The sequence below is a fragment of the Saccoglossus kowalevskii genome, chromosome 5, assembly GCF_978046115.1.
Source record: "Saccoglossus kowalevskii chromosome 5, keSacKowa6.1, whole genome shotgun sequence".
NCBI classification, from domain to species: Eukaryota; Metazoa; Hemichordata; class Enteropneusta; family Harrimaniidae; genus Saccoglossus; species Saccoglossus kowalevskii.
This window is the reverse complement of record NC_140645.1, coordinates 39,770,018-39,914,196: the sequence shown is the minus strand read 5'-3', so window position 1 is coordinate 39,914,196 and position 144,179 is coordinate 39,770,018. Positions and strand designations below refer to the sequence as shown.

The window sequence follows — 144,179 nt, the reverse complement described above, 5'->3', positions numbered from 1 at the left end:
GGCGGTTTGCATTCATTTTATTCATTACTACAGCAACCGACCATATATAGCACTTCTCTCCATCGTCATGTCTAGTATGAATCACCATAGGGCGTGATTTCAGATCTTTCCGAGCGTTCAGGCAGCAAATCTTGGCAGGTGCCGAGTGTCGGTCCCGAGTATCGATCGGGACGGAGATTGAGTATTTTCCGCACGTGCCGACTGGAAGCTGGAAATGAACGCATGCGATAAACATGACTTTAAATTTGAGATATCTAATACCAGAGCTAGGAACAAATAAAAAATACTGAACTCAGGAGGCATCTGTATTAGTAATTAAAGGGCGGCAGTCGTCGTGTCGCGTCCTGTTGTATATGGGACTCATAGCGACGTATACAACGCGTGTAAAATACATTGTTTATTTAGACGAAATTCGAACACGCGCTGCGCGACGACCATCTCGCTTTAAAGTATATATAGATAGCGTTATATTTATTAGAGTATTTGCGGTCTTGAATTGATGACACCGCCCACTTGACACTAACACGGGTCCAGCTTGTAACGAGATGATATTTGTGTTTATCTCCTTCCCACCCTTTTCTTATATACAGACATATCTATACGAGTCAACCATATTGAAATGTAGAATGATTGTGTGACACAAGTTTTTAGAAAGACAGTATATCAAAAAGGCAATGATATTTCTCACTATGTTAAGAATTTGTGCAATATTTTAAAGTTGAGGTATTGGAATATTCAGTGATGCGAGCAGGTTTAAATTTTAATCGGATGAACGGGAGCAGAGACGTGTTGTAATCAAATTATTACCGCATATATTGCATTATACCGTCAAAACACTGAACATCTACATTTCAATCTGTATGACACGGTGCAATTACCGACCATGGTGACTGTGGAAGCTAAAACAGGAGGGTCGTCACCTGCGCACGCGTTGAAATTGAGTCCCAAGCGACGATAACAACACATGCTAAAAACGCAAAGGCTCATGGAAAGACGCTTTATTGTAAACAATGACACGCCATGGCCATCTGACGCATGCGCAGGTGACGACTTCCTCGCTTTAAGCATCAAGCTGTTGGCTCACATGCGATCATTCCATGATTGAATTAGGGTTGCACAATGCGTGCAATGAAATCTCGTGCGCTCCAAAATCGAATTAGTAAGAATAACTAAAATGTTGACGACTGCAATAGAAAACAAGTCAACCAGTAAATTTCTCTTTTATGTATCACAAATTAAATTGTGTAAATTTACCAGTTACGACGTTCAATGGTTATTAACATCGTGATCGATATCGTCAGAAAGAAAATAATTTGTTACAATGTTCTACACTCCTCTACTGATTTTCCACTTGAAAAACAGATGATTACTATATGCTTTACAGATAGTAAGTGAATCGTGAAGTAAATCAAACAAGAATTCGATCGAAGGACTACGTAGTTCAAATGATGAGTATTTTAACCACATGATGACGTCATATAGTAAAATCGGTCTATGAAAACAAAGTAACAAATTATAAATATTTCTACGACACAATAATTTCTTTGTTTCAATCACGTATATTCTCCATTGTGAGGTTATGTATATTTTCAATTATTCTTGAAAAAGAGTATTGGTATGCGATCTGAAATAAAAATACTTTAAACACGAAAGCCAGTTAGTTGCACACCAGTTACACGATTTAGAGCGTGCATAATTACGACTATCATCTCTCATGATATTTCTAGTACGGAAACCTGATTCGTGAGAGCCGGTCACGTGGAATGAAATCAATCAGGTTATGCAAATCACACCGGCATTCTACTCTGATGGTTCTGCACGTGAGACGAACTATCATGCCAACACACCTTGCTGGCCCGGCGCACTGCCGAATTTAGGGAAAATTTGCATATTGAAATGTTAAATGTTGAAAGTCCAAGCATAGTGAGCCCATGAGCTATAATAAACTGTACGCATAGCCTGTTTGATGCGGGGGGGGGGGGTCGTCTCGTATAAGGCTAGTTTTTATACACTATAGACCAGTATTTACCCCGTGCAGGCGAGGCATACCGTACAGTTATTATAGTATCTGTGGTCCAAGTATGGACGGGTTCAGCACAAACTCGAGCTCGGCAAACACAACGCAAAAAAGCACACAATTTAAATACCCGCATCCAGGTTGGCAGCGGGGTTGGCAGATGACATTTAAAGTATTCTCGCCAATAAATACGTTGTAATCAGGATAAATACAGTACTGTATGTGATGTGGTGCCAAACAGTTTCACGCCGCAAAGTGCTTGCCGCTAAGCTGACAGATATGTAAATCATCACTAGTTTTTGAAAATTAAACTTATGATAGAAAAAACAATTATTAACTGCCAACTGAAATGGGTAAACATAGAGTTGTTTCTCTAATGTGACAATTATTCACCTCGGCTTCGCCTCAGTTGCTAATTCACATCTGGGAGACAAATCTTCATGATATATCCCTCAGTTATAGTTAATAATTGCTATATAGTGTTACCATAATGCTTATTAACACCAGCGTGCACAAGTCAAGTTCAAATCCGCATAAGAACATACATTATTTATTTTTTTCAATTTCTAGTTCGAACAAAGTGTTCATTCATTCATTCACTACACAACTACACAACTTTAAATTAAGAATGCAAGTGGAATTATTGTTACAAATGCAGAATAATTTATACTGATATATTTTATTTTATTACAAACGGTTGATATGCTTGAATCGTGTGCGTGATATAATCACGTGATATGTGCGTGATGTAATCACGTCGCCAAGACGGATCAGCAACGTCTCGTCGCCAGTTGTCACTATTACATATGCAGTTGTCTCGTGTAACTATTTTATCGCCGAATTGTCTCTTACGTTCACCGGCTTGTTGTCTTGGGAAAACCGGCTTTCAGACAATTGTGTTATTCCCAGAATGCAATTAAAAATAACGTAATGTACAATTCAACATTTGTCAACAAGAATGTCAAACAATAATTACAACGTAGAGAAAATTATTAATATGATACAGATTTTATTGATTGACATACGACAAATCTTTAATTTTACAGTATGAACAGAATAATTGTTTGATAGAATTATTTGAGTGTACGTTTCACTTGTTATTGCATTATTAGTGCGATACGCAATGTCCTGTCTATAATTGACTTCGTGACGATTACATACAACATGGCATTCCAGACAAGTTGGTGCCCGTGGTAACACAGAAGAACCCCGGTCAAGGACATATTTTCAAAATATAAACGCATTAAACAGAAAAAAATGAGTTACAAATGAACAACTTACAAGATCGAATCGAATGTAGATATGACGATCAACAACGATGTAATAGACGGATACTGCAAATACATTTTAAATACTGTGGAATATTTTCGCTTTTTGGGCATTTTGTATGGAATTTATTTTCACTGATTTCTTATGAGTTTATTGTATATTCGCTGGATTTTATTTTCACGGAATCATCCCTTCAGCAAAAATAGCGAAAATAAATTCCAAGCGAAAATAAAGTATTCTACAGTACACAGACAGAATAAAGTTGATACTTGAGATTATATTTGAATCAACTGACAACTTAATGCAATTGCATTCATGTAATTTCATCCAACACGTAGGCGTCTTGTCGCTATATACGTATACCCTGTATATATATACTATCATCGTCTACTAATTATATATATAAATAATGTATATATAAAGATATATATATATATATATATATATATATATATATATATATATATATATATATATATATATATATATATAAGATAAGGTTAGTTAATCTGTATTAGTATGATGTCATCAACTCGGATTATACCATGACATGTTTTTAACATATTGCGTTTTTCTGAAAGATTAAATCAGGTATGTAATTTTGTATGGAATATTTGGATTATGGAAATAATCATCTGATAAAAGATGTTATTATTTTAATAACAAATTCACTGATGGGTCGTTGCGATAACACGTGATTATTCCAGCAATCAACCGCTAGCGTACGATAGATCAAACCCTCTATTGTAAGAAACTAAGAATAACATGACTTTAAATACTCTACGGAATTATCGTTTGAGAGACAGCGCACAATAAAAAATGAAATTCCAACGATAAAAGTGCAGCCATTGTTATTTATATATCAATTATACGTTATAACATTAAGTATAAAGAAAAGTACGAGAGGAGCAGTAGGTATTGTGTTCCTATTATAGATCTATCTTATCTGCTAATTAGTAAAGCGTCGACCATTTAAGACAAATTACAGTCAATAAAGCTCTGTCAGTTAATATTTGTATAAGGCGTGTTTTAAGTTGTCCCTATATACCACACCATGTCTCTTATGGCTAAGTATTTTGTTGAACGTTGCCATCTGCTGTGTGTGTTTCGACATGATGTCGTGTTAAACTGTGAGTGTTGAAAGTTAAGTGAGACACACGCCAAAGTGACAGTAAAACGTGTTATCCGTCAACGTTATCGTGTTCTCTTTTCGCTTCATTTCGGAATTCCGCGGTCGATCTTTTTAAAAATTGATAGGCGAAAAGCATATGAATATTATACACAATGTAGAGAAATAATAATATAACATAATATAATATTGTGTACTTGCCAGTATCCTGTTTGCTTCCTCTAGCAAGATTGTCGGTTACTCGGTTCCACTTTTTTTTGTTTTTGTTTTTTTTAAATAGTTGTTTTTTTCAATATTGGGATTAAACGTAGTACACCTATGATCTACTATGGTATTAGTGTACTAGTGTTCAACGATGCGATCTGTTGTGGGCTGTGTTATTAATAAACCACAGTAAAGGAAGTCTTAGTCTACAAATAACATGGTAGCATGTCTTCAAACACGTGAACAAAACGCGCGATCATTGTGAGATAAATAACATTAAACATTCAGCTGTCGTCTCACCAACAAACATTAAATTATTGTATTGGGGTTACAAAATAAAGGCGATTTAATCCTATGTGTTAATCATTATGTTTTATATTATTCATGCGATGACGTCATATAATGAATGCGGTGTTCGGAATCTGAGTGAGAAACATCTGACTTCGTTGTCCCTATATACCATGCCATTTCTCTTATGGTTAACTATTTTGGTGAACTTTATCATCTACTCTGTGTGTGTTTGACATGATGCCGTGTTAAACTGTGAATGTTGAAAGTTAAGTGAGACGTTTGATGGCGTTAGAAATCTTAAGATAAGGTCGAACTTAGCTGATTACACGAACTTTTCATATCCAAAATGTGTCGAAGGGGGATTTCAACGTCCATAAAATTCGTCCATTTATCTGGTGGGACAGAATGATATTTTAGGAAATATTGCAGTTTTTATAACACGACTAGCTATGTACTTGGATAAAAAAATAGACGACTTTATGACGAATACAACGATAAATATCACGTGATATTAAAATTCATAGGATTTTATTTCTATTACAATTTCTTGATCCAAAATATATTTGCCACGATATTCTGTTAATTTAATCCAAAATATCAATCCAATCCAAAATATGTTGAAATAAAGTGGACACAAGAAAAAGTATTTGAATAGCGATACACGTTGTAAGAATTGAGTTGTATTCTCCCCTTTTCATGACAAACTTGGTCTGTTAAAATTAAAGTTGAATAATATTGTAATATTGTGAATTAGGAGTACGAAGATTGACTTGAAATTCGGGGCTGACATTCGGAGCTAATGTTCTTATTCATTGACACACGCCGACTTCAGATTAGCTTCAAATCACAATGTATCAAAATCCAATCAGAGATTAAATTGAAACGAAAATAGATAAATGTATCACTTATAAGGGATAAAGTCAGATAATAACCAGTTTAAGAGTTAAACATCAAGCTGTCGTCTCACCAACGACCAATTTCTGATTGAGTTATGTTAGTAAAATGAAAACAAGAATTAAATCACGTGCGTTCCACAATTGAATCAGTAAAAATAAAGCAAATATTGAAGGATATAATAGAAAGGCCGTCAACCGGTAAATTTGTCTTTTATATGTCACAAATTATATTGTGGAAATTAACCAGTTACAACGTTGAATAATTATTAATTTTGAAATCGCTATCTACCAAAGGATAATAGTTTTAACAGTGTATTACGAACCCCAAAGGACTCTAAAACTATTTATTGACAATTTCTAGTTAACAATTGAATAAAAACACTTCGAAATAGCTTTTCGCTGGATGGTAAATATAACCAAAGTGTGTCACATCTACAAACGGTTTTGATGAGCAGATACACTGACTTAATGTTTAATAATAAATATTTGTATAACAATGTGACTTTAAACCACGTGATCATTTGTCGAACCGTGTGATGTGATTATCACTCTATAACGTGCGACATTTCACATGAATATAGTTTTGACGTTTAGTCTGAAATTACATTTGCTGGTACGGTACGGGAAACGTCATCGTTTGTTGCGTGTTCAGAAATCGCCGGCGTGCAGCGATACCGTTTTGATTGCAGCGAAACAAGAACATTTCAGACTGGGATAACAGCAGTTAATGGAATGGTGCAGCGACACTAGCTTGTAATAACATCGACTGAATGTTCATCTTTGATATTATATCGATAGGAGTGCAAAATGTTCGTCAATTGTCGATTAAGTGTGCGTTTGTTCATCAACGGCTTCGACGCCATGCTTATTAGCATAAATAATCATCCCATTCGTAAGCAGAATAGGATGAAATTACCGTGACGATTTTTATGTCTTTTCACTCAAAGCTGTTCACATACAAAAAAGGTTACCAGCTTTTATCACTTTATCGTATAGTTCGTACACTTGTGACGTCACGAGCTGTATTATTCGTGGATAATACTAGCATACCACGCCAACCGTGACGACCAGATCTACAAACAAGTAATATCAGGTGACAACCTCATAAACTTATAATTTATAGTTTTCAACATTTTCATCACAGGGATGAAGCTTATCACATGGTTGCCAATTGTGGACACCATGGGCAATATGGTAAACCATGTATTCTGATTTCTGATTTCGCCCTCTAGCGGTGGGTTACTGAGTGTAGAACGAAACGATAGAATCGGCCATTGAGGGGAGTATTATAATTTTTGTACTAGTATATCTGTTCTATTTTTATAGAAGAACCTTCCCAAATAAAAGAAAATTCTAAAATTTAAAAATATAAGAGGTAGTCACTAAACCATGTACTTTCACACTCAAGCAAGAGAATAGACATGTTGGTGAACTAGCCTTGCACTGTGAGTGTTTTATTGTTTACACTAAAGTTTTTTTCACAAATAAAAAAATTAAAAAAAAAGAACTGCAGACCACACTTCTTTATATGTATTAGTGGGCAAGCCATGTTTCCACATACAAAAATACACATAATATATTTAATTTATTTTATTTAAAAAAAAATATTTTAGAGGCATAACAATACAACGACTAGATTTGGTGTCACAGTTTGCTCCCAATTCATACTGGAATATTGCCAGCAATAATTAATAAAGCTTGTTCAGAAAACCATTTATTCTCGACATCATATTCAATGGCTAGTTCTCAGGATCTACAACAGTAAATAAATAAACAGAAATCATTTTGATGCGTGGTTTTTAGACGACACTGCCATATCGCACAGATATTCAACACCACCATATCGAATTTGGATTTGGCCATACCATTTCAAGCTGTAGGGTGTCTAAACAATGACTCAACAAACAATAAACACATCTTCCACCCACCACACAAATTTTAGCCACAATTGAACAACCAAGAAAGCAACAAATATCAGGCTGCATCATGAAAACAACGAGATACCGCATTACAACCAGTCATTACAAACATGAAATCCTCCACCCCTCCCAGTACACCCTACAGCATTAATGGTTCCTATACTCATTTGCATCTATGTACAAGAAGCTTAGCCAATAAATGCACCTGACTCATCAAACTTTTGACCAACCACTCATTTTAAATATTGTTGAGTGAGGGCGCTATTTACTAATGAGAGGAATCTTTTAAATAAATTAAACAGATATAGATCATTGAATATCATGTTTTTGAAAAATGCGAAACAATTATTTTTAAATATATAACAGAATATGTTTAAACAGTTAATATAATATGAACGTGTGGATTTACAATGTTAATTCATTGCTCCATTTTTTCAGGTAACACTACAAGGCAGGGGGTGCTATGAGGGCGCTGTGTTACTTAATTACACACTGTGTATTATACACGACACCACGTGTGCATATTTGGCTCATACGACGTTGCTGTATTAGATAGAATTAACTTGCATGTTTAAAGTAGACATTATAAACACGTATTACAAGAATTTTATAAATACATTTCACTAATTGTTTTCAGTAGTGGTAATTCCGCAATGCTTTAGTCTTTGAGACGCATCCCTGATAATCACGTGATTATACCAACCGCTGCAGTCATTGGCTGATCGCATGTTTAGTCGGCCAGAGTTTTATTATGGAGTTTGTAAGATTTTGTAAGCGGGGGGTGGATAGTGAGGGGTTACTTCAGCTGACCGTTTTGATGAATAAAACTGTTCTATCTCAAAGTATGTTCCTTTTGGTCGAACCTGGTATCTCCACAGTGTAAGAACATGGAGGTCAGGGGCGGATACAGGATTTTTTATGGGGGGGTCCAAACTTTAAAATCGCCAGACAAAGTTAATGAATTGTTTATATTATACAAAAACAAATTGAATCCATTTTTCAACGAGGGGGGAGGGTCCGGACCCCAAGAACCCCCATCTAGACGCAATGATCCCGGGACCCGCCGTAGGCGACAGTATTTTCATTCGAGGTCAATTTTGGATCACCAGGTCATTCCTAAACGCGTAATTAGGACTGAGTCAAGAATCAATTTTGAGTGCCAGAAATCATCCAAAGACGTTTATTTGGGTATAATTTGCGCTGTCAAGACAAAGTTCAGGCTAATAAAATAAGATTGACGACGTTTTCTCATGAGAAAAAAGTGAATTATTTGTTGAAAAAGGCGGAGAAAAATTGAAAGGCAGAAATCGTGACGTTGACTCTACGCATGCAATGCAGCGTCATGGAAATTGTCTACAGTACACGTACACGCATCTTTCGATGACGTGATTATTTTACCAGCCAGCCCAGGACGCCGTACAGAAATTGTACTAAGGTAAAAATTTTAATATATTCTTAACAATTGCTTTACCTCTAAAACTCTGCACACCATGCTATGATCATTCAGTGTTTTGTACTAAACGTTTCATCGCTTAGCAAAGCCAATTTTCAGGATTTATTGGCACATGATGTCATGAATCAGAGAAACTAATGACCAAAAATAAATATTGCATCGTATATAAATGATGACAGCGATTTACTAGGCCTATGGCCTGTGAACTCATATGATGTGTGTGCACGGTGCGACTAGTAACAATTACCTAACCTACCGGTCCTTCACGGCCACAGTTGTCGCTATGCATCTCAATAAAATAGCATCTAAAACCAATTAAGGCCGATATGTGTAAATACTTGTACATTAATAGTCTAGTCTATGCAACCAGCAATAATGACATGCAAGAATGGCATTGGCAAAATGATGACCTCGGATGTAGCCATGTCTAGGGGCAAGGGTATGATTTATAGTCTTTGCCCATTAATGTAATGTTATAATGTATATGAAGTATGTGATCATGATTAATCTTCATGATCATTTGTGACCACACCATTGATTATTCGGCATAGGCTACCACACACTATAATATTGAGCAGAAAGTCATGTAAGAAATTGCATTTGATTCACCACATTCGCATGGCTGACTGTATTCATTCTTACTTTTTCATGATCATTGTTTGGCTCACTACAAGTTTCTTGTGATTTAGGTGGATTTTTGTCACATGCAAGAAACAGCAAGAGCTGCAATGTGTACATCAGGGGGCTTTTATCATGCTTGTGATGTTGCTACTGTAGGTAAATGGCCACAGCAGGAATGTACATAACTGTCATTTATTAGGCAGACACTGATAGGGGCTAATTCCTTGTGCTCACTACATACACATGTACATCAGTGAAGGTTTTTCTGTTGCCAGCTGCCATTTTCAGTTCATGCCACTCACCTCAACCTTAAACAATGACATGTGTTGTCATTTGTTATTAATTTTATTTTCATGGAAATGAGTTACCTTTTTCTAAAATAAACAAAATTTGATAGTAATATCATCATGTAAAAAAAAATTGTTTAAAATGATTGTATTTGATATAGACTGAACATGTTGGGGAAAAAATAAATCTAAAATAATAAAATATCTGCCTAACTACCCAATAGTTTTTACTCTAATACTGGAAACACCAAATTTGTTTTTCATTGGCCTCATAATGGTTTGAGATCTTTTTAACATGGTCCACATAAATAATGCGGGATGAACTGGTATTCTGTACAAACAGGTCCATGCATTTACATTCTATGTTTCTGGTTTGATGATGACTCATTTACAGCCCTGTCATTGGTGATACAAGAAGTTTACTCCTTATAGCATGTGTGTGGACTGTCTTATGCAAATCAACAATGCTGTTTTTGCACATGGTCAATTCACTCCGGTTATATGTCAGATGACACATTACCATTGCCATGCGATAAATTCATTACTTTTACCAGTTCTATCAGTCTGATGGAATTGATATCATCATTGATAACTCTATGAAGTACAATTACATTCCATATAGTCTCTTTGCACCTACTTTATTTCTTATTCATTCTGAATGGACAGTTGGATGAACATACAATAGCCTAAAAGTAAGGGGGTATATTTGTACAACACCCTGTAACTTTGCATGATATGGGTCTATAATACTGTCTTGTAAACAGTTAACTACTGGATTTGTACAGTTTATTGTTGCTGCACATATACTTATTGAAAACAACAAGATATAGTATTTTCGGCATTATGACTACTACATGTACCAAATTGGTCGGTGGTGATACCTATCATTTGGGTCTTCCGTCGACACTTATCTGCTTTTGCACCATGAGTCGTTCCATGCACATCATACCAGATTTAATCATGACACTCCGTTTACAACACTAATTTACCTCATTACAATGTGCATAACCTGTGTTTTCATTGAGAGGATGCTTGAATGCACGGTAGTGCTTTCAGCATCCTCTCACTAGTTATTTACAATGTGCCTCAAGATTTAATTTATGGAAAGTCCAATCATATCCAAAGCATTTCAACAATGTTCTTCCTATTGAACATTCCTCTACTCAACACCTTACTCAAATCATTCATTACAATATATAATCCTTACCACTTGTTTTTTTATTTTCTTCCAGGCGAGATAATTCAACCATCACCTGTATCTCCTATTGGTTCAACTTTTTACTTTATTCTTACTCGAATTTTTTTGTAAACTTGTTGTATATTGATGGTTAAGATAACAAATAAAAACTTTATTTTTTCCTTGTTCATTACAGACGTTTATTCTATTCACACTATTTTACATGGTTGTCTTCCAACTAGTCATGCTGAGTGATGTCTAATAGCAGCTGGCCAAATTACAATCGAGTGGTGGGTGGGTCACAGTCAAGTACAAATCAGCCATTCACTGCCAAAGAACAAATATAATCATTCTTTCCGATCAAGTACTTTAACCTCCCCCTCTTGATTCATATGACATAACCAAAAGACGTAAGACATCACCTACTTCCTATAACACACAACACCATATTCACGTAATTGTTCATACATGTATACATTGTCACAGCAAAATCAATTACATAAATTTACCAACAGCTCCAGCAAATCATCTGCCCATATTAACTATAGCCTCTTTTGTAATCCCTCTAATACTTATATTTTGTGTTTCAATTACATAATGTTAGTCCAAAAATGTCAGCTTCTATTATTTGAACACAATCCTATTATCAAGGTCACGTTTGTATTGCGCTGGTCCCGCTAACTCTGGATCCACCACTGGAGGTAAACAGTGGTAAATGGTAAATTTCTCACACACTACGCTACTAGTTCGTATCAGCTTCAATTTGATTTGTAGTAGTAGGCAAGATCATCGTATTTCCTCATGATTTAATTTCTGTATAATTAGACAATGTTCTCTAAACGCATTCATTTCACCACAGATCACCAGACTGTTGTTTCACTCACCGATATATATAAGGATGCAAGTTATGATACATTATAATGATTTTAATTAGTAACAGTATTTAACTTTTCGGCGGATGGGCGTTTGATATGTGACGTGTACAAAGTCGTGGTGTAGTGTAGTGTAGTGGTGACCGCAACGTCGAAGTGCGTTCTGTACACTTGGAATTTGAACGTACGTTGACGACTTCACAATTGGCATGCACTGTGTGGTATAATTGTTATGCCATGGATGCCAGTGATTTAGTTATTTTGTACATGGCCGCTTGCCTATGGTGTTCACTTTGCTTGCGAACTGCAAATCAGTCATAAACTTAAAGCGGCAATATCTGTGGGTTTGAACATTTTTCTTAAATATAACCGCATAAAGATGACCAACTCTTAGCGAAATAATGTTTTAGACACAAATGCACACAGGTTAATATCACATAAAATGCGATGTGAAAACTAAGGGTCGAGTAATCATCATTTTGTTGAAATCTGGGTCGGTCACGTGGTGTGGACCGTAGTTAATTATTACGCACTACTGTTACACGATGCACATTATTATGGAAATGACACAAAACATATTAACCTCTCAAGATGGCAACGTATTTGACATTCCACCCTGGGAACCCGGTAAGTTTTCATCTTGTACCGTGATCCCTGAGGTTCGCTTGACAAAATTATATTTCAATTGATGGCGCCCCTCGTCGGTCGTGGTCGTGGGAGCTAGAGTGAATTGGAACCTTAACGGTACGGGAGAGCAGACACAGAAGTCATCACAAATTGTTTTATTTCAATTTCGAATCTAATAATATCTGACAAATGAGGATATTATATGAACCCCAATTAGGTATTAAACACTCTACATCCGGCAATGTCCCTTGTTCTCCTGTGTTTTTGATGACTGTTAACGCCATATGCTTGTTTCGAGTCAAGCAGCAAGTTATCAGAAACCATTATCGTGAATAGTGTACAAAGATGACGTGATAGTACTGGTCTATAATGATGCAAACAAACGTCAGTTTCTTGGTGTAGTACCTGTCCGCTATGGACCAGTACTACACTAGACTGACATGGAGTGTCTCCGCTATGAACCATTACTAGACCAGACTGACATAGAGTGTCCATTGTTGACCAGTACTACACTGGACTGACATGAAGTGTCTCCGCTATGAACCATTACTAGACTAGACTGACAGAGTGTCCATCGTTGACCAGTACTACACTAGACTGACATGGAGTGTCTATATTATGGACCAGTACTACACTGGACTGACATGGAGTGTCTCCTTTATGGACCAGTTAGTACTACTCTAGACTGACATGGAGTGTCTTCAGTATGGACCAGTACTACACTAGACCATCTTCGCCAGCCAAGGAACATTTGTGTCGGGTCACCCCTCCAAACTAACCCTTGTCAGACTGAACCACTACAGTGTGTATTTAATGGACGCCCTTAACGACAAGGAGGGGAGATGCGACAAAAATAAACAGCCAATCAGCTATCTTGTATCAAAATACAGTAGAGCGGGTCTTCTTAAAATGGCGACCCAAGCAGAACAGACCACGCAGTTTTTCAAGATATACTTAGTATAGCCATGCAATTGAGGCATTACTAGCTGAAAATAGATGAGTTTATTGCAACGAGAACAGGGTGTAACAAATCACGAAATTTGTGCAACAGTTCAACTCTTGAATGATCAGTCGAGCAGAGAGTTTCTTTCAGAGTTGACAGTTTCATTACTTTGTTAAAACATTGTCGACATAAATATTCGTCACTTTGCTGACGAAGTATGCCCAAAACAGCCTGCAACTTTGGCATAAAACGCTGCGGAAAACTAGGTGAACAAATGCAACACCGGGTTTTGGGGTTTGGCAAACAACATAAACACACTCTACACACACGGTTACTAGAAGAATTATGGACCTCTACTGCTAACGGACAGCAAATACACAGCTGAACAAGGAAATTGTCGGAAAACTAAATTGTCAGTTGTTAATTATTTATAGTTTCAATCTGTGTCAGCTCGACCCTACGTGTTACAATGGTGGCGTTTTGTTGTTTATTGTTGATAATGATTCCTGCTTCTGTAAGAAACATGTTCCTCCTGGTTGCCAAGTCTGTCCAGTATCGGTGTAGGCATCGTCAGATGTGACAAACTAATTTACTTAGAATAAATTCGAAATTTCAACAGAAAAAAAACAACAAAATTGCATATTACGCCGAACCCACACCTAGAAACAGGTCGCATCGTTTAACATTATCATCGGTACAAACCTGAGTGCTCGTATCAAATAACATTTAATTCATCAATTTATTGTCATTTAAGTAAGACGAGTGTGTTTTCATAGCATTGGTTGCTGTGAAGGCATCCTTTAGTTTTCACTCCAAGAAACCGTCAAAATGTGCATTATCCAGCATAAAAACGAGTTATAAATACTTAAAACACACACAATCAGTTGCAAATCATCAAACTGTTGACTGGTAATTTCCCACTACAAAACCACTTGTCCGGATCATCGCTCTCTATTTCATGAAATCGTTATTGAGTGTATGATACTAAATCTATTGAAAGATCAGTTCGTCGTATTGTTCACACTTCTCCAATAATGACATGGATTGTGCCAGTGTGTTTAAGATTATATTTCCCTTTACAATCTACATTAACACACTCATAGAGTAAATGCCAGTTTACTTAGTAAGCGTTTAATAATTGACCGTGTAAACGGATAGAAGTCTTAAAGCATTACTGTATGACACCTTGTTAGGAGATGTGATGTGTTTTAGTTGCTAGAAATGGACACGTGGGATAAACAGTATTTCAAATTCGAGACTCTCTCATAAAAGGCTCGGAACCAAAACTACTGCACTCGTTTAATAAATCTGATATTGTAGGCTAACTTGTGAAATATTCCCTTATATGCGGAGGCGCAAAAGGTATCTGTATTAGTAATTACAAGTATATATAGATAACCTTTCTGAACGACTATAACTCATACATATTGAAATGTAAAAAGCAACATTCGTCCTGACTATAATGTTATTAATTTGTGGTACGTGTAAGGGGCACGATATTTTATTAGATTCTGTGTAAATGAAAATATAAAAAAATGGCAAATTTGAAAACGTAAGTTGGTCGGAGAAGTCAGTTGGAAAGGACGCATAAATACACTTAAATTCTAAAAATCTAGAAAGGTAATTTTTCTGAAAAACCAGGTCGACTCGGAGTATACTTCGTTAGACCAGGTCGACTCGGAGTATACTTCGTTAGACCAGGTCGTCATTACATTTCTCCCAATGTTCATTGTCTGAAATTCAATTATATTTAAAGCACGCCCTCTATCAGTGGTACACTTCTACACATAGTCATATACATCACATGCAAATGAGGTTTTGGAATATTCAACGATGGTAATTATTATTAACCAGGGTTCATTTGAATCCGACAAACAAGGACAAATATGTGATGTAAACAGATTATTACCGCATATAGTGCAATATAACGACAGAAATAATAACATCTACATTTCAATCTGTATCACACGGAGCAATTACTGTCATGAATTTGTTTTTGCTATCTGTTGACCGACTTAATTAGCTGATTATTAGCGAATTGCTGTGTTATGTCTGTCATCGTTTAGGCCTATTTGAAGTTTTGGACGGAACTTGGCTCAGTGATTTGGAACTAATTACCAGATAACCGCCGCTTTTTAGACTACTCATTCTGACAGTTTATATCCATAGTTATTAATGTAGTGAACGATTAATCAAAAGATATGACGTATTCAGTACTTAGTGTGATTGGCTTTATGATTGAAGGTTACGCCCTAGAGTCTTTTTACTGCTTTGTAATTGGTTAGAGTTGTGAAAATGAATAAAGAGAGCTTGAGTTGGTCTTGAGGAGCACAGCACGATAGACGCAGTTGATAGTCCAGTCTTGGGCGAGTCTTGGTTCAGCCTTGCGAGAGTCTTGGGGACTTTTTCCCCAGGGCGCTGTGTCTTATAGAGTGCTCAATTGACCGACTAAGACGAGAGCTGAAACGTATTTCGTTGTGTGTGTCTTATTTGACTGTAAAGTATAAGTGACTTCCCCGATCCCGTACCTCAAGGGGACGAGATAGAGAGACGAGACGAGATTCCACCCTGGACAGTGTGGAGAACCCGAGAGGAAGAGAATTTTACCCCGTGATACGTGAGTGGAGATCCCGGGCAGGTGTTTAACACACATTGACATCCTGTGAAGAAAAGTGAAATGGCGAAGAGGTGTCATTCTTGTGAACCGAACTAACTGGCTCGTCCACAGAGACGAAACCGCGCTTGACGACTAACACCGTTAACAGTATGGCACCGATGAACGACGCTGAAGAGATGAAGACTTCTGAACCCCTTATGAAGGATGAGTATCGTATAGGACTGAATAATTAATAATTGAGCGACATTAAAGACAGGAAGAAGAGAAAGAACGACCCGGACTAACGCGACAAGAGAAGAGACGCTTATAGACTTTGATTAGAACTTTAGCTATCTGTGTATTGCTTAGAGAACTGCTCGCTGGACACTGTAACTGACACTGTGTAACTCAAGACGTTGAACTCTTTTCCACAACCCTAACCCTATTGCTCAGTAATGTAATGTATTGCTTGCTTTTCCTATCGTTTTTACCGTTTTTTTTGTGATGTTGAATTGTATGTTATGTAAGCGCCCAGATTTTTGTTTTGAACTGATATTTGGTGACGTTCGAGGTCCTTTATAACGATTTAAGCGCGCCTCAGTGGACAAGTATTTGCAACCCAGTGTTATGAGTTTTGTGAAGTTTTATGGTGTTTTAATGAGTTAATGAGTAAGGATTATGATGGGGAAAGTAATGCCCCAATGAGTTTTTCAGAGTTTTGAGATTTGTCGATGTACAGAGATATCGACGTTTTAAGAGTTGTTGTTGTTTATGTGTTGTTTCCGGAATACTTCTGACGCTTTTTGAGTTTAGAGCACCTTCAGTGTAACGTTTTTTAATGTCTTTTTGGGATGAGAGGTGGTACGCTTATATGCGTATTGTTTGGTAACGCAAGCTTTTGTTTATGATTGACAGGATTATATGTAACTCAGTAGTTTCTATCGTTTTGCCTTTTTTCCCGTCTTTTTGCCAGAGGAGTAATGTGTTATGATAACTTTGTCTTTGCATTCGGTTTCCACGCCGTATGACTTTTGTTTAGATTAACGACTTTTGAGTTCAGTTGAAGTTTATAAGCGTATGTGACAAGAGTTTGATTAATAGCTTTTTTATTCATTGTTTATTAGTTACCGCTTTGCAATGCTTTAACCGAGAGACGCATCCCTGGTAATCACGTGATCATGATGTCGACTGCAGCGATTGGCTGATCGCTTGGTTACACCGCCACGCCTTAGTTTTTTTGACCTTTTGATATAGAGTTTGTAACCTTAGTAAAGGAGACAGTGCAGCGAAGGGTTACCTCAGTGGACCGTTTGAGAAAAGTGAGTCGATTGGTAGCCTTTCCCTTGTTTTTTTGATTTATAACCGTTGATATTTGAAACTTTATAACCATTGTATTTAGACTTTATAATCATTGTACTTAATTAGTGTGTTTTACTCTTTTTGATTTATTCCTTTTCTTAGTATTGTATTTAACCCTATGACGATGAGTGGCTGACGGTATCTTTGATTTATGAACGTGTTATGCCGGGAGGCACAATCTCAGTTTGGGTGAAGGGATGTGTCATGAATTTGTTTTTGCTATCTGTTGACCGACTTAATTAGCTGATTATTAGCGAATTGCTGTGTTATGTCTGTCATCGTTCAGGTCTATTTGAAGTTTTGGACGGAACTTGGCTCAGTGATTTGGAACTAATTACCAGATAACCGCCGCTATTCTGACAGTTGGTTTCCATAGTTATTAATGTAGTGAACGATTAATCAAAAGATATGACGTATTCAGTACTTAGTGTGATTGGCTTTATGATTGAAGGTTACGCTCTAGAGTCTTTTTACTGCATTGTAATTGGTTAGAGTTTTGAAAATGAATAAAGAGAGTTTGAGTTGGTCTTGAAGAGCACAGCACGATAGACGCAGTCGAGAGTCCAATCTTGGGCGAGTCTTGGTTCAGCCTTGCGAGAGTCTTGGGGACTTTTTCCCCAGGGCGCTGTGTCTTATAGAGTGCTCGATTGACCGACTAAGACGAGAGCTGAAACGTATTTCGTTGTGTGTGTCTTATTTGACTGTAAAGTTAAAGTGACTTCCCCGATCCCGTACCTCAAGGGGACGAGATAGAGAGACGAGACGAGATTCCCCCCTGGACAGTGTGGAGAACCCGAGAGGAAAAGAATATTACCCGTGATATTACCATCATGGTGGCTGTGGATGTTAGACATCAAACTGTTGGCTCACATACGATCATTCCATGATTGAATTAGAGTTGCAAAATGTGTGCAATGAAATCTCGTGCGCTTCGAAATCGAATCAGTAAGAATAACTAAAATGTTGACGACTGCAATAGAAAACAATTCAACCAGTAAATTTCTCTTTTATGTATCACAAATTAAATTGTGTAAATTTACCAGTTACGACGTTCAATGGTTATTAACATCGTGATCGATATCGTCAGAAAGAAAATAATTTGTTACAATGTTCTACACTTCTCTACTGATTTTCCATTTGAAAAACAGATGATTACTACATGCTTTACAGATAGTAAGTGAATCGTGAAGTAAATCAAATAAGAATTCGACTGAGAAACATAGTTGAAATAATGAGTATTTACCTTACGATGATGCCATATAGTGAAAGCTGTGGATGAAAACAATCGAACAAGTTTAAAAATTGGGAATATGTCTATAATGTCTTTGTTTCAGATCGGTGTTTTTTGTCAAAGTATTAGAAGATGATCTGATATTAAATGGTTATAAACAATTAGCATGTGAATATAATATCACTTTTATATTTTCAAAACCAGTTCGTACAAGGTTTTCGTCATTTATTTCTCTTCAACTACACAAGGTTACCTTCAAGATGCTAGTGGAATTATTGTACAAACGCTGAATAATATATACTGATATATTTTGTCGTAATAATTTGTGTATGACGCGTTGCGTCATGACAGTTTATCAGGAAACGATTCCCCCGTACCCACAGTTAGTTGTCTCGACGAGTAAATGTCTCTTGCGTTGCTCGCCTTGTTGTCCTGGGGAAACCGGCCTTCAGACAATTGTCACGTGTTATTCCCAGAATGCAATTAAAAGTTACGTAATGTACATTTCACCAATTGTCAACAAGAATGTCAAATATTAAGTAATAGACATATGTGTGTACAAAACGAATTTCTATTTTTTTGATTGACGTGTTATGCGATATCACGTAAATATTCTTACAATACACAGCTCATGTACGATAGATCAAACACTCTACTGCTAGAATCTAAAAATAAAATGACTTTAAATATTCCATGGAATTACCGGTCGAGGGACATCACATAATAGAAGCTGAAATACCAACAATAAAAGTGTAGCCATAAACACTTATATACATGTCGTCTAAAATCATATGTTATGTACCATGCCTGGCAACGATTTATACTTAAACAATCTTACATGTTTTGTAAAGTTCATGGCCAAGTATCTATCCAATGTCAATACAGTAATCAATCACCCTTGATATGCATTAACAGATATTACCGCATTATTACACGTGATCAACCACTTTTAAACGATAGATACACTTTACTACCAAGAGGCTAACAATAAAATCACTAATTCACTAATGAATTGTCAGTTTATACAAATACACGTGCAATTTCACACAATAGAAAACGGAATTCCAACGATAAAAGTGCAGCCATTGTTATTTATATATCAATTATACGTTATAACATTAACTATAAAGAAAAGTACGAGAGGAGCAGTAGGTATTGTGTTCCTATTATAGATCTATCTTATCTGCTAATTAGTAAAGCGTCGACCATTTAAGACAAATTACAGTCAATAAAGCTCTGTTAGTAAATATTTGTATAAGGCATGTTTTTTTAAGTTTTCCCTATATACCATACCATGTCTCTTATGGCTAACTATTTTGGTGAACGTTGCCATCTGCTGTGTGTGTTTCGACATGATGTCGTGTTAAACTGTGAATGTTGAAAGTTAAGTAAGACGCACGTTTCAGTGACTGCAATGCGTGACAAAACAGTGTGATGGCGTAAATGGATATGAGCAATTGCATAACGTGCCCATGATAGTTTGATAATGTTGTAAACAAACTAAAAATAAAAGCAACTATCAGAGCCCCCGCGAACTAAATTTAAAATATGTTGAAACTAAATTAGTATTTTGACAAATTGAGTAGTGACCCACAATGTAACAGTTGTGTAGCGTTTTCCTTGTTTCGTTACATTATGGCTGAAATCACGCTTGGTTTTTTTTTAAATTAAGGTTAAACAGTGATATGTAAATTAGAAGTATTAAGACTGACTTCAATTTCAGTCACCTAATGATTCTTATTCATCTGTGTATGCCTATGTCAGCTTCTTCAGCTAGCTGCAAATCACAATGTATCAAAACCCAATCAGGTATTAAATTGAGAAGTGAATAGATAAATGTATCACTTATAAGGGATAAAGTCAGATAATAACCAGTTTAAGAGTTAAACATCAAGCTGTCGTCTCACCAACGACCAATTTCTGATTGAGTTATGTTAGTAAAATGAAAACAAGAATTAAATCACGTGCGTTCCACAATTGAATCAGTAAAAATAAAGCAAATATTGAAGGATATAATAGAAAGGCCGTCAACCGGTAAATTTGTCTTTTATATGTCACAAATTATATTGTGGAAATTAACCAGTTACAACGTTGAATAATTATTAATTTTGAAATCGCTATCTACCAAAGGATAATAGTTTTAACAGTGTATTACGAATCCCACGGGACTCGATGAACATACAATTTATTGACAATATTATTTGAATGAAGAATCACCAAATACTGAATAGTAATGACAAATAGTTTTGTAAACAGATACAATGACTCGACAGATAATATTCAATTATAATACGTGGCCATCTATTATAGAATCACGTTTACAGTTAATTTAAATCGACGATTGATACATGAAAATTATAACGTCATCAAACGATTGCGGTGCTAGTAATGATGAAATAGTTTCTGCTTATTTGTCATCCCGTTGTCACAAAGTGATTGTCATGTCTCCTATGCAACACCTCGTTACGTAAATGTGCCTGGCTGACTAGAGAAAGTTTCACGAATGATTAAAGCGGGAGGGTCGTCATCCGCGCACGCGCGGGAATTGAGTCCCAAGCGATAATAACAACACACGCTAAAACGCAAAGGTTCATGGGTAGACGCTTGTTTGTAAACATTGACACGCTATGGCCATCTGACACACGCGCAGGTGACGACTCCCACGCTTTAATAATGCACGAACGTCATTCATTCATTCACTGACGAATGAGACTTTGGGGGAACCTTGGTTAAGGTCCGCAGGTGCTTTTGTTCGACCGAGCCTTGTTGACGCCAGGATAGCGCATTACAATTACCATTTGATAGGGAGATGGCCACACAGCCTTGTCATGCAGTCCCAAACAGGAAATGACTTCTGTGGTAAAATGCACTATGTGTCAGCATTAGCACTTGCAATTTGCACTTCCAAAAAAAAGTCAGTAGAGACAACAGTGACATTCAATGTCGGAAATGTCGCCTGGCACAAAAACATTTAAAAACATATATATATATATATATTTCAACCCGCCCTCCTCGCCACAACCTCTCATTAAACGTTCCTATTCATATGTATATGTATGACGATATCCAAAGTGTATTTGACTATTAAATTAAATGAAGACTAATTGGAATGACGCCCGATAATTTGTCTCATGGACGATATAGCACAACACTTCTAGAGCAAAATGCATTGTTGACAAGTTCACTTCTGTGATTACTCGTCGAACAAGTAAACTTAATATATATGAATAAAATAGTTCTAGGCAAAGCGGAGCAATGCCTTTTCCCCAGTGTTCAGAGATGGGATTATGTCGTGATTTTATCGGAGACTGCTCTTTCTGGTTGGTTTTGGTTTACATGCAATGTGGTCAAGAAGTTAACGTAATAGATACGTATTAATAGTGAAAGGATGTTAATAATACGGATTGGCCATGCTTAGTACGGTTTTATTTAAATAATGGCGTGATTGTTTGGACAATCTCATCTTTTATAGACATTCAAATCGTCTCTAAATCTAGTGATAAATAATCATGGTAATCATGTTGACGTACAAAGCATGTCACTGCCCAACTAATCGGGTTACCAGGCCAAACAACATGATGTTGGAACATTAGTGATAGAAATTATATTGGTTGATTGGGGGTATTGTTAATACATAGCGATGCCGAATTAACTAAAGAAGTCTCTGAAATAGAAATGAACATCATTATAGTAATGCATCATGAATACTTTGCGATAACATGACCCTCAAGAGGCAGAGGTATGTCCTCAACATGGTACTAGATATAACGACAGTCACTTGGCCTCGTTTCTACATACACATACGACAAAATAAAGTAGATATGTTCAATGTCACGCCATAAAGAGTTGTAATTTGATAATTGTAACTGTACTACGGTCTGACATCACTGACGCGTCATAACATTTTTTCTGTGATTTAGACCAACAATTGTAAGTGACGTCCATTTTGTTATTTCAAAACAAACAAGTAAGCCTCTATGAAGCACTGCGATGCAATATATTCAGACCAATATTGGTATGAAACAACACATGTGTGTGTGTGTGTGTGTGTGTGTGAAGGAATATGTTTGAATGGGTTTTAGAAGTTCATGGCCAAGTCTCCACCCACTGGCAATTAATTACACTGAATATTCATTAACATGTATAATCACATTATGACACGTGACTGTGATAGTCATCAACCACTTTCTCTTGACTGCCAAAAGGCTAACAATAAAATCGCTTAAAATTCTTCAATTAATTGTCGGTATATACAATTACACGTACAATTTCACACAATAGAAAACGGAATTTCAGCGAAAAAAAGTGCGGCCACTTTTATTTACTTATCTTTTCTGCTAATTAGTTAAGCGTCGACCATTTAAAGCAATTTACATCAATAAAGCTCTGTCAGTTAATATTTGTATAAGGCATGTTTTAAGTTGTCCCTATATACTATACCATGTCTCTTATGGCTAAGTATTTTGGTGAACGTTACCATCTGCTGCGTGTGGGTCGACATAATGTCGTGTTAAACTGTGAGTGTTGAAAGTTAAGTGAGACACACGCCAAAGTGACAGTAAAACGTGTTACAAGTAATAACATAATCTCGATATCTGTTTGCTTCTATTTATGAAATCCACAGTCGACCAACATAAGAATGATAAACACGATGTCACCGATATCACTTTTCTAACTCAGCACTACGTTTAATATAACTTGTTTAGGCACAGTTAATATATATATTGATAAATTATATAACAATTTAAAGGTACAATTCGACCTTCAAATGAAACTAACACGGCTCCAGCATTTTATGTTAGTTTTGCTCAGAGCTTGACATCATCTGTTCTGTAGGTCCACTTTCTATGTCTGATATAAGTTTTAAAAAATAATCCATACAATTTCTAAGTTTTAGCCCGCGTCATCAATAACTATACAAAATTGTTTTATACAATTAAGACCCAAATATATGATAACTTCTGTAACACAATAAACACTGAGATATTGAAAACAAATCAATAGTGTCATATAACGTGTGCGCACCGCGTAAGCGGTAGCATAATTTAGTGTTGTTGTAAATTAATATATGTATTAGAAACACGTTAAGATGGTGTGAGTTCACTAAAAGTTAACCGACGGGTCTACTAAGATTTTAGAATATTCAACGTGGTGACTTTAAAGTGACAATATCTGTGATTTTGAACATTTTTATGTTTAAATATAACCACATAGAAATGACAAAATCTCATGGATGGAATTATTGTTGTAGACACAAATTCAAAAACATAAAATGTGATGTAAAAACTAGTCACCGTCGTTGAAATTAGTCACGTGATTGAAGCAGAAGAAAATTATGACGCACGATAAACACTATTATGGAAAGTGGCACATAAAATCATCAGTGAGAGGCTGTCTATTGTGTGACATAGTTGACATTAATTCGCCTATCGTAATCCTTGAGTTTGAAAAACCTGTAAAGTTGGTACGCTAGAATAGATGAGCGCAACCCCAGCGGCCTTTTTTTAAACTTGCAAGTGATTTAATGTACAAAGTCGGTATATAGCAAATATACTATGATTTCAGTGTCCACATGTTGTCGGTGGTTGTTACAAATTGATACTGAAGACACAAGGTAATGTTATTAAATTGTTATTTTCCACTTAAAGGACGCAGAGCGTGTTCGAATTTCAGTAAATAAACAATGTATTTTACACGCGCTTTGCATGTCGCTGTAAGTCCCATATCGAACAGGACGCGACACGACGACAATCACCCTTTAAAGCATACTTCACTACAATGAATGAATGAATGAATGAATGAATGAATGAATGAATGTATGAATGAATGAATTAATGAATGAATGAATGAATGAATAAATAAATGAATGAAGTAACCTTAAATGTGAAAGCTAGTTGATTTCACGCCAGTAAACAGTGTGAACTGAGCAGTAAATACGAGTATATAATGTGGAATTTAATCCTCGATTACAAACACCAACAGTTAAGAAAAATCCAATCAATACTGTTATTCCCAGAATGCAATTGCAGGTTAACGGAATAACGTTCTGTACATTTCAGTTATTGTCAACAAGGATGTCGAATACCAATTACATACAGTTCAGTATATCCTGAAAATGAATCAATAACAGTATATACAAATGATGTCAAAAAGTAATTTTGAGCCAGGTATATTGATTGATATTCGATAATTTGTTTGATATGTTTACAGTTTGTAAAATAGAATTACATGCGCGCGCATTTTTATGAAATGTTTCATGTATAATTAACTTACTGATTAATGCTATATAATTTGTCATCCCAGACTGGACAGTGTCTATAGTAAGTCAGAAGACCTCGATGTAATATTTCAAAAACGCACTAAATAGAAAATATTAAGTTACAACATATCGGATTTCCAGTGTGAGAAGTTAATTCCCAGTCTGGAATCGTGATAGCTGAAATGCAGTTTCGTTATTTCAATTCAACGAAAAACTGGCGTATATGTTGGCATCAAAGATAGTGCCGAAATTAACACTGTATTGACCATGTGTCATAAATTTGTTTTCGCGTATCTGTTGACCGACTTAATTAGCTGATTATTAGCGAATTTCTGTGTTATGTCTGTCATCGTTTAGGCCTATTTGAAGTTTTGGACGGAACTTGGCTCAGTGATTTGGAACTAATTACGAGATAACCGTCGCGATTCTGACAGTTTATATCCATAGTTATTAATGTAGTGAACGATTAATCAAAAGATATGACGTATTCAGTACTTAGTTTGATTGGCTTTATGATTGAAGGTTACGCCCTAGAGTCTTTTTACTGTTTTGTAATTGGTTAGAGTTTTGAAAATGAATAAAGAGAGTTTGAGTTGGTCTTGGCAAGTACTCCACGATAGACGCAGTCCTGAGCAGTCGAGAGTCCAGTCCAGGGGCGAGCCTTGAGGTAATCCAGTCTTGGGCGAGTCTTGGTTCAGCCTTGTGAGAGTCTTGGGGACTTTTCCCCAGGGCGCTGTGTCTTATAGAGTGCTTCAAAAGATCGACTAAGACGAGAGTTGAAACGTATTTCGTTGTGTGTGCCTTATTTGACTGTAAAGTTAAAGTGACTTTCCCGATCCCGTACCTCAAGGGGACAAGATATAGAGACGAGACGAGATTTCCCCCTGGCAAGAGTGGAGAACCCGAGAGAAGAAAGATTTACCCCTGATACGTGAGTGGAGATCCCGGGCAGGTGTTTAACACACATTGACATCCTGTGAAGAAAAGTGAAATGGCGAAGGTGTGTCTTTCTTGCGAACCGAACTAACTGGCTCGATGGCAGAGACAAAACTGCGCTTGACGACTAACGGCTTTACCCGAACGACACCGATGTAAAACGCTGAAGAGATGAAGATTTCAGAACCCCTTCGGAAGGACGAATATCGTATAGGACTGTATAATTAAGAATTGAGCGACATTAAAGACAGGAAGAAGAAAAAGAACGACCCGGAATAACGCGACAACAGAAGAGACGCTTATAGACTTTGACTTTAGGTATCTGTGTATTGCTTAGAGAACCGCTGGTTGGACACTGTAACTGACACTGTGTAACCCAAGGACGTTGAACTCTTTTCACAATCCCTAACACTACTGCTCAGTAATGTAATGTATTGCTTGCTTTTCCTATCGTTTTTACCGTTTCTTTTAGTGATGTTGAATTGTATGTATGTAAGCGCCCAGATCTTTTTTTTGAAATGATATTTAGTGACGTGCGAGGTCCTTTATAACGATTTAAGCGCGCCTCAGTGGACAAGTATTTGCAACACAGTGTTTTGAGTTTTGTGAAGTTTATAGTGTTTTAATGAGTTTATGAGTACGGAATATGACGGGGAGAGTAATGCCCCCATGAGTTTTTCAGAGTTTTGAGATTTGTCGATGTACAGAGATACCGACGTTTTAAGAGTTGTTTTTGTTTATGTGCTGTTTTCCGGAATACTTCTGACGCTTTTTGAGTTGATAGCACCTTTGTAACGTTTTTTAATGTTATTTTGAAGTGAGTATGGTGCGCTTATATGCGTATTGTTTGATAACGCAAGCTTTTGTTCATGATTGACAGGATTATATGTAACTCAGTAGTTTCTATCGTTTTAGTCTTTTTCCCGTCTTTATTGCCAGAGGAGTAATGTGTTATGATAGCTTTGTCTTTGCATTCTGTTTCCACGCCGTATGACTTTTGTTTAGATTAACGACTTGTGAGTTCAGTTGAAGTTTATAAGCGTATATGACAGGAGTTTGATTAATAGCTTTTTATTCATTGTTTATTAGTTACTGCTTTGCAATGCTTTAACCGAGAGACGCATCCCTGGTAATCACGTGATCATGCTGTCGACTACAGCGATTGGCTGATTGCTTGGTTACACTGCCACGCCTTAGTTTTTCATTGTACTTAATTAGTGTGTTTTACTCTTTTTGATTTATTCCTTTTCTTAGTATTGTATTTAACCCTATGAAGATGAGTGGCTGACGGTATCTTTGATTTATGAACGTGTTATGCCGGGAGGCACAATCTCAGTTTGGGTGAAGGGATGTGTCATGAATTTGTTTTCGCGTATCTGTTGACCGACTTAATTAGCTGATTATTAGCGAATTGCTGTGTTATGTCTGTCATCGTTTAGGCCTATTTGAAGTTTTGGACGGAACTTGGCTCAGTGATTTGGAACTAATTACGAGATAACCGTCGCGATTCTGACAGTTTATATCCATAGTTATTAATGTAGTGAACGATTAATCAAAAGATATGACGTATTCAGTACTTAGTTTGATTGGCTTTATGATTGAAGGTTACGCCCTAGAGTCTTTTTACTGTTTTGTAATTGGTTAGAGTTTTGAAAATGAATAAAGAGAGTTTGAGTTGGTCTTGGCAAGTACTCCACGATAGACGCAGTCCTGAGCAGTCGAGAGTCCAGTCCAGGGGCGAGCCTTGAGGCAGTCCAGTCTTGGGCGAGTCTTGGTTCAGCCTTGTGAGAGTCTTGGGGACTTTTCCCCAGGGCGCTGTGTCTTATAGAGTGCTCCAAAAGATCGACTAAGACGAGAGTTGAAACGTATTTCGTTGTGTGTGCCTTATTTGACTGTAAAGTTAAAGTGACTTTCCCGATCCCGTACCTCAAGGGGACGAGATATAGAGACGAGACGATATTTCCCCCTGGCAAGAGTGGAGAACCCGAGAGAAGAAAGATTTTCCCCGTGATACATGTATGGCGGTTTAGTGCGCGTGATGACGTCGGCAGTGTTTAAGCTGGTTCGACTTTGTCAAACTATCACTGGTTTTGCATATTCTCATTTGCATCATAAGGAGAGATGAATTTCGCCGTTCGTCACATCCAGGATTTATCTAGACAGAGATATGTTAGAAATATTAGTGATTATAACACGACTAACTAGGATACATTATAGTAATTAGAAACGATAAATACCACGTGACCATAGAACCGTGTTCATTCAAATTAGTATATATAAACCACATATAAATGTTACATATCGAACAATCTGTTTTCAAGTATGTTTGTGTGTCGTATCACGGGTGAATCTTCTCTCTCTGGGTTCTCCACACTTGTCAGGGGGGAATCTCGTCTCGTCTCTATATTTCGTCCCCTTGAGGTACGGGATCGGGAAAGTCACTTATACTTTACAGTCAAATGAGACACACACAACGGAATACGTTTCAGCTCTCGTCTTAGTCGATCAGTCGAGCACTCTATCAGACACAGCGCCCTGGGAAAAAGTCCCCAAGACTCTCGCAAGGCTGTCCCAAGACTCTCTTAGACTGCGTCAACACTCGCCCCAAGGCTCTCCAGGACTGCCCTCGACTCTCCAGGACTGGACTCGACTGCCCAGGACTGCGTCTATCGTGGAGTCTTTGCCAAGACCAACTCAAACTCTCTTTATTCATTTTCAAAACTCTAACCAATTACAATGCAGTAAAAAGACTCTAGGGCGTAACCTTCAATCATAAAGCCAATTATACTAAGTACTGAATACGTCATATCTTTTGATTAATCGTTCACTACATTAATAACTATGAATACCAACTGTCAGAATCGCGACGGTTATCTGGTAATTAGTTCCAAATCACTGAGCCAAGTTCCGTCCAAAACTTCAAATAGGCTTAAACGATGACAGACATAACACAGCAATTCAGCTAATAATCAGCTAATTAAGTCAGTCAACAGATACGCAAAAACAAATTCATGACAGTCAAGTGAACTCCGAATCGAAGGAACACGAAGGGTATATTTCCAACACACATGTTACGTATTCTTCATAAAGTATACAGGCTTAAAATTTGACACGATAATTTCATAGTAAAATAAAAAGAAGTAGCAAACAAATTGGAATTAGAATTCAAAAAAATGAAAAACAAATTGGGCACTAAAAAAGAATGTTAGTGCACTCGGAGAGTCCATTGCGATTAGTCTGTAGTATTTCTCTATCGGTAAATTTCTGCGTCAAGCCGCTGTAAATCACAATGTATCAAAATCCAATAAGGGATTAAATTGAAACGAAAATAGATAAATGTATCACTTATAAGAGATAAAGTCAGATAATAACCAGTTTAAGAGTTAAACATCAAGCTGTCGTCTCACCAACGACCAATCTTTGATTGAATTATGTTAGATAAATGAAAACAAGAATTAAATCACGTGCGTTCCACAATTGAATCAGTAAAAATAAAGCAAATATTGGATGGTAGAATGGAAATGCCGCCAACCGGAAATTTGGTTTGTTACGTCCCACAAAGTAAAGTGTGGAAATTAACCAGTTACAGCGTTGACTAATTATTTATTATTTTTAAAAATCGCTATCTATTGAAGTCTAACCGTTTGAATAATGTATTACAAATCTCAAAGGACGAAGAGAATATTTATTGATAATTGCTAGTTAACAATTGTAACTTTGTGTTAATGGTTTTAACAAATAGTTACAATAGCATTGCAATGTTGGATGACGTCACTGAAACAGAAATGAGCATTATTGTGGCTGATATTATCTAATAATAATTATAACACTGATAATAATTACATGAACCACATTGGACAGGGTAATATATGGCATTAAATGTTCACATAATATGTAAATGTTTAAACTGAAAAAAAAACAAATTTCAACTTCAGTTGAAATTGACATTGAAATAAATATGTTCAGCTATGTGAACTGTAATTTGACACTGATAATTCTACAGCAGTCTGACGTCACTAATACGTCACGTCTCTTGCTGTGTTTATATGAATACAAGTTTTGAGACATAGGATGTCTTCATTTTTATTGCAACATCGATATCGACAAATAAATGACACCTCCATCCCGACCGAATATCCAGAGAGTATGAGTCATTGCCGGGAGTTTATTTTCAAACTGTACAGGTTTTCGATCTAGATTTTTGCAGGTTTGCAGTCAATAACAATATTATTGAGAAGGTTGTAGGTATGAATACCGCAGCATTTATTAATGATGTAATATATTATACATACTCATTGCGATTATATAAACCACAATGATCAGGAGTGTATCCTACATAATGCAATATACAACATTAAGTATTCAGATAAAATGTAAATATTAGCATAATATAAAATTTGTATGTCCAGCGATGTGATGTCACTACGTACTATGAGAATTGTACCACAGCCTTGTGTCACTGGCACATTACATCACTATAATAATAATAATAATAATAATAATAATAATAATAATAATAATAATAATAATAATAATAATAATAATAATAATAATAATAATGTATTCAGTACTTCCGGTCTTATGTACAAAGAATGTTACAAAAATAATAAGTACAAGAAGTGCTAGTAAAAGTTACAAAAGAAAAGAAAAACACATTTTTTAAATACTATCTCGTATATTATATGCCTGTATTAAATAGCATGCTATGTTTCTCTGTAAATGTTTGTTATTTGTTTTCATTAAGTTATTAAATTTAATTTGATCTGGGTAAGTATATTAACATCACATCACTTGGTGTGTTTATATTAAAACAAACATAAAAATTCGAAAAGAAGTACGTGGAGATGTATGATATAATTTGTGATCATGAACAACACTTCATTATTGTAAACACAGCAATAACTCACCTAGAATATACATTAACAGATATAATCGCATTATGACACGTGACTGCGATAGTAACTAACCACTTTTAAACTATAGATACACTTTACTACCAAGAGGCTAACAATAAAATCACTAATTCTCTAATGAATTGTCGGTTTATACAAATACACGTGCAATTTCACACAATAGAAAACGGAAATTCCAACGCTGAAAGTGCAGCCATTGTTATTTATATATCAATTATACGTTATAACATTAAGTATAAAGAAAAGTACGAGAGGAGCAGTAGGTATTGTGTTCCTATTATAGATCTATCTTATCTGCTAATTAGTAAAGCGTCGACCATTTAAGACAAATTACAGTCAATAAAGCTCTGTCAGTTAATATTTGTATAAGGCATGTTTTAAGTTGTCCCTATATACCATACCATGCCTCTTATGGCTAACTATTTTGGTGAACGTTGCCATCTGCTGTGTGTGCATGATGTCGTGATAAACTGTGAGTGTTGGAAGTGTAAGTGGGGCGTGCGCTGCAGTTTCAGTAACACGTGACCACACAATGTTTGATGACGTATATTATCAGTATCGAACCATGCTGATAGCAAATCAGTTTTTATGTATTCTTCAGTGAATTACTGACAGCGGGAAAATGAATTGGCTTCGAGTTTCTGTTCAATCCTAACAAGAGAAACACAAGTACCGAGTTTTTCATATATGTGATATCGTGTTTTATAACCTGAACGCGTTGCAACCTGTTTCAAAATCAAGCATTCAAATTAGTACGAATCAGTTACACAGGTATGCGTGAATTTTGTGGCGACCGATTTCCAAATAATGCACATCTTTACGAATAATCGGCAGTGTCGAATAATATGGCTAGAAATTAATAATTCGTATAGGACAATGCCATCTCCTTCATCCGACAGCAAATCACAGCGTATCAATTGAGACGGAAATAGATAAATGTATCACTTATAAGGGATAAAGTCAGATAATAACCAGTTTAAGAGTTAAACATCAAGCTGTCGTCTCACCAACGACCAATTTCTGATTGAGTTATGTTAGTAAAATGAAAACAAGAATTAAATCACGTGCGTTCCACAATTGAATCAGTAAAAATAAAGCAAATATTGAAGGATGTAATAGAAAGGCCGTCAACCGGTAAATTTGTCTTTTATATGTCACAAATTATATTGTGGAAATTAACCATTTACAACGTTGAATAATTATTAATTTTACAATCGTTATGTGCTGGAGGGTGGTGTTTTTTTACAAATCTCAAAGCAATCAATTATTTATTGACAATTTCTCATTAACAAATTCAATAACGTAACATTATGTTTTGATTAACAGTGATTATGAGCTATGAGTGTCTTTTGTATAACAATAGAAAATTAAACAATATCTTAGTTTTAGTTACTTTTCATATTTATGAATCTATTCTACTGTATGTGATTTTCGAATTTATGTACTCAGGGCTTGATTCAGTTCGATTTGATATATTGTATTGTTGTTTTATTTGAAATTGTTATCATATTCGTATTATTGACGTCGTTGCTAGTCATGTAATATTATATGTTATAATATTCTTGAGAGGGGAGGCATGTCGCATACGACTTATTTACCACTTCCGTGTCACTGAGAATGTTTTAGAACCGTACTGTGTCTGGGTGGAATATTCTATATTTTTAGAGGTAATAGAACACTGTAGGAGGCAATAGAAGGTAATGGAACATTCTAGAAATTGGTAGTAAGTTCAAGACTCATTATGTATGCTGATGTAATGGTCTATTTATAGACAGTGCGGGTATATATAGGGGAGTTGTTCAGCACTGAGATCAGATCGGAGATCTCGTTGAATTGTATTGGAGTTTAAGTATCTAGTTATTGGAGTAGTGGAGTTTTACCGCGTTATTGTACTTGATGTTTGCAGAGTATAATAATACCAGTACCAGTTGAAACCTTATACGTTGGCTCCGTGTTCGTATTTTATCATCGCCGCCAGGGAAGTCTTTCTGTTACTGTTGCCATTTTGGTATTTGAACCATCACACCTGTACTATACCAATTACGGTAATATTACGTTGCGTGTGACATATCCGAATAATATGACGTAATCAACTGAAACGACAATGAATTAGCGAATTACTGTAGTTTATCTTGACAAGAAATGTCGAAGTTATATAAACGTAACATTCTCTAACACTAGTTCATTGTAACTGTACGCGTTTCGTAAAATATTAATTTAGGTTAGGACAAGGTCACAAAAAACGTAATCATAAACACAATAAGTTATTGAGAAATTACACGAAAATAAAAGAAACTATTCAATCAGAATATATGTTTGCATGCCGCTAACTGAAAATTGCAAAACAGTTTTTGAAATTTGCACTCCGTTCATTGTGCGAGAACTGTCGTCTGTCCGCCGTCTTTAATCGCGATAATCACGGTCGAGGTTGCGATTGTCATGTTTACCAATCACGATCAAAATTGAGCCTCGTCGTGATTGGTTGATCACAATCATGAATGGACGAATCAAAGGCGCCGGCGTGTTGTACTAGCCTAGTGCATAATGGAAATACTCCATGTCAGTCTAATGTAGTACAGGTCTGTAAGGCATATTATTAACTGTTATAGAGCAATGCGTCGCCGTTGTTTCCTTGTACGTCATCAGTCGAAATGAGTATTTGTTGTTAAATATTATAATAGCTGTTCTTGATATATATATTTTCTATTTTGTGGGCTATTACATCTTTATCTTTTGACGCTGGTACTTGGTGAGCTTCATCATATTTACCCGCAGTTTAATTTCCGTTCATTCAGCGTAGATATAGATGACCCAGTAATTGATTATAAATGGTTGCATAAAAGCCCGAATTACAGAAGATACTTCCCACATAAAGAACAGTATGGTACATCATGAAGCTGTTAGGAGAATTCGAAAGTTACGTAGGTAGTGATTGTTGATGGCGCTGTTTGAATATTGGCGCAGATCAATTTGGTAGGACGAGAAACATATCACTTTCCCAAAATAGCATTCTCCAACCTGAAAAACCATTAGATCAACTCCAGCTCATATTTAGCATTAGTATTTGAAAATAAAGAATCGCGCTAATGATACCACTTATATTTCATTTTATAATTTACATCAACGCACTTAGAGAGCGTGTTATTGTAGACGAGTTCACTCCAGTAAGCATCACTTGTTGAACACGTGAACTCATAGAAGACAAAATGTACTAGTGCCTGACAAACCGGAACAATATCTGACTACGTGGTCTGATACGTGCTACTTCCTGGCTGATACAAAATCTGTTGATTATAATATGAGTGTGAAATCCTCATGCAAATCATGCGCTAGGAAGTACTGGGTTGGAATACTAGTACGTATACTGCCCGCTATAGTTAGCGTGTAAATGTTCTTTCGCCCATGTCACTGTGTGGCTTAACGGCTTACGCTGCTAACAACAATAACGCCACAATTATTCATAAAATGAATAAAACTAATAATACATGCCACACTCGTTGTCATTTGCAAATTATTCTTTTAATAATTCGTTCAAAAAAGTGCCATAACTGTCTAAATTCTTGTGATAGAGGTTGACCGAAGGCAATGTATTGTAGAAATCGAAGTCAAGATTTGTTACCATAAACGGGAAAAAGAATCAGTCATATCATCACCAAATGAACACACCTGATAGAGGTTAACTTAAGGTATTTACATATCAATCCAAAAAACAGGCTATTTTCAAGTCATCCATGGCAAAGTTGATACAGAAAAGTTATGTGTGTTGAATATTAATGATGGTCAATCACCTATATAAATAACTCCTATCTGTCATCTTCAATGACATCAGAGCTACTTCACTACATCCACCACTAGACATTGTTTGTTAATTTATTTGTGATTTTACAGTCTTGATGATTGTTTACTGTGGACAGTTTTTACGTGTGTTGAATTTGATAAATTATAATGCTTACTTGTAATTAATTATAATTGATGAATTGCTACTGACCACCAAGAAAGCAAAACCAAATCCCAATACACCATGTTTCGTTTATCCGATATGTTGGTGAACCCATTGACCAATCAGGTGATCATTCCACAGTAGTATTACACGCAGTTGATATATTTCAATAGCATAATGACTTCACTGTACAAATGAAATAGAATTAAATTACAATATATTATAAAATTAAAAATATTTAACAATTACATAACAAACTTGAAAGATGACAGATATATCTAGTGTTATTATTATTGTTATTCCGGTACTGTAATATACACTTTTCAGTAAATGTTAACATACTGTAAAATAATAGTAAATACAAATTCAAACTATATTAGAAAACTACAACAAACTGCACATCACCATCTGACAATAAATTTCATGGCAAATTTTACCTGTATAATATTGTTATTGTCTGTATACAAATGATTGTCTAAGACAACTTACGTTTCTATCTACATTTATTCAGTGATTTCAATGGGCACCACATTCACAATATACAATACAGTACATTGTATTTCTTTACTTATACTTTACTTAAGTATAGACATTTTATAATAGTTTTATCCACAATAGCAACTGTATTCTTGTCAATGACTTTAAAATAATCAACATTATTATTTCCAGTATGAATTCGAGCACTCATTTGAAACTTCTCATTGTATTGGTATATACAAGACGAACTAGATATGTAGATGTTATCGTGTTCGTCAATATCAGCATCTAACGGCTTGTACTTTGACCCGTCTATATCAAAACAGTCACATGACTTAATGAAGACCAAATCTGCATCTAAATGGTGAACAAGCATATTGCCTTGATCGCACAAAACGACCTGACCAATACTATTCACCACCGGTGACCATGGATATTTTAATCCCACATTCACTGAATGCTGGGACGATGCTACATAATTTCCACTAATTGTATACTTGTTGACGCAATGACGATGACTTTGAACGTCTGTGATTATTAAGTGTTTTTGATCATTTGTCAGAGTGATATCCACGGGATTAAGACTGCTCTCTGCTCCAAAAGTGCTAATGAGATCCTCCTCTGTGCAGACCACGATTTGATTGTTGCCCTCGTCTGTGATGAAATATATTCCCTCACGTGATACTGCAACATCACAGGGTCGAAATGGATTTTCGAATTTCTTGAATTTCAGCACCTTTTTACTTGTGCCTTCCATTCCCACTATATATACGCAATTTCCGTCACAGTCCGCAACCACTAATTCCCCTTTATGATTAGTTGTCAGCCCCCGTGGTGCCTTAAATTCGACATCTCCCATTTTATGGACGTGTACTATTTCACGAGCAACTACCTCTACCACTATGAAATGAACAAGAAATATACACACCTATGAATGAGTATCGTATTTATATGTCAACATGTAATTATAATAAATAAAACAAATATTCACCACAAATGATAAAAACGTCCCCCCCCCACTCCGATGTAACAGTTAGTCATGGAGGCGCAGTCATGCTTAACACGTTACTCAAAGTGGGGGAAATCTTCTTGGGGTATAAAGGTGCTGGTAATTCCCAACATCATTGTAATAATATTAGTTTAAACCTCAATCTGAAAATATACCGTACCTTCACGAGTTCCACTTGGTAATTCATTATTCTGCAACAACAAAAAACGCTGATATTGTAATAATATCTACTACTAAGTTAATATCATAATGATGATTGCAAACCAGATAAATTAGACACGAATTGGATATTTATAATATATAGACTCAACTCATATAAATACACATATTTACCTTGCATGTGGTTTCCATGTGGGAAATATAATTTATAACATGTTCTGGTAACCTGACAATATCTATGTCTTCTCTTGTAACTGTCACTGCACTTCGATCAACCAGCTCGATTGGTTCCTTTTTAAATATCAATCGCCGACTTGTTTCCAAGTCTGTGTTAGATATGTCGGGATTAACAAAGTCACTGTACGTTCGTTCTTGTATGTGTTGTATTTTCTGTCCAGACATGATTACAGTTGATTTAATATCCAAATAGTGCATACGAATCTCCGAGTGACTTCCTTCAAAGCATTCCAGTCTGGCTTCGGAAAAATGCTGTTCCTCTGCATATGTCTCTGTAAACAAAATATAATCAAATAATTAGTAATTATGCCATATTGTACATTGTCATTGCCCCCAGTCTACTGCTGCATGTGGGTGGCATATTGTCTACTTTAAAGTACCATACAGTAATTTACTTAAATATATTGTCTCGAAGGTCTCCTTCCCAGATATGTTAATTAATGTGATTATAAATCATGGCAGCTCAATGCAATAAAGTAGTGTAAAGCCGCAGTTGAAATTCTACTAAGCTTCTAGTAAGTCACCTGCGCATGCGTCAGATGGACAAAGCGAGTCATTGTTTACATACAAGCGTCTACCCATGAGCCTTTGCATTGTAATCGTCGCTTGGGACTCCCGCGCGTGCGCAGGTGACGACCCTCCCGCTTTAACTTTGCGTGTACAAAAAAGTATTTAAACCAATGTCTAGTAGCGACTCTTCACAGATTTTGAAACGCTACAGTTTGAATTGACTTCAAAATTAGTAATTATGTTACCGACACCGTAAATATTAAATATGCTTCTAATCGGTGTTCAATGAATCACGACGATATACAATTATTGAATACGCATTCACAAATTATTCATATTATGTGGGATGTTCAGGAGTCTAGAATTGTTTACCTTTCAAGTATAATTCACTCTCACGCAATGACAAGTCGTCCACCGTGATGTCATAATTAGGAACAATGCTAAGCTGCGATTGGATGTCATCCATCTTGAGGACGTTTTTAATTTGCTCAATTAATTTTCCATTTTCCACATCTCTCTTGAAATTATCTAGGTCAACTACGCTCCAGCACTTCGCTCGTAGTTTGATGCTTGAAAACAGTATCCCATCAAAATCAAGATTGTACTTGTAAAACAACCTCTCAAAGTATCTTCGATTTTCACGCTTGCTAAGAACAGCTACAACTTCTCTATATAGCTCACGTTTATTTTTGTTATCAGTCATAATTATGCTAATAGCTACAAAGAAATACACAAATTTCAAACATTACAACTGAAGAACTTGATCGAACACAATTTCAAAATTAAACACATATTAAGTAAAAATAGATGTGCAAATATATGTTGGCACTCAAGTATTACACTTGTAATCAATCAGAGACACACTCTAAACGCAGATAAACCCATCTTACTAGCTAGATAAGCAATCATAGGAATGTGACCTGAGAACCAAGAGGTGAACGCACGATTTAATCTAGGCATGTCGCATTGTGTTTCCACTTTCAAAAACTTGCGCAGTCATATGCAATGTTGTCATGAATAAATGGGAAAGCACGACATTTCTGTTGTCAGTGCCAGTTATTAAAATCAGTCAAACATTTTAACTTATATAAATGTTTTTTTCCTTCGTCTTCAATCAAACTAGAATGTGATTTCGACAATTTAGTAGGCGATGTTGTGGTTTTAGAAAATCAAATCAAAGCTGTCAAATTATTGTCTCACCTATTCAAAAATGTGTTTGTATTTTGATTTAAAAGTTTAGATCCGCCTTATCTGAAAATTATTGAGATAGATCATGCCTCCGCCGGTGGATGCAAGCATTCTTTAGGTTGGCCATATATATGGATTGACAGGATTTATTTCAAATTTTCCCACCTAACTACAGTGCAGATGTGGCCAGCATATCAAGTTTGAACAAAGTTAGTCCGTACTCACGGCTCTCGGCCTCTCAATACTTTTAATTTTATTGGAACGACTTGAGAAAAATATTTTATGAACGTGTTTGTTAGACTTGAGCACTTGATGGACTTGAACGGTCAATAAACATCAAGACTCAGTAAAGTTGAACTTCCGTGACAAATTCCATGGAAACGATGGGAATACAATCATGCAGAGTAGAATGATATGTATCTGAGAAGTTTTCTCAAGGATTTGTAGGAGGAGACACTAGAGAGATAGTGTGACCTGTGCTGATTATAAGCGCTATCCTAGCTGGGAACGGATCGCCCACAGTGAAAGCCAAAGCTTTAAATTGAGTCTTTAGAACATCACTTTGGGATTTTCGGTCATGTCGGTGGGTTCTTGGTTTTGACGCTCAGACTGGTAAAAGACCAATGAAACAAAACCTACTAGCACAGACTCTTCTGCAGTTCTGGAGAAAGTATGAAAAGCTTTCCCGTCTTCTCTTCCCTGAAAATACATGTTAAATAGTATGTGATATATGACAATATATAAGTGATAGTCAATTACGACAGACACACACAACTAATTACGTGTCATTAATACTTCATACATCAGAAAAAAACAAATATTTGGGAAAGTAGTGACTTAATTTGGAAGAAAAAAGTCAAATAAATAACTACTCACCTTTATTCAGATTCTGCCATTGTATGGGTACATTCTGAGCCAAACGGTTTTCGCCACCTTTGTTTAACAGTTCTATTAACATATCAAATTTATTCTCAGATACAAACCCCCGATCAATTAACTGGAGAATAAAAGCTACTGGTTCTGTTATTTTCTCCAAATCTGCTTTCGGCATTCGACATAACTGCTTCATCCGAGTAAGGCTTTCTGAGGAAAAATTGATAGTAAAAGATAACACAATTATAGTGGTGGAATACATTTAAATTCTGACGACGTTCATATTTACCACAATCAAAATGAACGTCGTAGTATAATAACCGATTTGGATTAAACATTTTAAATTATCTCATTTGTAACTACTACATAACATATTGTATTGCATTACATAATCAGCCACACAGCTAATAATAAATGCAGGAAAGTCATTCACCTGCTTTAATATCTTTCCCAATTGTAACAGCAAGTTCCCTGAGCGGGTTTATCACACTGTCACTCATACTTCCTGACGAGAAATTGTCGTTTTCGTCATGTTCAGTGTTACCTGCAATTGTCAGGATTAAAAAAAATATTGACTTGTAATACGCTTTATTGTGCCTAATAAGTTGCTTTGTATTTGCGTTTCACAGTAGTACGGCTTAACTCTATAAAAATCATTTCTAAAATTAGCGCAGTTACTTATATACTCATGCGATATTTCTTTCTAAAACACATTGATCAACATAGTAGTTAAATATTTGCAATATGTGTGTAACTCTAGTTACCTTGGAAACATAATGGGATATTAGTCAACGATTTTAATTTAGCTGGATAAATGTCCACACTAGATAAAAAATGAATATTTGGCTCACTCATTATGTTGCACGCCGTATTCACCACGAGTTCTTCAAATTCGAAAACAGCATTATAACCAGATTTATTACCTATGTTGTGTCGGTCAGCTTCTGAATTATTGTTACCATTTACTTCATCTAAATAACATTAAATTATTAGTCGTAAACTACAATTATATAATTATGACTTTTTGAATAGAGTATATGAATATTCAATTGATAATTAAAAAGATTGAAATTTATAAATGGCCATAGATGGCAAGACAATAGTTACGTTGTAACTGATTAGTGAGAACGAACTTGCAGATAAATTAGATTTCGTCATAAAAAATTAAAAAGTGCATATAATGCATCTTACCTGCAATACGAGTATGCCCATGTGGTACACAGTGCTACAAAAACAACATATTCTATTTATTGACACTGGACTAGATGATGTGTTTTCGCTTACAATTGCCGAAAGAGCAGAAGCCATAAGATATTGACCTGTCTTTAAAAATTAAAAACTTCATAGAAAATTAGTATTAATGTATCAGTACTGCATTCTAACACTTATTCTAAAATATATGCAATACAACACACAAATAAGCAGACAATTCCTTTCATTTACATCTTTTGAACTGATCATGAGTAACTGTTACAGTCACAATTTTAACAAACAAAGAACAAGTCAATAAAGGAATAAAGATACATTGCAAAATACACGTGTTAATGTAATAAACAAACTAGTATTTCATTTTGATCCTAGAATCAAACAATACACTCAACACATAAAGTTTCCTTAATTTTACAGTTATCAACATTATTATTTTATTTGAATAGTTAAACGTATACTAGTCTCTTACCGTTATTGAGTTTTCTCTTGCTGTAACTTCGTCCGATGATTCGGTTAAGACGAGTGCATGTGTGTCGTCCTGTTGGAATTGAACATTAATATTCGTTGTGGGAATAGCCGGCACATCTGTCACAGGTTGTTCATATTTTAACTGTAACTGGCGTTCTAATTGCTGGATTTCATGCAGTTTCTTGTCTAATTGATTCTTCAATTTAATATTTTCTTTTAAGGCTAGATCTCGCTCTTTTTCGACTGCTGTCGACTGATTATTAGCTCTACGGTTTTCTGCTACTTGATCTTCTAACTGTTCTGTTATTTTCAATCGTGCTGACACCGCTTCGTCACGTTCCTTCTTTGTTTTATTTAAGTCATGTAATAATTGTTTGTTTTCGGTTGTTGACTGAATCTTATCTTTTTGCAATTCCTTGTTTTCAATTGTATGCTTATCTAACTGCTCTGTTATTTTCAATCGTGCTGATACTGCTTCGTCACGTTCCATTTCTGTTTGTTTTAAGTCGCCTAATGATTGATAGTATCGTTTTGCTAACTGTAGCCATTGGCACTCAATCTGTGACACCAGCTCGATACACGTACTATGTTTTAATTGTCGAGACGCTGCCTCTAAGTTAATATGCGCATCATTATTTTTATTTCGATTATTCCCAGCAACTACAGTCCTGGCCTCCGATCCTTGAATTTCTGTTGCTGCATGGTCCTGTCTATCTGCTTTGTAACACCCGCAAATGCCCTCCGTAAGATCACAGTCGTCTCGTAAGTGTTTGTCTAACTCATTGCTTGATCTGGTTGGCTCCTTATTAGTATCTTTAGCTAGATTTGAGTTTGAGTTTTGGCTGTTCAATGATGATTCATTGCACTTTGTTAGCAAAGTTTCGTCATGTTTTGTCATCTCTGGTGAATTATCTGTTTGTGATACTTGCGATTCAGTTATTTTCTGCTTACTTAATGACCGTGAGTGTTTGCGTTTAACTGCACTGTTCATTTCATCTACAGGTTCACACTTGTTACCGCCTCCTGGAATATACAACGATGAACAAATCAGTTTTATACATTTTTATAAATTAAACAAACTTATTGTATGTCAGGAAAATCTAGAAAATTGAATAAATGTGGCGTATGGCAATAATAGCAAGCCATGGTGTTAATAAGAGCGACAAATTCTCGTAACATGTGTGTGTGTTAGTGTCAGCATCAAATTTCATACCATTGAACATGTCAAATAATTAGGCTCAGAACATAGGTGGTAGTTACTAAGGTTCCCGTACGGCTTTTCATATCGACGCCTGAAGAGAGTGTGAACTATTTAGCAGCGAGTACAACTAAATCGAACAATGTGTATTATCAATTCTGAAGTTCACAAATGAATTAATTTAAGAAAAACATGCCACTGTCTAAATACTTAGCCGAAAAATCAACACTGCTTTGAATGTTGTACAGAACTTGTATGTTATAACCATTTTAGATATTGTGTGCAGCGTTCATCGTAGAACTGTGTTTCTTATATAGGACAGCATGACATATGACGTGTCGGGTATAAAGTGATTCTTATGGACCTAAATATTCCATATTCCATAATTAGGTCGCGTCGGTCGATACTCCAACTGTCTTCGTACATACTTTGAGGTATCCACGTGATATACTTATATACAGTAACAGTACTACTAACTGAATAAAACACGACAGACCATGGTAGAAAAATACAGGCATATAAACGCAGGTAGAATTGTTTATATCGGTTATGTGTTAAATGTTTAATGTTTGTGATATGGTAATTTCATAACTATGTCAAGAAGCGTAACCCAGGCCGAAAACAATCAGCGACTGTTAATCTGAGACCACTGGCGTCATAATAAATCAGCATAAATTTGCGTACGATTCGTAAGGATGTTCCGTAAAATTATTTCAGACAATCAGATTTGGCTATGCAATACAAAGGTTATTGGTTCGTAGATAATACTAGTCCATGACGTTACTTGTGTCAACCTTATCTACGTTAAAATTGATATCAGGTGGTGCTCTAGTTTAGGGAAACACTAATGATAAATAGAACTGATTTCGGTTTTATTGACTTAAGGTAGCGAGAGGGGAAACATAATTTATAGTTTAATGGAGTTTAGGACTTTCCTCACCAGTTACTAAGCATGCAGTTATGGCAATGTATATGTTTTCAGAAAGCTGAGATATAGCAGAGTACGATCATATATGTTTCGTCTTGATATTTGCTCAGGGGATTAAGTTACGATCGTTCCCGTTAACCTCCTAAACGGAGAGTTTTTTGCGGGATTGGCCGTTTCTCGGTGTTCCTTTTTTCTATGTTTCTGATCTTTTCACTGTTGCTTTATAAGATAATGATCTTTGAGAATGCGTCTCGAAATTTTTATGTGCCCCATAGTTCTGGAGATAAAGCCTGTTGAACTTTATGGACTAAATTTTACGAACGTCTTCCTGTTCCCAAGGCCGTAACTCAACGTCAACGGCTCACATAAACGTCCATGAGACATCATATTTTAGCCCATTTTGTGACAAGTAGATTGTGTAATTTATACATCGTTAGCGTAAAGAAAAGTGTTGAAAGATGACATCTTCAATAGTTATGATAGTCAAAAATTGGTTTCCGTAAAACTCAATAAAACGTTTTTTTTCGAATTTGGCCACAGATAAACAGCTAATTAATGACAAAATGTCGACCATTTCGATCATACTTCGATAAATATACAAGTATCTGATATGTGTGGAATGTTAGATCGTGAAAAATTGGTTGGTTGTTTTCTAAAACGTGACAAAACTTAGCAGTTTCTTCGAAAGTGGGTGCTAACTTGAGCAAGATGGCGACCGCGCAATTAATTTATTCAAGTCCCTTTGTTATGTTGAACAGCGTCAACAGTACAATCGGTTCTCTAAACATAGGGCGGGCCTTCGTGACAGCATATATTTACTTACGGGATATACATGCATTCAAGTACAGATATGTTTGCATTACTCTCAGCCTATGGAGAGTGTACCGTTATCGGATTTGTTATAATCAGTTAGCTCTAAGTCAGCACTACCTGATTTGGCCGATACCCCGCCCGGGCGATCTTATGGAGGATTCGATTTTTTTTTTAGAAAAATTTGGACCAAAAGATCGCCCGGGCGATGTTATGGCAGATATTACGAAGCCCATCTTGTCTGAAAAAATAACCCTGCGCTGATAAAAATGGTCTCAGAAAATGTTTAGAAAAAATAATGTTTCGCGTTGACCAAATATAATCATTCAAAGTATAAATTCAAAGTGTTTTAATACGTTGGTGAGAGGTCGCATTTTACGTAAACAAGAACATGCACTAAGAAGGAAAAGCAAGCCAAAGTCGAAACGGGGTGCATCATGGACATGACATGACACAACACACGATGCGTTAACTGAGTGAACAGTGACATCATTTTGGGGTGCAATTGAACTTCAAGTACTTCTTTGCGAAACTTGCTGTGCGGCGATGCTGACATCAAGTGTGTGTTGACCGAAGTTTGACCCCAATTCACGCACTGAACTGGCGCGTTGCCTTGGCAACCTTTTTCTTTCGTGGTCCGCGCGTCGATCTAGTAAACTTATAACCGACGGTACTGTAATTACGCAACTTGTATGCAACTCTGTACTTTGAATATATCAACATCGTTTACTTGGTGCACTGCTTTTCTAATTACGCAAATTTGTTACAATATTGTACCAGCCCTGAATATTTCAACTTCGTAATGTATAGCTTTCATGATAACTACGCAAAATTCATTTTATCTTTTACTATTGTTAGGGCACTGACCCGGGGTATTGGGTCTGTGAATATTTCAATATTACTGACTTGATAATGCGTCGCATTCGTAATAATTACGCAAACATAAACATGGGCGCATTTAAATCATTAAAAAGGATAGCAGTCAGGTGTCTACGGAAAGTCAAGAAAATAGTTTAAATACTTCGGACCACCCAGCTTGACCCGTCGACAGAAACCGCTATATCCACTGTTTTTTTTTATCGGTGTCACCACTCTCGTCTATCTCCGCCAATTCTGTTTTGAGTTTTCTTATTTCATCGGCGGCATCTTGAAATTCTTGTTCTAATAGTCTTTTAGCAACGTCTAAAACTTTCCGAGTGTTTTCTCTGAATGTGGTTCCAGATATAATAGAGAAGTCGGTAATCCCATATAGCTACTAAATTTACGCATTGCGCGACTACCCTTTCCAATGCCACGAGCCGCGATCACCGGCTTACGATTCACATCAAAAGAATGTCCACTCTTTTTTGACGCAGGAAAAATGTCAGTCACGGAGTTACAATTTTGATTCCACTCTGTGGGCTGACTGTAATATGAGCCTAGGTCATTTTCATTTAGATATCTTTTAACGGTGTCGGACATTTGTCGGCGGCCATATTAGGCTATATTAGGTTATTAAAACACCGAGAAAAGCTTGAATACGATAGCGTAATGTTTATCTGTGCTTCGATCGCGTAACGGACACTTCTTATAGATTACACAGGATATAATAAAGCTGGATGGTCAACAAATCAGTATGCAAATTAAATCCTTTGTCTTCAGTCCGTCACTCAACATGATATGTAAATGCAGGAAGGACATGTTCACCTACAACTAAGTTCCGGGAATAAATTGAAATTACTCAACAAATGCATCGCGCACTGTAAATTCGGACCAAAGATAAAGAAAGTACACAATATAAGATTGCATAATCCGGGATTTTTAGAAAAAAGTTTTTTTTTCTAGTTTTTCCCCTCTCGCTACCTTAATATAAAGCGATATTGGTATTATAAAACCAACACCTTCAGAAAGACAGAAATATATGTTTACCTAAGTGTCTTGTAAGATTTATTATGAGATTCCCTAGCCGTTACCCGGAGTTATCACTATTCTTTCTAAATTATGTCTACAATAATTATACACGTGTAAAATCCCATGATTTACTAAAAAATACAACGCGGAAATAATCATAATAAAAGCATATATGTACTGACATATAACTCACCTTTGTCGTCGTAACAATTGTAAATAAATAAATAAATAAATAAATAAATAAATAAATAAATAAATAAATAAATAAATAAATAAATAAATAACAATCTTGTTGTTGTACCGAATTTGAATAAAATGGTTATAAATTCTAAACATACTGATTCCGTTCTAATTCAACACGATGTGTGTTGCTACGATTAAAGGTATGAGCTCACCTTTCGGCATATTCGATAATATTTGCGACGTTACTAAAAACAATAACAGCTAGACGCTAATCACGTGTTCTTCTATCCAAACTCAGCAACCACTGATATGCCAATATTAAAGTTGATAATAACACTGGATGAATCAAATCAAATAGTGTCTGTGGTTAAATAAACGAAATGTTGGAAAGGAATTGATGGAGAATATCGTTATAGATAATTTATATAATAATTATATACATTAAATGGAGATAATTAAATATGCAAAGTGCTATTCCAGACAAATCTTTTCATTGCCAATCCAAACATTCTCAGATATACACGTGTACCAAAAAAATTACAATCAACAATGACAGTACGATCAAAAAATATCAAAAAAATATACATGAAAATAAATTGATAATTATTCAATTATATTTCTTTCTCGATAACGTGAACATAACATATTGCACACAATGTAAATAGCGACCCCTATTATGGGTATTTTCACAAACTAATAAAACCTTCCTTCTAGGAAATTACTAGTAGATTTCAATGAACTGTCCAATCGATGAAATGATTTCCTGAAACTGGGCGTAGGCCGACCTTTGAAGTATAATATACGGTGGCCATCGTGTCTATATATTTGTAGGGAGGCTGTTTTTTTTTTTTTAATTTTTTAAATTTGGTTTGTATTAGTATTTATGAATGACATGTTTTCATTCTAATCCTACACCCAGGAAAAACAATGTCAATTCATTATAATGTTGAAAACCATTTCGACTGGTAGGTATTGTGTGTGGGAGTTAAATGTACTGTAATTAGGCCGCCATCTTTGACTGATTTAATTATCCCAGACACTAAAAAAGTGAAGCTAATTGAGAGCAAAACCCATCGATATAGTACATCCAGTGCATGACAAACATTTGGCCACAAAGCATGAAAAATAGTGCAGTCCTTGTATCAGAAGTGACGCCATTTTGTTGTGCGGTGATGACAGAACGCAAGGCACGTTAGATTTTTTCCTGTTCAAGAAATAAATCTGCATTTAACAGTATATCTTGGTCTGAAACAGACGTGGTTAAACGGTGCAAGAATCAATGTTATACCACTTTTGTGAGCTAATGTTCTTGCTACACGTTTTCTAATTATATCCGATAACAAACACTTTCAAGTTTAGTGTTTCTTGATTATACCGCAATATTCAGCAATCAGCTACATTACCGTGCAGAGCGCTGAACGTGTGTAGGATCTACTACTAGTACTTGACATTGAAATTATCCTTCTAATGCCTGTCTGTATACAACCAATTTGTTTACTGCGTCACACACTTTTTTTAATAATATATATGAATTAATATATGGCATAAATCAATGTTTTTCGCTATATCTGTGAATATTACTTACTTGTTTGTCTTCATTTCTTATCCAATTGCGTCCGATAATTCTTTCTACCTCTTTGCCCTACAAATAACGTTCCGTTTACAGCTTTCGTCTGTGTGTCGTCTCACCTGCATGTCCTGGCAATAATGAACTTATGTGGCATGTGACGCCCACTATGGTCTCGTACCTCGTACCATCTATCTTTACGGATTTGATGTGACGTCATTTGTCATTTGTGGTAACCCAGCCCGAAAACAATCAGCGGAAACTGTTAATGTGAGACCAATTGCATGGTTGGGCGTCATATTAAATTATCATGAATTTGCATACGATTCGTAAGAATCTTCCGTAAAATGATTTCCGATAATCAGATTTGGCTATGCAATACAAAGGTTATTGGTTCGTAGATAATACTAGTCCATGACGTTACTTGTGTCAACCTTATCTACGTTAAAATTGATATCAGGTGGTGCTCTAGTTTAGGGAAATACTAATGATAAATAGAACTGATTTCGGTTTTATTGACTTAATATAAAGCGTTATTGGTATTATAAAACCAACACCTTCAGAAAGACAGAAATATATGTTTACCTAAATGATTTGTAAGATTTATTATGAGATTTCCTAGCCGTTACCCTGAACTAACACTAGGTATTTTTTTCTAAATTATGTCTTTAAAAATTATACACGTGCACAATGCCATGATTTACAAAAAAAACACAACTCGGAAATAATCATAATAAAAGCATATATGTACTGACATAAATAAATAAATAAATAAATAAATAAATAAATAAATAAATAAATAATTCTTTCTACCTCTTTGCCCTACAAATAACGTTCCTTTTACAGCTTTCGTCTATGTGTCGCCTCACCTCAATGTCCTGGCAATTATGAATGTATGCGGCATGTGACGCCCACTATGGTCTCGTACCTCGTACCATCTATCTTTACTGTTTCGATATAACGTCATTTGTAAAAATGTAATTTTATACTGTGTCAGCAAAATTACATTAATTAACAAATAAATCGTGGCTTCTATAACAAACATAAACAATATTACAATATTAACTGCTATTTTTTGTTAAATGTAGTATTAAAGCTTTCTCGCGCCCTGCTTTCTGACTTTTATTTGTAAAATTGTGTCTTATTCAACTTTTATCAGTTTGGTTGATGCTATGTTAACTTTGTCAAGCCTAGTAACTATTATTATGGTCTCGCATATCAGGTTCAAACTTTACCGTGACGTCTTGGGATATTTTCATGTATAATTGCGAATCAAAATGCATAATCAAAAAGGTAAAATATACATAGAATATTCAACACAAGGTACAATTCAATATTTGTACCGAGTATCGCACTAAAATACTATAATAATATATTTATTCCATTGCCAATACAAAATATCACAGTTTTATCAGTTGTTGTGTTTTACTGCATTGTCGGTTTAATGGTATAATAGACTGGGTGGGAGGGTGCGTAAAACAAAATGAACATTTCATGTCTAAGACACTATTTTTTATATTTTAATAGCTATATTTTATGGAATCCAGTTTACACTGTGTGATATCAGTGTTAGGTAACACTGCCTCGATAAAATGACAAGAAAGAACCCACTTTTTACAACTTGGTTCAGCGTTCATGAAAAAGGTTGTTTGATGAAATGTTTTTCATGAAATAAGGGATAGTGCATTTGCTAGGAGACAATACTGGAAATCATCTGTAATATAGACAGTTTTAATGTATTGTTCCCTGGCAAGCTCGTATTTAAAGTGTTACCTGTTTTGAAGTTCGGTTGTTGTTAATCAAACTCAATGGCCGACAACAAAAGTGGCAATTGTAATACAACAATCATGTCGATCGGTACTATAAGATTTGATTTTAACCAACTGATCTCGATAGTGATGTATGGTATACTGTCAGTTATTTCTGTGTCTATTCTGTATATGACACTATCGCAACCCGATTTTCTCTTTCAGTTTCGATCCGGGTAGGGATCACATAGAATCACATTGACTGATTGATGTACGTTATGGTATGGTGTTGCAGTAGATTTGTTATGTTGATTTATTTTGGTGTTTAACACGTTAGATTTATCGAACTCTTCGTATCGTCGACCTTCGAGTTTGGTTAGTTTTTCTGGTAATCTGTAGTTGTAGCTTACAATGCGAAGTTTGTTTATAATATATATTTCTTGATTGTCTGATACACTCACAGCATATAAACCAAGTCTTAGTTTACCAGAAGTGGGGAATGTTTCAATGTCAAATCTAAATGTGAATCAGGGGAAGAACTCTAGGAGGCAAAATACCCACTGCATGTAAACAACTGTCTGTCTGTTCGTCTTTCGATGTCTCCGATTCTCCGTGCCTATATTTTTGTGTCTGGATACATGTCTCGTTGTGTATGTCCTTCCGTTCGTTCGACATTCCGTTCCTAATTCGAATTTGAACTAGCAAAAATCACTACATATTACCGTTTATCCATTCCAAATGAAGTAGTTGCCAAGGTTATCAAAATAGTTAGATATATGGAAGATAGTGCCTTCACATTACTTAAATATTGGCAATTTTATGCTTGGCTTCCTATTTCGAAATTATTAATGCCGATTTTTATTGGTTAACCTATGATTCATCTATGCTGGCATGACAACTCGCAACACCATTTACATAAAGCCAGATTATTGTTAGTTCTGTCATTCAAACAATAATGAACGACCAGCCACCTCATAATGGACGAAAGCTCACTTTCGCGACATATATGGAGCACAAAGCGTGCTTGAGTGAATACCAGTGGATTTCCTGCCACTAAAAAATAGAAAATGTGACGAAAAGCCCACAGTGAACAGAGCAGTTCATCGACACCACAGGGGCTGGTCAACCCACGGCAAGCATGAAAGCGGTTTTAGAAAACACCCACTATTTCAGCCAATCAGCATCAAGTCAACGCCTGTGATGGCTGGTGACGTACAGAGGAAACCTTTCAAACGTGTTCCGACCCTAACAATGTTTAATACTTGCGTAATTTGATCGTGGTTGTGAGTTAAATGTCATGAATTAGTTTTCGCGTATCTGTTGATCGACCTATTTAGTTGAATATTAGCGAATTGCTGTGTTATGTCTGGCATCGTTTAGGCCTATTTGGAGTTTTGGACGGAACTTGGCTTAGTGATTTAGAACTAATTACGAGATAACCGTCGCTATTCTGACTATTAATTCTGACAGTTGGTATTCGTAGTTATTAGTGTAGTGAACGATTAATCAAAAGATATGACGTATTCAGTACTTAGTGTGATTGGCTTTATGATTGAAGGTTACGCCCTAGAGTCTTTTTACTGTTTTGTAATTGGTTAGAGTTTTGAAAATGAATAAAGAGAGTTTGAGTTGGTCTTGACGAGTACACCACGAGAGACGCAGTCGAGAGTCCAGTCCTGGAGAGCCTTGGGGCGAGTGTTGACGCAGTCTAAGAGAGCCTTGGTTCAGCCTTGCGATAGTCTTGGAGATTTTTCCCCAGGGCGCTGTGTCTTATAGAGTGCTCGATTGACCGACTAAGACGAGAGTTGAAACGTATTTCGTTGTGTGTGTCTTATTTGACTGTAAAGTTAAAGTGACTTTCCCGGTCGCATACCTCAAGGGGACGAGATATAGAGACAGAGACGAGATTCCCCCCTGGCAAGTGTGGAGAACCCCAGAGGAGAAGAATTTCCCCCCTGATATAAATATGTCGACTATATATTTTATTCAGTTTGTGTGAGATTTGTTCAAAGGTAAATTGTGTGTCATCCCTTCTCACACTTCATTCGCCGTCAGTTGACAAGCCCCTGTGGATATCCTCACACAATTGTCTGATTTGGATATTGATAACTGTTGTTATCGGCAATGAGCCATTTTATTTGATGCCGATTTCAGTACTTGTTAACTAAAAATTTCACATTTATTCGTTTCCGAAAGCAACATTGTCCATGGTTTGGGGCCTTGGGATGCATTATCGCAAATAATCTGCAGTAATGACGTCATAAAATTCACAGGTATTGATAATACTCAATATACACAAAGCATGTCTGATAATTCAACCTAACATGAAGCCAACTACAACGTGAGAACAACATTTTGGCTTTTACAAATTTCTCAAAAATAATGGTTTCTCATAAATCACTTTAAAGGGAATATCCCTCATGCAAATACGCCTGAACAATCAATCCAAGTCATTCACTGCCAAATTAGATAGTCACACACATTGAGATCCATGCTACAAACAACCCCCATAATAACTTACTGGACCAAACATTGCTGTTTTGCAAATAACAAATGCAATAGCAAAATGTAGAATGACGCAGAGTATCAGGTCTTTTTCTACTTAACTGATTACAAACTCCATAATAAGTGACTTAGCACTTTTAGAATCGCCGTCCACCAACCCTTCAACATAAACTTCAACAAAGCATTCCACATTTCGCATTGTTTTTGAGTAACTCGCTGTTTTATGTGACTGTTTCTGATGTTACATGAACGTACCACCTTTCCCGCACATCTACAACACTGTGTGTTCTTTGATGAAAAGTCAGTTGATTGACATATGGGAGGATTGTGTGCTGATCGAAAGTTTAGTAGTGAACGGATAGTTTGTTTCTTCATAATATTATCATGCTGGACACCGCCTTTAACACTCGATGCATGCTTAGTATGATATAATCTTTACTAAATCAGTTTCACTAAAGTTTCTGTACATTCCATAGTTTCTTTATAACATAGTGAGATATAATATAATTATATTCGAACCTCCAAAAGCTGAACAAAATAGTAAACACCACCACCTTAATTGAACGAAAATAAAAAATAATAAACTATCCGACAATATAATTTCAACTAGTCACCCCTCCTGTTGCAATTTAACGCCAGTCGTAACTCGATGTTATTTTTTAAAATATGAATATTGATATTGAGTGTACACAATCATTCTGAATATACATAACAAGTAAAATTTTAATTTTGGAGACATGTCCTTCAAAATGACATCATCTTCAGAAGTTGGCAGAGTGCATCTAATCATACAGTTGCTATGGCTACGATGATTGGATAATGTGCAGCATCACTGTGTGATCTGAATTAAATACAAACAAATATTAGTGATGAAACAAACTTCGAGACAAAGTTAAATTTACCCAATTTAGTTGAAAATCATATTAAATTATTCATTCTTAATCGGATTTTGTTGTTAAATGCATTAGACAATGAAATGTACATGCTAACTGTCTGGGCATCTCTCCATAGTGTACCATTTTTATTGTAGCAAAATATACAATATACACGATACAATTTACTTACTCCTGACTTACACATTCATCACTTTATCAGACCTAACAGAAAAACATACAAGAAAAATGAAAAAGGGAAACACAAATTCATAGGGAATGAAACAGTTCACCAATATACTTTATACTCATCATAAGAAAATGTCAACACAAATTTAAAGAATGCACGTGTTGATGATCGGTAAACGACACCATTGAGGGTCTTTATTTGAACCCACATTTGCCGTAACATGCACATATTTAATGCCGTATACCAAGATACGTCGATGGGAAATAAAGACTTTTAGTATACATCACCATCATGAGAATATGTGGCATGCACGTATGTAAACAACTAAACACATCATAATAATGAATATGTTAATTTATGTATTTGCAATTGACATGAACAAATTCAAATTACAGCCGCAGCGTCAAAGTACTAAGCATATGCAGAATTCCTGAGAGACTTAATAAAACAAAATCGTGCATAGAATTCTAAACTTCGTCCTCAATTAAAGCACTCTCTAGTAATAATAACTATGTAAAATATTAACCAGCAGTATCCAGGTTAGCTTCCGTCTCATCACCATCGACATCTTCATCCTCCTCATCGTCGTCATCGTTATCACTAATATTTTCCTCTGCCTTTTCAATCGGTGCTAGAGCGGGCTGGGTAACTTCCGCTTCTATACATGAAACAAAAATCTTACTTAGTTTATTAAGTAATTGGTGCAATACATCTACCATATTGTACATAACCCGGGGTATCTTCCCTGTGTTAACTGTAATGAACTAAGATTACAGATAGAGCAATTAATGATATAAATATTCTAGTCACATTAGACAACGGCATTTGCTCACTAAATTTAGAACACTTTATACTCTTGTTTGAAGCAGAAAAATAACAAAGAATCGACTGTGACTAACGACTCTCAGACAAGCTGCATGTTAAAAAGCAGTTCCATGTTAGCAGGGACGGATCTAGGATTCTGGAATAGGGGGGGGGGGGCGATAAGTTGACCTAAGGCCAAGTTCGCGAGCGCCGATGGCGCGAAGCCATGTTGGTTGTTGAAAATAAGGGGGCTCGCGGCCCCCTCGGCGCCCATCTAAATCCGCCAATGGTTAGATTGCAAACATGAAAGAGATTGGTTTCGTTTGGCTTATCTGTCGGTGAAACGTTAACAAAACAAGGTTTTGTAGAGTCGTACAATTTTAAATTGTCCGCCATATAGACACACATACCTTGTTCGTCGGGTTCTGGAGCTTTAGGTGGATCCGCCACAATATCATCAGGATCTTCCCCTTGCTTCGGTGGCACCGCTGGTACTACTTCTTCGTCTCTGCCTGAAGGTGGGACATCATAATCAGAATGCCCACTGTCATCTAGAACATTGTATTTACATGTCAAGTGAGTATAGTATAGTTGTTAAAATTATTAAATGAGAATGTATAATAATCAACATGTAATAATACGTCCAGGAATGGAGGCATGATTCGAAGTGGTTATTTCTACATTTGTGAGAAGTATTCTCATTCATTGAATGCAGTAATTTAGCTAAGCGATTATTGCACTCGTTTAACGACATGTTAATCGATAAGACATCCTGCATACCATCTTCTTCTTCAGCGCTTTGTAACTTGTCCTTCAATGATTGGTTTTCTGCCTGCAGATCGGCGATTGTGGCGTCTTTCTCTGCTATAGTGGCGTCTTTCTCCGCTATAGTGGCGTCTTTCTCTCGTAAATTGGTTTCCAACACAGTTATCTTGACCTCCTTCATCGCAATATTTTTGTGAAGTCGATCTACTCGTTTTGCTGCTTGTACTTTCTTGTCTTCAATATGCAAGATGTTATAAATCAATATTATTTTGAAATTTAGTGCGACAATGTGATATTGTGGTTATCAATCGCGTTCGCTATATTGTATTTTTACTCTACCCTTGTATTCAGATAAAATGTGGGTATCCAATCTTGCGAATGATCGTTAAACAGCTTTTGTTTAAATGCAATTCACAGTTATCTTTGCATTAGTATGAATGTCTTCCATGCAAGAATCCTAAACATTTTTTCAGCGTGGGACATCCAGTTTAAGCGGTTCCTAACAGTGTCGATTGCAGATTAATGTGAAAATTAAAAGAGTACAACCTCTCCAGCCAGTTTCATTTAGTGTAGTCGTGTTTAGTCAGGATAATAAACTTGGCGACGAATTTATTATTGTGGCATGCAAATTTCCCAATGACATAACGAAAAAATTACCATAATTTACACTTGGTATCAACACTGTGTCGCGACGAAAACTTGTGTTCTATTGCGCTGTGGGGGAATTCACCATCGTTATAATACCATTTGATAAAATCGCCAGATATGCTATTACCGCATGTTATAAAGTATATTTCACATTGTCATGTATTATACCTTTTCTGATCTTGAATTGAAAAGATCTCAATTGTTTGATAGTCTTCATCCTATTGGCTCTTCTTAGCAACTCGCATAGAAACTCTATGTTATCATCCCATAGGAACCCTTCTTCTTGTAGCGCATTTATGAAGTCATTGGAATTATGGATCATTTCCAGTTGCTCTGACGTCAACACGTCACAGTTCTTTTTCAAACTAACCAATGTTTCTGAAATAAGTCATAACACATGTCATAGTTTGAATAATGACAGTTTAGACTAAGATGTTAAAGGTGCTTTATTACTTGTATTGCCCGTCATTGGAAAGAATTCAGTTGACAGTTAATTGAAATCTATGAATATAATTTGTCATTTTCGAGCGTAAAGCTAGTTTCAAATTTATCTTTTTTTAAATAAATATATATTTGAAATGCACATTCCCGGTGAAATTAAGACATAAAATAGAAAATAGAAATACAGTTAATTTGAAATTAAATGTATAAAACAAAATCATGTTATATTTCAAACAGCTTGGCCCTGAAGTATACTGTTGCGTTCTACACTGAAATAGGCAGATTACCTTGAAATATTAAAACTAATAATAATTATATAAACATTAGCCATGTAATTTGCTTTGTATAAATCTGTTTAAAATAAATTCGAATGTGCCATGTGAGACTAATGTGACGTGTTAAAAATGCAATATTGAAGACTTTTTTTTAAATATTTCTGTCGATACTCCATACTGTAAACCATATCAGATTATGCTTTAAAGCAGGGGAGTCGTCGCCTGCGGATGCGTCAGATGGCCATAGCGTGTCATTGTTTACAAACAAGTGTCTACCAATTGGCCTTTACGTTTTTAGTGTGTGTTGCTATCATTACTTGGAACTTAATTCCCGCGCGTGCGCAAGTGACGACCCTCCCGCTTTAACATCAACTACAGATAGTTTTGCAGCACACATAACAATATTCGTTATGTTACCATAACGACATCACGTACGCACATTTGGTTTACGCGACGTTGCAGTATTATTTATGATCAACAACTTGCATGTTTAAGATAGATATTATAAACATATATTACAGGAATTGTATTAATACATTGTTTACTAATTGTATCGACTCATCCTGTTGAAGTAATCAGTACGACCCGGAATGGTTTATTTTTTGACGTCACGAGTGAATAGAATATCACTTACTATGGTCCATCTTACGGCAAATATTATGAGCATATCTTGGTAATCTATCAATTCCTTCATCAATATCCGAACACGTCAAACTTGTATGGGATCCTTTCTTGTTTCGAGCGTAGCGGGCAGTCACACCTGGAAGGAGGATTGGTGAATTTAACGGCCCGTCGTTAGATACATGGTTAATTGTCACAGTTTTTAAATTCGCCAAGGGTCACTGTGAGTACATATACAGTCGTATACAGGATTTACAGTATCCTTTTAATTAATTAAATTAATGAACGCTATGTAATACTATCAATACTTACGTTTTGACATTTTAGAAGTTTGGTAAAATAATCTGCTCCGTTCGTAAAAACTATCCTATCCTATGTTCCTTCTTCGTGGGTACTTGCAGATAGCTGATACTGTAATGCAACATTAAAAGATTCTCATTGGTAAAAATTTGCATCTTTCGATCACCCCCCCCCCCCCGGAATCCGTCGGTTTCTTAGAAATTCCACGTTGTTATCCCATGTTGTTGTTTTTTACTTTTACGCACGTGCACAGTGTATGTCGTGTTGAGTTTTTATCGGTATTCGCAGACAATTTGTTTTGTTTATCTATGCCGAACTGTGAAATACTTCGGGTTGTCATCGTAACGCTAATATAAATTTGAGAGTGAAGAATTGTATTGTGCTTCTCTGCTCGTTGTATTTCGTATAACGTAATATAAAAACATGCTCGCATTTATTTACTGTAAGTTATTTTTCCCTTCCTTCGATTTCGAACGAATGACGAGACAGTTGGTATTGTACCGAGAGGGCACAATAATGAAATAAATGAATTACTCTCCAGTGCTCAATTTCTAGCTTTATAACTACTAATATTTTTTAGCTTAGCACTTTGCCCATACATGAATAAACTGGAGTAAGCTAACTGAAGTGCTGTGATGACTGTACTTATTAACTAGAACTCAGATTACAATCAACGAAACTAAACAAACTGTATATAACAAGATGAACTCTTCACCCAAAACATACAGTCCATGGCACCATGAAATATAATGATTAACTCGAAAAATCTCGACTTGCTGTAATGGTGTATAAATGCATTTCATACATATGAAATTTCAATTAAAATTGATTTTTTTTCTTCGCCTAGTTTTGAACTAGATTACAGGATGTGGCTGTACATTCTGCTTTCGTTGTGTGTGTGTGTGTGTTTCTTATCGACAGTATGTCAAAGGTCAGAGTTCGAAACGAAGTGTGATGGATACATTGTATCTCAACTCTGAGACAACAAGTTGTTATGAGTCTTCCAGGAGTCGAATACTGCTTTCTCGAATTACATTATTTAAGAGTTTCAATGACGTTTTCGTAATGCATTTCATGAAGCAATTCTATACGTGTTCGATGTTTAGAGGCTGACACAAACACACACGACTGTAAATTATTAACTTTATGTTGTAGCCCAGTCACCTCATGTGCTTGCAGGAATAATTCTTTCATCCATAAGTTCGTTTTTTGTGACGTCTGTAATTAATCCATTACAGTTATTTCAAATTATTTTGTGATGAACACGCATGCTTGGCATGTATATTTCATTGATCACAACCATAAACTCACCAAACATACATGGCGATGTTAACAGCCACATTACACATTGCCGCAATGATACATCGTACATATTCTAAAGCTGTCTTAATTATTTAGTAATACATACCTGTGTGTTTCCGCTTACAAGTCTAAAGTAATCTGTTACCAAACCTGCCAGTTACAGTCGGTTTATATACGGTACTCCTGGCAATCTGTATGTTCTGACGGAATCGTGTATATTTGCTTTACTCATCTGTCCAAAGGTCATACTATAAAGACCAGTTGAGGGAGTGATGTCATGTATAATGAATGATAATATTTATTTTTTGCTGATATCTCTCTGGTAAAATAATATAGATCACATTTCAAAGATACTAATGAAGTTTTCAGTAAAATTAGATTTAATTAATTAGTCCCTAACTGAAATTTAAAAAAACGAACATATAGTGTCTGGTTGCCAAACTACATATACATATATAAAACATGCAAATTCCGAACAAGATGAAAACAGTCAGCATGACATGGTCTTAATGTTTCATATGGAGTTTACATTGTTACATTTCTATACAGTATAGAATAGCACTAACAATCGTAGACAAACGTTAGTAAAATTAATTATATTGCCGTAGAGGGCAGGTGGCAACATGATACTTCACGTTAATTGTCAAAGTTAGGAGACGATTAACCAATGTTGAATTCGTGGGTACAAATCACTGTACTATTATGTACGAGTCAAAATAACATATACGAATCGCCTTAATCTAAAATGTTTAGCATATGTCTTAATTAGTCTGGGCGGTGATCTTAGTTAATTTCTAGTTAATTGATTACATTTTTCACGATTTAATATGTGTATCATTGTCTGTAAACTCTTCCAGATTTGCATATTACGCAAATGTTGAATGTTTAACTATCAATTATGCAGATCAATGCGCATTGTGATATTGCCATATTATCGATATATACCTTATGTTACCTATCCTCCAGATGCCAAGTGGCACAAAGGGCCTCCACCGAGCGTCTCCATTCTGTCCTATCAGCTGCTGCAACTCTGGCTTCCGCCCATGACTTCCATCCAGCCTTGTTTCTTTCCTTCTCTACAGTGCGTCGCCAAGTTGTTTTGAGTCTACCCCGTTTCCTTTTCCCTTCTGGTGCCCATGTCAATGCTGTGTTACAGATGCTTGTGGGTTCCTCCCTTAAGGTGTGCCCAATAAATTTCCATCTCCTCTTCATTACTGTAGTGCTCAATTTTTCCATCCCAGTCCTGGTTAGCAGTTCTTCATTCCTAACATGGTCTTGCCATTTTATCTTCATTATCCTCCTTAAACACTTTGTTTGAAAAGTATTGAGTTTTCTTTCGTCGCCTTTTGTCATCTTCCAGGTTTCAGATCCATATAACAGCACTGACAACACCAATGATTTGTACAACTTGAGTTTTGTTGCTCTCTTGATTTTGTTATTGTTCCATATTTTATTAAGCTGCCTGAATGCATTTCTCCCCTTTGAAATTCTGTTTTCCATGTCTCCCATTCCTCCTCTTGATTTTGTCAAGGTTGCATCCAGGTACACAAATTCGTTGACATCTTCAACAACTTCGCCATCGATGTAAATTCTGTCAACATTTCTTGCATTAATTCTCATTAATTTTGTCTTCTGGGAATTCACTTTTAGACCAACTCGTTGAGCTTCTGTAAAAAACCTGTCAGTTTTTTGTTGGATATGCTGTTTTGTGGATGCTATCAGCGCCAAATCATCTGCGAAATCCAAGTCATCCAACTTTGATGTAAACTTCCATCTAATCTAATTTATATACCTTATATTGAGCGAAATGAATGTGATTGAGAACTCCATACGATTCATAAAAAACTGAAGTGGGTTTAAACAATGTCAATTTACAAACACGTGATTGCACTGGTATGTCAGTCCTGGTAGGAACACGTCGCCCCGAACGTCATTGTATGACTGCACCCTCCTTCCCAGTAGACGCTACGAGTAACTGAAATGAAACCAAAAGCAGATTTGAATTACTAACATGTTTGCAAACTCCACAATTACAACTGTGTTCGTTCGCATCCGTTACTCGGCAATTTATGTGTACAATTCACCCAGTTCATTGTTAGAATGAAGCCTTTTTGAACCGACAGTGTAGTTTAAATACATTATTACATTCAGTACACAGAAGCCAGTCAGTTCAGTTCCATTATTTGTCGATTTCCCTGAACCAGAGGAATCTCTCTTGACAAGGTAAGGAAAGATATTTGCTCGTTAAGAGCTAATCGAAGGTGTTTATGTTATGTGAAGTTCCTTTTAGCTTGTTCGGCATCAAATTTAACGTGGATGAATTATTTTTTCGCTTGTATTAAGGCAGTAACTGCTTGATCATTGCTTTAGCTGTTGCAAAAATATGAGTAATATTGATAATCAAATGTGGGTGTGATGATTGCTCGCCTTGTTTAGACTGCTCTTAACCGTTTCTCTCACAAAAGCAATGCAAATGAATATAACATACCCAATAGTAGATCCTCAAAAAATAGAGGTATAGGGAAATTTATCCAATAGCACCAAGCAATTGACTAAATAAACCGTAAAAACAAAATTAGACAACTCACAAGTACGATACATAGTGAAATCAGTAAGAGAAATATATGTATAAATAGATTCCATTCCATATATATTCTTGTGTTTCGAAAGGAGTGAGTATATCCTGTTCTGCATGTGACACTCGTCTTATACCATTCGGAGTCATACACAAGCTGTTTCTGTGTTAAACCGGATGTCTGTATCTTTCAAGTGACATTGATACCATAATGTTTGTATCGGTTCAACTACAAGTTCATTATATCTGCGTACATTACACTTGGCTTATAATAATGCTATTAGATTATTTTTTAAGCTTAAACGAGCTTAAACTAGTGCAGGTAACAACGGGAAAGAAATAAACGTATTTTTAAACGTATTCTCTCTTCACAAGCGATTTCTGTAAAGCTTAAAGGGCGGTGGTCGCCGTGTGCTGTTCGATATGAGACTCATAGCGACGTATACAACGCGTGTAAAATACATTGTTTATTTACATGAAATTTGAACACGCGCTGCGCGAAGACCACCGTGAGTGAGTGTTTGTGTTAAATGCGACGCTTAATTTGTTATCGAGGTTTTGGTGTAATTATAGAAATGTTTTATATAGAAAGGGGTTTTTTGTAGTGTATAGTTACGTTTTGTCCTATTAACCATGTTAATCCTGCAATAAATATATAAAAAAATATCTGGCACAAAACCTCTCAAAAGTTAAGGCTACTCATTCTCTACAAAAACTGGTATTTTAATAGTTTTGAAATAAGAAGACAATAGAAATTATAAAACATTGGTTAAAAAGTCTGCATATGTATTACAAGTCTTGGCACGACGCATAAGCTGAGAAATATATATGTAGTATGAAACGGGGTGTTGCTGCAAAAGTATGGAAAATCTATGATACAAAATTTAAATCATCTCTCTTGTCATATCGTTGGCTAGACACCTGGCCTTATTGAAAGCACAGATCTAAGAATGAAGCATATTCTATAGACTCCCTAATCTCAAGTTCAAGTGTACATATCATTGGGTTATAATCGCTAAATTTCTTTGGGAATTTCCAATATCCTCATTCGATTTATACTACTTCTGGAAAAGATGACATCACAGTAATTTGGAGCGCCTAATGAAAACAAATAAACATAAAAACACACAAATAAATAAATAAATAAATAAATAAATAAATAAATAAATAAATAAATAAATAAATAAATAAATAAATAAATAAATAAATAAATAAATAAATAAATAAATAAATAAATAAATAAATAAATAAATAAATTGGGATTTGATAAACACAATTTACTTCTCGAGTTTGAAACTACTGCTGCTACTGCTGGGAAAAACATAAAAATAAAGAAGATTACATTCATGCACTACTCCGTGCCTGGACTCAAATTCTAATTGCTCTGATAAATCCCGGATCAGTTGTAGAAGCTGTTGAAGAATATTTAACTCAGTACTTAAGGGGTATGGAAATGGAGCACTTAAATGTGTGATTTTTTGCGCAAGGTTTGACACACCCATACACAAATATAATATATTGCGTACTATATTCAACACTGCTATCCAGCCGCGATGTAATTTGTTCTCAAAACAACTATTTGCAAGTGATATCATGTTTGCATTACAAACCGTATTATTAAAATATGACATCAGAATAGAGCCAAGCCAGTTTTTTAATGAGATTCCGTGAAAACCAAATGACGAATTCTTGTTAGTGAGCATCTCTCAGTTGTGTCTACTTTCCTAGTATTGATTCAGAGGATTCAATTTTAGGAAATTCTACTAACTATTAGTTATTTTCCAATATATAAACTAATTATGAATATATTTGGGTGTCATATTTTTTAAATAAAAGGAGATTACGAGTTATCACCAAAACTTTCACTTTAACAGAGACATGTTAGTGAAATGTGTTACTTATCTGATGACAACGGGATACATTGTAAAACATTATATTCTCTTATATTCTCTAACAACAAAATAATATTTTAAATAAATAATAATATGTGTTTAAACTACAAACATAATTGATAAATCTGTAGGTAAATAAGAAACAAAACTAGATAAACGATATGAAGGTCGCTTCAAGGTTATTTATGTAGGAAACCTCAGACTGTACCAATATTTTTTTAGCTTAAGATCCATTTTTTAGTTGCCGTATCAGTTTTCTGACGTTTCTAGTGCCTAGACATCGTAAACAATGTCAAGATGGAATTATTATACTCATGTTTACTTTGTTTACTGTTAAATGAGTGGAATGTAAAATAATATACGTAAAAATAAATACCGGAGCATTTAACAAACACACAATGCGATGTAAAATGGAGAATTTCTCGCCTGGGCAATCTACATTGTTTAGTTTTGTCAGTTACTCTTTTGAAATCGTTACCAGATTTGATTTGATGTCGTACACGGGCAACGTCTGCTTTTCAAAGATCGGAAATCGTTAACACGTACACGTTTGTCAGGAAACCCGCTAAAAATTATTCCTCATGCCTGGCTATTTGTAATCTGCAGCTAGCGGAACTAGACATTAAATTATAAAACATACCAGTTTACGTAATTTGACAAATGGCCGCCAGGGTAGGGTGTACTATGTGGGGTTCCTCCCTCTTATATTTGTTGCATGTTGAAGAATTCTAATACCTTTAAATTGTCTGTTTTTTTTAATCACGTGATGTCTAAGACTGCTTCCCATGGTAACAGTTATAACAGCTGACAGCGCAATATAAAGAATCCATTAACATCTGTTACGTTAAATGTCTGTACAATCTTGTAGGCATGGACACTCTGTATATTCATTACCTACTGTAAAATACTTTATTGTCGCTTGGAATTAATTTTCACTATTTTCACTGAAGGAATGGTTCAATGAAAATAAAATCTAGCGAATATACTTTTTTTCCTATATTTTACACTCAACTCAAAAATCAGTGAAAATAGATTTCATACAAAACACCCAAAAAGTCGTTTCAGCGAAAATTAATTGCAGCTAAAATAAAGTATTTTACAGTATATCAAATAATTTTAACGAATTCAGCTTCACTCGTACCGCTGCTGCATCTTGGATTACCTAACTGGTCACTTATATTTACAAGTAAATCCATACTAAATGACTGCATTATTTATTTTTAAAACGTATCTTAAATTTAATAAAATATAATGATTAGACAAAATGGCTCAAATACTATACGTTTTAATTATTGCATTAGAAAAAAAAATACCGCGACAGTTACGGTTTTACGTAGCGATATATAAAACCGTAAATTCTGTAAATGTTACGTGGTATAGTATTACTGTTACTTACACTCGTACAAAATGTCTATACAATTTGTTTATATCACCGAAACAAATCACCTAGAAGTGGCGTGCATAGTAAAAGGGCACTAACAATACTGCTATGGGGCAGAATAGCAAGACGAACTTGTTGTATGTTCTACTTGCAGCTTTGGGTAAGATTTTCTTCTTTATAGACGAAATGTTCTTCTAGTTGTGTTGTATTTCAGTTGGATTCTTCTTTTCTGGTGATCTCCTGTGCATATTTTATTTTCGAATTTGTTTTCTCGAGTCCCCTAGAGTTTACAATGGTTCAGCCCATATTTACATAAGTTGCAGCAATGTGCGGTGCACATACATTTCTTGAGTGATGTATTGAGCCTCGATTTGGTAACTGGCACTGCAACTAGCGGGCATTGTATAAAGTGACCTAGTTAAACGTCCAGCAATTGAATATGGGAACCGTGAAATACAACGGGTAATGAAGGGGAAAATATTTTACCGGGCATTTTTCTTAATATAGGACAGTTTGCACGTCTGTTGTTTTTCACTGGACACTGCCATAAGGTATACATTTTACAGTATACCAGTACATACAAAAAATAATGTTAATTTACATTTACTAAAGCGTATTTAGGCTGTAGGTGGATATTCCACTGTATGATTTTGTTATGGTCCGTGAAACAGAATATTTTGCCCTGGTGACGTGGTTGCGTGAGCAGATAAGCTACTCACAAAGGAGATTGCAATAAAATCAACAACCCTATTTACCATATTTATACCCTTAGAGAGTTGGATGGGGCAAATACAAATAGCAAGGTTATTTGTCCCAGATCACGACAGACATCATTTTTATATGTTGCTAGACAGGGCACATTTAGTAATAAAATGTAGTTAAGAGAATTATATAATTTGTTGGTGGTGTTAGAATTTAATGTAAAAAGTATGATTTTTATTGAAAGTTCTGTTTTGTATAATACTTACTTTCTTTTCGCCTGAGAATTAACACCATCTCAGAGTAATTAAAAGTACAATGCAAGGTCAACGCACTATCACACTATTCTTTATCGTCTAAATAATTTAATTATGAACTCTCTATGTATATCATCATTAAAAAAATATATAAAAATGATGTAATAAGGTATATTCTGAATAATATGTTGTTTTTCTATTCAATATTAAAAATCCCGGCTGAATGTATGCATACGAAATTAACAAACTGAATAATGATACCCTATCTCCGCGCGAATAATCACACAGATGCTCTGTGGGGTTGACCGCAAAATGTGTATTTATCTTCTAGGGGCAACATTAGCAGCATGTAACTTATATATCCAGAAACTACTCTCGAAGACAGATATGAAATCGGCGACTTGTTACAATTTATTTCTAAAATATCGCGACAACTTAACTCGACGAGTATTATCAGTAACTTAGGGGAACCGAAACAAAATTTACGATGCAGCAGCCTCGGCTCTAGGGAGTGTTGGAAGCTGATCTGTGGTGAGGAAGGACGAATCGTAGCGCTGATTACAATACAGATCTCGCTGGATCGAGACAGTCATCAATGTTTCATCTTGAGCCTCTGAGTGATGTTTTCCCTCTCAACCGCCAACAGGTAATACAGGTATTGAGTGTAGTATTTCGCGTAGTACCGTAGTGTGTTGCGTGGGTGGGGCGGTCAGTATGAATTGACTGACTCGCTGAAACTAGGGCATCGAGTTAGTCGATACAAAAAACTGTGTTTTTCATCATTGTGCCTCGAGGATTTCGCAATTATACGTCTTAGATCGAATGTCAAAACGCTTTTCTTCAGCTTTTCGCGAATGTCACGTCTCACTTTCATATTTTTAATAATATTTTCTCACAAGTTGCGTTGGTATGCGTGTAACTTTTTCTATTAGGGGCGTGGGCGATACGGCGAATAGCATTGTGGTGCTCAGTGCGGTATCGGCTGCATGTCCAGGGCATCGCGTATCTAATCCTTTTATTTTTGTGCTATAAAAATAGCGGGTTTCAATATTATTCCGATTTTAAACAATTATACCATACTGTCATTCTTTTAAAATGTACCCCGGCGTTTATAAAATCCGGAGATCGCGCTGACCTCGTCGAGTTCGTATCTACATTTTTCAAGGTCGTGACTAGTATTCATTGCGTTCATGTGACCTTGTCCTCATTTCCACTGCTAAAAACGAGCTCATTTCGTATGCATCACATAACACATCACGTGCCAGTCAGCAATGCAGCCATACTCGCTTTTATTGTGTTTCATCCACATTAGCCAAAAATGGGCGTGTGTCATTTTATTTTAGTTCACTGGTACAATTAATTATATTTCATTTATATACTAGTATGTATCGGCTGGAATAATGAATAATCCGGCTCATTGAGAGAGAAATGATCAATGTTACACCGTAAATCCATTTGAAAACTACTTCTCTGAAACCATTGATTGTACAATGCAAGCATTTAGTGTTTTAAGAACAAATGTGCAAGTTACACCAGGTGCTCAATATGCATGTTTTAAAACTACAAATTTAATTATTAAATAGGCCCCACTATATATTTTACCTGTTATTTGTTGCAGCTATTTAATGAAATCTTTACGATAAGCAGTAACCATGGTAACATTCACTCAGTCTGGTTTCATAATGGGCACACATATATAATATTGGAGAATGGGCGCAAGTTGTACACGTTAGACTCCATCCAGAATGCAACTCCCTATACTGATGAAGACGTCTTTGAAGCACAGGTATCAATAAAGAGATTTCAATCCGTGATTTTATTTTTCATTTGTTTTTAGGCATGCATGGTTCATGGATGTTGCATTTGTAACAAGTTATCCCTTGAAACTTGTGTTGTTGATTGGTCTATCAATTATATTCCTGTCACATGATTGGCTAAAAGTTGTCATGTGATATACTATTTTTCCTGTGCATTGTGGTAGATGACGAATGATTGGCTAATAGTAGCTATAAGATAAACTGCTTTCCCTATGTATTGTGGGAGATTTATGAATGGTTAAAAGTTGTCATGTGATATGCCATCCCTGTGCATTGTGGGAGATTTATGGTTAAAAGTTCTTATATAGTATGTTGCTTAGAGTACTAGTACTTTGGTGAACAATGTACATTGAGTTAAGAAAAATGTTTTTGAGGGTGTAACAAGATATAAATATCGCGTCTACTTTAACCTGAATGTTTTTTTAATAAGTACAGGCTGTCATCAATTGACACTCCCTAAATTTTAATGACTTGTTGGATTTCTGAATAAATGCACCCCTGTACAGTTTCCATTATTTTGTAGTATTAATGATAGCGTCAACTATCTGTCCGTCATATTGTCCATTTTCATTTTTCTCTACTGAATCGGCAGATTGTTCATCGTAAAAGAAAAACATATCTTTTCATTTCAAAATGAATGAGGTACTCCATGATTTGGGTTGGGAAGTATTCCACATAGCGTTCTTGCCACGCCCCATTTTATCACTGATAATGGGCTAGACAATCCTGTGAAGTGGGTTGGGGAAGGAGCTGCCTGACCTTAACCATACCTGCTTGCTGTGGGGTAACCTAATTACGGTTTATGAGGTGAAGGCTAAATGATATTAAGATTAATGAGTAATTTCACTGTAACCTAGTATGTTGTGTATTTATAGTGCCATATTGTGACCCAAATTAAAAAATATCACCACTGGAAACTTTCGTCAACTTCTGGGGTGAAAATTTGTAAAAGTGTGCTTTTTTCCCTTACAAATTTAATGAATAATCAATTAGCAGTGACAAATGCAGCAAATTTATTGTTCAAAATGAACTGTAGAGTTATAAGAATGATTTTTGTTGCCGTAGTTAAACTTTTAATGGAATGACAATAAACCTTGTATTTGTATTCACCACGGATACGTGTTCCTTTCCCCTTTGTATTTCAAAATCAGTATTTAGTCATTAATTACAAAATACTGAATAATTTCTTCTTTTTTTTTCTCATAAATTCTGCTCAGGGCCAGTAATTAATGTCATTCAGTAAATAATTGATGAAGACATAGAATAAAAACCAAAAAAACTTGACAAAGATGGCAGCAATGTTTTAACAGTGAAAGCATTTAACTCCCGGAGTACGTCATTCTTAAAGTACATCGGTAGGGTCAGTTACACATTATATTACAGAGAATCTTGTTATTTATTATTCTTTAAATCCTTCAAGCAATGAAAAGTAATTATTATTCAGCTGGTAGCAAAAGCAATAAAATTCATCCGTAAGTAAAATGCTGTACGAGAATGTTCAAATGTCTTCCTATTTGAAAAAAAGTCATATTGATTTGAACATTTTTTTTTTCTTTACATCGGATGCAGCATGTGATTGAAGTATAGTCGATCACTGGCATACTTTTATCTCATTTATATCTCAAAAAAATATTACTAAAAGCTGGTGACGATGTTATCATGAGGATACCAGAAAGTATGCACTCAGGCAGTACAGGATTGCATCAGCCTTCTCTTGGTCTTGGTGACTTGCTACCTTGGTGCATACTTTACGTTATTCTTCTAATAACAATAAATTGGCATCCATATTTTTTGAAGGACTAAATTACTTTTGTCCTTATAAGTTCAACCAGAATAGATTTTTAAAGCATCTTTCTCATTCGCTTTCATTGTCTAATTTTGTTCCACACAATTTGTATCAATATCGTTATTCTGATATTTTCTTATTACTATACTTGAGTATATTCGTTGTCATGACATTGTTTTCCTGATGTTTGATGTTTCCTTATGTTGAATATTCATCACCATAAAACAAATCACTAAACTGGGATTGAAATTTAATTGGTTGAATATCTGTCTGCATTCTTGAAAATAAAAAAGACTCTTTTGCTGTCTGAAATGTTTGGGTCATTCCAAACAGCGAGATTGTCATTCAATCTGAGAGAATATTAAAAAAAATGTTGTGAATTGTAAACGTGACAAGATGGCTGACACTAAAAGATACATTTTATGTGTGTGTTTTATTCACAATGGTTTTATGAGTTCACTGCTATTTTATAGCAGACATGAAGTGAGTTACAGGGAGTGGCTTTAGTCTGCTTAAGTAGCAAAATATTCTTTTCAAACTCATTTTACTTTGACCTACTCTGTATGTTTGAAAAAGATAAAAAATGTATCATTTAATTCACTCAGATTAATGCTGAAGTAAAAAAATGTTTTTTGATGATCTTGATGACCTAACTTTTGAAAATAATAGGAGCTCCTGATGTCAGTATATTGTTTTAAACTGACAATCTATTCAAAAAGTTTTAGTAAAACAGTCGCATCATGTCGTTTTTTAATTAATACTGTTCGGCTGACAACTCAACCTTTTGTATGGAGACAAATTTATTTAGTGGTCTATATATAATACTTAGTACCTTGAATGCAGGCATGTGGTATTTTGCAATGCAGCAATGTTGTTTCTGTTTCATGTGTTGCATCATGGGAAAATGTAGAGACAGAGAACATCTGCATCAAGCAAAGAATAGATCATGCAAGTATTTCCCCTTTTTGAGCACCACTTTTTGTAGTCAGTCACAAAATAAAACCCACATTTTTTTCCAAAATTGTTATCAAAACCTGTAGAAAATTGTAATAATTTTATTCAAAATAACAAATGAATTAATGATTGAGAGAAAACAACTCTTATATTCAGATGATTGTTCTTATCCCCTGCATTGTAAGCCTTTCCCAGTGAAATAAGTTTTAAAGCTGACTCTGAAATACTGAGATTCTTTGACATCAGATTGTTTTCTTTTTCAGTTTACTTCAAGTTCACGATATCTAGATTTGCCATTGATTTCATCACCGATAGTCAGTATATGTTTTACAAAGAAGAATCCTTCAATTACATACCTGGTGAGTGTCAGCTTTGAACTTGAAACCAATTTATCATATAAAAAATAGATAATTCAAATTGAGGACACACTTTAATTTCCTTGAATGAAATTTGTTATCTACCTTTACTGTTTGATATGTTTTGGTAAAGTGTTACCATGACAATTTCACAATTAACAAATACCAAAGCAATGCTGTTTTCAGCTTATTATAAAAGGATTATTTCCATTAATATTTTTGTTTGGAATCTGCAAAGCTGCTCACTACAATTATTAAAATTTTAATATAACTTTGAACTTTGTCATAGTTCACAAAGCTGCTTAATTGTTTTCATATTTTTTTTCAAAATATCGAGTAAGACCTGTAACACTATATCCATTTGTTAAATAACGACATAAAGACCCAGTGATGCCATGCTTGATAAAAATGATGCGAGCAAGAAACATCAATTTACAGTACAACCAGTAATTTGTTAACATTAACAAGGAGGAAACCCAATTTCTATAACTGCAAAATTTTACAACATTACAAAACAATTCATAAACATGTTGTCGATACATGTGTGATTTGAGGAAGGGAGGGAGCTTGGGAGAGAAAAAAAGTTTCATCTCATTCAGGTAAAAACAAAATCAAGACATCCCCATAATTTCCATTGGCCCTTCCCTTAATTTCTGCAGCAACTCAGATATATACATATGTATTTCAGTTCCATAGGAATGGTACTGTACAGTCCTGGTCCTATAATAGACATGTGCCACTATGGTGTAGTGTTCGTGAATTCTCTATTTGCCATGACGACAGTGAAATCGTATCAGTGGTATTGAAAGATGATATCTTGATATGGATTGAGAAAAGAAAATCATCCGATAGTTATGATGTTTGTAAGCAGCATTTATCCATAGGTAAGTATGATCTATAGAAAAAGTAGTTTGTGAGGTGCATACAATGTAAATATGGATTAAGTGTTGTATGTGATTGCCATTGATGAAACAACGATCTGCAGAAGGTACTAGGATTTGTTTTAATTTGAGATGTGTGTAATGAGTCAGCTTAATGAATGAATGAATGAATGAATGAATGAATGAATGAATGATGAATGAATGAATGAATGAATGAATGAATGAATGAATGAACAAATGAATGAACAAATAAATAAATGAATAAATGAATGAATAAATAAATAAAATATTTTTTTAATTAATAATAATTAATTAAATAATGGTTGAACAAATGAGAAAGGAAATGAATCAATGAATGAATGAAATCGATTGTAATAATAGAAATAGATATTTCTAGGGTCTGTGGCTTAATTATTATACCACCAAGCTGTAGCATATTTTATTATGAGATAAAATACAATTGCAGCGTTTAGTTTACAGTTCAGAATACATCATATGAAATTATTTATTGTGTCGCCATTAATTATGTGAATAAAAGAACTCCTATGAAATTGTGTCAACGCGACCGAGCCAATCATGACTGCCATGAAATGTTGGATTTTAAAATTGACGCGTAACATACGATGGTGAAATAAGGAATGCATCTATGTCGTTTGTGTTACGGGACGCTTTACTTATCACTTGATTATTGGAGCTGTCATTTCAGTGCCGATGTGTCACATGAGATCAAGGTCTGGTGGTGCACTTTGACCCAGGCTTGGAATTTTCCCCTGCGTGATCCTGGGATTTGAATTCTTATTTAAGGGTCTATAAAACATTTGTGTAAGCTTTATTTTCTCACGGTTTTGATGTGATTAAGCCAACTGCTCATTTGACAACTGCGACAACTTTATCCGCCAACTTACCTGAGAATGTTTGATTATTGTTTCATTCGTAAATTCCATCTTTATTTTATTATGTTGTGACAAAACAGTGAACAGAAGGTCTTTTAAAATTAAATTGTTTAACTGTTTTGGTCATGAATTAATTCTGAAACTTTGAATTCACTTTTAGCCAAATGTAGTCACATAAATTTGTTCATATTTTGTTATCAATAATTTTGAATAGTTTTCTGTAAGCAATTGGAAATTATATTTATATGTTCTAAAATTATAAAACAAATTATAGAATAATGGACACACAATTATGTCAAATGTTTGGGCGGAAAAAAATTATGACATACATAATAATGACATACATAATACTTGAATGACTTTTTGAAAATTAGTTTTTCCTTCATGAACTACAACATACCTCAATCTTTGATGACTGATTATGTGAGCGTCTGATTATCTATGTTGTGATCCAATGAACTCGTCACTATCTGCAATGTTTGAACACGTCTAAAGAGTTCACACGTGTAATCACAGAGCATGTTAACTAACTAAATAATAATGATTAACATGACCACAAGGGAATAAAAATAAAGGAAAACGTAATAAACTACTAAATTAAAAATTACTTTGATAACATCAATGTGGTTTGACTCTAACAACTGTTGTTGCTATGCTATTTTGATACAAGAAGTACAATTTTGTTATTAGAATTCCAAATTCCAGTTAATGGTATTGTGTTCATATTTAACAATAGTGCACTACCCATGCTGCAGTTTGGTAGATATGAGACCACCTGTGTGTACGTGACAGAACTGTGTCTCATTTACATATTTGTACGACTGTAACCTTGTGTTACGAATATTTTACATTCTGTCGTAAATTAATCTGAATATTTAATGATTTCATATTAAACATCAGGAAATATGATATTTAGTTTTAGGCTTCATTTGTATAAAGCAATTTAATGATTTATCCATTTGTAATATTGTGGATACTTTGTGTGATTACCTTACAACCATCACATCAGCTTTTGTAAAAAAGTCATTTTTCCTTCCCAATATTAATGTGTTTAAATCATCAAATCATCAGTCAAGTACTACAAAAACAAGGTGTTTAATTAAAGATATATAAAAACCATCAATTAAAAAAAATAATGCAGTTATGAAATACAACAGTCAATTATGTTAAGTTGCGATAACTTTGTTTCAAAATATTTTTGTCAACAGTAGTATAAGCTTTGTGTAGGTAATATTATTTCAATACTATTTTCAATATTGAAGTCAAATATGTTTCCGTCTAATATTGCAATATTCTGGGCAAAATATACAATGCCAATACTCGTTATCAATAGGCAAACACGGACAACATCAGAATCTACTAGCAAATTAAAAATGTTGGGAAAACAAAGGGGACAAACACAATGATACAGTCAATGTAGGGAGAAATACATGACACTCTTGAAACCAACCAGCAGATTTCATGTGTTTCAAAAAGAGTAAGCAAACATATTTTTTAACTTTTTACTCGCATTTGCTCAGAATGTATACCATGTTTTGTCAAGTCGTTAATATGACTATGCAAATAGATTAGTACCCTAATATTTTCTCTTCAAACTGACTTCCTTCCGAGGTTGCATAATAAATCAAATAATTGAAGTATATAATTTGGGAAAGTAGGTCATTGATGGGGGTTGTGTTGACCTTGATGGGGTTGACCTGACCTGTATTATTTACAATATGTTAATACCTGCTTGTGTTTCTTACAGGGTCTTGTTAATTCTCCTATAATTTTTAAATTCTAAAAGTAGATATCATATAATAATATTAAATGTTCAACTCATTGTTGGCAGAGAATTCTTCATATCATATTATCAAGATTTAAGAACTCATTAAAAACTTTTTATTTAACTTTTAAGTAAGTTCTTCCAGATGTCTGTTTTAAATTTGATCCAAATAGAAGAAAGTTTTATTCGCACTGGAATATAATAATAGTATTGATTTATGGATAAGTAGGTAGTGAAGAGGTGACCCCTCCTCCTTTTCCAAACACACTATTTAGAAAAACAATTCTAAAGTCCATTGATATGAGACTTGGTATAAATTTTCTGTCAGAACTACGTGATGATGCTCTACTGTAAGTAATTCTCTTCGTTTGTGAACCGGCTTTCACAGCAGCTTCCGCAGAGCCTATAAAAATGCATGGTACTGTGGTGCGAATCTTAGCAATGTAGATCTGTCCCCGAGAATAGTATGAAACCCTGCTTTGGCCGCCATTTTGGATTGGCAAAAAAGGTAGAATGCATAGAGTTGAGATTCATAATTCAGAAACTATTTTGAGTACCCTTAATTGATTCTTTCAAAATTAATAACAAAGAATAGTTTAGCAAAGGTTTGCTAAATCACTGTAACGGTTATTAACTGTCACAATTATAAAAGGAAAAATTGAAATATAAATCTTTTTCTCAAATTTTATCAATAATAATCATTTGGTTCAAAATTATAGAGAAATGAAAGAAAAATGCTGCATCAAGATATTAGAGGAATGTAATTCATTGTGTTGGCTCTGTTGTGAGTGGAACTCAAGAATCTAGGCCAAGGTTGGTGGTGTCTTGAGTCTAACTCAGGGTTCTAGGCCAAGATTGGCTCTGTCGTGAGTGGAACTCAGGATTCTAGGCCAAGGTTGGCTGTGTTGTGAGTGGAGCTCACATTTCTAAGCCATGGTTGGTGGTCTCTTGAGTGGAACTCAGGATTCTAGGCCAAGGTTGGCTGTGTTGTGAGTGGATCTCACATTTCTAAGCCATGGTTGGTGGTCTCTTGAGTGGAACTCAGGATTCTAGGCCAAGGTTGGTTCTGTTGTGAGTGGAACTCAGGATTCTAGGCCAAGGTTGGCTGTGTTTTGAGTGGAACTCACATTTCTAAGCCATGGTTGGTGGTCTCTTGAGTGGAACTCAGGATTCTAGGCCAAGGTTGGCTCTGTTGTGAGTGTAACTCAGGATTCTAGGCCAAGGTTGGTGGTCTCTTGAGTGGAACTCAGGATTCTAGGCCAAGGTTGGCTCTGTTGTGAGTGGAACTCAGGATTCTAGGCCAAGGTTGGCTCTGTTGTGAGTGGAACTCAGGATTCTAGGCCAAGGTTGATCCCTTGATAAATAAGTGATGATAAGATTTGTAATCACAAGTGTTCGCAAACACAGAAGATATCAGTGTAGTGTTAAGAGAGAATAATAATAATTTACCTACATTTTATGTACGTTTTAAGCTATTTTTTTACTGATATATACAGATATACATGTTGAAAAGATAATAACATTGTTAGCGGGAATATTGCAAAGTATGTTCCAATTCAACAACATGGATGCATCTCCCAATACATTGTGCATATACTTTGTAGAATTCTCACAATAACCTCTCAAAGTAAACTCTTATTAAATCATCAAACTGGACCAACTTGTAGATACATTATAGAAAAATAACTTAGGATTTCAAAACCCTATGGCAATTAAATAAGCCTCCAGTTTGGTGAAGAGTTTGTTGCTAGAGCATACAGACTGAATACTGGGGTATAATTTCACTATCACTGCCATCTGCTCTATTCAATAAAAAACTAAAATTGGATGACTTCGTTTGTGGACTTCATCCATACCATATGTGGTTATATTAATTTCCGTTGTTAATTGTAGCAACACTCGGACTACAACACAAACATTAATCTTCATGGTCATTGCATGTGAAAATTAAAAAAAAAAAAAATTAAAAAAAAAATATAATCAAAAAATTCAATTTTCAGGTTAAATCTAATAAGAGCACAATTTTTATAACAATTTTAAAATCAATTTTGAAAAGCATATTGAGCAGAAAATTGTTATTTTTTTTATCTTTGGCCTTAAAATACAATATCTATACACAACAATAGGGACCTGTAAGTAACCATAGATAGGGTCCAAGCATTATATATTCATCAATAAATATGATACCCGGTAATTATATGATTTTCGATATCTGTGTAATTAATTTCCACATAAGATCAGGTTAAAAAAAGGCCACAAATTCACGAGACCTTAAAAAAAATGGGAAAATACATAATTTCAAATTATATTTATTTTAATAGTTAGTCAAAATTGCTGTCCAAGATCCGAAATGTTTGTCAAATCTAGTTTATAAAACCAAATTAACGTAATTTAGGTTAAATAACCACAAATGCGTATCCACGATCCCTAGTTTCCCAGGGACCGCACCTTAAATGTACTTTCAGAAAAAAAAAAAAAATGAAATGATAGCTTTTAGTTTGTTTGAGCTATTCTATTGAGACTGGGCTGATTTAGAATAATGAACCTGACCTGTGTCCTCATTATTAAAGAATTGTGAACTCAGGCGAACATGATATACTGTGAAACATATGATATTATTTTACTACCAGGGTATGTATGACCTGGTTGTACAAGCTGTTGTAGCATTTAGGGACCTTCGATAAAGTTTACTGAAATACAGTGGTGGTGGTGGATGGATCTTTTGTTATCGATTAAAGTGACAGTTTTGTTGTACCATGTATAGTCCCGTAATTTGAATACAATTCATGTAAAATGTACATGTATTGTTTGTTTACACAGAATTCACACGGCGAAACAAAGATGGTGTTTTAACAACATACATGTAATAAAGGCCAATTCCATTTAAAAATGCAATTTGCTGCATAAATTGTATTCATTTTACACTGTAGATATGTCTAAACATGTTGCCATTTAGCCTGAAATAAATTCCAAACAACCCAAAAACTAAATATAAATAAGCTAAAGAATGAATATTTGTCTTAGTTATAAAAAATTAGACAAAAAAATTGAAATTTTTGTCCATAAAAAATAATTATTACTTGATGGCAGTAATACTCTGTTTTACTCAAATCCTTGTATTAATGTGATAAAAAATAAGAAGTATGTTAACAATATAACTATGTTTTTAGACCAATATGGAATGTCTTGTGAATATTGTATTTGCTTTATTGATTAGTAATATATGCATTTATGTAAATTAGATATTTCTGTAGTCCGACTTTTATGAGTTATCATGAATTCAGTAGTTGGTTTATAATATAGAAAATACTGGAAATATGTACTAAATATTCAGATGATTTTCATTGTGTTCGTATTGGCTCTAGTTTCTTGTTGTTTTGTACATAAGGTAGAATCTTCAAGTATTTCTAAAATTCATCAATATTCATAGCATCAAATGTTTCACTGTAGTTCAAACACCAATAAAGTATCATCACTAGCAATAACTTTAAATACATTTTCTTTGTAATGCATGCTGAAGTCAAGAAGGATTTCCTTATCAAGTAATTGAAAAAAACTCACACAATTTTCCCTTTCAATGCCTCATTAACTCATGTAATTTGAGATTTCTGCACGTTTTAACCCTGCCACTATTTTGTCAGGAAATTATGATAGTTATAAGTGTAGTTTCATATCAAAACTAATGTGAACCAGATCAAATTACTTTCCTTAAAGTTTATATGCAACAAGGACCTGATTTAGTTTGTTAATCCCTAGTGGTATACAAAAAAAAGCTTGTGTTCTAGGATTGATATATTCACGACTGTTATAATAATAATTAATGAATGATTGTGAGTGAGTACCTAATTACAGTCTATAATCAGTCATTATTATAATTTACAGATGAAGTCAGGAAATTAATTACAATTAATGTTTGCAGTGCTTTATTAGGGTGAGCAGACGGACTCCAGAGACGATTGATTTGTTTATGACATGCACTATTGAATGAATTAAATTAATCATACCTTTATAATACATACATACATACATACATACACGCAAGTTTTGTTTAATAATGAAAAGAATTTTTAATGAGGTTCATAACCTAATTTTAGTTTTGCTGGTAAATAATTTAAAGTGTTCCTTCCTTTTTGTATTGGTATCATTATTTCAAATTATTAAATAATTATTCTACTAATTCTCGTCTTCGTTTTGAAAGCCAATGTTTGTCATCTTTTATAAAATATAACTCTTACAATTTTTTTCTTATTTTTTCAAAATTTTGTCATTTTCCTTGCTCAGTCCAAACATTAATAACCACGCCTTAGGAGATGGTTGTTATACAATGAACTTGTTCTGAGCTGGCATTAAGCCATGTTGAGGAAAATGCCATGGAAACCAATCATAAACACCATTCCGATTGGACAATTGCCTCCAATTACAGAAGTGTCTGATATAGAGCCTGTAATTTACACTGGTAACAGATATAAATCTATCAATTCTAATGTTAATCCACTTCCCTATAACATGTGTAAAAATAATACACTTGGCTTCGCTTCAACAGCAGTTTCATATATTGGCAAGTTTCCAACTCTAATTCAACAACCACTCCTAAATCATCTCAGTGCTGAAAACTTAAAATACTTCAACTATTTTTAAATGCATTCATAAATTCCAGCTACATTTTTAATTTTCTGTTTTAAAACAACCCAAGAAATTAGTTGTGAGAAGTATTACAGTCAGGTGAATTTTATGGTCAACCTTTTCAAAGTACAAATTCTGTATGTCACATGTGGAGTTTGGAATGTTAAGGCCCTTCCACTTAAACATTTCAAGGTCAGAAACTCAAATTTGGGTCATTAAGGTCAACCTTGTGAGGATGCACTCTGCCTTGTTTACATGCCTTTTGTTGTTAGAGATTTTTATTGTTTACACTTCTAGATTAAAGATGCTTCATAAAAAACAATTGGAAAAAAACATCTAAGGTCACAATCAACTATTTGAAATTATATTGTACATTCAAAGACTGATAAAAGCAGTTTGGCAACCGATCTAGTTAGGTTTCTAATAAAAAAAATTGAGAAAAAAAATGCAGCTTGTGAAGTATTAATGCAACCCCTGGATCTAAATTGTCATATTTGGCTATACACATTTCACTGATTTTCTACTGTTTAAATATATCCTACTAATCCTTACAAAATTTTCTTCACTGGGGTATTATTGCCACACCCCCTGTTACATTGAAATTCCCATCACAGTTGGTGGGCTCATATTCGGTCAAAGAGCACAGCTTGTTTCCAAAGACATTATACTATTATTTCTATCCCCTCCTTTCCCTCCTTCAACCACAATGATCAAGTCCAAAGCTAGCAGGTGTATTTGTAAAGTTTCATATTTGACCTCATTTGTTTTCAGTTACTAGTGAGAGTACAGAGAATGGAACCGATCACTCATTGTATTAAAAAGAATGCCTGGTATGCTGCCAAACATAAAGTGGTGGCATTCATACCAGCAGTAAGCTTTTATTTCCATCACAACTGTATGCTAAACAGGGGGTCTTAAGCCAAGGACACGCATACATTAAAATACAATCAGCCTCTTGATAAATAGGTCATCAATAATTCTCAGCATTAATTAATTTAATTGTAATGATTATTTTTATTTATGCATCGTGAAAAGAAGCTAAGATTGGAAGAGTCAATGTCACGTCGATTGATAATTATTTTCAGATACTAATAAATAATACAAGCTCAGAAATTTGTCAATATGCACTCATATTCTTGGTGGGGTGTTTGAATTTCTGGAAAACATTTTATTATTTCAATGAAAATAATTTGATTGACTTACCAGACTTTTTCAACTTTTAACAAAATAAATTGCATTTTTTAAAAATTTGATATCATGACCATAGGCAAATTATGTCATTCAGTCTGTAATTAATTATGTAAAAATGTGGCAAATTTTGGTCATGGCGTGATGTTTTTTTTTTTTCAAACTGTGCACTGTACATTTTTTGACTCGTAATATACGTCTTTGCAATTGCAGACGAATATATCCTACAGCGCTAATAAATTGATACATAGTATAACGTACATGTGTGGTATGTCAGTTTATGTGCAATCCATGCAGGGAATATTTAATTTCTGTTGTTGCGTTTGGATGATTGAAGATAATCAATACACTTTCTAATTTGCTGATCCCTGTGTACTGCGTGCATACCAAGAAGGTTTCATATGAGAGTATGATCTACTCGGTACTTTCTATGTATTGGACAAAATTTAACACAAATATATTATGTCTATGTTCAGATGTGTGTGAACTTTTTTTGTAATACGATTTTTTGTGTGTTTTTTTTTTCAGAAAATGTACCGAGCACTCGGATGGTAGTTTTGGCGAATTGTCCAGTGTGTGATATATCTGATATGCAGGATGGAGTGTGTATATGGCCAAGGTTGGTATTACTACAATTCAGTCATCATTCTTGAAATACTATAAAAACAATTATATGACATGACATAATGTGATGTGATGCAATGCAATGTACTTTGATCTAAGTTAATGTAATATAATTAGTGTGTAATGTGTTGTTTTGTGTTGTGTTGTGTTGTGTTGTGATGTGATGTGATGTGATGTGATGTGATGTGATGTGATGTGATACTAAGGTATCACTTAGTACCACTTATAATAAAACTAATAATTGTATATTCTATTTTAGATTACCAGACAGACCAATCCATCTCTTTCTGCTATACCATGTGACTGACAACACACTGAGTGTATGTTTATCAGAACATGGTGTGATTGATACAAAGTCCAACTCTTCAGTTTGCGAGTTCAACTCATTATTATTAGAAAACATTACTATTATATCTCAGGTAATATGGGATACTTTTACATTATATGTTTGAATGCACAGCTGTTATTGGTCAGAAACACAATACATACATTTCAAATGTAGCCCTTCATCAGCAGCTACTCAAGTTATTGGGAAATATGTTTAATTTTATAATATGATGTTAAAAAAGAATAAAAAGCACAAACAATTTTATAGTATTCTAGCAATATAAAATAGCCTGCAGCATATATTCATTTTCGGCATATATATAGAACTTGACACTGCACAATGTTTGGGTTACTTTAATTGATCTAGGTATGCAACTTTTTTGCTTGTTGCATGAAAATACTGAGCTTACACATTGATTAAAGTTACAATATTTTGAAAGTACTGCGTGCATGCTGGATTTTTTATTGATATATCAATCATTTTTTGATTACAAGTGATGGGTGTACAGTATCTGCCTTGTGTGAAGTACACTACGACCTTATTAAAATCATACATATACGGTTATAGAAGGGTTGAACAAAATATGATCTTCATCAATTTTTTCAAAACATTTTTTGCAGCTTTCTGAAAGCACAAGTATTATAGGTAGGACCAGCCAGAAAGATAAAATATTGTTAATCCGTCAAGATGGAAAAGTTTTTTCAGTAACTGGTAATGGAGGTAGGTTGGTGTTCTTACTTTCTTTTCACTATGACTTCTAACACTTGAACATCAATATCTGCTTTTGACACTTTTCACAAAATTTAATGAGTGAAAATGTACCAAATGTTGCACCAACATTCTGTCAGGAAATGTGGTGTTCAAAGTAAGAGGAATATTGGATAAAAGAAAAATAACAAAATTCTAATTCTGAAAGTAAAAATTGTTGTTTGTATCATGTGACAGTTATTTGGGTCATGTGATAATTATTTGAGTCATGTGACAGTTAGTTGAGTCATGTGACAGTTAGTTGGGTCATGTGATAGTTATTTGAGTCATGTGACAGTTAGTTGGGTCATGTGATAATTATTTGAGTCATGTGACAGTTAGTTGGGTCATGTGATAGTTATTTGAGTAATGTGACAGTTGGGTCATGTGATAATTATTTGAGTCATGTGACAGTTAGTTGGGTCATGTGATAGTTATTTGAGTCATGTGACAGTTAGTTGGGTCATGTGATAGTTATTTGAGTCATGTGACAGTTAGTTGGGTCATGTGACAATCATGTAATTTGTTTATTCTAACTCTAGTGATGGACCATATAGTAGATTTAAGTGGTGAATTATCAGATACAGCGAACTGGTTTGTTAATAAATTCACTCTGGGTGCTGTGCTGTCATCTAAACTAATAAGGTTGGTACTCTGATTGACGATGAATTCTAATCATTGTTTTTTGTAATATTAAGAAAAAACTGCAAATAACCCAAAAGTCGTAATTTTGTTATTCAAAATAGTAGCTGGTATATATGTTAACTGATGTTATTTTGCACAAAAATTTCATCGCACAGTTGAAGTTGCCAAAACCTTTATTATCTGCCCTTGTTCGCTAGTATTCTAATATATCCTACGTTGATCACAGTGAAGTTTTGAGGTAATACTATTTCCCAATTTCAGATTTTACAGTTTATCAACCGGTGATGTTCTATTCAGTATGAATACATCACAATACGGGGATCACATATATCCGGTTAATACACCTGATATACTGACGTTATTCTGGACGATACATGGGGCATATCATTTACAGGTAATAGGCGCATCTACATGATAAAATTAATTAATTCATCATTTTCACATTTTTGTCAGAAATCAATTATTCAAAGCAGCTATGCTGGGATCTAATCAAGTAGTACGTTGAGAGTATATTTTGTCAGCGTAATTTAATTTATTCTGAATTGAACTTGCGAACAGGTTTTTGGGTAGAGGGTTAGGTTTAGATTATACTGTGACTTCATCTGTTTACATTATTGCCAACCAGCTTGTAATGGTTCAATAAGAAATGTCAATAATAGCTCGCTAATGTGACAATGTTGCCCACAAGTTGTTTTTTAGCAGGGTGCATACTTGTGTATATAATAACAGCAGTGATCAATGCAATTATTTTATCTTTGGTTACCTATTGTAAGGATGTAGCTAGATACCGGTAGTAAAGATTTGAACATTTTAAAAGCACTGCAAAACACTTGATATTTTGCTGACAGAAATATTTCAATTATTAAATGAAAAATAGTAGCAAACTAAAAAGGGTACCCAAAAGTGCCACTCCTCAATCCCCAGGATTGCACCATGGAATCATGGGATACTATTGTTCTTGTTTAATCAACTAATTTGGCTTTTGTTTCCCAATTGTCCTTCTAATCTAGTAAGAAAATAAACTGAATATTAATCTTTGAAAATTGAAAATTGTCAAAATAACTATAATTAAGTTTCATAATTTGAAAACTTGTTCTGAATCACTTTGCTCAACTTTTCTGTTTAGAATTTCAAATAGCCAATCAGAAGGGATAATTTTAAGAAATGAACAGTGTTAAAAGTTTGTTGTGATCCATGAATGTTATCTGTAGTGGTTACGTTTGTGTACCAAAACCTGCAATGCTACAGTCATATCTGCTACGCTTACATTGTTCATTGAGTTGATAAGTTTTTCCACTATATCTGTGTTGACATTAAATCCACAGATAGTGGTAAGACTTGACCAACTTGTGTTCCAATACCATCAAAGACAGGTAGGCATGTATGGCACCAAATTGTGAAGCATTTTTTGGCTAATCTACAGATCCAAGAAAGTAATCACAAAAATTACTCGCCATACTACAATTGTGTCAGTGCTTAACAAGTGATTTTTTCTGTTCATTATACATGAACCTTTTTTAATTGGAATTTTGAATTTTAATTTAGTGAAATTCATGAAAGTATGAATGTTTTTTATGTCAAATTTTTTTTTTTACATTTCTAATGATGGTTGAAAATATCTTAACCAATCACAGTGCTTTAGTGGATGTACCTTGCATATATAGTATATCTTTGACATGCGTCGCAGTGAATCAGCCAATGATTGAATAAAACTCACAAAGACTCATGGGTAATGGGCGTTAACAAATGGCTTCTATTGCCAATAAAAGCACCTTCTTCGGATTTGATTGAAAGGAAGAGTAAATGTTTTTTTAAATAATTTATAAATTTCAATAAAAAACATTTACGTCTTCATAAGATTTACTGTTTGGCAAAATAGTTAAAAGTTTGGCCTTGTGGTCACTGATGTAAGAACTGCAAGTTTCAGAGAGATTAATAATTTCAACAACAACGATACAAACATCATACATATATTTTGGAGAAAACAATTGACAGAAAACTATTCTAATTATGACAGCTAAAACAAATTATAACGAAAGACAGTGTGAGGGTAAAAATACCTAATGTGGTGGTTGAGTTGATATTAGTAGGTTACCATGGCAACATATTTCTGGCACCTGCTGCTATCAACTGATTCACCCATTACATATCATCTACATTCTTTGTACTGTGTTGCGAGTATAATACCAATGTGTACCTGACAGCCATTGTGATTAAATTATAAGTTTTTAAAAATTTTTAAAAATAACTACAAAAAACTAACTTATTAAACTGACATCACAATTGAACATACTGATTGGTTAAATGAGAAAGAAATAAAAAATATCAAATGTTTATTACTTTTGGAAGAAATGGTCTGTACATGCTAAAAAAAAAACATGGCTTCCCCCGGGAGCCTCTTTCTGAGTTCACCTGAGTTACCTTTCCTGCAGGGAACTGTGAGGGCTACAGATTTATGAAAAGGGTCTATCAAAGGTCTCAACACTGTCAATAATTCAAACACATGTAATTTGATGAAAGCAAATGGAGAATTTTAGATATACATAAAATAAACATCTATGTTAATGTGGTTAGAACAGCCAAGTGGCGAGAAGAGTAGTCAAAGTTATTAATTTCACCGTTAAACTCGCTCTTCATACAGAGGGTGTTTTCTCCCAGCATGCTTTATGCACACACATCTTTGCCACACATGGATTTGCATAATAATGGCCATGCCATGTTTGTAGGCATGCAACATGCATGTAATATTTTGTGCTGTATGTCTATTATTGAAATGAAATAAAAATATTGTTTAAATAAAAAAAATAAAATGATTTTAGGCATGTAAATATTTAGGGCGGAGCGAGTGTCAAAGAAAACTGTCAATTAGGGCTGACACGATTGTTGCGCATATCATTATGCAAATCCATGTGTGGCAGAGATGTGTGTGCATAAAGCATGAAGGGAGCTATGTCCTCTGTGTGAAGAGTGCGTTACACCATCAGTATTTTACTTACTAATATAGGGTTTTGGTTCGTTTCCACTTATTAAATGAAGACAATACTTTTATTCAGAAAAGTGCAAACTATGGCTTAAACAGGGCTGTAGTTGACCAACATTGTCTGCCTCTTTCCACTATGGTCTAATCCGCAGATTAACATCATAGGTATTCATTGGAAATAATAAGTATCTTCTAAAGCCTAGTTTGTTACACATTGTTTGTGTTATTTCTAATTCTTTTTAGATGTGCAAAGCTGAAAAGCTCTCTGACTACATGTCTCCTGACGACGTATCCAAGATACTCCATCACCAAGGAAGGCCACACCTAGCAACACAACTCACAACAGAAGACAGAAACAGTGTTAACACAGAGGAATTACTGCAAGAAAACATTTTTCAGAGTCCAGCATTACTGATTGCATTACTACACAGGGTACAAAACTACTTGATTTCAACTTTAAACCTTTGAATGCCAATATCAACTTTTGTCACCATTCACAAAATAGTTATATATACCATCTGTGCATATTAATTAGGTAATTTGCATATTCTTAACCATTTGAACACCAAAGTCAACTTTTGCCACATTCATAAAATAGTTCTATATACCATATCAATTAGGTAATTTGCATATCATAAACCATTTGAGCACCAAATTCAACTTTTGCCAACATTCATAAAATAGTTCTATATACTGTATGTGCATATTAATTAGGTAATTTGCATATCATTAACCATTTGAGCACCAAAGTCAACTATTGTCACATTCACAAAATAGTTCTATATACCGTCTGTGCATATTAATTAGGTAATTTGCATATCATTAACCCTTTGAGCACCAAAGTCAACTTTTGTCACCATTCACAAAATAGTTCTATATACCGTCTGTGCATATCAATTAGGTAATTTGCATATCATTAACTATTTGAACACCAAAGACGACTTTTGTCACCATTCACAACATAGTTCTATATACCGTCTGTGCATATTATTTAGATAATTTGCATATCATTAACCATTTGATCACCAAAGTTGATTTTTGTCACCATTCACAAAATAGTTCTATATACCGTCTGTGCATATTATTTAGGTAATTTGCATATCATTAACCATTTGATCACCAAAGTCAATTTTTGTCACCATTCACAAAATAGTACCATTTGTGCATATTAATTAGGTAATTTGCATAATTGACCCTTTGAGCACCAAAGTCAACTTTTGTCACCATTCACAAACTGGTTCTATACTGTATGTATCTTTTTCTTTATATATGGACTATGTCTGAAGTAAAACCATAATAATAATGTGCATATTGATTAGGTAATTTGCATATCATTAACCCAAAGTGCCAAAATCAATTTTTCTCACCATTCACAAATTTTAAACCAACTTAATGTTATTGTACTTATTCAAAATTTTCATCAAGACTTAGGATACCTATTTGGTTGAAAATTATGAAAAGTTTTAGAAAAATACAGGCTAAAACGGAAACCAAAACTTTGTCAAGAAAAATTATAGCACTCAAAGGGATATGTAGGTGTGTATCCAATTAAAAATTACTCCACACCCATTCTTACCACTAAAAGGGGAATTATTAGTATGTTGCTGAGAATGAAACATGACACTAGTTGAAGTCAGTACAGAGTACAGAGTAAAGCAAAGTTTGTTAACAAATGATGGTTAAAATGCTGGATGATTCAGTCCAATAGTTTAAGTATTCTACTATTACTTTTTATCCAAAAAGACATAATTTTATATTGCTTAAAAATATTTAAAATGTTGTGATTTTGACAAAAGATGACATTTGAGAATTCAATCGAGTTAACAAGATTTTGTTTATTGTGATTCAGATACAGCAGTCTGGCAGCTCGCAGTGTGACTGGAGAATAACACAGACTTTAGATTTGTTATATCAGAAATACAAAAATGGAGACAGGAAAATAATAGAAAACAAATTAAACGAAGACACATGTGAACTATTGCAACAATATTGGACCTTACAAGAATTACACCATGACATACTGCACACCAATGTGGTAAGTATTAACAATGATGCACATGACCCTTAAATGTCACACATCCTGGTAATTTTTTTTTTTTGGGGGGGGGGGGGGTTTGTTATCCTATAATAGCAATAACTTTCAATATTCTATGTAAATTTTTTGCAATGTTAAACTCTTTTTATTTAAACTTTAAATTAATAAATTAGAACAATACCATATAAAGTGCCAGGATGTGTGACCTTTTGGTTAGGACAATACCATATGAAGTGCCAGGATGTGTGACCTTTTGGTTAGGACAATACCATACCATATGAAGTGCCAGGATGTGTGACCTTTTGGTTAGAACAATACCATATAACGTGCCTGGATGTGTGACCTTTTGGTTAGAACAATACCATATAAAGTGCCTGGATGTGTGACCTTTTGGTTACTACAATACCATATAAAGTGCCAGGATGTGTGACCTTTTGGTTAGAACAATATCATATAAAGTGCCAGGATGTGTGACCTTTTGGTTAGAACAATACCATATAAAGTGCCAGGATGTGTGACCTTTTGGTTAGAACAATACCATATAAAGTGCAGGATGTGTGACCTTTTGGTTAGAACAATACCATATAAAGTGCCAGGATGTGTGACCTTTTGGTTAGAACAATACCATATAAAGTGCAGGATGTGTGACCTTTTGGTTAGAACAATACCATATAAAGTGCCAGGATGTGTGACCTTTGGGTTAGAACAATACCATATAAAGTGCCTGGATGTGTGACCTTTTGGTTAGAACAATACCATATAAAGTGCCAGGATGTGTGACCTTTGGGTTAGAACAATACCATATAAAGTGCCTGGATGTGTGACCTTTTGGTTAGAACAATACCATATAAAGTGCCAGGATGTGTGACCTTTTGGTTAGAACAATACCATATAAAGTGCCAGGATGTGTGACCTTTTGGTTAGAACAATACCATATAAAGTGCCAGGATGTGTGACCTTTTGGTTAGAACAATACCATATAAAGTGCCAGGATGTGTGACCTTTTGGTTAGAACAATACCATATAAAGTGCCAGGATGTGTGACCTTTTGGTTAGAACAATACCATATAAAGTGCCAGGATGTGTGACCTTTTGGTTAGAACAATACCATATAAAGTGCCAGGATGTGTGACCTTTAGGGGTCATGCATGAGGCTATCGTGTTCTATATTAAACAAAAAAAATATCATTCTGTAACTCAAAAGTTTTATTAAAGATTTGGAATATTTGTGAACATTATTTATCCTTTGAATGTGTTGATCTTTAGAATATTAATGCAGTGAATCACAAATTTATTTCATAAATTTATTATTTCATAATGTGTTTCATACAGGGTACTGTTAATAGTGAATTAAATGTAAAAGATCAAGTACTAAGTTTACTGAGGGGTGGACCTGGAAACAACAATGGTGAGTTAAAATAATGCATAGTAATGGGGACTTACAGCAAATCAATACGAGTATAATCGATATTTGCTTTGGCATCACTTTTTCTTATTAATGCTTTTCAGAAAATTATGATCGTCTTGAAATTCTTATGCATCATTTCCCGAGTGAGGTTACCAATACGATACTTGATATACTGCCAAATACTGAAGATGAAACTGGTAAGTTTATGGCCAACAACCTGTGAACACGTATACATACTTATGTTCCATGGCTCCACATTTTGTGAATACATATACATATCACAGTAACTTTAGCTTTAACTGTATTAATCTACAAGAACCTGCCTTGATCATTATTGTTTATACATGTATCTCTTTACTTGTCCAGCCACAGATTCAATCGATGAGTCTACTATTAATTGGAGTGGTATATTAACACCGGAAACCACATTTACTAGTTGGAAAGTTACCTCCCATAATAATATGCCATTGTTTGAAGTTCTCTGTCGTCTTATTTATATTGGCAAACCTGATAAAGTGGTATGTAACATGCTGATTAAAAATGAAATTATAATAAACATCTTATTGGTTCCTCACAGGTTTCTGTCCAGTTTTAGGCTTTCTCTTACAACATGTGGGACAACTTGGCCATGATTTGCTAAGAGTTTTCATATTTCTATTGTGATTCCATTCATTGTATATTTGTCCAAAACTGTGCATCTATCTCTGACATGTCTTGACTGATACCCTTTAAATTTAAAACATATGCACATGCAGTCATTTCATGATCTAATTTAAGATGGCTGAATGGCAGCCATTTTAGTACAAAAATTAATTAAAATCAAACATTTCTGCCATTCTAAAACCAGATTTCAGTCCAGTTTTCATGGATTTCGATCAGACTTTGTTGATTTTATTTGAAATGGTTGACTGGTAGCCATTTTGTTGTCTGTGATTCACTCAACAGTGATCACTTTTCAGTTACAGCTTCAGTTTTGTGGTCATTTTATTCAAGAGTTGAAACATGTGATTTAATAATTTCTAGTAAATTATTATTCCTGTAATCAAATAATTGTTTGTTTGGTCACAGGTACAGTTTGTGGAGTTTGCAAATCAAATGAGGGAGAAAGTGATTGGTGTGACAGCATTTACAAGAAAGAAAGAAAAGGTAGAAATGAGGATATCGTGTTTGTTCTATTAAACCTTCATTTTAGAGGTTCATCTATTGTCAATTTATAGTTAACCTTTTCATCACCAGACTTTCTTGCCCAAATTTGTCTGCATCTTTTTCTTATATTTTTGTCCCAAATTTTCTTAAGGGGAAAGAGCAGACTATAAACAGGACTATTTTGTGAAATTGTGATGAAAAGAGGGAATAGGTGGTGAACAGGTTAATGTTAACTTCTAATGGAGTAAATAGAGTACTTCAAATTAATGATATCCATTATTGATATTAATTTTGAGAGACCAGCTTGTAATTTCTAACAAAAACATCATGAGTGGCTTCAATGTCTGGAAATGTCGTCTGACACAAATATTAAAAGAAAAAAAATCGTTTAGTTCATTGCTGTCATCATTTTAATTTCTTGCTTAATATTTGTTGATTTCTGATTACAGTTAATAAAAAAATAGTTCTTGAAAGATTTCTTTGTTTTCTGTATTCAGATTCAACTCTATGACAGAGCTCTTAAGTGTCTGCCACGCCCAGAAAACTCAGATTATGAAAATGAGGCTGTAAAGGCACGAGTTTGCCTTGTCCTTGGAAGGTAATAATTGTAAACTGTTATTCATCACATGCCTTCACTTTTATTTGAAGTGAGAGGCAAGTTAAAAATATCACTAGCCAAGTGATTATTCCCTTTTTACAAGGAGAACATTTGTTTTTTAGCTTTGCTGTCGACTTTGTCGAGCAGAGCTTATCATATGAGTGATTGTCCGTCGTCGTTCGTGTCAATGTTTTACTTTTTCGACTTCTTCTTGAAAACTACAAGCCTGAATGCTTTGATACTTGGTGTATATGTACCTTGGGTAGACCTCTCTCAGATATGTTCATTCCATGATCATATCTTCAATTCTCTAATTTTGGTGAATATTTTTGTCATTTTTGGTAAAAAGTGATATTTTCGACTTCTTGTTAAAAACCGCAAATCCAATTGCTTTGATATTACATATATAAGTACTTCATGTGGACCTCTCTCAGATTTGTTCATTTTGTAATGATATCTTTAATTATCTAATTTTGGTGAATATTTTTGTCATTTTTGGTAAAAAGTGATATTTTCAACTTCTTGTTAAAAACCGCAAGTCCAATTGCTTTGTTATTACATATATAGGTACTACATGTGGACCTCTCTCAAATTTGTTCATTTTGTAATTATATCGTCAATTCTCTAATTTTGGTGAATATTTTTGTCATTTATGGTGAAAAATTATATTTTTGAATTCTTGTTGAAAACAGCAATTCCCATTGCATTGATACTATGTATATTGTTCATTTTCTACTGATATCTTTTGTTCTTTATTTGAAATGTGCCTTGCTAACAGCGGAGCTATCTCAGCCGACAGGCTGCTTGTTTAATGTTGTTTAAATTATTCTGTACATTACTTGGTCTCCTAGCAACAATATACAGTTTTAGTTGTTGGTGAGTTTATGATGAACTTGATTTTATTTTATTACAGTGGTGATGATGATTGTGTCATGACATCATTAAAGTTATTGTTGCAGTATAAACTTTGGGATGATGCAATAGCATTGGTAACCAAGCATGCTGACAACACACAGCAACATTGTCAGTTGTTTCATTTACTAGCTGCAAGACTTTTAAAGGCAAGTGTTAATTTTCAAGCTACAAAAAAACAAATCATAGAAAATAGTCATTTTATTTTTGCTGCCTTAGATAGCTTAAGGAGCATAAGTATTACCTCAATTTGAATTGAAATGTGCTCTTCCTTAAAATATATAGTTAATATATAGTTAGATCAGGTGGGTGAGACCACCCTTGGACATACCTACTTCAGCTGTGGTATCGCCCAAATTCATTATATCATAGTCACATGACTCTTAATTATGGGGTTCATGGGTAATCATTCTTGTATGGGAATCAACATATTCCGGTAATTGTTTACATTGTTGATAAAACATGTTATGCTGATATCTGCTTACAGCACCTAGCCAATACTTTTATAGACATCTGGTCTTTGTATGCAGGTAGAAAATATGACAAGAATCCTTAAATTTGAAGAACAAATGTTTGTCCATGATTAAAGTGAAAATGTTGATGTAAATTCTTGTGCAATTATCTCCCATTGTTTTGACATTATATATAGGTCATGTGACTTATCAAACTTATGCCAAAAGGGCAGTGACTGGTCACAAAAACAGGTGGTATTCATTGAGATCACTAAAGGTGGTCAGTATGGGCATGTGGTCTTTGTCAGACTCAATATGAAGACTAATTATACTTTCACCATGCGTAGATATCAAAGTTGAAATCCCTTATCTTATAAATCCTTGATGTACATTATGGACAACATGTAGTTATCAATGTGTTAACTGTTTTATTACTCAGGAACCAAGTGTAATGAATTCTTCATATGAACTTGTATGGAAGATAATGCCAAATAAAATAAGGTACAGTTATAGCATGCGTACAATTTCTTGATTGTCATCTTGTGTCTCAGTAGGTGTACTGTCTATCAGTACTTGTAATGGTGTGTAGAGGTTAGGTGTACTGTCTATCAGTACTTGTAATGGTGTGTCTCAGTAGGTGTACTGTCTATCAGTACTTGTAATGGTGTGTCTCAGTAGGTGTACTGTCTATCAGTACTTGTAATGGTGTGTCTCAGTAGGTGTACTGTCTATCAGTACTTGTAATGGTGTGTCTCAGTAGGTGTACTGTCTATCAGTACTTGTAATGGTGTGTCTCAGTAGGTGTACTGTCTATCAGTACTTGTAATGGTGTGTAGAGGTTAGGTGTACTGTCTATCAGTACTTGTAATGGTGTGTCTCAGTAGGTGTACTGTCTATCAGTACTTGTAATGGTGTGTCTCAGTAGGTGTACTGTCTATCAGTACTTGTAATGGTGTGTAGAGGTTAGGTGTACTGTCTATCAGTACTTGTAATGGTGTGTCTCAGTAGGTGTACTGTCTATCAGTACTTGTAATGGTGTGTCTCAGTAGGTGTACTGTCTATCAGTACTTGTAATGGTGTGTAGAGGTTAGGTGTACTGTCTATCAGTACTTGTAATGGTGTGTCTCAGTAGGTGTACTGTCTATCAGTACTTGTAATGGTGTGTCTCAGTAGGTGTACTGTCTATCAGTACTTGTAATGGTGTGTCTCAGTAGGTGTACTGTCTATCAGTACTTGTAATGGTGTGTCTCAGTAGGTGTACTGTCTATCAGTACTTGTAATGGTGTGTCTCAGTAGGTGTACTGTCTATCAGTACTTGTAATGGTGTGTCTCAGTAGGTGTACTGTCTATCAGTACTTGTAATGGTGTGTAGAGGTTAGGTGTACTGTCTATCAGTACTTGTAATGGCGTGTCTCAGTAGGTGTACTGTCTGTCAGTACTTGTAATGGTGTGTCTCAGTAGGTGTACTGTCTATCAGTACTTGTAATGGTGTGTAGAGGTTAGGTGTACTGTCTATCAGTACTTGTAATGGTGTGTCTCAGTAGGTGTACTGTCTATCAGTACTTGTAATGGTGTGTCTCAGTAGGTGTACTGTCTATCAGTACTTGTAATGGTGTGTAGAGGTTAGGTGTACTGTCTATCAGTACTTGTAATGGTGTGTCTCAGTAGGTGTACTGTCTATCAGTACTTGTAATGGTGTGTCTCAGTAGGTGTACTGTCTATCAGTACTTGTAATGGTGTGTCTCAGTAGGTGTACTGTCTATCAGTACTTGTAATGGTGTGTCTCAGTAGGTGTACTGTCTATCAGTACTTGTAATGGTGTGTCTCAGTAGGTGTACTGTCTATCAGTACTTGTAATGGTGTGTCTCAGTAGGTGTACTGTCTATCAGTACTTGTAATGGTGTGTCTCAGTAGGTGTACTGTCTATCAGTACTTGTAATGGTGTGTCTCAGTAGGTGTACTGTCTATCAGTACTTGTAATGGTGTGTCTCAGTAGGTGTACTGTCTATCAGTACTTGTAATGGTGTGTCTCAGTAGGTGTACTGTCTATCAGTACTTGTAATGGTGTGTAGAGGTTAGGTGTACTGTCTATCAGTACTTGTAATGGCGTGTCTCAGTAGGTGTACTGTCTATCAGTACTTGTAATGGTGTGTCTCAGTAGGTGTACTGTCTATCAGTACTTGTAATGGTGTGTAGAGGTTAGGTGTACTGTCTATCAGTACTTGTAATGGTGTGTCTCAGTAGGTGTACTGTCTATCAGTACTTGTAATGGTGTGTCTCAGTAGGTGTACTGTCTATCAGTACTTGTAATGGTGTGTAGAGGTTAGGTGTACTGTCTATCAGTACTTGTAATGGTGTGTCTCAGTAGGTGTACTGTCTATCAGTACTTGTAATGGTGTGTCTCAGTAGGTGTACTGTCTATCAGTACTTGTAATGGTGTGTCTCAGTAGGTGTACTGTCTATCAGTACTTGTAATGGTGTGTCTCAGTAGGTGTACTGTCTATCAGTACTTGTAATGGTGTGTCTCAGTAGGTGTACTGTCTATCAGTACTTGTAATGGTGTGTCTCAGTAGGTGTACTGTCTATCAGTACTTGTAATGGTGTGTCTCAGTAGGTGTACTGTCTATCAATACTTGTAATGGTGTGTCTCAGTAGGTGTACTGTCTATCAGTACTTGTAATGGTGTGTAGAGGTTAGGTGTACTGTCTATCAGTACTTGTAATGGTGTGTCTCAGTAGGTGTACTGTCTATCAGTACTTGTAATGGTGTGTCTCAGTAGGTGTACTGTCTATCAGTACTTGTAATGGTGTGTCTCAGTAGGTGTATTGTCTATCAGTACTTGTAATGGTGTGTCCCAGTAGGTGTACTGTCTATCAGTACTTGTAATGGTGTGTCTCAGTAGGTGTACTGTCTATCAGTACTTGTAATGGTGTGTCTCAGTAGGTGTACTGTCTATCAGTACTTGTAATGGTGTGTCTCAGTAGGTGTACTGTCTATCAGTACTTGTAATGGTGTGTCTCAGTAGGTGTACTGTCTATCAGTACTTGTAATGGTGTGTCTCAGTAGGTGTACTGTCTATCAGTACTTGTAATGGTGTGTCTCAGTAGGTGTACTGTCTATCAGCACTTGTAATGGTGTGTAGAGGTTAGGTGTACTGTCTATCAGTACTTGTAATGGTGTGTCTCAGTAGGTGTACTGTCTATCAGTACTTGTAATGGTGTGTAGAGGTTAGGTGTACTGTCTATCAGTACTTGTAATGGTGTGTCTCAGTAGGTGTACTGTCTATCAGTACTTGTAATGGTGTGTCTCAGTAGGTGTACTGTCTATCAGTACTTGTAATGGTGTGTAGAGGTTAGGTGTACTGTCTATCAGTACTTGTAATAGTGTGTAGAGGTTCCGACATTACCATGCTAGGATGTTTTTTATGTTAAAAAATTAAATGCATCATTTAACAATTGGTGAATCTAATTGTTTTGTAGCCATGGTTTGAAACATTGATCAATCTAATTTTATACAGTGTAATGTAATATAGTATTCGAAAGAGTAGCGGAGTAAAATATTACTCCAGCTAGACAACTTTTTAAAATGATATCCCATCATGGAAGTTCTCATGACTTTCCCCAAAACATTAAAAATACACCTTTTTAAATCTTAATATGTTTGATCAATTTTAGTAAATTTCAAAGATATAGTGATACTTGCATTTTGAATACAAAATATTTTTATTTTTTGAGTGGTTAAATTACATAGATTAGAATTGGCTTTATTTGGTGGAAACAGAACTGAAAACATAGTAGAGTGCATTTCAAACAGAAAAAGTAAAAACATATTAACACATAGAAAGACTATGTATAACTAGTTTTAGTTGTCAATAAAAATATATTTTAAAGGGCGACAGTCGTCACACTGAGCATGTGCGACATTTGTGTTGATAAACATTGATTTTCCCACAATCCAATGCGCTCTTCTAGTGGTATTCACAAGTATGAGGTTTGACCTGAGCAAGACTTGCACTGATTACTGCCGGTGACTCTTTCGATACCTTCCTTCACCTAAAAAATACCTATTTAAAACAACAGTAAAAGTCACCATTTTTGTTTATATGAGACCCATATATCTCGCGATGACTATCGCCCTTTAAGGTAGATTTTCATCATCTGAATGTGATCAATTCCTGCCAGGTGGTTGAATTGCTAGAGCAAAGTAACATATATTGGTTTAACAAAGTCCAGATTTGTAGAATTAAGATTTGGGTCAAAAAGTGGACAGCTTGGTCTAATATTATCAATTCTGATATTCTGTGGCTACACACCATCCATCAGATCATTTCCAAGTCAATTTCACTGAGAGTTGATGTATAGAATGAATTGCTGATTGACAAAATCTACTGATATTATGTTGGCAAGCATTCATAGAAAATTATGAATAATCATGATCAAAAAATTAAAAACTCAGGGAATCTAAAACTTAGTGTCAACCCAATAAGTAACTTTCAAGCATGTCATATTACCTTGTTAGTAACGGTATTTTAATTGTTTATCTTTTCAGCGTAATGGATTTGTTAAAATTCATTCAGGAAAACATAATTCATCCAGAATACAAGATATCCAATCATCAAGTTCGCTGTGACACTGACAATGATCTACTACTTGCTGTAATCAAAGAGCAATTAATTAAAATGTTACACAAATGATTAGTGACAGTGTGTGAAAATGTCTACCACGTCTACAAGTACAAAGTACTGTAAAAAGGCTAATTATTCACTGGGTTTTAATTTTGCTAATTTCTCTGACTGAAAAATGTGCTAAATTAAAACCCAGTGAATATGTAAAATTGAGCATAGAACACATTATCTAAATGATAAAACCGTGAATTTAAAACCCACTGAATATGCCTGAAATGGTAAATCAGCGAAATTTAAACCCAGTGAAAATTAGTCATTTTACAGTAAGAGCACCCTCTAGTGACTGAGTGCAGCTATGACATCAAAGTAATATGTCATGTCATTCCAACTTACAAATAAGCTGTTTGGTTGTGTGGAAAAAATAAATCTTCATTGACCTTGGATTGGAATAATATTGATGCTTTGAACAGTCTTCCATTCACCAAATTATCTCATAGAACCATGTCATTGCTAGAAGCCATTATCTATATTAAAGATGTATTTTCAGCATTTATACAAGACATCATTTGATTAGTCTAAAAAAACTTAACAAACAAGCTGCTTTCTGATTGGCTTGACTGTTAGGGTTGGGTGGCCAATCAGGCAGAGTCTTATAAGTTACAATGTACCTCGACTTGACTCTAGAGAATACATAGTCTGACATGTTTTCCCCCCAATTCCCATTGTTATAGAATATTTGTCTTATAATGCCTCTCAAATAAAGAACCCAACAACCAGACACATGTCAGTTATATGACAACAAATGTTGTATCTCTGCACGATCTAATCGACATTTTATTTCAAATCACAACAGAACAATATTTGTATGAAAATACAAAATTAGTTAATAATCAGTGTAGTAGAGTGCTGGAATTAATTTTCGCTGAAAATACTTTTTGGGTGTTTTGTATGGAATTTATTTTCACTGAATCATTCTTTTAGCGAAAATTAAGTATTTTACAGTATATCAATCTGGCCAATTGTTTCAGATATGTGTAAAATCAGTGTGAGCTAATAGTGCAGTAATGGCACAACATAGATTAAAGTAGATGTATTAAGCAGATGTATAGCTATGCAGGTGATGACATTTATATTACAAATTTATTATATGGGAAAAAATGTATTTTTTTATATTTTAAAATTAAATAAATTTCTTGAATCTATCTAAGTCTTGTTGTATAATGTGAACAGTATTTTGACAGCGACCCCCCCCCAACCTACAAGTGCTATACAAAATTAGCACTGACTTTCTTTATATAACACATTACCTGCCAACCTCTTCCATGGATAGCCAATTAGTCATTAATAAAGTTGGATGCCAACAATGGCAAAATTGTTAGAATTATGTTTTTGTTGCACCTAAAGTGGCGTTCACGTTACATGCTGAAAAACTTGATCTCGATCGCGTGGACGGGTTTCACGTTCTCTGCACGTAATAAGCTCGGTTATTAAGCATCCTTTTTTGGGGATGCCCGGTGGCCGAGGGGAAGACGTGTAGTGGCGTGAAGCTAGGCGATTAGGTGCCGTACGCGAGCGCCGGTTCAAGTCACGCACGCAGTACGTATTTACTATAATTAGACATAGTCTTTACCTTGCCGTTTATTCGCTTACTTGATCTCGGTCCTGATAGATGTTTTGGGCAGAGATTTGCTGTCTGAACGCTCGGACCCAGCCGAAATCATGTATTCGTGGTAAATTTATGAGAACATATGCTGATTCATACTAGTATGAAATGACAATGACAGGAAATGCAGATATAAATAGTATATGTTTGGATACTGTAGTTATGAATGCAAACTTGTCAGCAATTCATATTTATGTGCTGCTGCAACCGCTAATTTCTTGCAATGCTACATTGACGTGAAAAAATAATTGTTTTTCGAATCTTTGCCCATGTGCATGACTCGTAATAAATACCCTAACAAGAAATGGATATAATTTCAATATAGCAATTATATCATCGTATGCATATCGTTTTCATAATCATAATATCACTTTTCAAGAAATATCCGATGAAAAATAGATAGACTTACATCGAGATACTGATGAATAATCAGTTACACTATTAGTTGACATAATAAAAGAACAAATTCTAACCAATGCATTCTTAATTTAAATTTTAATCTAAAGTTGTACAAAAAAATGTGAAAATAAGCAAACCAATACAAACTGCAGACAGAGCGCAAAGTATCTGTCATTGTTCAACATATTTATACCCTCTATGAACTGGTCCATAAAGTATACCAAAATATAAATACTGTTCAGAAGTTTTCTGTTTTATTTTGCTACCAATTTTTCATTTGAAGTATGTGCTATTCCTGGCCTTGCAAGAAAAGGTCATGCTCAGATTAAATTGACTGTATCACAATATTAATGTTATCAGTATACTGCCCTCATACTGTGAAGAGCAGCTTATCTTTTGTTTTATTGTTAGATCACGTAGCAATATTGAAAAGTATGACAAGTCTAAAATTATTATACAACAATTTGTATCAATTTTACCTTTGGATTTTTTACCTTTGACCATTATTCAGTTAAAAAAATATACATACAAAACTTTTTTCAATATTTCAAAACGTTTTCACTATCAAATCCTACAAAGTAAATTAAAACATGACAAATATGACAAAACCTTTTTTGTTGTGTTTGTGATTCTTCCTCATCTCAATTTTTGAAGACATTTTTGGATAATAACATATCCACTGATTATCATTTTAATTCTGTGGTACATGTAAACGAACATCAGTGTGCCCTCTAAGCCCATAATATGCACAAACTGAGGCACAAAGATTTGCTGTGACATAACTAATTATGCTAATTGCCTGGTGACTCATTGACGCAATAGAGAATTATATATTGATCTAGAAAAACATCTTACTGTAGTTATGCAATTTATAATTTGATAAAATGAAATTGACATTTTATAAACAAAATAAGGGAATCAGGGGCTAGAACATATGTTTGAGCCTCAAGTCAAATATTACAGTCAAAAATACAATTTTATTATTTTCTTGCAGACCAGCCCCCCCCCCCCCCCCCAGCAGTCAACATGCACAGTGTCATTAGCAGATAATGAAATCAGTTCATTGAGAAAGTGAAGAAAAATGTCATATAAAGCATATAAAGATCACAAAAGAACCACTTTCACTCTCGCCATCCAACACAGTTGATATGGTTACATCATTTTGGAACGACTACATATGGTTGATATGGCACTATTTTCTGTTTATCATAACACGCATAGATCCATTTGGGACGTATAAATGCTAATGTAGTGTTATCTGATAACGCCTGGAATATAAAACAAATAGGTGTTAAAAATGCAGAATCATGGACCCTAAAAAAGAGGGATAAGTAATCCTGCTAGTTTATTTGTTTAATTGTTAATGACATAGTCCCCGTTAGAATTAGGGGAAATGTTATTCATGCCAGAAACTAAGTAAGTTGCACTAACACCAAATTTAATAATTTAGAGTGAATAATTGGCTGATCTAGTATCAACAGAAATTACCGGTAGATGTATTACCAGTAAATTCCAAACAGGCTATGGTATTCATGCATTTTTTGTACTGAATTTTATTTGTCCAGGCTCACATACAGACATACCGAACATGAAACGAACAGGGACTAATAACGATAGAATGTCGCAATAAACATCCTGATTTAATTTAGTTTAATTTCACAAACTTTGAATACATGATTATGTAAATTATTCAAATTCACATTTTGCAGTTTTTTGTTAAATTTTGACTAACAATTTTAATATTACACGCATCTTTGAGAAAATATTTTGATCATAATTCTTAAACCATAAACTACAAAAAAGTACCTACATGAGTACATGTACAATGAACACTACTGTTTTTATTTTATTAGTAGTGCATTCACTAACATAACATGGTCAAAATAAGTGGTTACTTTATCAGGAGCAAATTTCAAATAAAAATGCCTGAAACCCCAAAACGTATTTGTTGTATATTGAATCATTAAAATATTACATAAATTGACCATATAGAAACACCTCTGTAATTTATGTAAGTGCATGCACCACTAATAGAATAAATACGGTATGTGTAAAATGCCCCTTCCCAGCCTCTGAAATTGTTAAATTACATACCTACCATACATGTAGTAAAACATAACACAATTAAAACAAAACTTATATTGATGATGTCTAACCTGATCAAAGTTGTCATCCCACTCAGAATGTGTCAGAACATATTGTACTTTATCTGTCATATATTCTTCTACAGCGCTGTGCATGTAATAAATATGAGAACGTTATTCTTCTATCAGTGATTGTGTAGTGAGTCATAATGAAAAAAATGAGCTGCAACTATGTACAAATGGGACTTCTTATTGTACTTAGTCCCTTTCTAATATTGGGGCTAACGCAATCCCCGTCCTCTATACAATATGTTGTACCAAGGATTTAGAAAAACAGGGAATGCAACTGTTATGCAAATTAAGATCTTATTAGGAGTCAAGTAAATTACGAGATGACAAACATTTCTTGAAAATACTAAATACAAATGAGTGAGTCCGTGAAAGAATAAATTTTCACTTCTATTTATTAAATTCATTATCTGTGATCTACTGTAAACCAGAACAGAGCCCCCAAGTATGTCACATTTTATTTTATTATACAAAAACTTTACCGTAGTTGTTCGAGTATAAATCCCTCCAGGAAAACAGCAAATTAACGAAAAATGGGGGGAGGCTTATAAACGGATAAAAGTTCAAACTTCTCCAGAGTGATAATTTATGTTAATTTATTCATAAACAAATCGTCATATGTACGATACTAGAGTGCCTTCATCAACTAGCATTGTCCAAATTAACTTGAGAATGTTACACCCCATGGTGACTTGTAAAATTTGGTAAATTTATACTCGAGCAGGGGTTTATACTGTGACAACTACGGTAGTGTACTTAAGTCAATTTGAGTCAAAAGAATGCTACCGACCTAAGTGTGTACTTGTCATGTCATCATTAATATCAATCATAAGTTGATACAACCTTGGATAATTATACATACCCATCATATGCCATGATGTATCTATTCAACACTCTTCTTTCCTGTGCAGAAAATGTTCCATAGAAAAAGAAATGCATACGCTTAAAAAAATCAGGCAAATCAGGGATGTCTGTGCCATTCTTTTGTTCATTCACGTCCATATCTTCATCCGTGGACCCACCTAAGTCATCATTATTTTCTTCTTTGGATTTTCTCTTTTCTTGTTGTTTTATCCTGTGAACATAGGAATCATGTCATGGTATGTACAAGTGAGCAGTGATTGGCTTAATATAGTCATGTGATATATGTAACCAGAAAGCAATAGATGATGTCAGCATCTGAAGATGCTCAAAGAATCATAATTTAGCAGAAATTGTTAAAAAAATAATATTGACTGTAGGCCAAAAATAAGAACTCATCAGATGGTAAATGGTTTGAATCTAGTCGGTACATTGCAGAATGTGGCAGAAATATTCTCACATCACTAAATGGACAGGATTAATTGGATTACGTAATATGATTTTCATGTTTGTTATTTCTTCCTAAGTTTACCGGTAAGTTATGGATAGAAGCAACAACAAAATGTCCAATTATAAGGTTATCCCCAAAATAATAACACTTAGGGAAGACGTCAAAAGATCGATGTTGGATAAAAAAACTTATTGGCTTTAGTTTGGGGGGTGGGGGTGGGGGATTTTGACATCAAAAAGTTTTCATACTACAAAAACGATTTTATTTTTTAATTCAGTATTTGTAGTTCGTTTTTTTTTCTATAAAATCATGGACAAAAATAACAGAAAATGGTTTGGTACGAGTGTAAATATGTGCGTCAAATGTGGTCAATTTCAGAGCATGGACCTAGAGCATGCCCAGAACGCCATGATCTATATTTATTAATTAAGTTTGAGTGGGGGTAGAGGGGTTTGGGAAAAAACTAAAAGGAATTAAGTTTTTTATCCTACATTAAACTTATGATGTTGTCCCTTATACTTCCCAATTACCTTTCAATTTCATCTTCTGTGTCACTACCTGATGAGGAAGATGATACTCTCCTCTTCTTGATTGGTGATTTTTTCTCATCCTCGTCAGTTGAGCCACCATACATCTCATCATCATTATCTGTCAATTAATTAATAATAAATAAATTAAGGCATTTTCTCAAGCTAACGAAAAAGGTTGTGAATTCAGTGACAGGTTTCTATTTCACTCAAGTGCTTCTGCTTCTTTGTAAACAAAGTAAAAGTGTTTGAATATGATGTCAAGAACAGTTTACCCAACATAAGAAAAAATTCAAGTGTAATAAGTTTTTGGATGTGTGCTGATACAGTTTTTTATGGTAAATTTTGTTGTTGGTGCTAAATTTATAATAATAAATGTTATACAAAAAGATCAAATAAATTTTATTCATTCTACCTGGTTTTGGTGCTGCTTTTGGTGATAATTTTTTTGGGGTATTTTCTTTTTTTTGAGCGGTAACAGGTTTTTGTTTTGGTGTTGTTTTTTTCTGCACTTTTTTTGGTGTTGTTTTCTTTGGCGTTGGCACCCAATCATCCTCCTCCTCATCATCCATCTCTTCCGATTCTTCCTCGCTCTCTTCATCACTAGAAGCATCTCCTATTCTGTAACTATGGTAACAAGAGATAATTGGAATTAGAATGTGGTGCAACACTATAAGGAGAGGGGTAGTCATGCCATGCATGTGTGAGATTTGTGTTGATATTTTTTTCTTGTACTCGCTGTGCATCACTCAAAGTCGCCATCTTTTTTATAGAGAACCATCTCTTGTGCATGCATAGAACGACAATCATCTCCATTTTAATCAGCACAACTTCTAAACGAAACATTTGTGACAATTTTATTAATATTATTACAGTCCAATCAACTCCTATATCACTGGATAAAGACTGACATCATCAAAAACAGGTCTTTCTCCCTCAGTGAAAAGTGAACTTCTGGTAACAAAGAGTCATGGGTTTAACATAAACGTCTGCTGAAAATCTCAATAGCCAAAATAGATGGGAATCTCAAAGTTGAAATAGCTTCACTGTCTTAGTAGATTGTCTTCCTTAAATGTTTATAATATTCTATAGAATGAGATATTAGCCATAGTTCCCACAATGTTTTTTTGTCAAATCACAACTATGGTAATTTATAAGATTGTTGCCATGGCAACCACAATTGTTAACATTTGGTTAAAAATCAGAGTACCTACATACCAAGTATCAAAGCAATAAAGTTGCCAGTTTTTAAGCAGAATTTGAAAATGACATTTTTACCAAAAATGACAAAAATATTTGTTAATTCAAATAAAGCTTAGAAAGAACCATCACGTGCTGAGAGTATTGGAGGCATTTATAAAATTAATTTATAATTAGCCTTTCAAACAAAAAGCATGAGTGACTAATATTGGCCTGCTGATTGGGATGCACAACATGAAAACAATGTGACACACAATAGACCATTTTCCGTTCACTGCGAGTTCCTGCATTATGCGTGAAATCGAACGTAAAAACAGGACAAACAAAGGTCATAGTGTTGTAGTGGCTACAAACATTGTGTGGGATTCAATAAACGTGTAAGTATTTTGGGGATATTTCTATGCTTAATAATGTGATGTACACATTTGATGATGGTCAATTTTGATGAAGTAAGAGTTATTCAGACTCAATATCCCCTGTCAAGATCGATGTGAGATACAAAATAAATAAATTTGAGTTGAAAATCAAATCGCTCGATTTTTGCGACAGGCGTTCACCACGCATCTTTCATGCAACTTGCGAGATCTCACAGTTGAACCGAAAATCGCCTATTCAGACAAGCCTTGCATTCTCATTCAATGTATTTCTTTGTATATATCCTCTCACAAGGTTCATAAAAATGACTGGCAGGAATATGAATACAAGGTAAATTAGTGGAAGGAGCCTTCAAGAATACTAAAGTACTATATGCAGCGATATATTTAGTTCATACCTTTTCCATGGCAACCGCATTTTCCTCTTGTAGCAGTCAAAAATCCACTTTTCAGATACTATCTTTCCTCCCTTTTTCTTCACCTGGTTATATTTTGGAGTATTAGCAAATGCACATCTATAAAAAAAATCATATTAATATTTGGTAATTTGTACAGAAATGAATGATTTTTTTCTCTAACAAGGTAAAACTGATTAAATTAGATGTAGATAGTGATATTGAAATCCAAACATAACATGCATCCTATTACTTATAAAAAAGACTCATGAGCAACCAATGAGATCTTATTTTCTGAACTGTTAGCTAGAGAGATCAACAACTAATAAAAATTCATATTAACATATGGACAATGTTATATAATTTCCACTGAAATCAGCTACCAATGAGAACTCATGGACCATTTTGTAGTGAGGTGCTCCATAATTTGCCATTATTCCAGTTGTCTTTTGTAAAATTAAAACTACATCAGTTACAATTACATTACCGTACTTATCCGGGTAAAAGCCCATGCCTGGACAAACGCCCACCCCCCACTTTTGACACAATAAAGAAGTTGAGGTCATATCCAGGCACACGCCCAGGGGGTCTTTTTCTACATAAAACAAGAAACAAAAAAACTATTTTCTATTTGTTGACTGTGGTTGTATTAACAGTTGACTTTCTTGAAGTCTGTCGTGATACTTATAAAAAATGTTAATTGCGTAAAACAAGGGGTGAACGCAAAATAGCATCTTTTATCACCGCTATTGCATTTCTGTCGTGAAAACTATTCTTCTGTCGTTGGATAAAAAAAAACTTCCTATTTCAAGTACACCGCGATATCCATATAGTGAGACATTCCAACCGCCAGAATTTGCTGAATGATAACTTTCACCGTGATGAATAAGCGTCGAGTCTGTTAAGAAAGCAATGTCACGATTTGACTTTTATGATGAAATACTAGTAGTGATGTCATTCTTAGCCAATCAGTAAAGCAGATGCATAAAGGTCAAAGATGATTGCTAGACTGTAAACAAAAGCATCGTGTGCCATCGCAGCAGAACGACCCCATTTTTCTTGTCTCTTTATTATGATTAGACATGAATGAAAAGTGCCAGGCTGACAGACTGCGAAATCCGTGGATTAAAAGTGCTAAGTCCAAATTGTGTGGGACGGTATCGACGAACTTCAGGAATAAGTTGTAGGGATTTTGTTTGTCGGCTACAGTGACGTCGACTTGGACATTTGAGGGTTTTAAGTTTGACGAAGATGGCAATGAACGTACAAATAAAGATCTGAGAAGTTTTTTCAAACAGCTATGAATTTTTACTGTATAAATTTGTAAATTATTATTGATCTTGTATGAAGATTGATTCAGAATTTGTCGAGTCCGGAAATCATTTTACGCAGTTTAACCCCTGACATTTTAATTCATTTTGAGTTCACGTGTATTGGGCGTGTTTGTCGGCGGGAAAATCCTAATTCAAATGATTCCTCACTGTCGATTTTTATTATTTCTGGTCTATTTGTCACATTATAAGCAATACATTATTTTTGTTTTTTTTACTTCTAGTGTTGCATATTGTTCAGTTATTTCCGTTGCATGTTTTCATTTGCTGTTCTATTCCCTGCCGCAGTTCGATCTGCGTGTTGTAAATTTTCGGGTTTTTTGCCGGGGATCTCCTGGCAAATGCCTACCCCTTCTTTTTGGCAATTTTCCATGTTCAGGACCCTGGGCTTATACCCGGATAAATATGGTAGTTTCATGAAAGCTACTAAAGTAACATGGGAAAGCCACTTAAACTTGTATTTTTAGATGGTAAAATCTGTTAACAGACTATAATGGGTTCGTGTAAGCGATATATGCACTTACGGCAATGCGCGAATGGCGTGAAATCGGGCTGTGATGCGCGAATGGCGAGAAATCGGGCTGTAACGTTCAAGTGCAAACAAAACGTACCGGCAAACGAGAGTTACCGAGCATTTCCGGTTATATCCGGGTGTCCGCGAGTATTGATATGAATGCCAATTGTCAACAGTCTAGGGAGTCCGCAACACTCGTTTAAGCAATCCCATTTGAACTGTATCGCTGAGAACGCTTGCTCGGGTTACTGTTATTGAGTGGCCCACCCATTTCATTTCCTTGGGCTAATTTCTCGTCATTCGCGCATCACCGTAAGTACATATATCGTTTACACGAACCCATATAGTCGGTTTAAGGATTTTACGATCTAAAAATGCAACTTTAAAGTAACATCTGAAAGCCACATATGCCACACACTGTTATTCAAGCAATGCAGACCTACAGTGTATATGTTTACTTACATGAGATGTGTACACTCATTACACCAGTCTGATTTGTATTTGGCTCCCATGTCTAGTGCTTTATCTCGTATATTTCCTCGTTTTGGATTCTGGAAACCGCTCAGTGCAAACACTACACCTTTCATTAATTGGGAAAACTCTTTCCCAGTTGATGCTTTAGTAGGCTCCGCTACAAATAAACAAACAATGCAACATTGTCCTTAGATGCCGACTTTTTCCTGAAATCAGCAATTAGGCTCACAGTTCTTCTATATATAGAGCAAGATTTAACACTCAAATCTTGCACAAATACAAAACTGTTTTGTTTGATATTACTTTGGTTGGAAATGCTAGAACCATCTCAAGTATGCAATCTAAAAAAGCAGACTGACTTGAAATTATACTACTGAGTGATGAACAGTCAGCTGAAGGTATGTACAAAAAATAGCAGATCATGGTAAAAGCAGAGAAGAAAATGAAATGCTCTGGAATACTTTATTTTCGCTGGAATTAATTTTCGCTGAAAAAGCTTTTTGGGCGTTTTGTATGGAATTTATTTTCACCGTTTTTTGATGAGTTTAATGTGAAATATAGGAAAAAAAGTATATTCGCTGGATTTTATTTTCACAGAATCATCCCTTCAGCGAAAATAAATTCCAAGTGAAAATAAAGTATTCTACAGTAATAATCTATTTTAATTCCTAAATATAACAAAGATTCTAATCTTGCCTGAATTCTAGCACTGTTATCATGGCTAACTACCCAAAGAGAGAAAGTTTGTAAATAACTTACATTTAGTTTTCTTCAAAGGAGGTGCTTTTACTTCAGGTTTTCTTTCTTTGGGTGGTGTGATAGATCTCTTTTTACTCATGGATGGCTTCACTTCATCTTGCGAGAGTTTTCTTTTACTCTGAAAAAATCAGATGATATGGTTCATGAGTGGATGAAGCAAGATCAGTGCCAATAAAAAGGTCATTTGATGCATGATGAGATACTTACTTTTAATTTACTACTGGTATTCTCAGAGATAGAGCTACGTCACAGAATGTTCTATGTTGCTAAGATGTGTGCCACTGTACCATGTATTTCTATGGGCTATGCGCTAACTGCTGTGGAATACCGGTCAGCTTAAGTTGAGAAAACAGCACAAACTCAACTATGAGACAATCCTGAACAAGCAAATTTATTTACATTGTACATGTGGGGGTAACAACTAGCCTAAAGTACAGTTTTCGACTAAAGTTTTCACCGGTTAAGGTTGCCAGGCAGTGAAAATACAGTATACTTAAAATCTGTGTATAGTGGCCACCTTCATTAAAATTGTCTTTATAAACAGGTGGTATGTGAAGGTTGGATTGTTGATTGGTTGTCTTTTATACACAGATTGCTCATATGTTATGCCTTGGGACTGCCTGAGTGGTCATTATAGGCAGGTTGCCATGGAGACCAATACTAACCTGTGTTGAAGGTAATGGTGATTTACAAGTTGATGAAGCAGTAGTTTCTGTGCTTGCTGCAACAGTTGGTGCTGCTCGGACAGCTGCTGCATCTAAGAAAATTATTAAAGAGTTATTAGTTTCAGAGTGTAATGACAACACGATTTCATGATAACTGTCTGCCTTTGTAAAATCTATCTGGCAGACAATGTGATGTTATGAAAAGATCCTTCTACTTCGAAATGCCCAAACAGAATCTTAACAATAAATATTTGTTCACCGTGTTATAATTTTGCATTGTTAAATAAGCTATTGACATCCAATCTTATTAAAGAATTCTAAAAAGGAAAAGCTGAATGTGAATTTGGTTAAATTGTCTTTGATTGGACATGCTAAAAAGCAGGATCTATCAATTTCAAATTTAAACCAATAGATTTTGCCCTCCTGACAAAAACATGCGACTTCGTATCCCATTTCCCGGAAATGCATCACAACATGTTCAATGTGATCCATTTACCATGGAAACACACTGGAACATGCACAATTTTGTTTGGTTTCATCCACAGTGAATACAGGTTTACAGTGGCAATTCTGGCAAGGTATAATGGAGAGGTGATCACCTGATTAATGAACCTTGACTGGTGGAGATGAATAAAGTAGTGTCTAGACATAACACACATTGACTTAAGGATGGTCAGAGACGGTGTAACTGATGATTACTGATGTTGATTACTCTAAAAAGTTGCACTCATCAAAATATATAGTTTATACCTTTGATGACCTCCCAAACACTGTAACAGTAAACCAAACAAAATGTTGCATGCGGCTTATGTTAGCTGCCAAACTGAATCAATTTGTGGTGTAATGCACATATGCTTTTCATGTTTCAATGAGAATTCAATGGATACTATATATTGAACACTTTCTCCTGAACAATAGATTTTTCGCAAATTGGTTTAGACACCGCTCTTACCTTTAATAGGTTCAGTCTCCTTTTTCTCCTTTGCAGTTTTAAAAAACAACCCTGGTGTGATTTTTTGTGGAGAGTCAGATCTTATTTTGAAAGCTCCCAATGTTGTTGTAGTGGCCTGGCATAGATAGAAGAAAACATGGGTTACATTTAACTTGTGGCACAGTGCAGAGTAGTGCACTGTAGTTTAATGAAGCACTGCACTACACTGCAATGTGAAGTAGTGTGGTGTAGCATAGTTTGGAGTGGTATGAAGTAGTGTGGTGTGGCATAGTTTGGGGTGGTATGAAGAAGTGTAATGTAGCATAGTTTGGTGTGGTATGAATTAGTGTGGTATAGCATAGTTTGGTGTGGTATGAATTAGTGTGGTATAGCATAGTTTTGTGTCGTATGAAGTAGTGTGTTGTAGCATAGTTTGGGGTGGTATAAAGTAGTGTGGTGAAGCATAGTTTTGTGTGGTATGAAGTAGGGTAGTGTAGCATAGTTTGGAGTGGTATGAAGTAGTGTGGTGTAGCATAGTTTGGGGTGGTATAAAGTAGTGTGGTGTAGCATAGTTTTGTGTGATATGAAGTAGGGTAGTGTAGCATAGTTTGGAGTGGTATGAAGTAGTGTGGTGTAGCATAGTAGGGTATCGTATGAAGTAGTGTGGTGTAGCATAGTTTGGTGTGGTATGAAGTAGTGTGGTGTAGCATAGTAGGGTATCGTATGAAGTAGTGTGGTGTAGCATAGTTTGGTGTGGTATGAAGTAGTGTGGTGAAGCATAGTGTGGTGTGGTATGAAGTAGGTTGGTGTACTATAGTTTGGTGTGGTATGAAGTAGTGTGGTGTAGCACAGTGGGGTATCGTATGAAGTAGTGTAGTGTAGCATAGTTTGGTGTGGTATGAAGTCGTGTGGTGTAGCATAGTTTGGTGTGGTATGAAGCCGTGTGGTGTAGCATAGTTTGGTGTGGTATGAAGTAGGATGGTGTACTATAGTTTGGTGTGGTATGAAGTAGGATGGTGTACTATAGTTTGGTGTGGTAAGAAGTAGGGTAGTGTAGTATAGCATAGTTTGGTGTGGTATGAAGTAGTGTAGTGTAGCATAGTTTGGTGTGGTATGAAGTAGTGTGGTGTAGCATAGTTTGGGTGGTATGAAGTAGTGTGGTGTAGCATAGTTTGGTGTGGTAAGAAGTAGGGTAGTGTAGCATAGTTTGGTGTGGTATGAAGTAGGGTAGTGTAGCATAGTTTGGTGTGGTATAAAATAGTGTAGTGTAGCATAGTTTGGTGTGGTATGAAGTAGGGTAGTGTAGCATAGTTTGGTGTGGTATGAAGTAGTGTAGTGTAGCATAGTTTGGTGTGGTATGAAGTAGTGTAGTGTAGCATAGTTTGGTGTGGTATGAAGTAGGGTAGTATAGCATAGTTTGGTGTGGTATGAAGTAGTGTGGTGTAGCATAGTTTGCTGTGGTATGAAGTAGTGTAGTATAGCATAGTTTGGTGTGGTATGAAGTAGTGTGGTGTAGCATAGTTTGGTGTGGTATGAAGTAGTGTGGTGTAGCATAGTTTGCTGTGGTATGAAGTAGTGTGGTGTAGCATAGTTTGGTGTGGTATGAAGTAGTGTGGTGTAGCATAGTTTGGTGTGGTATGAATTAGTGTGGTATAGCATAGTTTGGTGTGGTATGAAGTAGTGTGGTATAGCATAGTTTGGTGTGGTATGAAGTAGTGTGGTATAGCATAGTTTGGTGTGGTATGAAGTAGTGTGGTGTAGCATAGGTTGGTGTGGTATGAAGTAGTGTGGTGTAGCATAGTTTGGTGTGGTATGGAGTAGGGTAGTGTAGCATAGTTTGGTGTGGTATGAAGTTGGGTAGTGTTGTGTAGCATAGTAGTGTTGTGTAGCATAGTTTGGTGTGGTATGAATTAGTGTGGTATAGCATAGTTTGGTGTGGTATGAATTAGTGTGGTGTAGCATAGTTTGGTGTGATATGAAGGAGGGTGGTGTAGCATAGTTTGGTGTGGTATGAAGTAGGGTAGTGTAGCATAGTTTGGTGTGGCATGAAGTAGGGTAGTATAGCATAGTTTGGTGTGGTATGAAGTAGTGTAGTGTAGCATAGTTTGGTGTGATATGAAGGAGGGTGGTGTAGCATAGTTTGGTGTGGTATAAAGTAGGGTAGTGTAGCATAGTTTGGAGTGGTATGAAGTAGTGTGGTGTAGCATAGTTTGGGGTGGTATAAAGTAGTGTGGTGTAGCATAGTTTTGTGTGATATGAAGTAGGGTAGTGTAGCATAGTTTGGAGTGGTAACTGGTATGAAGTAGTGTGGTGTAGCATAGTAGGGTATCGTATGAAGTAGTGTGGTGTAGCATAGTTTGGTGTGGTATGAAGTAGTGTGGTGTAGCATAGTAGGGTATCGTATGAAGTAGTGTGGTGTAGCATAGTTTGGTGTGGTGTGGTGTGAGTCAGATCTTATTTTGAAAGCTCCCAATGTTGTTGTAGTGGCCTGGCATAGATAGAAGAAAACATGGGTTACAATGTGAAGTAGTGTGGTGTAGCATAGTTTGGTGTGGTATGAAGTAGTGTAGTGTAGCATAGTGTGGTGTGGTATGAAGTAGTGTACTATAGTGTAGTGTAGTGCATTAGGTCTTGTAGAGTAGAGAGTTATATTTTATTTGCATTAATATTGACTGTGATTAAAGTTGTGGCTTACCTGTGCAGGTGGTTTTTCTTCACCTGGTAGTGGAGGCGAGTGAAACTTAATGAATGACAAACCAAAGGCTGTGTGCTGTAGAGAATACAGAGATTAGTGAAAGTCAGCTCACATGACGAGTTTGGAATCCATATTTCATTTTGCACATAAGATTAGGATTAAATTCAAAAAAATGTTTAGAATTTTTTTTTTAGAAAACATAGAAGCAGTTTAGGCAGAGGGTTTTCAACCCGCCTATTCACATATATGTAGTTCATACCCACCATAGACTCTGGTCAGTCAAAATGACTATTTTGAACTGTAGGCATTAATCTGCGATTCAGCCAATGACAGAGAGAGAAATCTAGGTCAGGGGAAGCCCCATGACCTTATAGATTTTCTTCCACATCATGAACCATGTGACCGAGACAAGGCGGGCGATGCCATCTTGCCTTATGATCACTTCTTTTTTGTCTTTAAACAAGGACTAAGCCAATCGCTACGGAAAAGTGAATAGGCGGGTTGAAAACCCTCTGCCTAAATTCACTACGTTCAATTACCCACCATAGACTCCATGTTCCTCCCGACCACCTCACTTTTCTGTAGCGATTGGCTTAGTCCTTGTAAATGACTATTTTGAACTGTAGACAAAGTCAGATGCCAAGAGGTGGTGGGTTTCTGAGCAAGAACAGAAACAATAAAGGGTTGTCCCGGGACGATAATTCCTACTTACAACTACCACCTAGTTAAGACCAGTTACAAATGGTGTCTTTTCTTGCCAGTGTCGTTTCAATAACAAAAACAACTGCTGATAGGGTGACGGGGTCGGCCTGTCCGAGAACGCTAGACCCAAACCAGATTCTGGGGTAACTAGCATTTCAAAGGAAAAGAGGCCGAAACAGTTCTGCATGAGGGCAGAGGCCGAAAGCGAGACCTAGACACGTCCAAGGAGAGAAACGAGGGGAGCACCTGATGCAAGAGCCAATGAGTTAGCCATGGCATAAACCTCGGCCCTCATACTCGTGTCTCTGTATAGACTATATGTCATAATTTTATCATCTTAAACTGTTTTGAACAATGTCAATTCACTACGTTCAATTACCAACCATAGACTCTGGTCAGTCAAAATGACTATTTTGAACTGTAGGCATTAATCTGTGATTCAGCCAACGATGGAGAGAGAAATCTATGTCAGGGCAAGCCCCATGACCTCATAGATTTTCTTCCACGTCACGTAACACGTGACTGAGGCAAAGAGGCCCACGCCATCTTGCCACATGATCACTTCTGTCTGTCTCCGCACCAAGTGTGCATCGTAGCAAAAACAGTGTGATTCAGTCTCCAGTTTTTTGAGTGAGTTTTCTGAAGAAGCTGTGAACCATTGTAGAAGTAGACATAGTCGCTGGTAGGATAGTTTTTCTTATTTTGGGACCAGTGTCTTTTTTTGTCCTGGCCATCAGAGGTGTCTCGAACACGCCCTTGCTCACTTTTTTTTGAAAAGTGAAGGGGGGTGGTTAGGTGATATCTGATTCGGCGGGTGCAACCTCAAGCAGCCCCTTGGAGCCATGTCGTGGCGGTGATGTGGGGAATATCGATCCTAGTGATCCGATGTACTACCCCCACCCTTGATCCTGAAGCAGTCACTCTTGTTAGTGCTGTCGCTTCCGGGATCCAGACAGCGTGATCCAAAGCAGCACCGACTGCATGACTCTCCTGGTGTGGCCGAGTGCTGGACATAGTGGGAACACACATATGGTGTTGATGAGCGGATCTTGGTCCCCTGCAGAATAGAGGCCTAAGTCCCTAGGGTGAGGCAATTTCATGCTTAACCTTTTCCGCTGGACCCAGTATTACCCGATCGATGTGGTGTTTGATACCGGAGCCAGATGTAGAACCGCCAAACCCAAATATCTGTTGCACACAGATTGCGCCGGTGTATTACGGCTTGGAGGCAGTGTGCAACCGACCCTGGACTCTCCAGGTGGTGATACGCAGTTACAAGATTCCACTGCGATCTCCACCTTTCCTGTCAAAAGCCCTGCACATAATGATGCACCCAGTGAATCAGCGACACCTTCGACTGGCCCATTTGGGCCAAGTAGTCGACATAAGAGTGCTCCCCATCGGTTATGCATGGCTTTATGCGTGTTCACCAGAGTGTTGAAACAGGTGGTGCTGCTGCTGCACCAGGCGTCGGTACACATCAATCCGTATCTAGCCGACTGGTTGCTACGCAACCCAAACAAGGGGTTGTTGGCCTGGAGCAAGTAAGGCTAACACAGGATTTACTACACCAGTTGGGCTTCCTAGTAAATCAAAAAAAGTCCCATCCACACCTAACAAAGTGTTTGGGTTTCTGGGCATGGAGGTCGACACAGAGGCAGGGTTTGATACAACCATCACAGACTCGTTGCCTAGCACTGAGCAGCATAGACAAACGTCTAGTCAACGTTCCCTCTGTGTCTCTCAGAGAGCTGATGCGTATCATCGGAATGATGATCTCAGTTTGCAGGGTAGTTCCCCAAGCTGCATTACGCAGCCACCTGGTGTACACTTTGTTGCAGCACCGGGTTCCCCTACGGGAACTGGAGAGGAGAGTAACTCACGAACCAAGCAAAGGATGCCCTGCCCTGGTGGACAATTGCCAACCTCAGGCAGGGGGTCCCCTGGACCTATTCGCCACGGCTATGACACCTATTGGACGAACAAGCCCAAGAAATATGGCCCCTGCATTGGGTTCAGGGCCACCAAATCAATTGACTCGAACTGAAAGTTATGCACTTAGCACTGATATACTTTCTACCCATAGTTCGAGGCAACAGTCTTGCTTTGCATAGGCAACACAGCGATGGTCTCCTATATCAACAAGGAGGGGGCGCAGATCTCCATTGCTGTCAGTTCTGGTGGAGAAAATTATCCTTTGGTACCTGGAATACATTGTGGAGCTAGCTGCACACCACCTTCCAGGGGTGTGAAACAGTCAAGTGGATGCTCTCTTGCGGTGACTCTGTTTCCAGAATGTGGAGTGGCAGATACCCCAAGGGGTAGCCTCCAGACTGTTTCGACGGTAGGATGGTCCAAAGTTAGACCTATTCACAACACCCCGGAATGCCAAGCTCCCGACATACGTGACAATCCTGCTCAGTCCAGGAGCCTGGTTCATGGACGCTTTGTCGATCCTGTGGGCCACATGAATGCGTACGCCTTTCCTTCCTTCCCCCTAATTCACTGGGTACTTCAACAGGAGTGTACCTGCATTTTGATGCTGGTAGTGCCAAGCAAGGCCTGGTTACCACTACTGTTGGAATTGTTAGTCGAAACACCAGTGGTGCTTCCAGACATTCTGAATCTGCTGTCCCAACCGGACGACGCGCTGCCGTTGAGCCCAGCTGTGTACCAATTACACGCATCAAGGCTTTCAGTTGACTCGCTCAGATTTATATGAGCAGGCTGCCGACGTGCTGGCCAGGGCGAATAGAGATTTCACCAATGCAGCCTACATTTTGTACGTCTCAAAATGGTGGCTGCACATTGATGGCTGAAGTGGAAAGAAGATTGATCCATGCCTCCATTAACACCAGAATATCGTAAAGTATTCATAAAGGCAATACGGTGACCATGCAGATAGACTGATGTGTAGCAGAGGTTGATCTGACTCCATACTGCCAGAGTGCATATTTTATGGTAATGATAAATCTCATGATATCCTTACACTGTGACTTATACATGTACATCTTTTATTTTCTGTTGTAGTAATTTAAGTGAGTAAAAACCTCATATCAAACTAAGAATTCATGCCTGCAAAGATGTTTAGATTCTAATTTCATCTCGTTCTATATGGCTGTAATTTCAGTGTAAACAATGGAAAGCGTTTGAAAGTGGCGCCAATAACCTGTAACACATTCAATGTTGCTGACGTAGCTCATGCCGCACAAGAGAAATAAGGGAAACCTTTTCACAACACAGTAAAATTCTATTGTAATAGAAGGCTGAAGCACTGGTATAATATTATAATAATTTATGTTATAAGGACTACCTACATGTACAATGAAAGTAGCAGTAAATGCCTAGGCATAAAGTCTATTGGTTGATGTATCCAATCAGAGTAAAGCATATTATTCATTGAAAGAGTCCAGCGTAATTTTTGTAAATTTGTATATAAACAAGTTGGCTGGGACGTGGACACACAATATGAAATTATGTGCAATACTTTAAATATAGCCACGTTAGCAGCACGCAGAGATTATTGTGATATGGTTTTTATGTATCAGTGTGTCTTAGGATTGTACAGTTGTTGTAAATAATCTTTTTTCAGTTTACATATTCCATGTAGTTTTAGGAAAATGTCTCTTATTATTGTACCAATTGGATGCATTGAAGTCGCTAGGAATGAGTTTTTAAGTAGTTTGTCTAGGCTTTTTTTTAATAAAACATAAACTGCGGAATTTTTAATCTGGGATTGTCTACTTTAAAACAGAAGCTTATTAAGTCTATTATTTTCTAATTGTAATTTTGTATGTATACTGTAAGTTGTATTCAACAAATGTGTTTACTAACACACCACTGTTATTGGCCTTATATGGCTGTTGTTGTTGTATTAAATAAATAAATAAATAAATAAATAAATAAATAAATAAATAAATAAATAAATAAATAAATAAATAAATAAATAAATAAATAAATAAATAAATAAATAAAATAAATAAATCTCTCCTAGTCATACAATATATTTTATCAAGTAGCCTCACATAGGTATATTAATAACAACAATATCTTGTAAACTGCTTTAATCAGAGAATATTTCACTTTGGTCTCAAGGACAAAAAGTCACAGCAGTTTTTTTCTAAATTTTGCCATCACAAATTCAAATAAATCATCAAATCATGAACACACCTATCAATGAAAATTGACAGACACCGATAACGAACATTTACAGCCTGGAAAACGTGTGCACAGACGACATGCATACATTAATAAACAAAGGTTATGTCAACCTGTCACCTAGGGCTGTGAGGACGCTATATCATGTAAGACAACTTATGACAATAGGGCGCCATCACAGAAAGGCCACTAAAGTCCTTTAACATACATTTAAAGGTGGTGGTTGTTTTGTCACAACCCGTTCAATATGGGACTCATACAGGTATACAGCACATGTAAAATACATTGTATGTTTACATACACGACAACCACCACCATTTAAGTGTGTGTGCTGATAATATTATACAATGTGTGCTCTAGGGTATGTAGATAGGGTATCTAACAAGTGTGATGGCATAGGTGATGAAAACATTACATTTTCCACTGTAGACATAACAGTTTTTCAGAACACAGGAAAAAATTCCTCTGTCCTGCACTATTTATATATTCACCTGATTACCAAATCTTGCCAAATGAAGAATTGTTTATCAAGATTTTCTTTAGTGTAAACAAATGTTTATAGTATTTTAGCTAATTTTGTATTTCAGATTCTAAAATCATTTTAGATTAGTTGTGTTACTTTATGTTTCTTATATTGGACTTTACTCAAACATTGTTTTTGTGTACGTTCCAAATAAAATATCCTATCCTATCCTAAATAGTAGAAGTGTGTATACGGTCAATATGCATATTTTAATGATCTAGTAGATAGATAGATATTATTAGAAATATGCTTCTACATGTGATATATTCCACAACAGTATAACAAAATATACTGTATTTAAAAGTGTACTTGAAATGAAAAAGAACATGTTTGATTTTTAGTGTTTTAACCACAACTACCTTATACAACAGACATACCTTGTTAAATGGTTGTGTACACACAATCTTGACTCGATCCCAATTCTGATTACAAACTGTTTTGCTGAGTTTATCAGAACCGAATATCCGGACCCTGTTTACATTATTGCAGTTTTTACTTTCAGCAGGACTCATAAATGATGATGACACCAGTATGACCTTAGAAAAATCAAATATTATAAATTGTTAATAAATTAAATTTAATATTCATTATTTATTTCTCCTAGGAATACTAGAAATCAATTTCATATTGAAATGTCTATTCCTAGTTTCTTTATAGCTGGAGACAAATTTGGAGAATACCGGTACTCTGCTTATGTGACATTTTTATATGAGTGGACATTGTTCACCTTATGTAAATTATGGCATAATACTGTAAAACATATCTTTTTCGCGAGCATGTCTTTTTAGCAAATTTAGCGAGAGAACTGATTTGCTTATTCAAGATGTCGCTAATGACTTTATTATAAATTCAAATGGCCAAGGCTTGGGGATTTGTATACAGTAATCCGGAACATAATTCCTAATTACACTTGACAGTTTTTCTTTGTTTTTATGGAGGTGATAATTGCGCATTTGTTTTGGCAGGCAACAGACAAGTATTGTGAAAACAGGAAATCAACAATGACAAGAGAGATTCGATAAATCAACATTTCGCTCTTACGTCATTTAACCACAATTCGCTAAAATTGCATGTCGCTTTTTCAACATGTCTTACAGTATCTCCGCCACAGAGTATAGTAATTTTTAGGCAAATTACTCTAGACAATTTAAAATATGTAGCAGTTAGCTTAAAGTCAGCTAAAACTAGAGAAATGTTAATTTTTGATTTTACTGTAGAAACCAATAGTAAAACCTAATAATTCCAAATGGTCACAGGTTACTAAAATATAACATATCATTTTTAGGCTGGTTACGCCAAACTTGTTTGTTGTCAACATTCTCATACAAGATATCGCAAAGTGATTGAATTCTAGGTATTTTTATTTCTGAGTAGACTTCTACTTTACATGTAAATGAAAGCATAATACCTGAAATTCATCAGACGTTGACTTTCCCACCAAGACTTCCACAAATGCTGACCCATCATTACCAATATCAATGGAATGTATCTGAGTGGATTTTTCAAACTGAAATTAAAAAGTAATGTAATTATGTGCAGGTAAGCATCGCGAGGCTAACCAGTCGAAACAGAGCATGGAGAATAAAATGGTGCTCAGTGTTTCCAGTAAGCATATACTGATTTAGTCTGCTTAAGGATGTATATAGTAACCAGTACTTCCAAAAAAAGCATTTTTAACAAAAAAATTAGGTATGTGTTTATAACAGCAGACCGCTCACTTTGATTTAAGGATAATCGGCTTCGAGCGCAATCAATAAATATTGACCTAATTTGCATAAGTTGGCCTACTTAGCAACGGAAACAACGCACTCACGACTTGTCTCTGCAATCGTTCTATATTAGTACACCGTGTGTGACACATTCAAAAATTAGTGCTCCCTAAAATTGTTATCAGAATTATTATTAGAAATTAAAAGAAGGAAGGGACCAAAATGAAAGAATATGACCCCAATGTCCGAAGAAGCAAAACTTCGTCTCAAAAAAAAAAACGATCGTGGTATGAGTCCAGCGAAAGTTGACTTTCCCACCAAGACTTCAACAAATGCTGACTCATCATTACCAATATCAATGGAATGTATCTGAGTGGATTTTTCAAACTGAAATTAAAAAGTAATGTAATTATTATGTATACATCATCTAATACTGTAAAATACTTCGCTTGGAATTAATTTTCGCTTAAAAGAATGAGTCAGTGAAAATAAAATCCAGCAAACTTACTGTAAAATACTTTATTTTAGCTGGAATTAATTTTCTCTGAAAAGGTATTTTGGGTGTTTCGTATTGAATTTATTTTCACTTAATTCTGACGAGTTGAATGTAAAATATAGGAGAAAAAATATATTTGCTGAATTTTATTTTCAGTGAATTATTTCTTCAGCGAAAATAAAGTATTTTACAGTATCTGATGTGTGGCTATAACATACAAACTGTCAGTTCTGTGTACTTCCAGCAGTACACATGAAAAGTTACATCATCAATGCAAAAAATAGCAAAATAAAGTATTTACAAAACAATAAGTTACAAAGCACCATGTTCATAAGTTTGCCGATTATTAGAACTGATTTCCTAGCATCTTGAGTCAAATTGAATTCTCCTAAAATCAAGTTGAATCAGTTTGTTGACTACTGCGAAGAAAATAATACTTGAGGCACAAACAAAAATGTTGTGGCTGCTGATTTCCTTTTACACTTTCTTAATACAAGTAAACGGTGAATTTCATGAAAACCGAAATTTCAAATTATCTAACTTTAGTAGGATGTTTTTCAAGATCACTATATCAATCACAATGAATGATTTTCTATTGTATCAATGACATGCCAGTGAATTAGCATAAATAGATGCATCACAGTAAACTGGCTTAGAGAGCACACTGGTTCTCAGTGCAAAGCTATGAATTTCATTATGAGATGACAATCTACTCATCATCCAATCGACCATAAACCCCAAATAATGATGAAAACTAAACTATCTTGGCAAGGATGTTAACTTTACAATTTAATATGTCAGATTCTGATAAAAACAAGATGCAACTTGTGTGCATTGTGATTTTATTGAAATTTTGTACACAATAAATATTAAAAATAAAGAAATCTTACTTGTAATATAACTGACACATTCTTCTCACCAGCTGACTTGCATTTCCATTTTCTGTAAGTCTCATCCTTTAATAAGTTATCAGCTTTGTGGTTCTATGGAAGAAAAGATTTGTAGTAAAGATCATGTGATAATTTATTTTATTTATCTACTATTCAGCCATGTGACTGAAGTTTGGAAAAGCAGCAAACATGGTACCCTTAGGTAAACTCGGTCACTGTAACTTGTAACCAGGACACACATTTTATGAATATTTACAGCTTTTTTAAGCCCAGTCATCCTACAGTGATTTGCTATTTTTTGCATTGATGATGTGACTTTTCATGTGTACTGCTGGAAGTAAACAGAACTGACAGTTTGTATGTTATAGCCACACATCAGATACTGTAAAATACTTTATTTTTGCTATTTTCGCTGAAGGAATGATTCAGTGAAAATAAAATCCAGCAATTATACCTTTTCCCTATATTTTACATTCAACTTGTCAAAACTCAGTGAGAATAAATTCCATTATAAAACACCCAAAAAGTCTTTCCAGCGAAAATTAATTCCAGCTTAAATAAAGTATCTTACAGTATAATGATTAACTTAGAATGCCACCATTTTTATTTGCCAAAACTTATACTTAAAATATTTGGTCCTTATTTTATAATTTTTTTTTATAATTTCTTTGTTGATTTTAGATCTGATGGACACAATTTACCATTGCCAACATTTATGAAAAGATAAATTAAGAATTAAAAAAATTCAATTAAAAAAAGAAAAAAATTAAGTGATACAAAAAACAATGTACATTTTGATGACAAAAAGAGGACAAAAGTTGACCATGGCATGTCAAATTTCAAAACATGCAAGTTTTTGCTTTTTATATTTTATATTTCAAATGCAAAGGAACAGTGGACAGCATTGTATGCATTTACATAACAATACAACCTAATTTACAAAATAACTATTTCATTAGGATAATGATTAAATACTAGTGGTTTCTATTTTTTCCTGAAAGTTTGAGCATTTCTGTTTATTTGATTATCATTAAGTTTTAGCATCATATGGTATTAGTTTTTGAAAATCTAGGTTGATGTTACAAAATTGGCAAAACTGATCAGCAAATCACAGGCTCGGCAGTCGGCACACTGTTTTTGTACGTTCAGTGCCAGGTAATAATTATGTTAGTTGGTGTTGTATTGTAGTGACCCGGATGTTGACAAACACAACTCAGAATCCGACATTGAGAAGACAACAAACTGGCAAATGTCACATTAATAGTTAATAATACAAACTAATCACATTTAGTTGAAGAAATGGAACTCAATGTGGCTCAAAACTGTTTGTACTGTAATAATTGTTGTGTGTACGTTTCACACACTTTGACAGAAAGTTTTCCAAGTGCATCTATACACAGAGCACCGTGCGTGTTGAGAGATGGTGCACATGCGTTGTGTCGTCACAAGAAGCGCTGTCTCAGCACATACATCGGTGTAAAAAAGACGTCGACCTGCAGCGTCAATGGGTGCACAGGGATAATACAACTCACAACAACGTCCAGAATGCTGTCTGTCGGATTGTCCAGTTCTGAATTCGACGGCATACGTCTACATCTCCAAGTATTATGGTAAACTTACCGGGTCTTCGCTGCTACAGGATACCACATGCTGTAGTTTAATTGGTGGCATATTTGCTGATAAGCTACCGCCAATATCTCGAATTTCGCGGTATGGTTGATGGTCGTCCGGAAAACAACCAGCGACGCTATTGTTACCTTTGACCTTATTAGTGTTTTGTGGTTGCGTGTTGCTTCTTAACTCCAATGATGGATCTTCTAAAGACGTGTCCATTTATTTGATCAATATTCTCCTTCATCCTAGTTCAATTTCTAAGTTGTGATCATTTAGATACAATTTTAAAATAAACAGTAATTTCTTTAGTCTTTAATGTCTTTTAAATACTTTCCAAAATGAAATTCTTGTTTAGACAATTTATAAGTTTTTTTTAGTTCTGTCCCATCATTGCGACAGTTATTTACATGTTTCTTGTTCCTCCTTCCTGGATATTCATTATTTAGTTTCAAATTTATGTATTTTATACTTAAAATAGCTAATTTCTATATTGCTAAAGTAATTCTGACCCAGATTTGCTTTAATATTTTGGATGTATTCCTTTGAGTTGAAATCAAACCACAGTCGTACTGCTTGTAAATTCTATTTCCTGGTCTTCAGGAGGTAGTGAAAGCGCCACGCATGCATGAGATATGGGACTCATACGTACAATGGTGGCGACTGTTGCGCATACCAACGATTACAAACTGAGACTTTACTAAGATTTATCTATGTAATTATTTCGATGATTGCAAGGTATTGAAAGAGTCGCTGGCGGTAATTAGTGCACGTTGCGCCCAGGTCAATCCTCTTACGCGCGATTTCCAATGAAAGAGCGCACTGGATGATGTGAAATATCGCACATGCGCGGTGCGACGGCCACGCCCTTTAACTTGGACTTGTGTGTGTGTGTGTATATATATATACATATATATCTTATCGTGTATGCATTGTAATTTTATTTCTTATAATGCCAATCAATACTTACACTCATATTTAATACTCGGTACATGATATTGTTACAAAACTGGACATGATACGTCGGCAGTCCGGTTGTCATCCGTCGACACCTGACACCTTAAACCACTAAAGAAGTCGGTCTGGCCTTCGAGACCGGTGAAGGTGTTAGATTCAACATAATACTTTTATTTAATATATTGTTTACGATCCATGTGCACTGGGTATATGTCTAAATACTGTCGAATCAGGTCGGGCATTTTGTGTCGTTTTGATTTACTTTATACTTGAATACTGAAACAAAAACTCCAGTACTTGGCTTAGATAAGCACTTTTCCCAGGGGACTTTGCCGCGTTCCCGAGACATGATTATTCCCCCCCCGGGGGGGGGGGGCAATTGATACATAGCTGGGTATGTGCTCAAAAGCGTGATCGTTTTTATACCTGGATAGTGGCAAAATCTATACCCATATTTCTGTCATCACTGTTTATTTCAAATAAAACAGTTACCGTATTTGCTCTATTAGAAGAGCATCTCCAATAGAAGCACGTGTAAGCCAACAGTTGCATTGTATATTGATTTATTAAAATATGTATTTTGACCATAGAAACACCTCTGTCACTTACATAAGAGCATATTATTAACACAATGTTCAGGTTATTTGTACCAAATCAGAAAAATATTACCGATATTTATACCTATCTTGACCAGAAATAAGACCGATACTTATACCTAAAATCCAAAAAACGAGACCCATTTCAGGGGCACGTCCCCGTTAGGCAAGTTCTATGTATTGCCCCCCGCCGGATTATTTTGGACCGACTCCCAGAGTGAAGGTGTGTATTCTATGCATTTCTATGTATTCTATGTCATTTTCTGCATAAATAACACCAACCTACCGTTAATCACGATACCGATTTTAGGCAATATGATGCATTATAGCTCACGGAATTACATGTACTATAATGCATAGTACTATGATGCATCTGCACATAATAGGTATACTGCACAATGTTATCGTGCATATATTGACCGTACCTCAATTTTAGGTAAAAAATGGGTCGTTGAAATAGACAAGGCAGAATTTAATGTATCGAAAAAAAAACACGCTGCTCCCTGATTGGTTTGGTAGTTAGGTGTTATCGTCCGATTTCACGACGTCGAGTTTCACAATCTTATAGTATAGCGATGAAAATCGGAAACTTACAAATTAATTAAAAAACTAGTCTGAGGCATATGGTTTTATAAATATAAATGAATATTTTACCAATACGTTAATATAAAATCTTAATAAAAATAATGGTTTTCACGCATACAATTAGAGATACTAGTATTACATGTATAAACTCAGAAAACTTAAAAAATAAATGTATTAGTTGCCTGAGATATAAATGGTGATTTTTAGTACGGATAGAGATGACAATTTCAAGAATACAAATGGAGATTTTAAGAATACAAATAAAGATTATACAAATACAAACGGAGATTTTACAAATATACTGGGGATTTTACTAATACAGACCCTGTGCCACCGCCACTGCAAAGAAAAATATGTGGTTACTTTCAACAGTTTGCTGGAGTCTGTTCAAAAACGTGTCTCAATTTCGATTATTTTTTCAGCTCATAACGATAAAACCAGTCTATTTAGAACTATCATGTATGTTATCGGAAAACATTTTGCATGATTTTACTGATAAGACAAGTTTTTCATTGCTCAAGAATATTAATTTGTGCAAATGAATAATTATTTAAACCAATCATGTCATGCAACTCCTGACATACATTCGTTTATTTAGTTGTTTGTTGTTTGTTCGTTCGTTCCTACAAATTGAAATCGGAAACCGACGCACATCGTGACCTTTGGCCCAGTATTACCCACAATGCAGTAGAGTAGCGTTCGTCAACATTGCAACATACGCGATCGAAGTCGTTGAATTATTCCTCCAAAATATTTAGAAAGTCTTCGCTTTCAAGCTAAATTCCCAGCTAAAAACTCAGAGAGTTGCGTTTCACTTGTATAGAAATTACAAGTACAATGTAAGTATTTGTTTTCTTGTGCTCGTTTTTTTGGAAATCTTGTGTAGGTTTTAAAAACCCTTCGCCTTCATAGCACAGCTCCGAGTTTAGCTTCAAAACAAATTACACGAGTAAAGTATGTTTGTGTTGTTTGAACAGTTTTATTTTTTAAAAAGGGATTGTTTGACCTATCGTTTAAATGAAGCTCTAGAATCAACGTACATCTTGTCATCTTGCGGTGCGAAACTTTGTCGAAAAAACATTTTGCCTAATTATTCGCAAGGTTCTTAAAATTCATGAGTGTTATCACTTGTTTGAATAATTTAGGGAAAACCTGGCATCGAATATCTGATTTTTCATTTGGGAATTCAAATATTTCAATTAGTTTTCAACTTTTCAGGTAAAAAAATCCAGTGATGCCGTTTGTGACGCTAAAAAGTTACAATGTAATAATGGCCAATAACACAGGCGCCAATAATAGAACTTTTCAGTGTCCCCCATCGAAGGTGGCTCGTTTCCGGCCTCAAGTTCACACCCTTTTTAAACCTTTCCATTGGTGGGACTGTTGGTGTGAATTGATAACGTCCCTAGTATATCCAGTTTATGTTTCTCTACAAAATTCAGTTAATCAGCTCTGCTGACCTAGTTAAATCAAAGACACTAGTGTCTTTGGTTAAATACATGTATGCTGTTCGTTTTATTAACTAAGCATGATAAATTGGTGATACCTGAGTTACCCTGTCATCTGTTTTGCAACGTTTTTTCTTTATATTACACACTGATTAGATGCAAATTTAGTTTCACTGTTTTAGCTGCATACTTTTTTTAATTGACTAAGTTATTTTGTGACAACAGACAAAATAACCTTTATTTATTACATTGAGAAAAAAAATAACTTTTTTTTTACAGCAAAACCCAGATCTACGAAACTGCAGCTATAAATACTGCTCATATGGTGTTCAGTTTAGTTTATAGTTAGTAACATCATGCTAAAAAAACGATTAATAAAGAAACCATGTTCTTTTCATTAGATGCTTGTTGCTGGTAAACATTTGAAACAAAAAGACATACTAATCTGTGATAAAGATAGGCTATTCATTAACATAAAATGTAGACAGGAAATCACGCAAATATGACGTCCTTTTTTCCCCCAGAGTTCATTGTAATGTTGATGCTTTAAGTTACTAAAGTGTAAGTTGTTCCAGTGAATCCTGACAAAACCTCTCTCTCAGTTTAAACTCAATACAAACATTTTCGTTTCTAAAGAACAAGATCACCAGAAAACTGAAATAAAAAAATCAACAACACATGACCAGAAAAAAAGATGTCAAAGAAACCATACAAATGTTATATTTCAGCCATGCAAAAGTTTTTATGAGGAGCCATGATACCAAATACATTTTGTTGGAAATAAACAAAATATGCGATAAGATAACTGAAATGACCCGCCCATGCTCTACAAAATGCATGTAAGCAGACCAAATATGCAACAACAGGCAGTTCCAATGAAATTAAGAACGGTTAAAAAGGGTTTGAAAAGTTGATTTGACGAAGAGACAGCTAGAAAGTTGTACCAAGAATTCAATGTGTTCAAAAACTGTTGCGTTGACTAAAACTGTATTTAATGACACGCTGAATATTGCAACATGAAAAATTTGCCAAAAAACTGAAACACGGACAGACAAGAACAATTAAACAAGCATTTTATGAAACTGGCAGAAAATGTTGAATACATTTTCAACAATTTCTATGGCGTCTACAAAAAAAGTGTTAAGACTTTAAACAAAATCGCTGAAACAGTGACACGATAGCATAACGATAAAAATTACTCTAATTAACCCTTGATCACATACAAAAGTCATAATTACGCCCAGTAGTGTATACTAAAAATTTATTTGGTAGTGTTTTTTATAATATAATGTATTTTTAGTCCCCGTTCGGACACAGTCCGAAAATGGGGACTTATGTTTTGACCTCTGTGCGTGCATGTGTGTGTGTGTGCGTCTGTGCGTGCGTCCGGACCTGTATCTTAGAAATGCCTGGACCAATCACAATCAAACTTTACAAATACATCATACATGATATTACATATGCACGCCAATTTGTTTCACGATCTGATTCAAGATGGCCGAATGGCGGCCATTTTTGTGCTAAAAATCATCAGAATCAAGCATTTCTCGGCTGTTTACAGATGGATTTTGTTCAAACTTGGTATATATAGACATTATAGGACCTTGATGCACATCATTTTGTTTTACGATTTAATTCAAGATGGCCAAATGGCGGCCATTTTTGTGCTAAAAAATCCTAAAAATCAACCATTTCTCGGCTGTTTACAGATGGATTTTGTTCAAACTTGGTATATACATTAGACATTATGGGACCTTGATGCAAATAATTTTGTTTTTCAGATAAGATTCAAAATGGCCGACTGGTGGCCATTTTGTATTAATGAATGTGGTTCTTGTGCCATATCTCTGACTTGCTTTCACTGATTATGTTCAAATTTTAAATATTCATTATACATCATGTCATAGATAGACAGATATATTGGTTTGACGATCCTATTCAAAATGGCCAAATGGTGGCCTTTTTTGTGCTAATCAAATATCAAGCATTTCTGGCATTTATGGATAGATTTCGTTCAAACTTGGTACATATACCGTACTCGACCGCGTTAGCGCCCAGGGGCCTCAACTCGGAAAATCACGATTTTGTAGGGGTGGGCGCTTACCCGAGCATCCTCCTCGAAAAAGAGTGCAAATGAAAATTGTGATTCATCAAGTGACAGATTACGTCTTTGAGAGAAAATCAAATTACTAAATTAGTTGCGTCGTCATTGATTTTCACAATGAAGAAACAGAAATGATCACAAAAAATACGCACATTTTATTACAATATTAATACGTACCACCATAATTTACGGAATTAAAAACATTTGAGTCTGTTGGAACACAGTCGAAGTCAAAATTGTCATATTATTTCCACTGACGAAGTTGTTGGAACGTACGCAAACTCTCGAAGAAAATCACTTTCCGCCATGATGCAATTGCAGATTTGACCTACAGCAGCGTCCTTTGACCTAATGGGTCAAGTTGGTTATTAACTAATCAGAATGCTGTGTTGTACTGACGCAATTCTTCGGAAATTCCCGAAGACTTTTCGGTAACGCAATGCGGAAGTGAATAATCAATGTCGAAGTACGATCTGTTGGGATTGATTTCAGCGAATAAATGACATGGTTTTTCCGAAAAACTAGTAACTAGCCATTTTTGAGAGGTAAACTGAATATGGCATGAAATATTTATCGCATTTTACTTGTATTAACAGGTCATTGTCGAAGCGTAGTTTACGCACGGTTACCGTGTTCTACGTATTCACATGTTCACAGCGATCGATATCCACGCTGTATCATATAAAAACGATTACCAAGATTCGTTACGCAAGACCAAGTTTTAAATTAGTTGCATTTTGAATGTGACCCCAAATATAAAAATTGCACAAAAGTGGGGGGGTAGGCGCTTGCCCGGGCATGGGCGCTAACGCGGTCGAGTACGGTATTAGACATTACAGGTTCCTGATGCACATCAATTATTTTTCAGATCGGATTTAAAATGGCTGTCTGGTGGCTATTTTGTTTTAATGATTGGGCTTCTAGAGCCATATCTCTTAAATGTTTTGACTTATTATATTTAAATTTTATATTTTCGTTATACATCACAGTGTTCTCCCCAGGAATTTAAACCACTGTGGCGGTCTAATTTGCATATCATTTGCATATCATTTACATAATAATAGAAATTGACCAAAGCACATTTACACCCACACAATAAACAACATGTATTTTTAAAAACAAAGTGGCAGATATTTATTTGCTTCACACAGTGTTATAAACACTTTTATTTTGGGCACTTTTGTAATATTAATGAGCTCTGTCACAGGGAAAATATTTTTTTGTTGGAGTCAAAATATTACGTTTCACAATTTAGAAGAGTTTGAATTTAAAAATGAAACATTTTCAAAATGCAAATGCTGCAGACTAAAAAGAAACAAATGAATTGTAAAAAGTTAAATGAAACTCATTTGAAACGTTTGAGCCGGGATTATGTTCACCACTTTCATGATCTTATTTACTACAAAATTCTCCTTCAAAAAATCAACCATGTAGTTAGTTGGCGGATTGTTGGTTATTATTCCGACCATCAGCTTCTAACGTTTACATTTACAGTAAATGAACGAACAAATAACACTTCCAAACGATCAAAGTTACGACGTGATATAACTTACTTCACGATGTTATACACCGGTTATACCAATAATTCCTCTTACTCGATCATGATGTCATGCAAAAATTAAATACTTCTTTTTTTTATATGAAAAAACATAAAATTTGAGCTAGTTTTATCAGGAGAAATTATTTTTGATCACTCGATCACTTCGGTGAAAAACACAGACCCGCCATGATAGTTGTGACGCATTAATTGACCGGCATGTGTCCTTTGACCCGGTTGGTCAAAAACGCTATTTACCAATCAAAATGCTGCATGGTAATGCCGGTAGAACCCGAAGTTTTCCGAATGATTGTGATCATAAAAATTACATTGCGGAAGTAAAGCGATGTCGTAGCACGGTGTGTTTGTATGAATTTCAGATGAAAACTGCATAATGGTTTTCGAAAGAGGTGATTAGAAATTTTTAAAAGGTAAAAAAATTATTGAAAGAAGAGTTTTTACATAATTCACGATGATAACAGTTCAAATGTATTTTACCCAATAACAATACACATTGCTGCAGTTTAGCAGCTCTTATTGGCCGCTTAAGCTATTTTGATATTACGTTGCGGCCATAGAGCTGCAGATCGCGTCCATTGAGAACCGCACAGTTCGCCGCCCCGGGATCCCGGGGCGCACGCTATTTTTGATGTTATCGAACGATTTCAATGAAATTTAAAACGAATAAAAGTTATCCTTGCAAACACAAACATCTTAGGTATCTACTGACCGAAAATGAAAGACTATTTCTTCTTGAAAAGTAGATATTTCTGTGTATAATTAGACCGAACGTAATTTAATCGATTGAACGACGGATTTCAAGATGACCTCTGTCATGTGTCCTGATCACATGACAATGACGAAGCATGCGCAGTTGACATTTTAACTGAAAAATGAGAATGGCAGGTTTTTGCATTCATTGTGGAGATGAGTTTCAGAAAAAAGTTAAAGGGTATCGCAGGCAATCCATTGCATCTAGACTTAAAACCTCAGAAACTGTTGACAATGCATTAGTGAATGTTCTAAAGCTGAAACCCATTACCCCGTTGGCTTGTTGTCTCTTTCTGCATAATATTGAGGAGCATTGGTGGTAAAATATACATCATACTTTTGCCATACCCTGTTGGTAATATGGCCAATGTGTGTATATTATTTAAAATACAAGTAGTACCTTCTACTTGTTGAGCTTTTAGGTCAAATTTAAAAATATCTTTCAGATTCTGGTCAAAAGACTCAACAATTTTGTCCTTTGTGAATTCCATGCTGTCTGCTGTCTGCTCCTGTCACTTGTAACACTCTTTGGCAAGTTACAAGATTATTTTTAGATTTTTCACAATATATAAATAAAACTGCTTGAAAAAATATTTTTAATAATACATGTACTTTATTTGATTTTTTTCAAAAAAAGATGAGTTACTTAATGGTGAAGTGAAATTAAAATTATAAAAAGCCGTCTGCCGTTGTTTCGTCACATGAAGCGCTGTCCCAGACAGGCGCCGATGGCCGTCTGCTGCAGTCACGTGATTACATGTACACTTGTCACTAAAAGAGCCAAGTCACGTGATAGAGGTCGGCTTCAAAATGGCGGCGTTCAATCGGAGGTTTCACTTCGGCACAGTTTTAACGTGAAATAGTCTCATTTACACGGGCAAATTTGCTTAAAGCTTGCTGTAATCAGTAACAGATATATTTCTGAGAACATATTTGTCTATTTTTTCCTACAAGTCGAGGTAATTTTATTACAATCACAATTTTAATGATACATAACTGGCATATTTAAAAATCTGTGCATTTCTTTAGGGAAGGGAACTGCAGCTCTCTGGTCGCCCGCAACGTATACCACGACCAAGAGAGCTGCATAAACTGCAGCAACAATACACACGTTGTTTTTTTCTTGAGTAGCGTAAACTGATCGTGAACTCCGATTTGCTCATGTTGTATCGGATGGAATTGATTTTGAAAGAATTTTAGCTTTCAAACCAAAGACTGCGTCAGAAAGTATTTACTTACAAACAAAGAGGTGCTAATTTTACAAAATTGACTTGTATTGTTCAAAGCCGCTACCACATCACGCGACTATGTCAATTGTTTAAAAATTATTATCCACGACTGGCAGGATGCGTGTTGGTCGGTACATAAGTATAATAACAATATGACAATAGTCAGAAGCGTTTCCGCAGTGGTCGCTAATTTTGAGTGCCGGTCAGGCCGACCAGCGTGACGAGATCCCCCAATGAAAAGAAGCACTGTGGCGGTCTTGCTAATCACCGTGGCGGTGTCAGACCGGTGTGGCGGCAAATCAAAGCACTGTGGCGGGACTGCCACGCTGTTTACATCCTGGGGAGAACACTGCATCATGTTATAAATATATATATGTATTCAAAATGGGTAACTTTGAATGCTGTTCCAGAGCAATATCTCTCAATATGGACAAGTACTTGTTTGACAATCAGATACAAATGTCAATCATTTTAATGTTAAAAAATCATATTCCTGACATGGTTATATTCCAGCTATATTACTATAAACAAAACTATACAAAAAAATGTACATCTTAAATTTGACAGGGACTGTGCCATGCATGGCTTGTAAAATAATGACTTAGGGCTTAGAATTTTCGTCACTTTTTCTTCCGAGGCCCGAGCTTACTTTCATGACAACAGTAAAAACGATAAATGAAGATTCTCGATTCTGGATGTTATCACAGTCACAAAGAGTACTGAACCGAAATGTGCGTATAGTTCTTCATTGTGCTTGTGCACTAAACGTGAATATTCTATCGAAAACAAGCTGAAAATTTCAAATGCGCGGAACATGAAGTGATCGACACAAAAAAGAAACAAAATGGCGGGCCTTTAAATCTCAAGCGATAGAGGTCGTACACAGCGTGACACGCATCCTTGAGGGATTAAGCAGATTCAAACCTTTTAAACAATAGTGTTTTCTAACCGTCTTTTTTAGTAACCGTAGTTACAGAAAATAATCTACATATTAGATTGTACCATCTTGATTGTCTTTAGTTTCTTCATTGTCAGTCGTCATCTGCAATACTTTACTGGTATTTATTTGGTATAATATAAAAAGCATAATAAAAAAGGCTACACTGTAGCCTTGTTATAACAAACTCTTTGGGGGGGACGTACAATTAGTTTGTTATAGTGAAATGTTCACTATAATGAAGCACATAATACATTGGGTTTGTTGTGAACGGGAGACATTCCATCTGTTCATTATATCAGGAAATTCATTATAAAGGTGTTCATTATATTGAGGTTACAGTGTACTGTGAAAAGCATGAAGCTGAGGATAAACATCAAATAAATTTTAATAAATTGAGCAATCCATAAATGATACAACTACATCCTTGCGAGGGTCTTCACCTGCGCATGTGCAGAAATTGAGTCCCAAGCGATGATAACAACACATGCTAACAACGCAAAGGCTCATGGGTAGATGCTTGTTTGTAAACAATGACACGCTATGGCCGTCTGATGCATGCACAGGTGACGACTCCCCCGCTTTAATATTAATGAGTTAATTCAGCATCATCCAATTATGAAGCCCTTCATTGTGAATAAGTGGGTGGTTGTAGTTTTTCTCACTTGCAGTCACATGTATCATAGGTGTAGACAATTTGGTGATCTCAAGCTAATTATTTATTAAAAAATTGAATAAAAGCTGATGATCGATATTTACAAATTGTTATAAAATTTATAATATGTTTATAAACTAAGGTCAGTTTTCCGCTTTTCACTGTGTATAACTATTACAGTAAAATACTTTATTTTCGGTGAAAAGACTTTTTTTGAGTGTTTTGTATTGAAATTATTTTCACTGAATTTTGACGAGTTTTAATGGAAAATATAGGTAAAAAGGATGTTCGCTGGATTTTATTTTGACTCGTTTCTTCAGCGAGAATAGCACAAATTAATTCCAAGCGAAAATAAAGTATTTTACAGTACATAAACATTTAGAAATATTAGTGCTTTCTCCTAATCATGCCATGAATTCTTTTCACATTAATCAATTCATGTTAAGACTGTTACTATTGGTGTACTGTGGAATACTTTATTTTCGCTTGGAATTTATTTTCGCTATTTTCGCTGAAGGAATGATTCCATGAAAATAAAATCCAGCGAATATACTTTTTTTCCTATATTTCACATTAAACTCATCAAAAATCAGTGAAAATAAATTCCATACACAACACCCAAAAAGCCTTTTCAGCGAAAATTAATTCCAGCAAAAATAAAGTATTCCACTGTATTTGATTGGTTCATATGTGTTTCTATTGGAGATGCACTTCTAATAGAGCATTTTGTGTTTTCCGTGCAGTGTAGTGAAGACAAAATGAATACCACAAAATGGACATATAATTTAGCCAAAACACAATCATTTCATTATATTTTATTTCAGATATATGAACATTGTTTATCAGCAGTTGCAGTGATGACAGAAATGAATCTAGATTTAAAAGACTTCCAGCTTCACTTTGCTGAGGAACTCATCTGCGGTTTGAACTCACTGCATGAAGATAAGATATTATGTGACATCACGCTGAAAGTGGGCACCAAAGAATTCAAGGCACACCGCGTTGTCTTAGCAGCTCTCAGTGAATACTTTCGTGCTATGTTTACTGTGCAGTTGAAGGAGAGTAAAGAAGATGTGATTGAGTTGAAGGATATCAGTATAACTCCAGAGTCCTTCCAGTGTCTTTTAGATTATTGTTACTCAGCAGAGCTAGACTTGACCATCGAGAATGTGTTTGAAATCCTGGCCGTAGCACACCATCTTAGCATTACCTCTGCCATGGAATGCTGCTGTGATTTCATCAAGCAGCAATTTGATGAGCAGAATTTTCATTTTGATGACTTTGTAAAGATCGCTGAAATGGCTGAGACGTATAGCCTGGTTGATCTAAAGGAAGTTGCGGATCACTACATAGCAGAAAATTTTGTTGATGTTTCCAACTCTGACGACTTCTTGGAGTATATGTCTTCCAAACGACTGTGTGAGTTTCTGAACCGAAGAGACTTGGCTGTTCCTAGTGAGCTGCTTGTCTTGAAGGCTGTACAACGCTGGTTAATGTACGATAAGGAAAAGAGACTCATGGATGCAAATGTGTTATTACGTAGTGTACGACTGGGTTTTATTAGTGCACAGAATTTAGTCGATCAGTTCAACGAGGATATCAAGAGTGTGTCTGAATGTCACAAGTTATTCAATGGACTGATGCAACATCATGCAGTAGGCAAACCAATTTCTGGAGCATTTCCATTGAAAAACCCTGAATTGTTTGCACCTAGGGGGTGTACCAAGGTAAAGCATTTCATTATTTGTAGTATATATTTGCTTTAGTAGTAACGGTAAAAGCACATCTCCAATAAAAGTTGATCCTTTTCTGCCTCAGTGGTTTTTTAATCTGCCAACCTAAAGTGTGGATTGCTTTATTTTTGGTGAACGCCACAAATTGATTTGATGATTAATTTTCACTAATGTGTCATAAATTGGGTGCAAAACTTTCACTGAATTTTATTTTTTTAAATTGGCATGAGAATTACCGTAAAATTTGTATTAGAAGCCGCATTCCTAATAGAAGTCGCACCCATTCTTTTTGAAAAATTGAGAACCAAAAAAATCATCATTTCTCATATGTGTAGATGCTCTAATAGAAGCTGCATCCCCTCTATTGCATTGTACCATTTTAATAGAAGCTGCGGTTTCTAATACAGATTTTACAGTAGTCTCTACTGGGCTTCCACTAAGGACATACTTGTAGGTTGATCCTTGTTGACTAACACAACATTGTTTTTTCCAGCCAAAATACAACTTGATATAACTTGTACAGCAGGACTAATTAATTAAACATGTATTATAAATGTAAGCAACATGTTTACCAAGTAATTGATTAATTGGTGGCAAAACTTGTGTAATTTGCCAAGGGGTAATGGAAGTCAGCATAGTACTTAGTTTTCAAACAGTCAGGCATCCTCATATTGATTTCTTCTTGTACACCCTTCTTTTGCACTCTACTCCTACCTACTGTGAAATGCTTTATTTTAGCTGGAATTAGAGCAGAAATTTTGATTGTCTTCTATAGAGTTTGTTTTTGACTCCTGTGTGCGAAGCACACAATGGTAGTCTTTGCAGTTATCCTGTCAATATGTGTGTATGTGTGTGTGTCCATCCGTTCCACTGATATCTCAAGAACCGTATGTTGGTTTTTAATGAAACTTAGTGCATAGATGCTTTGGGCTATTGCGCAGATTTGATTAGGTTTTGGTTGAAAGCCATGCATATTAATTACCTAATTGGCTTGATAATCAGTGTTTACTCTAGGACGCGCGATTGCGCGATTCCCCGCCTACTACACTTTGTGCGCCCTTAAAAAAATACTCCAAGGGCGAAAATCGCCCCTTTCTTCACTGCCCATTGAATTCTTTTAATGATGGTCTGTGCGTGTATTGGACTGCGACGCGCCGAGTAGCTTGCTGATACAAATAACAATCATCCTCCCACATATTTCGTTTAAAATTGTGCGTCCTTATATTTGAAAACATTACATTGTAACCTTCTTCGGGTATGCGTACGTAAGTTGGAATAGCCCACATTGAGTTTCTGAAGTGCGTGTGTGACAGGGCGACGCGTTAAGCAACTTGGCGAGGCAACAATAAATTGTTCTTCCCGCTTGTTGCGTGATTTAATTAATTATTTCGCGCGTCAGAATCATTTAAAAAAATATTTATTATTATATGAATTTGCAGCGTTATATGTAAAAAAACACCACTTGATGTGTGTGTCACGTTTAATAAATTACGTCGGGTTTTTGATTCACCCATGGAGCTCATGATGCACCGTTGTTTCACGGTTGACATCTCCGGTGATACCAACAGGAAACTCATCGTGCCAGCGATGATTTCGATTGAAGACCAACTTTAATCATGTTTATTCAAAAATAAACGTAACTACAGGCATATGACAAGAAAAGTGCTTTAAAACAATGCATGCAGATCGTAACACTTGCTCAGTCAACGCAGATAGCACCCCAGCGCGAAAGACTAAGGCGCCATAATGTTGAAAGTTTGAAAGTTCATCGCTACCATATATGGGAGCAACAAGTGACCTGATGCGTGAATTCACGTTTTTAATTGGATAACTGCTTGACACGCTGTCAAGCCCGCCAGATCGGCACAGCTCTCTGATGTGCGTAGTTTAGAATTTCCGATTGCAACTAAATTAATTAAACAATGAGCTTGCATTATGTTTGGGGGGGGGGGGGGCGAGTGTGTACCCAGTTTTTTGGAATTTCCATCTTTGACGTAACTGGGTCACGGTGTTATTTTTTGGTTGATTTGCGTAATTTATACAAAGCTGTATGGAACGAAAGTGTTGTACTGTGAAGTTCTCGCTGAACCTACCCATGCTAGATCACGTCGTAACAAATGACTAGTCTGTTTTCACCCGTAAAAAAAATAATTTGAAGAATAGATCGAAACAAATTGGCGTCGTTAACAACGTGAAGAATGAGTTTATCAATAATTTGATAGACAACATAAATGCACGCTTCCCGGAAGACAGTACCAGCGTCATTTCGGCATTCGATGTATTGGCAATGCGTCATCTCTCCTTCGTACCCGCCGACCAGATCACGGCAATGAGAAATTGGAGACTGTGATCGCACATTACGGTGTTGATAAAGTAAACGAGGGCCAAGTTTATAAAGCTCTTATCGATCCAGACGAAACCCCGCATGAGTGGTGTTTATTAAAAACACTAGTGATGCAGCAAGCTTACCCTCGTGACAATTTTATTTTACTGTGGAAATTGATAAACACGAATCATAAGGCCACGGTACCAAATTTAATAACTTTGGCAAAGGCAGCTGTTGTTTTGCCTGTGAATACAGCAATCTGTGAGAGGGGATTCTCTGCCCAAAACAAGGTGAAAACGTCCCTCCGAAATCGATTAGAAGAGGCTTCTTTGAATCGTCTGCTCACCATCCTAGTAGAAGGTCCTCCTCTTGCGAAATTTGATGCCAGTGAAGCTCTCAAATTATGGCAAAGCAGAAAATCTAGACGTATTTTCCAGGTTTAGAGAAAATAAAAATAGAATACTAAATACATGTTTCAGCTTTCCCTTTCAGCTTTTTGTGTTTTGGCAATTATTACTACAATTGTTCATAAAACATATTGCACGTTGTGTTGACAGGATTTCTCTGATTGTATGGTAACATGTGCAGAATGTTATTAACATTAAATAAATAACAAATAATGAAATTATTGTGTGGACTATAATTATTATATTTGCAAAATTACATACATTTCAGAACACAAAATGAAGAACATAACAATTGGTAACAAGTGGAGAAAATAATGAACAATTACTGCCAATGTTTTATTAAGAAAATTTATGCTTATTAGAAATTCCCCCCTTGTTACAGAAAATCCCCCTCTATTTTGATCTGAAGGGGCGACAATCCCCCTCATAAATACAAAGCTGGAGAAAACACTGGATAATTAGCTAATTTTTAGCTGTTCCATGGTTTTGCCAAATATAAGAAAAAGAGTATTTTCACCCCTAAACGAAAATAAATTCCAGGTGAAAATAAAGTATTTTTTGTGCATACAACCATGATATGTCATAAATAAACAGTGTTACATGATTGATGAGTTGACTGCTATAGTAATATGATTACCAAATGTGTGACTGTTTTCTCATCATCGACTTGTTCATTAAATTTTACATTTTTTTCTCCAGTCCTTGATAGCAATTGGTGGAAGAACATCAATGAGCTGTGTTCGATACTACGATGTCAATGCACATGACTGGGTATCACTTAAGAACTTTGCACAGCCTCCGTACAACACCTTCACCAATCATGGCATCACTGTGGTACACCATAACCTTTACATTGCTGGAGGACAGTACTATGGATCAAATAAGTGGCAAACGCGGAATTACGTCTACAAATATGATGCCTCGACCAATAAATGGCAGAGCTTAGCTGCCATGAAAGTTGAGCGTAGTTATTTTGGTTTAGTTAATTTGGATGGGTTCATTTATGCCATAGGTGGGTTAGGTAAAGATGGGCAGCCAACTGATGTGGTTGAAAGGTACAACATTGCAACAAACAAGTGGCAGATAATTTCAGCATTGCAGTCACCTCGATATGATATGGCTATTGCTGTGTTTGCTGGTAAGATTGTCATCATAGGTGGGCAGAGCTCTAAAACCGACTCAACAGAAGTTCTAGATGTTGAAGTATTTGACCCGAAGCGTAATCAGTGGGAAGTGAAGTCTAAACCATTAACATGCAGAAATCAAGGTTCTACCATAGTTGTGGATGACACCCTGTATGTGGCTGGTGGTTCACAAGAAAGTAGCAATGACAGCGCCACTGGAAAAGTGGAACTATGCAACCTTGTGGAAGAGTACAACAGCGAACACGACTCATGGAGCACAGTGTCCCAGTCGTTAATACCAAAAAATGAAATTGGTGCATTTCGCATAAACAGCCATGTATATTTCAGTATCTGCAATCATTGTTATAATAGTAATGTTATTATACCACAAGATGAAGTGTACGATGTAGATCTAGATGACTGGATTAAACTCAAACAGAATACCAATGGGGCTGCTGTTACCGAGTTTACATTCAATGTCACAAAGCTGAAATAAAATTGAAATGTTCATCAGAATAAAATGTATACTATAAGCTTTTGGTTTTTCACTCTTCCTGAGATTCTTTTGTAATTGTTTACAATTCTGTAATCCGACCACAAATTCCCAACATAAATTTACTGAGCAACTCCAGTATGAAATCACAAAAGTAAATTATTCTGCCAATCAGTGGTGTTTTCTTTGCACAGGATTGTCAATTCTCTCAGTGAAACATGCATTCTGATTGGTTGTTGAAAATAGTCTTATCTATGTGAGAATTTGTTTATCACAAAAAAAAGTTTGTAAGAAAAGTGAAAAAAAATTTAAAAGCCTTTAAATTGGTTCTTATTTCGATCAGACTGCCATGGTAAGGCAGATGGCGCCCTCATTGTTGACTGCAGCTCTAACAGTCTGTGTCTGCCATTGGGGGCGCTACCACTATGGCTTGCTTTTGTAAAATGTTGTGCAGCATTTAATAATGTACTTGTATAATCCTGTTTTTGTTTATTTTTATTAAATTCGGTATTCTTTTTACTTGACACTTGATATGACAAAGTACATTATACTGTTTTTATTTTTTTCTAATTGTATTTTTTTAATTTTATATTTTTTGCAGATGAAATTATTTAGAACATCTATACAATTACATTGTTGTATTTATCAAGATGTAATGTCATACAAAATTACCTAAACACACTCATGAATATTTATTATAGTCTTTTCAATTTTCTTGTTTCCAAGGTAAAAGATGTAAAGGGCGTTCCAGTTCTGTTATCTATTCATGTATTCGGTTAAATATTAACATTTAATTTAAAGAATGTTTCTAGAAACTTGCAAGCATTCGTTCTGAAGCATAGCTAGCAAGAAAGAGTCGGACAGATAAGGTGAATGTTTTCCATGCTAAACATTATTGGAAAATAAGATAACCATTCTGAGAAGATAACAATTCTGAAGACATACTACAATTATTTTTTTATTAAAAAGCACATCTCTAATCAATGTGCACATAAAGGAAAATTACTAATAAAACAGTACTATTCGTACTATACTTTAAATTATAATCCAATTTATTTTGGCCTAGGGAGCCTGACCAACTTATGTTGTGGTCATCAACAGTTTGGGTGTAATATTTTCAAGCTCTGATGAAAGAAAATAACTAAAGTGTGTATCCATGGAAATATTCATATTGTATTTGTACTGGATTGGTATAATTGAGAATGAAGTGAGAGATTTTTATAATTATTAGATTTCTGTTAGTTGCCACCTTTACTGTAATTTACTGTAAATTATCACTGACGGATATTATCAGGATTCAATAATGAATGACAAAAATGTATGAAAAACTCACACTACTATGTAACTGTCTGACTTTATCATCTGATATCACTCCTATTGATTGAGCTAAGTCAATACTGTGGAATACTTTATTTTCGCTGGAATTAATTTTCGCTGAAAAGGCTTTTTGGGAATTTTGTATGGAATTTATTTTCACTGATTTTTGATGAGTTTAATGTGAAATATAGGAAAAAAAGTATATTCGCTGGATTTTATTTTCACCGAATCATCCCTTCAGTGAAAATAAATTCCAAGCGAAAATAAAGTATTCTACAGTAATTATAAGCATCCAGTGCTCTCATTGGTCTGATAAGATCCCTACGTAGGCTAGTATTGTTCACAAAAGAGACACTCCATGACATCTAGAGTCATCAACAATCTACGAATTAGTGATGGCAGGTGATAACCTTTTATATTATGAATAGAAATCGTAATTTTACGGAACTTAGCTCATGAATCATACTCTAATAAGGTATGACATCTAAGTGCATCTGTGGATATGCATTTGCAGTTATAGCATGCTGACTACTAGCGTTTATCAGCAAAAATATTACCCTCTTAGCGGTTTTTAAATAAATTGTCATTCAGTATTCAGGGATATTTTTAAACAAGGGAACAGGGGCGCCACACCCTCCTGCCATGGCCATGTGCCCTCTTACCCTGGAGAGCAGATCCTCTGGCAACCATAAAATTCTGATTGATCAGGGAGCACATTTGACCATAGTCTTCAACTGTGACCTGTCTGATAGTAATTTTGGCCCAAAGGATGCCATAGATTTTAACTCTACGCCCTGGTAGAGAGAACCCTATTTCCCCCACTTGGTGGCACCGCTAAATTGCAGTGCTCCCTCTTGCAGTTTTTTTCTAGAAAAAACCCTGGTATTATTCTGGGGGCTGGTATCGCTGTAACAAAAGTGAAACACTGCATGATTTTTTTTTCTCCACATATATGGTTACTGGTATGACATTTAGTGTGAAATATCATACGAGTATTACAGACTTTATAATGATAACTGAAAGTTTATTTTGAAATGATATTGGTACAAAGGTAATTTCTGTCTATCAAAAACTATTGGCAGTCGTAACTGTGAATTCATATCCACCATTATTTTTAATCTGCATATGTTTTGTATGCTTGTATACAATTATGATTTATCTGTGTGTTGGTTGAAGGATGAAAATGTTTTTCACTTGATATCACTAATTTATAGAGCTGTTTGATATTTGTAGCGCCATGGTCTGTATTATTCACACTACTTTGGTTTATGGATAAATATATCAGATGATAATGGGTCTTTTGTGAATCAAATCTATTCATGTATATTACATCTTTACTGTCACACTGGGAATATACAATGTATCCATATTTGTGTTTCACAAATGAAAATAAAGTAGGTCATAGTTGATCTTGTATTTAAATTGCTATTGTGCGATTACTTTTATTAAATGATGTTAAAACTAAAAACTATAGTTAAATCTTGTATATTCAAGAGAATTGATGTCTCTTTTTGGATGCAGTAATTCAGGATTTGTACTTGCATCCAAACTCATTTCTTGGACATGCATTGATCGTTTCATGTCATACATGCCATTTGTACAAAAAATAGGCTTAAGTACAGCCCTAAAAACATGTGTGACAATATTGTAATTATTTGCAGGAGTCTGTCAATGAAAATGTTATTTTTATGAGATTTTTCTTTATTTTAACCGACGAACTGCATAACAAAACATAGCTATTGACTTCACACATTCATTTTGACTTCTCAGAAGCGCTCCGTCACTAGAGGGCGGTAATTAAAGTGACCTCAGAGGGCGCGCATCCCCTCTAAAACTTGTATGCTGCCATGCTTAGTATGTGGTTGAATCGTGTAGGTCGATTCTCTTAGATTCTGTTTGCAGATAGAAGGCAACGAGTCCAAATGTACACTACAAATTAAAACAAATTTACGTACGAAGACTCAATCGTGACCACCTAAGGGTTGATTGATTTATAAATTCAAAACCTCACATATCAGACATGCAAATACATACAATACCGATACAAGTTGCCACAAGGCAGTGAAATGCACCGCATTCTCATACTACGTGTGGCTTGTTATCATACGATAACAGAACAGTGCTTGAGTTCAATACACGAACAAGATTGAGTGTGTGGGGGGAGGGTCTCGTTTTCATTCAATGTTTCCCCATATTTATTTGCATGAATAGGTTAAACAACAAACCAAACACTATTTGCCCAAGTTAAGAAATCCCGGTAATGTTTATCTGGGAATATACACAAAGTATGGGCGCCGTATATTCGCACATTGTTTGCAAGACAAAAAAGTGAAAATAAAGTACCTTTTAGTATATTAGCATATACTTGCAACTGGTGGGTTCAATCCGTGTTAAACTTGTGTGAATAACTTGTGCTGTTTGTTTTTTCCGTCTTGCACGTTTTTGGTCAATAAACCTTTATAATATTCTCCGTACATTTCCTAAAACTAGATGTCTGTAATAGCGATTTTTGTATTAGACAAGTGTAGACGAAGTCCTTTCAAATATCTACACGCAGTCAATTTTCAAACTGTTCCCAAGTGACCGCCCTTTAACAAATAGCGGTATACAATTGTGATGTTATCAGATATTCATGGGCGTCTTTAAGGAAATCGCCACTGTGTGTGTTCAATTGGAGTATCTTAGCTCTCGTATAGGTTATACACAACTGAATTGCTTTCATGTGTATGAATTCTGTGTGAAGTGCCTTTGTGCGTAACATGCCGGTCATGCAGATAACGACTATACGGCGTTTGGTATACAACTCAGTTTCATTGTATAATTGGAGCTTTTGTGAACATTAATGTATGTTTCAGATTTCTTATAAAAACAGTTGATGCACTCCTAATTGTCACGTTGAATCACTATGTGTCGAATCGCATTTCATATGCTACCGATAAAGTCAAGATCCATTGCCCGAAACATTCAGCTATTTTGAATAGTTACTTTGGGCAACGATAGCAAGATATCGCATATTATACAGCATCTAGTGTACAATGTAATGTACAACAGATAGAACGACATAGAGATACGGTCTCTTACTCAGTGAGAATAATTCTGAATGATACACCTGGCAAGGAGCGACGTGTAAATGGCAAGGGTTTCACTCTACTCTACTATGATCAAATATGAACACGCATATACAATGCAATCATGCAGTATTCTCAGTGATGATACAGGTAAGCTCGTAATACTCAACCAACGTCATGTATAATGTTAAGAGAAAATGGGAAATTATTATTATTATTATTATTATTATTATTATCATTATTATCATTATTATCATTATTATTATTTCTCAATGACACCGAATGCTTTTGTACGATAATACTATAATTATGTTTTTAATATATAACCAAATATTTAAAAATATATCAAATGGTAGACGGAACACATATCAAATGATACAATGCGGTATAATTCAAACTAATTCCTTCAACCAAACTTGATCTGTTTGTATTGCCTGTGCATACGTAAATATAGAACAAATTATATAAATGATATGAAGAAAACTGGAAAATGTCACTCTTTAAATTTATTCTAAATTTAAAATACTCTATCATTTTCCTCATGTACAAAAACCTAACTTTACAAGAATCGATGATATCCATTTTATACACGAGAATACTGGCGTTACTCGATGTGTTTCGCCAATATGTAGATGATAATCTTCGTGTTTTTAACTGATGACAAAATATAGATTAAAGCGGGAGGGTCGTCACCTGCGCACGCGCAAGAATTGAGTCCCAAGCGACGATAACAACACACGCTAAACACGCAAAGGCTCATGGGTAGACGCTTGTTTGTAAACAATGACACGCTCTGGCCATCTGACGCATGCGCAGGTGACGACACCCGCTTTAAACTTACTGATTTGTGTTAGAATGTTCACTAAAACACACTATATACCACCATATAAATGGTAATATAAGTGTCTGCAAATATGTTTAAAACTTTCTCATAACATTTCAGCTGTTATTATTTCGCTGTTATTGAAAACAATTCAGCATCACATGCTGCTCTTTGGATTCGCCACCTTACCATTAATGTCTCTAAGTGCGTATATGAGGATTACAACGTAGTACGTTGTTAGAAAATGTCAAATGTTGTTTCCATCCACAGGATTACAAGTATGAGTATTATTATTTCACAAGTGATTGAGGCATACTGCTTGGAGAAAGAATAAGCCTCATTAGTGAAGGTTTCCTCCTCCTCTAATAGCATCTTGTTACTAGGAATACGCTTACATTGTTTTCAAGAGTGACAATGTCCCCCAGACAGACCGTTATTGAAACAGTATGTAATAAAAATTGACTAATTAATGACAAATTGGAAATATGTTTAAGGTGGGAAAGCATACACAAGAAGATATGTAAGTATCGCTTCTTATCTACCGAAAACGTCATATCCCCAACCTATACATTTTAACACACCGAAACGTAACCTTAAAATGGGCTTTCAGAACCACATTAAACATTTTTTTATTCAAGTTCACGCCTAATCGTTTCAAATATATACCCACATTTTACTTACATGAACGGCAGTACAAATTATAGTCTCGGCAAAATAAAAATCGGCGTACATTCTACATTCAAGTCGCTTGTCGTACCGTTAAATAAACGTTCATATACATTTGTCTATTTCATTGAATAAATACCATTTTGCATCAGACAAGTGCTTGTTTTTGGTTGACGTCTATAAGCAATCCACTATAAACGAATGTAATTGTCAACAAATATCGTAAAAATCTGTAGCACT

General features: G+C 35.3%; 5 protein-coding genes, 2 long non-coding RNA genes and 2 other non-coding genes across 11 annotated transcripts; 5 read left to right on the top strand and 4 right to left on the bottom strand.

Moving 5' to 3' along the window:
- Positions 1-9,112: 9,112 nt before the first annotated feature.
- On the top strand, positions 9,113-11,453 carry LOC146746130 (uncharacterized). Its single transcript, XR_014929585.1, has 2 exons — positions 9,113-9,160; positions 11,319-11,453. It is a non-coding gene; the product is annotated as an uncharacterized LOC146746130 (long non-coding RNA).
- A 40,193-nt stretch (positions 11,454-51,646) lies between these two features.
- LOC102801309 (uncharacterized) lies at positions 51,647-56,869 on the bottom strand. 3 transcript variants are annotated; one of them, XM_085499706.1, is made up of 8 exons: positions 56,827-56,869; positions 56,528-56,653; positions 55,346-55,555; positions 54,545-54,763; positions 54,175-54,315; positions 53,487-53,618; positions 52,964-52,995; positions 51,647-52,739 (listed from the first exon to the last, which is right to left on the bottom strand). In XM_085499706.1, exons 1-7 carry the CDS (start codon positions 56,834-56,836, stop codon positions 52,982-52,984), a joined length of 852 nt encoding a protein of 283 aa, XP_085355832.1. In that variant the 5' UTR covers positions 56,837-56,869; the 3' UTR covers positions 51,647-52,739; positions 52,964-52,981. The 3 variants fall into 3 exon arrangements, with proteins under 3 accessions (XP_085355832.1, XP_085355833.1, XP_085355834.1); XM_085499707.1 differs by having other exon boundaries at positions 52,975-52,995; XM_085499708.1 differs by having other exon boundaries at positions 54,175-54,276.
- A 26-nt stretch (positions 56,870-56,895) lies between these two features.
- Positions 56,896-58,332, bottom strand: LOC146746129 (uncharacterized). The gene is made up of 2 exons (XR_014929584.1): positions 58,223-58,332; positions 56,896-56,925 (listed from the first exon to the last, which is right to left on the bottom strand). It is a non-coding gene; the product is annotated as an uncharacterized LOC146746129 (long non-coding RNA).
- Positions 58,333-59,067: 735 nt separating this feature from the next.
- On the bottom strand, positions 59,068-59,736 carry LOC102808806 (uncharacterized). The gene has a single exon (XM_006821885.2). It carries the CDS (start codon positions 59,734-59,736, stop codon positions 59,068-59,070), a length of 669 nt encoding a protein of 222 aa, XP_006821948.2.
- A 5,680-nt stretch (positions 59,737-65,416) lies between these two features.
- On the top strand, positions 65,417-96,884 carry LOC100372149 (uncharacterized). Its single transcript, XM_085499410.1, has 19 exons — positions 65,417-65,566; positions 66,539-66,706; positions 69,741-69,836; positions 70,522-70,717; positions 79,712-79,802; positions 80,067-80,226; positions 80,756-80,855; positions 81,425-81,527; positions 81,789-81,921; positions 84,751-84,939; positions 86,357-86,542; positions 87,875-87,950; positions 88,052-88,147; positions 88,317-88,468; positions 89,019-89,096; positions 89,594-89,694; positions 90,608-90,755; positions 91,498-91,559; positions 95,607-96,884. Exons 1-19 carry the CDS (start codon positions 65,516-65,518, stop codon positions 95,749-95,751), a joined length of 2,331 nt encoding a protein of 776 aa, XP_085355536.1. The 5' UTR covers positions 65,417-65,515; the 3' UTR covers positions 95,752-96,884.
- On the top strand, positions 82,802-82,879 carry Mir4839 (microRNA mir-4839). The gene has a single exon (NR_038804.1). It is a non-coding gene; the product is annotated as a microRNA mir-4839 (primary transcript).
- Positions 83,581-83,680, top strand: Mir4821 (microRNA mir-4821). Its single transcript, NR_038777.1, has one exon. It is a non-coding gene; the product is annotated as a microRNA mir-4821 (primary transcript).
- Positions 96,885-97,821: 937 nt separating the features above from the next.
- Positions 97,822-121,324, bottom strand: LOC100366568 (DNA repair protein XRCC1-like). The gene is made up of 15 exons (XM_085499409.1): positions 121,173-121,324; positions 119,553-119,645; positions 117,866-117,964; positions 116,835-116,993; positions 111,075-111,149; positions 108,401-108,515; positions 107,449-107,540; positions 106,784-106,901; positions 106,013-106,181; positions 103,709-103,825; positions 102,152-102,363; positions 101,740-101,857; positions 100,760-100,972; positions 99,901-99,976; positions 97,822-99,012 (listed from the first exon to the last, which is right to left on the bottom strand). Exons 1-15 carry the CDS (start codon positions 121,221-121,223, stop codon positions 98,902-98,904), a joined length of 1,818 nt encoding a protein of 605 aa, XP_085355535.1. The 5' UTR covers positions 121,224-121,324; the 3' UTR covers positions 97,822-98,901.
- Positions 121,325-123,996: 2,672 nt separating this feature from the next.
- LOC102807503 (kelch-like protein 28) lies at positions 123,997-140,804 on the top strand. The gene is made up of 3 exons (XM_085499408.1): positions 123,997-124,140; positions 132,807-133,709; positions 137,148-140,804. The coding sequence occupies exons 2-3, from the start codon at positions 132,840-132,842 to the stop codon at positions 138,066-138,068; spliced, it is 1,791 nt and encodes a 596-aa protein (XP_085355534.1). The 5' UTR covers positions 123,997-124,140; positions 132,807-132,839; the 3' UTR covers positions 138,069-140,804.
- Positions 140,805-144,179: the final 3,375 nt, after the last annotated feature.

Excerpts from the sequence above, each read along its gene's own strand:
- LOC102808806 (XM_006821885.2), bottom strand. The coding sequence starts at position 59,736 with ATGAGAATTAATGCAAGAAATGTTGACAGAATTTACATCGATGGCGAA.
- LOC100366568 (XM_085499409.1), bottom strand. The coding sequence starts at position 121,223 with ATGCCACCAATTAAACTACAGCATGTGGTATCCTGTAGCAGCGAAGAC. Across the intron at positions 119,646-121,172 it reads CCTGTAGCAGCGAAGACCCG|AACCACAAAGCTGATAACTT; the intron begins GTAAGTTTACCA and ends TTTCTTCCATAG. Across the intron at positions 106,902-107,448 it reads CACCATTACCTTCAACACAG|AGTAAAAGAAAACTCTCGCA; the intron begins GTTAGTATTGGT and ends TGATTTTTTCAG.
- LOC102801309 (XM_085499706.1), bottom strand. Across the intron at positions 55,556-56,527 it reads TTGCCGTAAGATGGACCATA|AAACATTGGTTAGTTTGAAA; the intron begins GTAAGTGATATT and ends GACTTATTTCAG. Across the intron at positions 54,316-54,544 it reads AAGCGCTGAAGAAGAAGATG|ATGACAGTGGGCATTCTGAT; the intron begins GTATGCAGGATG and ends ACAATGTTCTAG.
- LOC100372149 (XM_085499410.1), top strand. The coding sequence starts at position 65,516 with ATGTTTCATCTTGAGCCTCTGAGTGATGTTTTCCCTCTCAACCGCCAA. Across the intron at positions 90,756-91,497 it reads TAGCTGCAAGACTTTTAAAG|GAACCAAGTGTAATGAATTC; the intron begins GCAAGTGTTAAT and ends TTTATTACTCAG. Across the intron at positions 91,560-95,606 it reads ATAATGCCAAATAAAATAAG|CGTAATGGATTTGTTAAAAT; the intron begins GTACAGTTATAG and ends TTATCTTTTCAG.
- LOC102807503 (XM_085499408.1), top strand. The coding sequence starts at position 132,840 with ATGACAGAAATGAATCTAGATTTAAAAGACTTCCAGCTTCACTTTGCT. Across the intron at positions 133,710-137,147 it reads CACCTAGGGGGTGTACCAAG|TCCTTGATAGCAATTGGTGG; the intron begins GTAAAGCATTTC and ends TTTTTTCTCCAG.